Here is a 144,179-nt window from a genome sequence, read left to right on the forward strand (position 1 = left end):
GGCACTCTCAGAACCAGCTGTCTGCATCGATGCACCACATTATGGACCACATGCCTGTGGCCGAGCACCAATGATGGACCCCATGGGTTGGGGCATGGCCCCTCTGCTGGAACCGGCCATGAGGGCCCGAAACCTTGCTGGCGGACCTTGGCCACAGGGCACGGATGCCCCACAGGTGAACCACACGTAGTCGGCCCTGTGGGCCATAAATAAAGAAAATAAAAAGGACACATGGGGCACACTTTATTGCAAATAGGCCGCCAGTAAGAAAATGAAAGAAAGACAACAACTGGAAGCCAATAATAATAACCAGCAGAGGGAGCCGAAGAGCAAGAGACACCTGCAGGGTTTGGGTTTGTTGGTTTTATTTTATTGATGAACAATGGTGACTGCACCGATTGGTGCTTGGGTGTGTATTGGTGCGTTTTTGGGTGCTTTAATGGTGCATTGATGCAGAGCAGACTGTCTCCCCCCCAGAAAGAACAATCACAGGTCCTGGGTTAGTCTTGTAAATAAAATATCAGCGTAGTCTTGTAAATAATGCTCCCTACCGGCTGTATGTTTAGTTTGCGAATTCTTTCCGCGATTCGGTTATCCTGTGGGTGTGTTTCTGTGAGGAGAAGGGTGCAACGTCGCAGGGGGACATATTTACTCATTTGTGAATATCTGTAAAACTGTCGCACTCAGGGTAGAGTTAATAGTAGAGGGAACTACATCTGAGTGCCACACTAAAGTAGGTAAAAATTTATCGGGTCGGGACGCCCCGAGGGTAGAGAAGGGTGCAATGTTGCGGATATGGGATTTGGCCTCCATATCCGCTTGTAAATATTCCCCTATTTCCCCAATACTCCCCAACTATCCCCAATCCCCCATTCCCTAGTCCCATTGTCTGTAAACAACACTCTGTAGAACCGACCTTCCCCTTCTTCCCCCATTAAATGTCGTGCCCAGGTCCACCGCATCTCACGTAGACAACTTTCGGACATCTTGCTAGTTATTCTTAGTCTATGTCAGTTAAGGACTCGTTTCCATTAATTCTGACTCTTCGTTGCACCAGAATGTGATTGTATGGCACCAGTAGTGAGTTTAGGACCTCCCCATACCTCCTCCCATCTTCCTCATGAAACAATAACAACAACAACAACTACAACCACAGCGGGGGCGGCGCGGCCACGGTGCGGGAAGTGTGCGTCCTCACACCGGCTTGGTTAGCCGCCATTGCCATGTGCGCCCACGGGGTTACCACGAAGGGGCTGGCTGTCAGCTCCTCGTCAAGGGCGGAGCCCGGTAACCCCCACACCCAATAAGAAGCAACGGGCCGATTCCATCTGGGGCGGAGCTAACGAGCCGAGGGCGTGTCACTCCCCGCCGGATATACGCAGCCACTTACCGGACGTGACGTCAGATGCGCCCCGAGCTTGAAGAAGAACCAGTCGCGACCTCCGAGCGCTGAGAGACCTCCCTGCATCTTTCGGACCGTGTGGATCCTGTCCCTGAGCCAAGAGTGCACCTTGTGCTGTCCACCGACTACCTGCCCTTCCTTGCCATCAATCCCGGTGTGAGTCAGTCTTGTCCCGTTTATCTGTCGTCTGTCGGGGCTACTATAAGACTGTATTTAAGTGCCTATCTTTCTATGCTGTCTCTCTTGTCCTTGTAATCTAACGTTCCGTAATATTATAACCTCCTCCGGAGGTCTTGAGAACTGTACCCCTGGTGTCGTGTCATTTAATCCAGCCGTTGTGTCCTTTCCTCAATTGATTTAGCGTAGCGCGACTCGGCCAACGTTCGAGTATAATCGGGTAAACTGTGCAGACGCGGTCATACCAAACCGCTCGGTAAACCAACATCCACAACCACGTCTGTAACAATATACATGTTCTTTTCATCATATATTTGTATTATTCTTATTCAACCCGGGCGAAGCCGGGTACCTCAGCTAGTATATATTGTTGTGGATATGAGGACTGTATTTTTTTTTTGTGTGTGTTTTATTAATATTGCTTGATTCTGGACCCTCCTGCCTCCAGTGTTGTGTAAAGGTCAAAGGGCGTCCCATAATTAGTCCATAAAGCATACACGTCAGCCAATCATAGATTTCCCCCTGGTTGATAGTTATATCTTTATTATGTGTATTAGGGTAAGGCCTTGTCTCCCATTAAGATGACACTCCATTGCACCAAGTGAAATAGAGTAGATTCCTTTCACTTTCCCCTTTCATCATTGCCAAGCCTCGATTGCCAATTACATCCCCTCCAAAACCACCATTGAACATGTGCTCGGGTCGGGGAAGAAAGGCGTGCCCGCCCATCGTCATCAAGGGCGGAGCTAGAGGGCCGTGCCGACCAATCAGGGCCGAGGTGAGCACACCGATGGGCGTGTCAAAAAGGCCGGCGGCTTGATCGCCGGAGGCGCTATAAAAAGCGCGTGCAAGAGATCATCCAGAAAGATCATCCAGAGAGATTATCCAGAAAGATCATCCAGAGAGATCATCCAGAAAGATCATCCAGAGAGATCATCCAGAAAGATCATCCAGAGAGAACATTGAGGAGAACATCCAGCAGCGATTCTTGTCCAAAAAGAGATCATCCAGGGAAGCACAAAGCCTGCTATTCGTCGCCTTGCTCGCCAAAGTTGGACCAAGCAAGAGAGTTGGGCAAGAAGCCAGCACGTTGTTCAGTTGTGTGGTTGAGTCAGACGAGTCCTGGCAAAGCGTGCGACGTCCACTGCAGCACCAGCAGACACAGCAGCAGCAGCGGCGGCCACAGCAGCAACAACAGCAGCTTGGGGCCTTGACGGCAGTTTTGAGGAAACGGCACAGCCGATCGTGCTGCAGTACCCTTGGACCTTCCTCTCCCTCCAGCCATCCATCTCCCGCCAGTCCTATCATCATTCCCTGCGTGAGTCTGTCCTTGTTTGTTCTGTCCCTGGGTTAATTAAGACTGAATAGATAAGCTAGCGATTTTCACTATGTCCTTCTGGTCCGTCCCTCTGTCTATTTTATTTTATTATCCTTCCTTCTCCTTGGTTACTTTTGAGCCTGTAAATAGTAAATAAATTATATTCGTATTCCCTATTATTTCGTCTTCTTCTTCGTCTTCACATCCGTGTCGCCTTTGTCTTTTCCCTATTGAATATCTGTGGCGCGATCCAGCCAACGTTCAGGAATCGGGTTAGTCGGGGTAACTGTTAGGGCCGCGGGGCCTCCGCTCGGCAAAACCAACATCTTATCCGCGGTCCGTAACAATTGGTGTCAGGAGTGTCGGATTCGGACCTGGGACTAAATTTATTTAGCCCAAATTTTGGAACACCAATTGTACAATTGGCAGTAACAATTGGTGTCTGGGAGTGAGATACGAGGCCCGGACCAAATTTTTAAAACATCTAAAAAAAAAATTTGGTCAAAATTTGGAGCGGCCAAAATTTGGTTTGTTTTAAAGAAAAACCCGAACTTTGAAATCGCGCCATGGCTAGTCAAGGCGATCGGATGCAGGTGGGTGAACTAGAGGAGGGGTTAGGAGTAACCCAGGATCAGAGGGAGGAGGGCAATGAGGAGGTGGTTGAGGAGGTGTCAGGCGCGCAAAATGGCGTCCTCGCGCACGTGGGTGCAGCGGCACCAAATTTAGCGGCGCCCGTGACCGTAGTATTGGTGGATTCGAACCTTTTGCTACAAATGGAGGTCCTCATGTTAAAAATGGGTGAGCGAATGAGGGCTGATAGAAAAAAAATGGAAAACAGAATAATGAACGGAATGAGGGCCGATAGGGAGGAAATGGCGAGGGACAGAGTCGCATATAAGGTAAGGGAAGCGGAGAGGGACAGAGACCGCAGGTTGGGCGAGCAGGTCCCAGGGGTGCACGAGGAGGTAACGCGGGTCGAGAAGCGCTGGTTGAGCGAGGCGGAGGAAAGCGCGGGTACAATGACGGGGGTAGAAATCGCGACCCGGGGTTTGGAAAAGCCGGCGACCGATGAGGTAGAGGGAATTTTATTAAAGCCAACGGTCGTCGAGGTGAGTAAAGAAAAAGTGGTAGTGGGCATTGAAATTGAAGAGACCGGGGACTTAGAAAACCACTCGCGGCGGGAGGAAGGAATGGAAACTGTACAAAGTCCGTGCTCACATCACGATGCTGTGCTCATTAATCCTCATAAAGATTTACAGGTGTTGGTGCAGGGAGGAAGAAGAACCCCAAAGGTGAGACGGGCTGCATGTGGTGCCGGGAGATTTTGTAAAAGGGGGTTTGGCGCGAAGAGAATAGTCGCGCGGTTGGGGTCAATATGGCACCCGGGCGTTGGTGAAGGGTCCGGTGTGAGTGGAAATAGCACGCGTGTGAAAAAAAAGTGTGCGTCAAGGGGTGAGCATGTAACGAAGCGCGTGTGTGATACCGAGTGCGAGCGAGAATGCACGTCGGGGTGTACGGAGTGTGACACGGAGAGTAAGGTGGTGGTGGAACGTGTGCGAGGAAGCACACCTGAGTTGGTCGTGGCGCGGGTGTGGGAGAGCCCATCTGAGCGCGTTAGTGGGTGGATGCAAGAGAGCACGCCCATGGTGAGTGGTACGGAGTACGTACCGAGTGGGGAGAGTGCGCAAGACGGTGCGCGAGGTGTGTTAAGGGAGTGTGTGAACGGCGAGTGTGCGCGAGAGGTGTGGTGTGTAACAGGGAGTGCATTGGTGGAATGTACGGACGGCGTTGGAACGCTGGGTTTTGTAAGTGTCAAAAGGGTCGCGTGTGCGTGTGGGCATGCGAGTAAAGCATCGACGTTGGACGGGTTAGCGTTTAGGGCGACGGATAGCCGATGCGAGCACTCGGGGCACGGTGTGCTTTGTTGGATGCGAGGCCTGGCGCGGATCGATGCTGCGTCGCTTCTCTTCGAAGCGTCGTTGCCGATTCGGGCTTGGCCCCGCCCTGCACGGTCGAGTCCGGGCCTTGTCGGGCGAGGCGACCGGTCCGGTTCAAGGGCGAGTGGGAGGAAGCGGCACGGCGCCCCCTCGCGGGGGTGGGGTTCCGATCGGGCGAGCCTCGGTCATCGGGCCCGGGACCGCAAGGTACCGCGCCGAGATGGTGCGTGGGATCTTGGCCCGGGTAAGCGTCCTTCCCTTCACCGAGTGTCGGACGTATCCAACTGTCGGCACCAAGCAACCCGCATCCATTGCTCGGCTTTACGAAGCAGAGCCTTGGAGATGAATTGGCGCACCGAGAGGCTCTAGTGAGTAGACTGTGATGATGAGGATAGTGTTTTGGACCCGAAATTAGAAAAAAGCGAAATTTGATGATTGGCAAAGGATTGGCAGAGAAATGATTGGCAGATGATGGGTAGTGATTGGCAAATTTATGATTTGTTGAATTTGGACGAGCAAAATTTATAGTGAGAGATACCCGATGTGATGGGATGGCAACTCTGCCATCCCTCACAGCAGGGGGCAAAGGAGCACTAGACTTATGGGGTTTGACAGTGAAAACTAGCCCGGGAGGGTTAGGATATAATGATAGGGATCTAGAGAAGATGACCTTAGGTAACGTTAAGGTTAGGTAGTGACTGATACCTGTAGAGGGGACGCAGGTAGATTAGAGTGGATGATAATGACGTGGTATGTGCTTAGTTTAAAGGGAAGACGGGGAGCACTAGGTTAGCAGGGCACCAGGTAGCTTAGATGATGCCGTGTGTATGGTGAACAGGTGTGATTGCACAGGTGTGCAACGGGACAGGTGTATGGAGCAGTGTTTGAGTGAGTGATGGTGATGAGTATTGTGCTGACCAAATGGTCCAGGAAGGAAGGAGGGTGCAGGTGGTACCAGGTGTGATTGCACAGGTGTGCAACAACAGGTGTATGGAGAATGGTTGTGTGGAATAAATGGTAGTGTGGAATATCTGGAGTATTGGAATGGATGGTCGTGGAGTGAGTATGGTGGAAACTATGGAGTGGAGTGGATGGTGCGAAGGTGTGAATGGGGGAAGGGTGGACCCCCATCACGAATACCCGGGGAGGGTAGTGTAAGTGTTAGGTAGAGGGTATAGGTAAATTGTGGTTGGATATTGGCATCTGTGGTGCGGGTGAAAGAATGGTATTTGGATGGGTGCATTAGTGTTGTGGAAATGGCTGGGCGTGTAGCCTGTTAGTGTGTGTAGTTGGTTTGGGCACTCCACCACTGTGAGGATGTCGGCCAGGTGAGGCCGCAGGTGGGCTCTGGGAGCCGGTAGAGTTGTTGTGGATGGGGCCCGAGGATCCGGAGGACGGACCCGGGTAGCCCAGTGCCAGAGGACACCGAGGGGTGACAGAGCCAGGAGGGGCCTTCCCCAATTAGATAGGTTAGGGTGAGGAGCTAGGTAAGCTCGGGTGGCAACTGCAGTGGTGGAGGTGTGCAGGTGGGTAGACCTGCTGGGAGAGCTACACGTCCCAGTCCTGAAATTGTGCAAGGGCACAGGGAGATGAATCGGGGGAGTGAGACCCCAAATTGAGAAGCACCACAGTTTGGTCAATGGGAATTGGTTTTTAGAACCCAGAGTGTAAGTTGGCCAATGGTTTGGCAGGGAAAGACCCCGGGTAGTGTAAAGTGTGTTAAAATCATTTAGAGGATAGTTAGGATTGAAGTCTCCTCGCACCATCTACATCCACTCACCTGGGATGACGTACCTCCACACCATGCCAGGTTGTTTTTATTATTTTTATTGATGCAAATGTTTGGAATGTGAGACGCATCATGACGTGGGTGTGACATTGTGCTGATGTTCCATCTCTTCCTCCTTATGAGGATTTATGATGAATTGGTGATGGCAAATTTTGAAGTAGAGGGTTTGTGGAGACTAATTTGGTATAGGGGAAATATGGGGAAGACGTGACGGTAGCGACGGATTTGTAAATGTGTAGATTGTTGTACATATGGGGTAAGGGCAAGGGTAGTGTAGGTGACAAGGGGGGTGACGTATGGTAGGGACGAGCTTTTCTCACTTCGCTCTCCGTACGCACTTCGCCTTGCATTGCCTTATTGATGTGTACCCTTGTGACCTTACCCCTCGCTCATCTGTCTCTCCCCCCCTTTGTCTCCCACATGAGGACCTGTGCGCCACTGGGCGCCAAGGGGAGCGTGCGTGAGTCCGCCATTGTGCGCCCGGAACTCCCAGAACCAGCTGTCTGCATCGATGCACCACATTATGGACCACATGTCTGTGGCTGAGCACCACTGATGGACCCCATGGGTTGGGGCATGGCCCCTCTGCTGGAACCGGCCATGAGGGCCCGAAACCTTGCTGGCGGACCTTGGCCACAGGGCACGGATGCCCCACAGGTGAACCACACGTAGTCGGCCCTGTGGGCCATAAATAAAGAAAATAAAAAGGACACATGGGGCACACTTTATTGCAAATAGGCCGCCAGTAAGAAAATGAAAGAAAGACAACAACTGGAAGCCAATAATAATAACCAGCAGAGGGAGCCGAAGAGCAAGAGACACCTGCAGGGTTTGGGTTTGTTGGTTTTATTTTATTGATGAACAATGGTGACTGCACCGATTGGTGCTTGGGTGTGTATTGGTGCGTTTTTGGGTGCTTTAATGGTGCATTGATGCAGAGCAGACTGTCTCCCCCCCAGAAAGAACAATCACAGGTCCTGGGTTAGTCTTGTAAATAAAATATCAGCGTAGTCTTGTAAATAATGCTCCCTACCGGCTGTATGTTTAGTTTGCGAATTCTTTCCGCGATTCGGTTATCCTGTGGGTGTGTTTCTGTGAGGAGAAGGGTGCAACGTCGCAGGGGGACATATTTACTCATTTGTGAATATCTGTAAAACTGTCGCACTCAGGGTAGAGTTAATAGTAGAGGGAACTACATCTGAGTGCCACACTAAAGTAGGTAAAAATTTATCGGGTCGGGACGCCCCGAGGGTAGAGAAGGGTGCAATGTTGCGGATATGGGATTTGGCCTCCATATCCGCTTGTAAATATTCCCCTATTTCCCCAATACTCCCCAACTATCCCCAATCCCCCATTCCCTAGTCCCATTGTCTGTAAACAACACTCTGTAGAACCGACCTTCCCCTTCTTCCCCCATTAAATGTCGTGCCCAGGTCCACCGCATCTCACGTAGACAACTTTCGGACATCTTGCTAGTTATTCTTAGTCTATGTCAGTTAAGGACTCGTTTCCATTAATTCTGACTCTTCGTTGCACCAGAATGTGATTGTATGGCACCAGTAGTGAGTTTAGGACCTCCCCATACCTCCTCCCATCTTCCTCATGAAACAATAACAACAACAACAACTACAACCACAGCGGGGGCGGCGCGGCCACGGTGCGGGAAGTGTGCGTCCTCACACCGGCTTGGTTAGCCGCCATTGCCATGTGCGCCCACGGGGTTACCACGAAGGGGCTGGCTGTCAGCTCCTCGTCAAGGGCGGAGCCCGGTAACCCCCACACCCAATAAGAAGCAACGGGCCGATTCCATCTGGGGCGGAGCTAACGAGCCGAGGGCGTGTCACTCCCCGCCGGATATACGCAGCCACTTACCGGACGTGACGTCAGATGCGCCCCGAGCTTGAAGAAGAACCAGTCGCGACCTCCGAGCGCTGAGAGACCTCCCTGCATCTTTCGGACCGTGTGGATCCTGTCCCTGAGCCAAGAGTGCACCTTGTGCTGTCCACCGACTACCTGCCCTTCCTTGCCATCAATCCCGGTGTGAGTCAGTCTTGTCCCGTTTATCTGTCGTCTGTCGGGGCTACTATAAGACTGTATTTAAGTGCCTATCTTTCTATGCTGTCTCTCTTGTCCTTGTAATCTAACGTTCCGTAATATTATAACCTCCTCCGGAGGTCTTGAGAACTGTACCCCTGGTGTCGTGTCATTTAATCCAGCCGTTGTGTCCTTTCCTCAATTGATTTAGCGTAGCGCGACTCGGCCAACGTTCGAGTATAATCGGGTAAACTGTGCAGACGCGGTCATACCAAACCGCTCGGTAAACCAACATCCACAACCACGTCTGTAACAATATACATGTTCTTTTCATCATATATTTGTATTATTCTTATTCAACCCGGGCGAAGCCGGGTACCTCAGCTAGTATATATTGTTGTGGATATGAGGACTGTATTTTTTTTTTGTGTGTGTTTTATTAATATTGCTTGATTCTGGACCCTCCTGCCTCCAGTGTTGTGTAAAGGTCAAAGGGCGTCCCATAATTAGTCCATAAAGCATACACGTCAGCCAATCATAGATTTCCCCCTGGTTGATAGTTATATCTTTATTATGTGTATTAGGGTAAGGCCTTGTCTCCCATTAAGATGACACTCCATTGCACCAAGTGAAATAGAGTAGATTCCTTTCACTTTCCCCTTTCATCATTGCCAAGCCTCGATTGCCAATTACATCCCCTCCAAAACCACCATTGAACATGTGCTCGGGTCGGGGAAGAAAGGCGTGCCCGCCCATCGTCATCAAGGGCGGAGCTAGAGGGCCGTGCCGACCAATCAGGGCCGAGGTGAGCACACCGATGGGCGTGTCAAAAAGGCCGGCGGCTTGATCGCCGGAGGCGCTATAAAAAGCGCGTGCAAGAGATCATCCAGAAAGATCATCCAGAGAGATTATCCAGAAAGATCATCCAGAGAGATCATCCAGAAAGATCATCCAGAGAGATCATCCAGAAAGATCATCCAGAGAGAACATTGAGGAGAACATCCAGCAGCGATTCTTGTCCAAAAAGAGATCATCCAGGGAAGCACAAAGCCTGCTATTCGTCGCCTTGCTCGCCAAAGTTGGACCAAGCAAGAGAGTTGGGCAAGAAGCCAGCACGTTGTTCAGTTGTGTGGTTGAGTCAGACGAGTCCTGGCAAAGCGTGCGACGTCCACTGCAGCACCAGCAGACACAGCAGCAGCAGCGGCGGCCACAGCAGCAACAACAGCAGCTTGGGGCCTTGACGGCAGTTTTGAGGAAACGGCACAGCCGATCGTGCTGCAGTACCCTTGGACCTTCCTCTCCCTCCAGCCATCCATCTCCCGCCAGTCCTATCATCATTCCCTGCGTGAGTCTGTCCTTGTTTGTTCTGTCCCTGGGTTAATTAAGACTGAATAGATAAGCTAGCGATTTTCACTATGTCCTTCTGGTCCGTCCCTCTGTCTATTTTATTTTATTATCCTTCCTTCTCCTTGGTTACTTTTGAGCCTGTAAATAGTAAATAAATTATATTCGTATTCCCTATTATTTCGTCTTCTTCTTCGTCTTCACATCCGTGTCGCCTTTGTCTTTTCCCTATTGAATATCTGTGGCGCGATCCAGCCAACGTTCAGGAATCGGGTTAGTCGGGGTAACTGTTAGGGCCGCGGGGCCTCCGCTCGGCAAAACCAACATCTTATCCGCGGTCCGTAACAATTGGTGTCAGGAGTGTCGGATTCGGACCTGGGACTAAATTTATTTAGCCCAAATTTTGGAACACCAATTGTACAATTGGCAGTAACAATTGGTGTCTGGGAGTGAGATACGAGGCCCGGACCAAATTTTTAAAACATCTAAAAAAAAAATTTGGTCAAAATTTGGAGCGGCCAAAATTTGGTTTGTTTTAAAGAAAAACCCGAACTTTGAAATCGCGCCATGGCTAGTCAAGGCGATCGGATGCAGGTGGGTGAACTAGAGGAGGGGTTAGGAGTAACCCAGGATCAGAGGGAGGAGGGCAATGAGGAGGTGGTTGAGGAGGTGTCAGGCGCGCAAAATGGCGTCCTCGCGCACGTGGGTGCAGCGGCACCAAATTTAGCGGCGCCCGTGACCGTAGTATTGGTGGATTCGAACCTTTTGCTACAAATGGAGGTCCTCATGTTAAAAATGGGTGAGCGAATGAGGGCTGATAGAAAAAAAATGGAAAACAGAATAATGAACGGAATGAGGGCCGATAGGGAGGAAATGGCGAGGGACAGAGTCGCATATAAGGTAAGGGAAGCGGAGAGGGACAGAGACCGCAGGTTGGGCGAGCAGGTCCCAGGGGTGCACGAGGAGGTAACGCGGGTCGAGAAGCGCTGGTTGAGCGAGGCGGAGGAAAGCGCGGGTACAATGACGGGGGTAGAAATCGCGACCCGGGGTTTGGAAAAGCCGGCGACCGATGAGGTAGAGGGAATTTTATTAAAGCCAACGGTCGTCGAGGTGAGTAAAGAAAAAGTGGTAGTGGGCATTGAAATTGAAGAGACCGGGGACTTAGAAAACCACTCGCGGCGGGAGGAAGGAATGGAAACTGTACAAAGTCCGTGCTCACATCACGATGCTGTGCTCATTAATCCTCATAAAGATTTACAGGTGTTGGTGCAGGGAGGAAGAAGAACCCCAAAGGTGAGACGGGCTGCATGTGGTGCCGGGAGATTTTGTAAAAGGGGGTTTGGCGCGAAGAGAATAGTCGCGCGGTTGGGGTCAATATGGCACCCGGGCGTTGGTGAAGGGTCCGGTGTGAGTGGAAATAGCACGCGTGTGAAAAAAAAGTGTGCGTCAAGGGGTGAGCATGTAACGAAGCGCGTGTGTGATACCGAGTGCGAGCGAGAATGCACGTCGGGGTGTACGGAGTGTGACACGGAGAGTAAGGTGGTGGTGGAACGTGTGCGAGGAAGCACACCTGAGTTGGTCGTGGCGCGGGTGTGGGAGAGCCCATCTGAGCGCGTTAGTGGGTGGATGCAAGAGAGCACGCCCATGGTGAGTGGTACGGAGTACGTACCGAGTGGGGAGAGTGCGCAAGACGGTGCGCGAGGTGTGTTAAGGGAGTGTGTGAACGGCGAGTGTGCGCGAGAGGTGTGGTGTGTAACAGGGAGTGCATTGGTGGAATGTACGGACGGCGTTGGAACGCTGGGTTTTGTAAGTGTCAAAAGGGTCGCGTGTGCGTGTGGGCATGCGAGTAAAGCATCGACGTTGGACGGGTTAGCGTTTAGGGCGACGGATAGCCGATGCGAGCACTCGGGGCACGGTGTGCTTTGTTGGATGCGAGGCCTGGCGCGGATCGATGCTGCGTCGCTTCTCTTCGAAGCGTCGTTGCCGATTCGGGCTTGGCCCCGCCCTGCACGGTCGAGTCCGGGCCTTGTCGGGCGAGGCGACCGGTCCGGTTCAAGGGCGAGTGGGAGGAAGCGGCACGGCGCCCCCTCGCGGGGGTGGGGTTCCGATCGGGCGAGCCTCGGTCATCGGGCCCGGGACCGCAAGGTACCGCGCCGAGATGGTGCGTGGGATCTTGGCCCGGGTAAGCGTCCTTCCCTTCACCGAGTGTCGGACGTATCCAACTGTCGGCACCAAGCAACCCGCATCCATTGCTCGGCTTTACGAAGCAGAGCCTTGGAGATGAATTGGCGCACCGAGAGGCTCTAGTGAGTAGACTGTGATGATGAGGATAGTGTTTTGGACCCGAAATTAGAAAAAAGCGAAATTTGATGATTGGCAAAGGATTGGCAGAGAAATGATTGGCAGATGATGGGTAGTGATTGGCAAATTTATGATTTGTTGAATTTGGACGAGCAAAATTTATAGTGAGAGATACCCGATGTGATGGGATGGCAACTCTGCCATCCCTCACAGCAGGGGGCAAAGGAGCACTAGACTTATGGGGTTTGACAGTGAAAACTAGCCCGGGAGGGTTAGGATATAATGATAGGGATCTAGAGAAGATGACCTTAGGTAACGTTAAGGTTAGGTAGTGACTGATACCTGTAGAGGGGACGCAGGTAGATTAGAGTGGATGATAATGACGTGGTATGTGCTTAGTTTAAAGGGAAGACGGGGAGCACTAGGTTAGCAGGGCACCAGGTAGCTTAGATGATGCCGTGTGTATGGTGAACAGGTGTGATTGCACAGGTGTGCAACGGGACAGGTGTATGGAGCAGTGTTTGAGTGAGTGATGGTGATGAGTATTGTGCTGACCAAATGGTCCAGGAAGGAAGGAGGGTGCAGGTGGTACCAGGTGTGATTGCACAGGTGTGCAACAACAGGTGTATGGAGAATGGTTGTGTGGAATAAATGGTAGTGTGGAATATCTGGAGTATTGGAATGGATGGTCGTGGAGTGAGTATGGTGGAAACTATGGAGTGGAGTGGATGGTGCGAAGGTGTGAATGGGGGAAGGGTGGACCCCCATCACGAATACCCGGGGAGGGTAGTGTAAGTGTTAGGTAGAGGGTATAGGTAAATTGTGGTTGGATATTGGCATCTGTGGTGCGGGTGAAAGAATGGTATTTGGATGGGTGCATTAGTGTTGTGGAAATGGCTGGGCGTGTAGCCTGTTAGTGTGTGTAGTTGGTTTGGGCACTCCACCACTGTGAGGATGTCGGCCAGGTGAGGCCGCAGGTGGGCTCTGGGAGCCGGTAGAGTTGTTGTGGATGGGGCCCGAGGATCCGGAGGACGGACCCGGGTAGCCCAGTGCCAGAGGACACCGAGGGGTGACAGAGCCAGGAGGGGCCTTCCCCAATTAGATAGGTTAGGGTGAGGAGCTAGGTAAGCTCGGGTGGCAACTGCAGTGGTGGAGGTGTGCAGGTGGGTAGACCTGCTGGGAGAGCTACACGTCCCAGTCCTGAAATTGTGCAAGGGCACAGGGAGATGAATCGGGGGAGTGAGACCCCAAATTGAGAAGCACCACAGTTTGGTCAATGGGAATTGGTTTTTAGAACCCAGAGTGTAAGTTGGCCAATGGTTTGGCAGGGAAAGACCCCGGGTAGTGTAAAGTGTGTTAAAATCATTTAGAGGATAGTTAGGATTGAAGTCTCCTCGCACCATCTACATCCACTCACCTGGGATGACGTACCTCCACACCATGCCAGGTTGTTTTTATTATTTTTATTGATGCAAATGTTTGGAATGTGAGACGCATCATGACGTGGGTGTGACATTGTGCTGATGTTCCATCTCTTCCTCCTTATGAGGATTTATGATGAATTGGTGATGGCAAATTTTGAAGTAGAGGGTTTGTGGAGACTAATTTGGTATAGGGGAAATATGGGGAAGACGTGACGGTAGCGACGGATTTGTAAATGTGTAGATTGTTGTACATATGGGGTAAGGGCAAGGGTAGTGTAGGTGACAAGGGGGGTGACGTATGGTAGGGACGAGCTTTTCTCACTTCGCTCTCCGTACGCACTTCGCCTTGCATTGCCTTATTGATGTGTACCCTTGTGACCTTACCCCTCGCTCATCTGTCTCTCCCCCCCTTTGTCTCCCACATGAGGACCTGTGCGCCACTGGGCGCCAAGGGGAGCGTGCGTGAGTCCGCCATTGTGCGCCCGGAACTCCCAGAACCAGCTGTCTGCATCGATGCACCACATTATGGACCACATGTCTGTGGCTGAGCACCACTGATGGACCCCATGGGTTGGGGCATGGCCCCTCTGCTGGAACCGGCCATGAGGGCCCGAAATCTTGCTGGCGGACCTTGGCCACAGGGCACCGATGCCCCACAGGTGAACCATACATAGTCGGCCCCTGTGGGCCATAAATAAAAAGAAATGGACACGTTGGGTGCATTTTATTTTGATACAAATAGGCCGCCAGCAAAGAAGATGACAACATCAGGAAAATAGAAAATAGCCAGCAGAGGGAGCCGAAGAGCAAGAGACCACCTGCAGGGTTAGGGGTTGTTGTTTTTCTTTTTATTGATGAACAATGATGACTGTGCACTGATTGGTGCTTGAGGGTGTGTTGGTGCGTTGTGGGTGCTTCATGGTGCGTCGATGCAGAGCAGACTGTCCCCCCCCCCAGAAAGAACAATCACAGGTCCTGGGTTGCGTTTTGTAAATAAATTAACGTCAGTGTAAATAATGCTCCCCACCGTCAGTGTATAGTTTGAAGACCATTCCGCAATTCGGTTAGCTGTGGGCGTGAGTCTGTTAGGTAGGGTGCAATGGAGCAGCGGGACATATTTATTTATGTTTTAAAACTGTCGCACTCAGGGTCAGGTTAAAAGTAGAGGGAACTACACCTACGTGTCACACTAAGTTAAAGTTATAGGCCCGGGAAGTGCCTAAGAGGAGGAGGGTGCAGTGTTGTGGATATGAGGACTGTATTTTTTTTTATTGTGTGTTTTATTAATATTGCTTGATTCTGGACCCTCCTGCCTCCAGTGTTGTGTAAAGGTCAAAGGGCGTCCCATAATTAGTCCATAAAGCATACACGTCAGCCAATCATAGATTTCCCCCTGGTTGATAGTTATATCTTTATTATGTGTATTAGGGTAAGGCCTTGTCTCCCATTAAGATGACACTCCATTGCACCAAGTGAAATAGAGTAGATTCCTTTCACTTTCCCCTTTCATCATTGCCAAGCCTCGATTGCCAATTACATCCCCTCCAAAACCACCATTGAACATGTGCTCGGGTCGGGGAAGAAAGGCGTACCCGCCCATCGTCATCAAGGGCGGAGCTAGAGGGCCATGCCGACCAATCAGGGCCGAGGTGAGCACACCGATGGGCGTGTCAAAAAGGCCGGTGGCTTGATCGCCGGAGGCGCTATAAAAAGCGCGCGCAAGAGATCATCCAGAAAGATCATCCAGAGAGATCATCCAGAAAGATCATCCAGAGAGATCATCCAGAAAGATCATCCAGAGAGATCATCCAGAAAGATCATCCAGAGAGAACATTGAGGAGATCATCCAGCAGCGATTCTTGTCCAAAAAGAGATCATCCAGGGAAGCACAAAGCCTGCTATCGTCGCCTTGCTCGCCAAAGTTGGACCAAGCAAGAGAGTTGGGCAAGAAGCCAGCACGTTGTTCAGTTGTGTGGTTGAGTCAGACGAGTCCTGGCAAAGCGCGCGACGTCCACTGCAGCAGCATCAGACACAGCAGCAGCAGCGGCGGCCACAGCAGCAACAACAGCAGTTTGGGGCCTTGACGGCAGTTTTGAGGAAACGGCACCGCCGATCATGCTGCAGTACCCTTGGACCTTCCTCTCCCTCCAGCCATCCATCTCCCGCCAGTCCTATCATCATTCCCCGCGTGAGTCTGTCCTTGTTTGTTCTGTCCCTGGGTTAATTAAGACTGAATAGATAAGCTAGCGATTTTCACTGTGTCCTTCTGGTCCGTCCCTCTGTCTATTTTATTTTATTATCCTTCCTTCTCCTTGGTTACTTTTGAGCCTGTAAATAGTAAATAAATTATATTCGTATTCCCTATTATTTCGTCTTCTTCTTCGTCTTCACATCCGTGTCGCCTTTGTCTTTTCCCTATTGAATATCTGTGGCGCGATCCGGCCAACGTTCAGGAATCGGGTTAGTTGGGGTAACTGTTAGGGCCGCGGGGCCTCCGCTCGGCAAAACCAACATCTTATCCGCGGTCCGTAACTATATATATATATATATATATATATATATATATATACAGACTTGGCATTTAAGATGGATTTTTTTTTTCTTTCTTGACTTGGGTTTACTTTCTTAACTCAGTATATCAATCTGGTGAGTTTCTTTTACACTTTGGTGATTTATTTGTTAAAAGAACCATGTCACTGATTGTCTGTCGCAGCAAGAGGTCAACAACAGGATTATATCACAGGTGGCGTGGCAAAATGTACGGACAGGTGCATTTGATGATTGGCTTCACAATCGGGTATACAAGAGTTGTTGCGTTCTGTATTAGTGAAAAACAACTGCTGCACATCTCCAAAAGTTATTGCCGCTTCCTCTGGAGATGGTCCGTCAACTCGACAATGCTGTTTGTCATGGAGTGGTGGCTTTACGAAATTACGGCATGAAACAGCGTGCTATTGCTCGGCAGTATGGCATCACTGAAGGTCAGGTGTCAAGTCTCCTGAAACGAAATGGTCAGAGGGGTGTCCCTACTCCAATACCGAGGCCAGGACGTACCCGCAGAACCACAAGGAGGGATGATCGCCAGCTGCAACGGTTAGTCCGCAATGGCCGTACTAAGTCAGCTAATCGGCTTAGGGCTGAGTGGCAGCAACTGACAAATGTGCCTGTATCCAGAAGGCTAGTCAACCAACGACTGGTTCAAGCAGGCTATTGTGCCAGGCATCCCCTGAGAAAGCCACGCCTGACCAGACAACACCGCCAGCCCGATTGCAGTGGGCCAGAGAGCACCGTCAATGGCAGCCAGGACACTGGAATCACGTGATCTTCAGTGACGAGTCTAGATTTCTGGTCTATCGTCAATATGGCCGCGCCCGAGTGTGCAGACAAGTGCATGAAGCCTACAACAAAGATTGTATAGTGCCAAGAGTCCAAGCTGGAGGTGATGGGGTGACCGTTTGGGCTGCTTTTCATGCAGGGGGAAAAACTGACCTGGTTGTTCTGAATGGAAACCTGAACCAGTTCAAGTACAGGGCCATTCTGGAAGAAACATTGCTTCCATTTGCTCGTGCAGCCTTTCGAGGAAACTTTGTCTTCCAAGATGACAATGCACGGCCTCATCGTGCTCGCATGATCCAACACTTTCTTGCTGACCGTGGTGTAGAGCATATGGAGTGGCCTGCCATGTCCCCGGATATGAATCCGATAGAGAACTTGTGGGCAGAATTAACGCGTCAAATCGACCACTTGGACAAGCAGCCAACCTCTGTGCGTGAATTGCAGCAGGCTATTGTCACTGCATGGCAAGCGATTCCTGTCCAAACCTTGGCAAATCTCGTGAACAGCATGCCTCAACGTGTACGTGCTCTCCTGAATGCTCGTGGGGGTTACACGAAGTACTGAACTGTAATTTTACTGTCCGTAATCCCAGTCGTAATTTAACTTTTGTTTTTGTTAAAAAAAATTTGGGCTAATGTGCAAAATAAAGAGATACTTCTGGAAAACGTACAGAAGTTTAACACAGTACTGTCCATGAATTGAGTTCGATATCAGTTTACATCACTTTCAAGGATCAATTTATTTGTTTCGAAATGTCAAATGTGGTTTTTGTTTCTTTTAAAGGTCACATTAACAAAACCTAGAATAATTTCAACATAATTCCAATGAACTTTTGGTTCTAAGTCATCTTGAAAAGTAAGTTCACCCCCACAAAAAAATATTCCATATTAAATGCCAAGTCTGTATATATATGTGTGTGTGTGTGTGTGTGTGTGTATGTCTGTATTTGTGTGTATGTGTATGTCTGTATTTGTGTGTATGTGTATGTCTGTATTTGTGTGTGTGTGTGTGTGTGTGTGTGTGTGTGTGTGTGTGTGTGTGTGTGTGTGTGTGTGTGTGTGTGTGTGTGTGTGTGTACGTGTCTGTATTTGTGTATGTGTCTGTATTTGTGTGTGTGTGTGTGGTTATGTGTGTGGTTATGTATGTGTGTGTGGGTATGTATGTGTGGGTATGTATGTGTGTGTGTGTGTGTGTATGTGTGTAGATGTGTGTGTGTGTGTGTGTGGGTATGTGTATGTGTGTGTGTGTGGGGGGGGGGAGTATGTGTGTATGTGTGTGGTGTGTGTATATATCTGTGTATGCGTGTATAATGTATATACACATACCACACGTTGTGTATATGTGTACACAAAAACACACACACACACACACACACACACACACACACACACACACACACACACACACACACACACACACACACACACACACACACACACAGTCCGTGAGGGAACAAGGAATATCTGTCCCGACTCTTTTCCCCTCCCCCTCAACTACCTCCACGTCAACAACCCTTCACTTATGGTCTATCCACTCTCCCTACCTCCTCCCTTCCAAAACAGACGTCCATTACCATTCCCTCACCTGTGACATCTCCAAGCCCCGTTTCCTCCTTCCCACCCCTCACAATCTCCCCTTCCTCGCATCTACCCTCCTTCATTCACTTCCTCCGCTCTCTCCACCACTTCCTCCCACCTCCCTCCGCTCGCTCCACCACTTCCTCCAGCGTACCCTCCCCTCCCCCTTCCCCCCCGCTGTCACGTCGCTCTTTCAGCAGCTCAATCTCCAAACACGACACCATCAGGGAGCCAAACTCGGGCTGCGACTGTTCCGCCTCTGTGGGCCGAAAGGCCGCTTTCAGCTCCGGGCAGTAAGGGAGGACACACGACTGCTCGTGTCCGCCGTAAGATGGCGGACCTGGAGGCCGTGCTCGCCGACGTGAGCTACTTGATGGCTATGGAGAAGAGCAAGACTACACCGGCCGCTCGGGCCAGCAAGAAGATTGTGCTTCCTGAGCCCAGGTGTGACTCGGTATAAATAAGGTAGTACCTACCGCTGGCCCGCAACACCGTTTGACGGGATCTTTAGCAATCTTACTTCCGGACACTGACCGATACACCTTCGCACCCTTGAACGGAAACGCCGGGACATTCGCAACGAACTTGATTTCCCACTGAATCACGTCCCTAATCGCGTCCACCGGCTCACCCCCTTGCTGGCGTGCCCCCCTGCTTAACCCCTTGCTGGCGTGCCCCCCTGCTTAACCCCTTTGCTGGCGTGCCCCCCTCGACTCACCCCCTTGCTGGCGTTCCCCCGGCTCACCCCCGTGCTGGCGTGCCCCCCTCCCCTGGCTCACCCCCTTGCTGGTGTGCTCCCCTGCTTACCCCTTTGCTGGCGTGCCCCCCTGCTTACCCCTTTGCTGGCGTGACCCCCCGACTCACCCCCTTGCTGGCCTTCCCCCGGCCTACCCCCATGCTGGCGTGCCCCCTCCCCCGGCTCACCCCTTGCTGGTGTGCTCCCCTGCTTACCCCTTTGCTGGCGTGCCCCCCCCCGAATCACCCCCTTGATGGCGTTCCCCCGGCTCACCCCCTTGCTGGCGTGCACCCCCCCCGGCTCACCCCCGTGCTGGCGTGCACCCCCCCCCCGGCTCACCCCCGTGCTGGCGTGCACCCCCCCGGCTCACCCCCGTGCTGGCGTGCACCCCCCCGGCTCACCCCCTTGCTGGCGTGCACCCCCCCCCCCCGGCTCACCCCAATGCTGGCGTGCACCCCGACTCACCCCCTTGCTGACGTTCCCCCGGCTCACCCCCGTGCTGGCGTGCACCCCCCCCGGCTCACCCCCGTGCTGGTGTGCACCCCCCCCGGCTCACCCCGGTGCTGGCGTGCACCCCCCCGGCTCACCCCCTTGCTGGCGTGCACCCCCCCCCCCGGCTCACCCCAATGCTGGCGTGCACCCAGACTCACCCCCTTGCTGACGTTCCCCCGGCTCACCCCCGTGCTGGCGTGCACCCCCCCGGCTCACCCCCGTGCTGGTGTGCACCCCCCCGGCTCACCCCCGTGCTGGCGTGCACCCCCCCCCCCCCCGGCTCACCCCCGTGCTGGCGTGCACTCCCCCGGCTCACCCCTGTGCTGGCGTGCACCCCCCCGGCTCACCCCCGTGCTGGCGTGCACTCCCCGGCTTACCCCTTTCCTGGCGTGCCCCCCGACTCACCCCCTTGCTGGCGTTCCCCCCCGGCTCATCCCATTGTTGGCGTGCCCCCCGGCTCATCCCATTCCTGGTGTGCACTCCCCGGCTCACCCCTTTCCTGGCGTGCCCCCCGACTCCACCCCCTTGCTGGCGTTCCCCCCCGGCTCATCCCATTGTTGGCGTGCCCCCCGGCTCATCCCATTGCTGGCGTGCCCCCCGGCTTACCCACTTGCTGGCGTGCCCCCCGGCTTACCCCCTTGCTGGCGTGCCCCCCAAATCACCCCATTGCTGGCGTGCCCACCCGAATCACCCCCTTGCTGGCTTCCCCCCCCCCCCCTGGCTCACCCCCCTTCCCTTCATGCACCCACTGGCTCACCCATGTGCTGGCATGCACCCCTCCCGGCTCACCCCCTTGCTGGCGTGCCCTCTCCGGCTCACCCCTTTCCTGGCGCGCCCCCTGGCATACCCCCTTGCTGGCATGCCCCCCTGGCTTACCCCTTTGCTGGCGTGCCCCCCTGGCATACCCCCTTGCTGGCATGCCCCCCCCCCCCCCGGCTCACCCCCATGTTGGCGTCTCCATCACAGCTCACCCTTGCTGCCGCCCAGGCTCATCCAACCTCCCGGCTCTTCCCGTGTTGGAGTCCCTCCCCCCCCCCCAACCTGTAGCTCAGCCCCATGCTGGCACCCCCTCCTCCCAACCCCCGCAACTCACCCCCTGCTGGCGTCCCCGGCTCTTCCCTTGCTGGCCTCTCCCCCATGCTGGCATCACCCCGGCGCAGCCCGTGTTGGCGTCTCCTCTCCCCAGTTCACCTCAATACTGGCAACTCCCTAGGCTCACCCCCATGCTGGTGACCCCCTGATTCACCCGAGTGTTGGCGTCTCCTGCTCCCCACACGGCTCACCTCGGTCCTAGCTTCTACCCTGGCTCATTGAGTGCTGACCTCTCCCCTGGCCTCCTCGAGTGCTGGTGTCTGCCCAGGCTCACCTGAGTACTGGCGTTTCCCCGGCTCACTCCTGGGTTGGTGTGCACCCGGCTTACCCCGGTGGGGGAGTCTACCTGGCTGATCCCGGGCCGGCATCTCCCCTGGTTCCTCCGAGTGCTGGTGTCTCCCCTGGTTCCTCTGAGTGCTGGTGTCTCCACTGGTTCCTCTGAGTGCTGGTGTCTCCCCTGGTTCCTCCGAGTGCTGATGTCTCCCCTGGTTCCTCCGAGTGCTGGTGTCGCCCCTGCTTCCTCTGAGTGCTGGTGTCTCCCCTGGTTCCTCTGAGTGCTGGCGTCTCCCCAGCTCACTCCTGGGTGGGTGTCCACCCGGCTTACCCCGGTGATGGAGTCTACCTGGCTGATCCCCATGCTGGTGTCCCTTGGCTCAACCGCCTGCTCCCCACGCGGCTCACCCTGTTGCTGGTGTCCCATGGCTCACCTGAGTGCTGGCCTCTTTCCCGGCTCACCCGTGTTCTGGCATCCCCTGCCTCACATCCATGCTGGCACCCCCCTCACATTCATCCATTTGCTGGCGCCCCCAGCTCATCTGCATTATGGCATCCCACACCCCCGGCTCACCCCCATGCTCGCATCTTCCCAGGCTCACCCATATGCTGGCATCCTCCGGCCCAACCGCTTGCTCCCCACATGGCTCACCCTGTTGCTGCCATCACCCTGCTTGCCAATATCCCCCCCCAGCTCACCCGCATCCTCGCATCCCTGTCCCTCAAGGTCCCCTACTCACGTTCTTTCTGTGGTGTCCTAATCGCTTCCGGTCCTGTCTCCAGCCCCTTCTTTAGAGGTCACGTCCTATGTTCACATCCCTTGCTCAGCTCCAAGCTCGCATCCCTGTCTCACCTTCATGCTCACGTCCGTAACTGCATAACCAGCTCCATCTCACATGCCTTTTTCTGTCATGCTGGATACGACTGCACCCACCTTCTGATGCACATGTGCTTGCACTAGTCACTATGGTTCTACTTTTTCTCATTGCTCGGTTCGCTTACGAACATGGTCTTAGATCCATTGCTGACTTGTGTAATGTTGTGCCCTTACTAAACTTTCAACCACATCGCCATACATTTGTAAGACTATCTGACCAGACTTCCTTCACAATGTCCTGTGAACCCCAAGCCGCATTTGTTGGTGAACCCACTTCTAAATTCTGCTTAATGGCCTAACTCCCTTAACCCAGTCCCGCACTTGCTCCTGTGTCACCTTTTGGCCTCTCGATGCAGACTCCCTCTTTTTGTGAAATGTGTTGCACTCGCTGCTCGGATTAATGCGATCTCAGACTCGTCTGCTGCCAAAGCGCCGCCACCGTCTCAGCTCAGATAGGCCGGGTACCTTTGTGTAGCCTTATTAATAATGAAAGTCGTGCAATTTGTATTCCTTCGGTTTTTGGATTCCATTCCAAAGTCATATACAGTCACGTGAAAAAGTAAGTACACCCCATGTAAAGTTTTGACTTTTTGTACATATTTCAACATACAGCTATTTGATCTTCATTTCAACAATATTGATAGATAAAGGTGATATAATACAACAAATATCATGAAACATTTACATTTTGTAGTCCATTGTATAATTTAAATAAACATAAATGCAAATTTCGCATGTGGAAAAAGTAAGTACACCCCGACATTTATCACTACTTCAAATACCTAAAATTAGAATCAGGTGCACCAGCTCAGGTACAAATGATTAGAACATCATTGGAGAGGATCTTGGAGGAACCTGTCTTATAAAAACCTCAGACATTTAGTTTGGTTTGCTCTTTGTTGTTGAAGTGTGCGGCGTCACCATGCCTAGATCAAAAGAGCTCTCTGAGGCCTTCAGGAAGAAGGTTATAGATGCCTACGAGTCTGGGAAGGGATTTAAAAAGATCTCCAAACAATTTGAAATCAATCATTCGACTGTCTGGAAGATCATCTACAAGTGGAGAAGATTCCAAACAACTGCCAACCTGTTCAGGCCAGACCGTCCCAGCAAGTTCAGCCCGAGAGCAGACCGCAAGATGCTGAAAGAAGTCTCTAAGAACCCCAGAATGTCATCACATGACCTACAGGTAGCTCTTGCCACTGTTGATGTCAAAGTGCACGAGTCTACCATTAGAAAGAGGCTGCACAAATTTGATCTACATGGGAGGTGTACAACACAACAACAACATGCATTTTAAGGCCATTTTCCCTGCAAGAGCGGGGGTTAGCCTTGCGGTCCCCATGACAATCTTCTCCATTTTGCCCTATTTTCTCCATCTCTCCTTGTTAACCCCCTTGCCCGCATGTCTTCTTCCACCGTCTTTAGCCAAGTCTTTCTCGGTCTTCCCCGTCCTCTACTTCCTTCTACATTCATTTCCATCACTCTTCTCAACCAGTCACTTTCATCCTTACTCAACACATGACCAAACCATCTCAACCTGTTCCTCTTCACAGCATCAATCACAGGCTCTATTCCCATCATCTTTCGCAATTCATCATTTGTCTTCCCCTCTCTCAGCGACACTCCGCACATCCACCGAACCATTCACATTTCCACCCTTTCCAGCCTTCGTTGCTGCTCTACATTCATGACTCATGTGTCGCTCCCATAAATCATAACACTTCTCACACGTGCAGCATACACCTTTCCCTTCAGCTTCAACGACACTCCCCTCCTCATCAGCACGCCACTCAGTTCCCGAAACTTCTTCCATGCACATCTCACTCTAGCAACCGTTGCCAAGTCTGATCCACCTTCTCCATTCAGCATGTCTCCGAGATAGCAAAATGTTTTCACACCTTCCAGCTTCACGCCGTCTCCAAGATCCAACTCAACATATCCGCCATCTGCAGCTCCCTCTGTGCACACCTTACATTTGAATGTAGCTGCCACACTGGTTAATGACCCTCTCAGACCACTACATTTTTGATGAACCCACTCAGCGCACATTGTACATTGAATGGAGTTCACTCCGACACCCTTCCTGCACACAGCACAGGGCCACTTCCCAGTTCTTTCCACCTCACCACATGCTTTACCACTTGCCATCACCTTCGTCTTTCCTATATTCACCTTCAGACCTTTTGTCTCCATACTTTCCTTCCACTTGTTCATCTTTTCCTTCAGTCCATCCATACTTTCCGCAATCAACACCAGATCATCTGCATACAACAACTCCCACGGTAAACCCTCCTTTACGGTCTGAGCCAGCACCTCCATCACAGCTACAAATAGTAGTGGACTTAGTACCGACCCCTGATGCACTCCGACCTTCACCTCAAACTCACCACTGTTCCCGTCCTTCGTCCTTACAGCTGTGCGTGCTCTTTTGTACATTGCCATCACTACTCTGATCAACCATTCCTCCACTTCTAACTACCTCAATGCCCATGTCAATACCTCGTGTGGAACCCTATCGAATGCTTTCTCCAGATCAACAAACCCAAGAAACAACTTCTTCCTCTTCTCCATGTACTTCTGCAACTGCCTCACAATAAAGAGCGCGTCTGTCGTTCCTCTTCCTGGCATAAATCCAAACTGCATTTCGTCGATCTTCACCTTCTTCCTTATCCTCCTCTCCAACACCCTTTCCAATACCTTCATTCCATGCTCCAATAACTTTATCGCTCAGTACGAGCCACACTCCAGAGGGTCACCTTTCCCCTTGTATAGAGGGACAAGGGTACTCAGTTCCCAATCCACTGGAATGCGGCCTTCTTTCACCACCAGATTCCAGATCTCTGTCATTCTCTTCACACCCCAACTTCCTGCTGCCTTCAACATGTCTTGCACAACTCCCGTCGGCCCTCCCGCTTTTCTACTCTTCATTGCTTTTATCGCTTCCTCAACTTCCTCCTCAGTTATCTTCTCTATATATATAAAAAAAATTACCACCTTTAGAGGCCATTTTTCCCCGCAAGCGGGGGTTGGCCTTTTTCGGGAACTGTGGTTGTTGTTGTTTTTCGGTCCCCTTTTTGAAGCAATGTTTTACGGCCGGATGCCCTTCCTGACGCCAACCCTTTTTGCCGCCTTTAACGACAAGCAGGGAATTACCAGTGAACTGGTACTCAATTTGCCGACCTCGGAAGGATGACAGGCTGAGTCAACCCCCCTGGCGTTAATTCAGCGATTGACCGGGATTCGAACCCAGGATCCTAGGATCCTAAGCCGGCACCCTAGCCGCTAGCCCAACACCAGGGATTTGTGCCAGTCTCTGCCGGTCTCCAGGTCTCTGCCGGTCCACCGGCCGGTCTCTGCCGGTCTGCCGGTCTGCCGGGAGACACCAGGTCTCTGCCGGTCCTAAAACTGGGTTACTCTCTATGTTGCCATCCCATTCATTCTCTGTATTCAACAGCATTTCCATATATCTTTTCCATCTTCCTTTAATTCCATCTGGGTCCACAACGATTTGTCCCACTTCATCCTTCAAGCAACTCACCCCCATCACATCACACCTCTCTTTCGCTATCTGCTTTGCAATCCTGAATACCGTTCTCTGACCCTCTTCCGAATCCAAGCGTTCTCCGAACATTTTCCTACATGTCTCCTGCGCCTTTGCTACCACTTTCTTTGCAGCCTTCTTGGCTGCCTTATAACTTTCATGCTCTGCTTTTTCTGCTCCCGTACCCTTCGCCTTCTGCCACTCCTTGAACTTCTTCCTCTTCTCGTCAATCCTCTTTCCAACTTCATCATCCCACCACCATGTTTCCGAGTGCCTCGCTGGTCCTTTTGTCCATCCACATACGTCACCAACGGCTCCCAACAGACTATCTTTCATTGACATCCAACCACTTTCAAGCTCAATCACATCATCCTCGACCCGACTCAGCCTCTCTTTTAATGCCTCCCTTACTGTCACCTCTTTCAACCTCCACACCTTCATTCTCGGTTGGTACTTCACCCGCCGAGCTCTCCTCGCACCTTTCACCCTTATGTCGCAGACAACCAAGTGGTGCTGTGAAACAGCCTCCTCCCCCGGGATCACCTTTGTGTCCCGGAGGTGCCCCCTATCTCGCCTACACACCATCAGGTAGTCAACAGTTGTCGTCGACCCACCTGACGTGTATGTAACAAGCTTATTATCCCCTTTCTGGAACTGAGTATTACAAATCAACAAATCAGCTCCATCAGCAAACTCCAAAATCCTTTCACCTTCTCCATTTCTCACACCATATCCGTAACCCCCATGAACTCCCTCAAAACCATCCATACTCCTTCCCACATGTCCATTTAGGTCTCCTCCTACCACAACAACTTCCTCATCTTTCACGTTTTCCATCAGCTTCTCTATCGCACACCAGAACTTGTCCTTCTCTTCATCGCTCCGACCAACCTGCAGAGCATATCCCGAGATGACGTTCACCAAGAGCTTTCCAATCATCATTTTCACCATCATCAACCTATCACTCACTCTGGTCACACTCACCACACTGTCTACAAACTCCTCAGAAAACAGGACACCAACACCATTCACGCCCTCCGGGCACCCTTGCCACACAAACTTGTATTTCTGTCCCTGCCTACCCTTCACCATTCTCACACCACTTCCCTTCCATCTCGTCTCTTGCACACAACATATGTCCACTCTTCTTCTGACCAATACTTCCACCACTTCTCCTGATCTCCCTGTCATTGTCCCTACATTCCATGTCCCAAACCTCAGAAACCGATCTCCACTTCGGGCTGTACCCTGCCCATATGTAGTTGTAATTGTCATGGTTCTCTTTTTGAGGCAATGTTTTTATTGGCAATATAGGCAATGCACACCTACATGGTTTTATAGGCAATGCACACCTACATGGGAGGTGTGCCAGGAGGAAACCTTTGCTGTCCAGAAAGAACATCAGGGCAAGACTAAAGTTTGCCAATGAACACCGAGGCAAAGACCAGCACTTCTGGAACAATGTGCTCTGGACAGATGAGTCAAAGGTAGAGCTATTTGGCCACAGTACCAGAAGACATGTTTGGCGAAAACCAAAGACAGCATTTGACCACAAGAACCTGATACCAACTGTAAAGCATGGTGGTGGAAATATTATGGTTTGGGGCAGCTTTGCTGCATCAGGGCCTGGGCAGCTCACCATCATAGAATCCACTATGAATTCTTCATTGTACCAGAGGGTGCTTGAGGATAATGTGAGGCCATCTGTCGGAGAGTTGAAGTTCAATTGAAGCTGGACCTTGAAACATGACAATGACCCTAAACATACCAGTAAATCCACCAAGGAATGGCTGAAAAGAAAGAAATGGAGGGTTCTGGAATGGCCAAGTCAAAGCCCGGATCTAAATCCCATCGAGAATCGAGATGTTGTGGGGGGGATTTTAAACGAGCTGTGCATGCAAGAAACCCCTCAATCATCGCACAGCTGAAAGAATTCTGCATGGAGGAGTGGGCAAAAATTTATTCCAGTCGATGTCAGAGACTGGTAGACAGTTATAAGAAACGCCTACTTGAGGTTATTTCTGCCAACATTATCTGTGCGCTAAATAGGTTTATATAATACCTATTAGAGCCAAGGGTGTACTTACTTTTTCCACATGCGAAATTTGCATTTATGTTTATTTAAAATGCACAATGGATTACAAAATGTAAATGTTTCATGATATTTGTTATATTATATCACCTTTATCTATCAATATTGTTGAAATGAAGATCAAATAGCTGTATGTTGAAATATGTTGAAAAAGTCAAAAGTTTACATGGGGTGTACTTACTTTTTCACGTGACTGTATGTGACATTTTAGATAACAAATTTTAATTTAAAAAAAGGTTTTATTGCCCAAGTGGGCATTTCATTGTTTCAGCGTTGCCATGGACGCAGTGTTGCACCCACACACTTGACACTCAGCACTGCAACTGTTTATATAATACCCCCTTTAATTCTCACGTTGGGCTTCACAATTCCACTCACTGATGCAAAATGACGTTTATCTTTACCATGGACTCATGCAGCAGTGTTTCTGTCCATTTATGTGCATAATCTAACGATGATCAGTTGTTCTCTCGCACCCTGTTACCTTGTTACCCGCTCGTTGTGCCACGATAATAGGTTGTCATATGAAAGTTTTTATAAACTCTATTCGTTATTTTCACGTTTCTTGGAAAATATTTTTCTCTTTTCGTCTGTGCAGCATCCGCAGTGTCATGCAGAAGTATCTCGAGGATCGAGGGGAGGTGACGTTTGACAAAATATTTAACCAGCAACTTGGTATGTCATGTCTTTGCTGCCTTTTTCGATTTATTTATTTATTTATTTATTACAGGGTTCAAAAGATGATTGAAATTTTTGTTTGAAGTGGGCCTTGTCATCCCATCCCACATTCGGAATTTAATGTTTTCATTCTCTCGCCCACAAGCCGTTGTACTCTCCTTTACCTACTGGCCTATTAGAACATAATCCTTAAGTCATAAACTCATGTTCTTTTCTAAATTGGCCTTTCCTATTTTCTCGAGTTTTATTGTATCTTTCCTTGAAGGTTGTTTTCCACCTGATTGAAAAGCAAGCCTGGCAATCCATCCGTTAAACGATGCACAATTGACTCTTTGTCAAGTATTGTATTTGGCCTTTTTTCTATGATATTATCCTTTTTTGATTAATGGCATTTGTTTTCATGCAAGTGCAAATGCGTATAAAAAACAAAGCAAACAATTACCAGACATATTGAAATAAAAATAAACCTCTTCACGGAGCAGTCAACGTTGGTGGTATTTCTTCTTCTTTCTCTCTATTCAATGCACAGCGGTATTTTTATGGATCCCAGGAGGCATTAAGTGCTTCTTCTAGTGTGGTGTCCTGCTTCCCCCAGTGGTGTCCTGCTTTTTAGAAAAAAACAAGGAGAAAAAGACATAAAATGTTATAACCCCCATGGTTTTAGTAATTTTGCTTTACGGAGTTGAAGGCCACCAGTCGGCCATCTTTGGTCTGATTACAAAACAAAATCTTCTGCATATGTATTCTCTCATAAATTGTCTTTGTGCCAAGTTTGAACAAAATCAGTCCATGCATGTCTGCGAAATGGTTGGGAACAAGTTTCAGTAACAAAATGGCCAGCAGTCGGCCATCTTGGATCTGATGTCAAAACAAAATGAAGTGCATATGTAAGCCGTCGTTCATTATCTGTGCGCTAAGTTTGAACAAGATCTGTAAATGCATGTCCGCGAATGTTTGAGGACGTGTGTTCAACATCTGTTTTTTTACAACTAAAATGGCTGCCAGTCAGCCATCTTTGATCGCGGAAGCACGGACGGACGGATAGACGGATGAGACCCATTCCATAAACCCCGTGGTTCAATTCCCAGTGAGAATGTAATTTTCCAATATATGTCAATTGGTTATTTTCAATCCTGTTCATTTATATATTGGTTTTTGATTGGTCTCCTACTGGTCCCCCATTTACGTACTGTGTTTTTTATTGGTATTTTCTGCTGTTCCAGTATTTCACTTTCCTTATTGAAACTAGTAGATCCTACTGGTCCAATTTCCAATGGGATTTTATGGGATTTGTCCTTTTGGTTTTCTATGGAATTTTCGACCTGGGCACCCTCCCCACTGTTATATCAGAATGAGCTGTTTGTCACATGGCCACGGATTGCTTAACCCCAATATGGGGCCGTTCAAAAATTACGTAACGCTATTTTTTTTTGGTAATTTGCATCACATAACGCTTGATTACATAATGTAATGCTTTAATACCGTGTGTTCTCACTTACCATGCATTCTGATGGGCTTAATTAAACATTTGCTAGTTTACAAACCCGGGCAATGTATAAATTAGCAGAGACCTACAGGCCCAATTGGTTCGGGCCACCAGAAAACCAAGATGGCGGCCATATAATTTTGTCTCTGTGCTTTGGTGGGTGGAGTCAAGCGACAGATGTAGGTGTGGTCCGGCAACTGTCTGGCCAATGTGTGTAGATTTCAAAAATCGACCCCCAACAAGAACGACAACAACAACAGCAACAACGCAAAGCTCTTGTAGACCTACGACAAGGCCCTGACATTACGGGGTTTTTACCCTATGTCGGTCGGTGCAAGATATCATAATAACGGATTTATCGTTGCCTGCTGGTAATTATAGTGATGCCAGCAAGCTGACATAGTGTGTACATCATCATCATGGATTACCTTTCGGTGAGAGTCATGGATTATGAGGGAGTTTGGGATCCGTGGTTAAAATGTCAAGCAATTGCCTTGTGACTTTCACTGATATTGGCTCGAATATCATTTAGGTGTTCAAAAACATTCACCAATCAGTCACCCAGTCATATTAATCTAATGTAATCTCTGTGACAGCTTAACACACAAATTACTTATTCTTCATTCTCTTTGCTTCTTACATTTTCTTTCCCTCTTTCTCTTTCATTTCTCACTTGTCCCCAAAAAGGAATTATATATATATATAGTTCAAAACATACCTGGTCACAAGTGTGCCGCACGATATATTATAACTCCTTAATTATTTACTTACTTATTCTGCTTGTCCCAACGCTTCCCAATCCCCCTTCCCTCCCCACGTCCTGATGCAAATCCTTAACACTCACCAACACACAATCGATAAGGTACACACTACGTCAGCATGCTGGCATCATTGTCATTACCAGCATGGGATGATAAACACGTTATGATTACAGCTTGCACCGAGAAAGGGAAGACACTCGAAACAGCACCACTGCCTTTGTGCGTTTATCTTCTTTTTTTCTGGTGGAGTTGATTTCCTCATTTGTCTTTGTTTTGTGCAGAAAGTTCATTGGATTGACTATAATGATTGAATGCTGCATCATTCATTGATGATATAATTGCTCTGATTGGCTGAGATTTTGCCTCTCCCCTCCAGGTTACCTACTGTTTAAGGACTACTGTGAAAATGTGAGTGATGAACCAGTTCCTCAACTACAATTTTATGAAGAGGTGAGGATGGCACTTTGTATTTGTCTTCCACCAACCCTGTCGTGGGTTTATATCATTTGGTCACTCACCTTGCCTTCCAGTATATATATATATATATATGAGAAATAGCAGAAAATCCACACTACGATTAAGATACCTCATTAACCTCCGCTCTTGCAGGGAAAATGGCCTTAAAATGCCTGTTGTTGTTGTTGTATTTGTATAAAATTCATTAATGGGAGAAATTAAATGAGTTACGGATGTAGCTACTGGACGATCTTTATTGGTGACGAGCTTTTGGCCAAATATGCTTTTTCTTGATCTACAAGAACCAAGTACAGCAGGCATGGCCTTTTTTGGGAACCGTGGTTGTTGTTGTTTTTCCGTCCCCTTTTTGAAGCAATGTTTTACGGCCGGATGCCCTTCCTGACGCCAACCCTTTTTGCCGCCTTTAACGACAAACAGGGAATTACCAGTGAACTGGTACTCAATTTGCCGACCTCGGAAGGATGACAGGCTGAGTCAACCCCCCTGGCGTTAATTCAGCGATCGACCGGGATTCGAACCCAGGATCCTTGGATCCTAAGCCGGCACCCTGGCCGCTAGCCCAACACCAGGGTTCAAGCCGCTAGCCCAACCCTAGCCGCTAGCCCAACAGCAGGCATGCATAGAAGATAATGGTACGATATCGATACAAAAATGTTTTCAGTTTTTCCAACATATTGTTTGGTACATTTTTGACAAGTGAATAGGTATATGATCCAGGTAGATTTACAGTCCATATAGGAGGTGATGGGGAATTTTTTTCCCGGTGTTAGAACTGCGCAATTTGTTTCCATCTAATGCATGTTTGTATTTGTTTGCTGTGCATTTATGGAAGCCAGGTACCTTCGGTTCTTTACTGTGGGTTTGTGGGTGCTTTGCTTTTACTAAAAGATCTTTGAGTGTCCGACCACGTCGAACCGATGTCAGGGGAGGTTGAGGAATTGTGGTGCACAGTGTTTCTGACTGATGGAGGAGACGAAGGGCCTTATTCAAATACTTGGCAATTGGGATGAGGTATGGAAGTAGGTGGTTACCAGTGGGACACGGTTAGTTACAGGTTTGGGTTTGTAAGTCAGAAAGTCTGGGGACATATGCGTTTTGTCCGGCTTATTGCTTTTTTCACAGAGTGAGGGGTCATAGTATCATACAATGAAGTGTGTTTCTAATTTATTGATAACTTTCTTCTGCTTTTTTGTTGAGCGCACGCGTCTTACTCTGATTGCGTGACTTGTATGGTATGATTGTAATTGTATGCTTAGGGAGAGATGAAGATGGGACTCATTCATCCTGAAGTGCCTCGACTCATTCATTTTAAAGCTCTTGACTAAGATTTACTTCACTTTTTTAGAATAAAATCCTTTTCACCTTCCCGACTCTTGTATTGATAAATGCAGACCGTGTGTATGGATACGTGTACCGGTATGTATATGAATATAAACAGTATATGAATATGTGCATGTGTATATGTATATATATGTATGCGTATATATGCTCCTACTGTACAGTCACTCACGTTGAGGAAGGTGAGAGCCGTTACGGTACCTCTATCTTTTTGGTCTATATTATATTTATGTGTCAATATCGTACCATTATCTTATATGCATTGCTACTGTTCTTGTTGACCAAGAAGAAGGCCTATTTGGGCCGAAAGCTCGAAAGAAGCTACATCCATAACTCATTTGATTTCTTCCGGATATATATATACAGTCACGTGAAAAAGTAAGTACACCCCATGTAAAGTTTTGACTTTTTCAACATATTTCAACATACAGCTATTTGATCTTCATTTCAACAATATTGATAGATAAAGGTGATAGAAAATAACAAATATCATGAAACATTTACATCTTGTAGTCCATTGTATTATTCAAATAAACATAAATGCAAATTTCTCATGTGGAAAAAGTAAGTACACCCTTGGCTCTAATAGGTGGTATTGCCCCCTTTGGCAGAAACAACCTCAAGTAGGCGTTTCTTATAACTGTCTAACAGTCTCTGACATCGACTGGGAGAAATTTTTGCCCACTCCTCCATGCAGAATTCTTTCAGCTGTGCGATGATTGAGGGGTTTCTTGCATGCACAGCCCGTTTCAAATCCCCCCACAACATCTTGATGGGATTTAGATCCGGGCTTTGACTTGGCCAATCCAGAACCCTCCATTTCTTTCTTTTCAGCCATTCCTTGGTGGATTTACTGGTATGTTTAGGGTCATTGTCATGTTGCAAGGTCCACCTTCGGTTGAGCTTCAACTTTCTGACAGATGGCCTCACATTATCCTCAAGCACCCTCTGGTACAATGAAGAATTCATAGTGGATTCTATGATGGTGAGCTGCCCAGGCCCTGATGCAGCAAAGCTGCCCCAAACCATAATATTTCCACCACCATTCTTTACAGTTGGTATCAGGTTCTTGTGGTCAAATGCTGTCTTTGGTTTTCGCCAAACATGTCTTCTGGTACTGTGGCCAAATAGCTCTACCTTTGACTCATCTGTCCAGAGCACATTGTTCCAGAAGTGCTGGTCTTTGCCAAGGTTTGCCCTTCACGTGACTCGTGGTGGTCCCTCTCGGCTCTCCCCCCGTTGGTATTTTTGTGCACATAAGATTGTTCACGGTTCTGTTTAAATATTATTTAAATATGTATAACCTTTCCCCTTCAGTGTTTTACTCAGTGGTATTTTACAACACGCTGTTTTTCTTCCTATTTAAAAGGCTTTTCTCAATTTCCTCTCCAACTCATTCCACCTCAAAAAAAAGAAATTCAATATCTTATACGTCTCCCTCACTACATGGTCTAAATTCACATTCATTCCATCCCTCCTCCATCATTCTGAACCGGATTGCTAACTTGAAAATCACAACAAACCCAATTTGTTTTCAATGTTCGTCTTTCATTAATCATCCACTTTCTAAACTCCCCTCTTGCCCCTCCCATCCAAATCCCTCCCCTTGCACCTACACTCCTAAACTCCCCCCTTGCCCCGCCACTCTTAAACTCCCCCCCTGCCCCTCCACTCCTGAACTCCCCCCTTGCCCTTCCACTCCTGAACTCGCCCCTTGCCCTTCCCCTCCTAAACTCCCCCCTCACTCCTCCCCTTCAAAACTCCCCCCCAACCCCTCCCATTCAAATCTCCCCCCATACCATTCCTCTCCAATTCTCCCTCCTCCCCCCTCCTCCTCAAAGCTGCCTCCTCCCCACTTCGTCTCCCTTCTATCTCATACCTCCACCCCCCCCAACCTTCTTCTTTCCTCTGCCCCCCCTCAAACAACCCCTCACTGTGCCTCATCCCTTCACCTTCAAACCTTTCATCCTCCTCATCCTTCCCTTTCTTGGAACTCTTCTGCAATCGCTGATACACTAACAACTGCTCTCCCTACCTCCCCCTCTCATCCTTCATCTTACCCTACTCCTCCCCTCCCCTGTCCTGTACCCGATGCTCCCCCTCTCTCTTCATTAACGGTATGGACCTCAAACATCCGGGGCCTTCGCTCAAACCTGACTGATCTCTCCATACAGGTTGCTTCTGACAATCCAGACTTGATCTGCTTAACAGAGACTTTCCTCCTTCAAGATGTCTCTGATTCCTTAATATCTCTTCCTGGTTACTCCCTCCTCCGGTATGATAGACCTGAGCCTCGGCCTGGTGGTGGGGTGGCTATCTTTATCAAAAACTCTCTTCCTCACTGTCCTTGCACTGCCCTCTCTCCTCCTCACCCCCAGGAGTACCTCTGGCTACGGCTTCCTCTCCGCTCCCACCTTATGTTCATATGTGTTCTGTACCGTCCCCCAAACAGTGATGACTCCATCTACATTTCACTGTCCGACAACATGGACCAACTTCTATCCACTCATCCCAACTCTCTCTTCCTCATATGTGGTGACTTCAATTGTCATCATGCCACCTGGTTGGGTGTGGGTTCCTCTCTCACCAGTCATGGCACCTCAGCAAAGGACTTCTGTGACTCACTGGGATTGACACAATCTGTCAATTTCCCGACCCGGATCTCAGCCAATGGAGTATCTTCTCTTCTAGACTTGGTTATGACTAACTTCCCTGCTAATGTCTGCTGCTCTTCTTCTGCTCCAATCGGTTCTTCTGATCATGTGCTTGTCAAAGTGGACATCTCTCTGGCCATTCTCAGAGAGCCTCCTCAGCGTCGCGAGTCTGGCATTTCACTCAGGCCGACTGGGACGGTCTTCAAGCAGCCATCAATCGTCTGGATTGGTCTCCCATCTCCACTGCCTCTGACATCAATTCTTCCTGGGAATTCTTCCAAAGCAAACTGATCTCTCTCATGCACAGATTTATCCCATCTCGCCTTCAGTTGTCTTACCCTTCCTCCCGTCCATGGTACACTGAAGCCTGTGGTGAGGCAGTTGCCCTGAAACAACTTGCCTTTGCCTCTTGGAAGGCTAATCCAACTGAAGGAAATCTCAGTTCCTTCCACCAAGCTCGGAACAAGTGTGTGTCTACCCTCAGGAGTGCCAGGAAGCACTATCTTTCCTCACTGAAGAATGAACTCTCAAACCTGTCTCCTTCCTCCAAATCCTGGTGGCGTCTGGTCAAATCCGTTTCTGGTGTTTGTTCCCCCTCCATCCCCTCCCTTACCTCAAATGGCCACACAGTTGACATCACACGTGACAAAGCCGAATGCCTCAACTCTGTGTTTGCCTCAAAATCCTTAGTCCCAAACCCATCTCTCTCTGTTCCCACCTTTCCCAGTCGAACCAAACTGCTCCTGGACTCTGTGACCTTCTCTCCTGACAAGGTGGAGGAGTTTTTGTCAAACCTCGACTCTGATTCTGCAACTGGACCAGATGGCATCAGCCCACGGGTCCTAAAATCCTGCTCTGCCGCTCTATCTCACCCTCTCTCTGTTCTTTTCACCCTATCTTTTGCTCAAGGTCATCTGCCAGCATCCTGGAAATCAGCAAACATTACCGCTTTACACAAAAAAGGTGCAAAAACAAATCCATGCAACTACAGACCAATCAGCCTGCTCCCAATTATGAGCAAAGTCATGGAATCCATCATTGCTTCGGATATGAAATCTTTCCTCTTCTCCAATGGCTTGATCTCTGATCATCAATTTGGTTTCAGACCAGGTCACTCTACTCTGGACATGCTGCTTCTGCTGTCTCAACAATGGATGGAGGTCCTCAATGCCAAACAGGAAATCAGAGCTGTCTCTCTTGACATATCACGTGCCTTCGATACGGTCTGGCACCCAGCTCTGCTCACCAAACTCTCCTCCTATGGTATCCATGGAAATCTCCATGCATGGCTTGCGGACTTCCTCTCTGGTCGTAGTCAACGTGTGGCCCTGAATGGATTTCTCTCATCTCCCCTTCCCGTTCAGGCTGGAGTTCCCCAAGGCAGTGTGCTGGGCCCTGTGCTTTTTCTGGTCTTTATCAATGATCTCTCCGACTCTCTGGAAAATCCTCTGTATCTCTTTGCTGATGACTCCACTCTCTGCCGCTCCATTCCTCTTCCCTCAGATCGGCAGTCTGCAGCCTCCTCACTCTCTGAAGACCTGGACAAAATCACAGACTGGTCAAACATGTGGAACATGTCTTTCAATCCTAACAAATCTCACACTCTTACTATGTCTCTCCGAAAAGATCGACTGGACAACCCTCCCATCTACTTTCTCAACAATCCTCTCCAAGAAGTTCTGTCGCTCAAGCTTTTGGGTCTCACCATCTGCCATGATCTTTCTTGGGAAAACCACATTTCCAAGCTGGCCTCCAAAGCCAGTCGCCGACTGGGCATCCTCCGTCGTGCGAAGTCCTTCCTAGGCACACCTGAGCTCCTCACCACATACAAGGCTTTCATCCGCAGCTCAATGGAATACTGTTCTCCCCTATGGGCTGGTGCTCCTGCCTCACACCTGGCTCGGCTTCACGCTGTTGAATCCAAAGCTTTCAGAATCATTGGAATCTCCCGCGATGAAGCTATCTCTGAGGGCCTTTCACTCACTCACCGCAGGCAGGTAGGTGGTCTTTCTGTCTTCTACCGACTCCTCTCCGGCCTTGCTCCCCCAGCTCTCTCTGTGCTCTGTCCCCCAAATATTCCTACAGGTCGCACAAGATCTGCCAGCCACCCTCTGATGGTTAAACTGCCGAAATCTCGGCTCTCTGCTCACCTTCACTCTTTCATTCCTCTTTTCTCCCACCTCTGGAACAAACTCCCACACTCACTTCAATCACACTCCTCCCTCCAGGTCTTCAAAACAGCTGTTCACCACCATCTCTTATCTTCCCCCATCCAAAACCTTGATCTTTTCTACCCCCACTAATTCACCCCAGATCCACCTTGTTTGAAATTCCAACTTCTTTCCTGGAAGTCTTGGCAGTGTCCATATGTTTTATACCTCTCCCACCCCCCCCCCCCCCCTTCCCATGCCTCCCCCCCAAAGCCCTCTCCCTCCCACAGTTCTTTCGATGTCTCCATGTCTCTCGGTCCCTGCTCTCAAATGTTGTGTTTGTGTCCTTCCCCCTCTCTCCCCATCTTGTCTACCGCTCCCGATGTTATTTGTTTTGTGTGTCTGTTTGTCTTTCTGTGTGATTAATGTTCGCTCTTTCACGAGCCTCGATCTTGTATACAAAAAAAAAAAAAAAAAAAAAAAAGGTGTTCATTGGCAAACTTTAGTCTTGCCCTGATGTTCTTTCTGGACAGCAAAGGTTTCCTCCTGGCACACCTCCCATGTAGATCAAATTTGTGCAGCCTCTTTCTAATGGTAGACTCGTGCACTTTGACATCAACAGTGGCAAGAGCTCCCTGTCGGTCCCGTGATGACATTCTGGGGTTCTTAGAGACTTCTTTCAGCATCTTGCGGTCTGCTCTCGGACTGAACTTGCTGGGGCGGCCTGGCCTGAACAAGTTGGCAGTTGTTTGGAATCTTCTCCACTTGTAGATGATCTTCCGGACAGTCGAATGATTGATTTCAAATTGTTTGGAGATTTTAAAATCCCTTCCCAGACTCGTAGGCATCTATAACCTTCTTTCTGAAGGCATCAGAGAGCTCTTTTGATATAGGAATGGTGACGCCGCACATTTCAACAACAAAGAGCAAACCAAACCAAATGTCTGAGGTTTAAATAAGACAGGTTCCTCCAAGATCCTCTCTAACGATGTTCTAATCATTTGCACCTGAGCTGGTGCACCTGATTCTAATTTTAGGTATTCGAAGTAGTGACAAATGTCGGGGTGTACTTAGTTTTTCCACATGCGAAATTTGCATTTATGTTTATTTAAATTATACAATGGACTACAAGATGTAAATGTTTCATGATATTTGTTATATTATATCACCTTTATCTATCAATATTGTTGAAATGAAGATCAAATAGTTGTATGCTGAAATATGTTGAAAAAGTCAAAACTTTACATGGGGTGTACTTACTTTTTCACGTGACTGTATATATATAGACTAGCTTGGCTTGGTTCGCTCCGCTCACCTCACCACGCATCGTTACAGAGGAACTGCCTTGTTTTAGCTTTTTCGCTGAGGATAATCACTGTACCTGAGTTGCCGTGTTGTCATGATTTACACCAATCATAATGCAAACAATTATTTTGCACAAATGTATTTGTTGTGTTTGTGATATTACATTTTTATAGGCAATTTAGGATGAAGATTTAGATTGAATGTTTTTTTTTCAAGAAAGAACCCCTCAGCACGTACATAGGGGAGGGGTAGGGGCAGACTGGAAGTTTGGGACGATTACACCCCACCACCACGTAATTCAAAATACCTCACCACCATGAAACTCAAACACCTCACCACCACATAATTTAACACACCTCACCTCCATGAAATTCAAAACCCCTCACCTCCACGAAATTCAAAACCCCTCACCACCATGAAATTCAAAACACCTCACCACCATGAAACTCAAAACACCTCACCACCATGAAACTCAAAACACCTCACCACCATGAAACTCAAAACACCTCACCACCACAAAATTCAAAACCCCTCACCACCATGAAATTCAAAACACCTCACCACCATGAAATTCAAAACACCTCACCACCATGAAACTCAAAACACCTCACCACCATGAAACTCAAAACACCTCACCACCATGAAATTCAAAACACCTCACCTCCACGAAATTCAAAACCCCTCACCACCATGAAATTCAAAACACCTCACCACCATGAAACTCAAAACACCTCACCACCATGAAACTCAAAACACCTCACCACCACAAAATTCAAAACCCCTCACCACCATGAAATTCAAAACACCTCACCACCATGAAACTCAAAACACCTCACCACCATGAAACTCAAAACACCTCACCACCACAAAATTCAAAACACCTCACCTCCACGAAATTCAAAACCCCTCACCACCATGAAACTCAAAACACCTCACCACCATGAAACTCAAAACACCTCACCACCACAAAATTCAAAACCCCTCACCTCCACGAAATTCAAAACACCTCACCACCATGAAATTCAAAACACCTCACCACCATGAAACTCAAAACACCTCACCACCACAAAATTCAAAACCCCTCACCTCCACGAAATTCAAAACCCCTCACCTCCACGAAATTCAAAACCCCTCACCTCCACGAAATTCAAAACCCCTCACCACCATGAAATTCAAAACACCTCACCACCACAAAATTCAAAACACCTCACCACCATGAAACTCAAAACACCTCACCACCATGAAATTCAAAACACCTCACCACCACAAAATTCAAAACACCTCACCACCACAAAATTCAAAACACCTCACCACCATGAAACTCAAAACACCTCACCACCATGAAATTCAAAACACCTCACCACCATGAAACTCAAAACACCTCACCACCACAAAATTCAAAACCCCTCACCTCCACGAAATTCAAAACCCCTCACCACCATGAAATTCAAAACACCTCACCACCACAAAATTCAAAACACCTCACCACCATGAAATTCAAAACACCTCACCACCACAAAATTCAAAACACCTCACCACCATGAAACTCAAAACACCTCACCACCATGAAACTTAAAACACCTCACCACCACGAAATTCAAAACACCTCACCACCATGAAACTCAAAACACCTCACCACCACATAATTCAAAACACCTCACCACCACGTAATTCAAAACACCTCACCACCATGAAATTCAAAACACCTCACCACCCCAAAATTCAAAACGCCTCACTACCACGAAATTCAAAACACCTCACCACCACGTGATTCAAAACACCTCGCCACCACGTTATTAAAAACAGTTCACCACCACGTGATTCAAAACACCTCACCACCACGTGATTCAAAACACCTCACCACCACGTGATTCAAAACACCTCACCACCACGTGATTCAAAACACCTCACCACCACGTGATTCAAAACACCTCACCACCACGTGATTCAAAACACCTCACCACCACGTGATTCAAAACACCTCACCACCACGTTGTTAAAAACAGTTCACTGCCACGGAAAGAAAAGTTTGAGGGAGTCGTTAAGTGACAACACAGACACTGCCCACATTTGTAGATACATAGATAGATGACTCTACCTGAGTTGCTGTTTTGTCATGGTTTACCCCAATCATAATACAAACAATTATTTTACACAAATGTGTTTGTAATATACGTGATATTACATTTTATAAACAATTTAAGTTGAAGATTTAAATAAAAAATAAAAAAAGTAAAAAAATTTTTTTCAAAACAAAGAATGTTTTTTCTACAAAAACCAGAAAAATACGGTTGGAATATACACGCGAGAGGTAGTTGCACACCAGACGTTTGGTACGATTTCAAAAAAGTTTGAGGGAGTAGTTCAGTGACAAGACAAGACAAGACAGACACTGCATAGATGTGTATATATATATATATAGATATATAATAGCTTTTTGTCTCAAAGAATGGGGATTGCATTGTTTTTAAAAAAAACCTTTCTTTCTTTACTACCTTACCTACCTGTGCAGATCCGTGAATATGCAAAGTTGGACTCTGCAGAGGAACGAAATGGAAGGAGTCGACATGTTTATGATAAATACGTGATGAAAGAGCTGTTGTCATCTTCACACGTGCGTGATAAACGTCTATTCCATTGGCATTGAACACAAGTTGCAAAGTGTTACCTTGTGCATGCATTTAAATATGATTGGAATTGATTGATTGATCCATTTTCTCCTTTCTCAGCCATACTCTCAGAGTACTGTTGAGAGAGTCCAAGCAAAACTAATGCGGGGTGAAGCTCCAAGCAATCTTTTCCAGGTAGAATATTATTCTTCATTGTCTGTGAATCTCTGTTTTCACAATTTTCATTTTATTTTTGTACCTGAAACTAACACAAGATTGTCTTATTTGACACCAAAGTATCAATACAGCAAGTTGGCCGATTTCCATTGTGGATGCATTCCTAAAAATGACAACGTTGTACGAAATCTATATCCATTATATATTTTCCCATACACATGTACACATTGTGTTGCACCATATATATATATTGTCGCATTGCGGGTGATTAAGATCACCGGTGAAGGATAGCCGAAACAGTTTTACTCCCGAGGAGGCAGCCGAAAGTGGCGGTGATAGCGCGCGTGAGATGGAAGGATGTGAGGTGTTTGTTTACCTGAACGGAACATACTGCTTTATTCCAAAACCACAAAACATGCAAGCACGACCAATAAAATGCAACAATAATGAATTTAATGAAAATATGCGAGGAATGAAAAATAATGGAAAGCAATACTGAGGTAAAATTCTATGGTGAGGTACCCTCCAGACGGACACAAAGACGTACACAGGGAAAGGTAAGAAAATAAAAAGAAATCCCCTTTCAGCACTTATCTGGTCCCAATCGGTCCTTTTAGGAGCCTGGTGGCTGTTGAAGCCCGATGTAGCCACTTGTGCGGGAAGCGAGGTTGTTTAATGGAAGCGAGGTTATTGTTGTTTAAAGGAGTTGTTTTTACAGCAAAACGTAAGGGAAAATTACAGAGGGGAAAATCACGTACTGGGGAAAACTAACCTTAATCCCTACCAATAATTAGCACAACACCACCCCCCATGTGGTGTGCACATAAACAACCTTATGCTACAGTTTCCCTACCTAAGTACATCGAGATTTCTGCTACGCATTCACGGTCCATGCTACCTCCGATGCAATCGTACCTTCCCTTCAGTATCCTTTCCCCTTCCCCCATAAACATAACAATATGTACGGTATGTGCATTGTATATGTATAATTGTATAATTATGTATATATATATACATACATACACTCTTCAAAAAGAGAAACTTGACATAGGTTTAAAAAGAAAGAAACTTGACATAGGTTTTATGGGTTTATTAACCGAGAGAATATGATTGATACAAACATTACAATATGGCTCGATTACTGCAACAGGATCACTTTACAAATGTCAGTGACATGATCACCGGTGAACTGACCGAAATACATACACAGGCCTGATAAAGACAAAAGGATAGACCAAAATGTCAGTATCTGGTGTGGCCACCACGAGCATTGATGACAGCTTGGCAGCGGCGTTACATGGAGGCAATGAGATCCTGAATAACACGTTGTGGAATGTTCTGCCACTCTTGCTGAAGTGCCACAAGCAGTTCCTGGAGTGTCTGAGGTGGGGGATTCCGCTGGCGAACACGGCGATCCAAATCATCCCACAGATGCTCAATCGGGGACAACTCGGGTGATTGAGCAGGCCAGGGTAACATCTGTACGTTGTTTTGCTGGAGGAAGTCCTGGCAGACACGTGTAACATGAGGTCGGGCATTGTCATGTTGAAAAAGTCCACCGTTGGCGTTGATGAACGGAACGACGTGACGTTGCAAGATCTTGTCTCTATGGCGGACCCCAGTCAGTGCACCTGCTACATGCACAAGAGCCGTCCGGCCACCATGATGGATACCTGCCCACACCATGACACTTCCACCACCAAATCGATCGACTTGCTGCACACGATTTGGGGCATAACGTTTGTTCCAACGTCTGTTGACACGTGCACGTCCATCAGCGCGTCTCAGTAGAAAGCGGGACTCATCTGTGAACAGAACGTCCCTCCATCTTGCACGTGCCCATCTCACTCTCTGTCTGCACCACTGCAGACGTTCAGCCAGGTGACATGGTGTCAAGACATTACGTTGCACTGGTCTTCTGGAAAAAAAGTCCTGCCTCCCTCAGTCGGTTACGCACTGTCTGGTCGGAGATTCTGCATGGACCAGGGATTTGGGTAGTCGTGGATGTTGCTGTTGTGGTTCGTTCACGTAGGTGTTGCAACCGGATATAGCGATCTTGGGCGGCGGTAGTTACTGACCTCGGTCTGTCACGAACACTTCCAGTGTTGTTGTACCGTGTCCATAGGGTGGACCACCGTTGCTGTGGCCTTTTATACCCCACCAACAGAGATATCGGCAAGGGTAGATGCATAGGTATTCAAATTGCGTTATATTCCGTTTATCTTTTCTGACAATTCTTATTTTCACCTATGTCAAGTTTCTTTTTTTGAAGAGTATATTATTTTTCATCGCACCATTTTAGATTTATGGATCTGTTTCTACATCTACTTTTCAGATGGAGATAACTTTTGCTTTTCAAAAAAGATCATTTGGTTTATAATATTTTGACCGTTCAGTCCAGAAATCTCACCAATAGATTCTGTATAGGTTTGTGATACTTCCCTTCCGGTGTGTATTTGGATTTGGACTCTCTTCCTCACCAATCATGTCTGCTGTTTAATCGTCTCGTCTTATCATTTCCCCAACACCTTCCTTTTCCTTTCAGCCGTACATAGAAGAGATATGTAAGAGTCTGGAAAGCAGAGTTTTCAGGAAATTTGTGGAAAGGTAAAAACAATTTTGTTCCTTGTCATTATGGCCCCCTCCCCCTGACCCCGTTTGCAATGGATCTACGGCAATCCTTTTTTATTCTTTGCATGTGAAGCAAATAATCATATTCTAGTTTGCATCTCATAAATATTTCTGTGCTTGTGTGTTTAAATCGATGCAGGTTGTTCGGATTCATCCAGTCAGATTAAATCAGTAAAAGTTTGTATTTGTAAAATTGGGAGAGCTGATGTTTCGGTGAGAATCCACTCGCCTTGTTCATGGCAGATGTTGAAGTTAAGAAGAAGCTTGAAAATCCATAAAAAAAACTGATTTAAAAAAAAATCATGAAACCATTTTCATGGTTTGGTCAGTCTGCGTTCAGCTCGCTCAGCTCGGGGTCTTATTTCCACCATTTTGTCCGCTCGGCTCAAAATTGCCTTGCCTCACAACAGGTCGGTTTCTGTACAATAAAGCTTCATACCTACGAATTGCAGTATTCCTGTTTACATCGCAATGCTTATAAACACCAGTGTTTGTGCCTCTATTTAATATATCTAACTTGCGATCGCCTCGAGAATCTCTTTACCTGAACCAAGTTTCAAAATTTTAACTGCGGAAGTGACCTCAGCAGCCGTTCTGACTCTTAAAAAAGTGTTAATTTGTCCAATTCGTACATTGTTAGAGACTCCGGGCATCTCAACAGTTGCGTTGGAGTGCTTGCTTGAGTGCTTAAGCCACTTTGTGAGTGCTCTACAAGCAGCTTGGTAATGGAACACCCCGCTGTTGACCATTACCTTTCCTTTCATTTGCTTTATCTATCTTCCGACTTTGGTGATTATGCATGACTTTAATGCTCAACCGTGAGTACTATCCTTACATCCGTGAAGTTAGGGCCCATTTCACTTTACCCCTTTCCCAATTCAAACTGTTGATTGTACCATTACAAGAAGGGGGTGTTAAAAAAACCTCAATACTGTACTGTACTGCAGTATTATTCACAAAATAATAATTGTATATGCCCCTGGGGTGGAAGTCTGGAGGTGGGGTGGGAGTCTGAAGGTGGGGTGGGAGGAGGTTGGGAAGGTGTGTGGTGGGAGTCCAGAGGGAGGGGGAGGGGTGAGGTGGGAGTTCTTTTGCACCCCTTGTTGAGTTTGCCAAACCCTCATATTCTATGGTGCTTCCCTCCATTCTCCTCAACTTATGCTGCCTTCCCTTCTCCACTCACACTGCCTTCCCTTCCCCTTCTCTCATGCTGCCTTCCCTTCTCTGCTCATGCTGCCTTCCCTTCTCCGTTCATGCTGCCTTCCCTTCACCTTCTCTCATGCTGCCTTCCCTTCTCCGCTCATGCTGCCTCCCCTTCTCCCCTCACGCTGCCTTCCCTTCTCCCCTCACGCTGCCTTCCCTTCTCCCCTCACGCTGCCTTCCCTTCTCCCCCTCATGCTGCCTTCCCTTCTCTCCTCACACTGCCTTCCCTTCCCCTTCTCTCATGCTGCCTTCCAGTCTCCGCTCATCCTGCCTTCCCTTCTCTGCTCATGCTGCCTTCCTTTTCAATTTTCTCATGCTGCCTTCCCTTCTCTTCCACTCATGTTGTCTTCCCTTCTCCACTCATGCTGCCTTCCTTTCCCCTTCTCTCACGCTGCCTTCCCTTCTCCGCTCATGCTGCCTTGCTTTCTCCACTCACGCTGCCTTCCCTTCTCCTCTGCTTATGCTGCCTTCCATTCTACTCACACTACCTTCTCCTCCCCTCATGTTGCTGTCCCTTTCCCCTCTCCTCACGCTGCATTCGCTTTTCCTCCCCTCACGCTGCCTTTGTTTCCCTTCTCCTCACGCTGCTATCCACTCCACTCTCGCTGCCTCCCCTATCCTCACGCTGCCTTTGCTTCCGCTCTCCTCACGCTGCCTTCATTTCCCCTCCCATCATGATGCCTTTGCTTTCCCTCCCCCCATGCTGCCTTCCCCTCCCATCACGTTGTGCTCCCCTCCACTCATGCTGCCTTCCCCTTTCCTCCCCTATCCTCACGCTGCCTTCTCTCCACCTCTCCTCATGCTGCCTTTGCTTCCCCTCCCCTCATGCTGCCTTCCAGTCTCCGTTCATCCTGCCTTTCCTTCTCTGCTCATGCTGCCTTCATTTCCCCTCCCCTCATGCTGCCTTCCCCTCCCCTCACGTTGTGTGTCCCCTCCACTCGCGCTGCCTTCCCCTTCCCTCCCCTATCCTCATGCTGCCTTCTCTCCACCTCTCCTCACGCTGCCTTTGCTTCCCCTCCCCTCATGCTGCCTTCACTTCTCCTCCTCTCTCCCTTCCTCCCCCGCCCCTCTCCCTTCCTCCCCTCCCCTCTCCCTTCCTCCCCCTCCCCTCTCCCTTCCTCCCCTCCCACCCCCCCTCCTCTCTCTTACCCTAACACCTCTCAGTCTCCCTCACCTCCCTATCCTTCCACCTGCCCTCCTTACTCCCTGTCCTCCTCCCTCCCACTTACCTGCCCTTTACCTACCCCTTCCCTCCTCCTTCCCTTCCCCTTTCCTCCCCCTTCTCTGCCCTACCTCCTCCCCTCCTTTTGCCCCTCACTCCTCCCTCTTAATATTCCCCTCAAGAAAAGACCCTGCGTTCCACAGCAATGTCGGGTACCTTTGGTGGTTACAAATAAATCATCAATTCACTATAACAAAGGAGAGAGAATGAACAGGACAGGATTTATTTAACATTAATACGTAGAAAATAGGAAATAAATGATGTGCAATAAAATAAACCTTCACAAGATTCCGATTCAGTTGGAGTGAAGGATACACTGATTGATTAATAGGAATGCAGAAAGTGGGAACCACTGAAGGGAAAACAGATGGGTGGATGTTTGGGGATGCGTGCAGGTGAAAATGAAGGAAGAGGGAAGAGGGAACCTCTGAGGAGGGAAGCGTCCGCAGGTACAACAGTGGCCGAGATATGGTTATTACCGTACATAAGCACCAAGAGTTTAATGGAGTGGTGATTGGGTAAACTGATTGTGGTTTACACTTAATGTATGATGACTCTTAATGTGCTTATCTTACTCATAATGCAACATAAGGCATGTGTAAATAATGTAACATGCATTAGTCATACGATGTGGGTTGTTTAATGGCAATGGATTGGTTTATGGCACATTTTATGAGGTGGCGGGTTAGGGTTCAGGTTGTGCTTTGACTTTCAACGGAACAGTGGCGTCCATTAGTGAAACAACATTCGCTCTCCCATTCCCCCCGCATTCCATTCTGTTTGAGGGTCACTTTTGGGTAACACATACGCGTAGACAGCATTTTAACATCCATACCCACCTGTAAACTGTCACACTGGTGTTTCACAGACAGGTGAATGATCATTGTGGGTGCCGTCCCTCGGACGGACGTTAACCGGGTGTCCGGACTTCCAGCATTGGGTGGTGGACGTTATAGAGCCCACGTTGTCGTTCAAGAAGAGTAGGCGAGCTATCACTGGCACCATGAACAAATCACAAATTCCTGCCCTAACCTACAGAGGGTACTGCATCAGCGGCTCAGCCACGCCCTCAGCCAATGATGCATTTCCGCAGCCACGCCCTCAGCCAATGATGCAATTCCGCAGCCACGCCCTCAGCCAATGATGCAATCCCGCAGCCACGCCCTCAGCCAATGATGCAATCCCGCAGCCACGCCCTCAGCCAATGATGCAATCTCGCAACCACGCCCTCAGCCAATGATGCAATTCCGGTCCGCAGCCATGCCCTCAGCCAATGATGCAATTCCGCAGCCACGCCCTCAGCCAATGATGCAATTCCGCAGCCACGCCCTGAGCCAATGATGCAGTTCCGCAGCCCCGCCCTCAGCCAATGATGCAATTCCGCAGCCACGCCCGCAGCCAATGATGCAATTCCACAGCCACGCCTTCAGCCAATGATGCAATCCCGCAGCCACGCCCTCAGCCAATGATGCAATACCGCAGTCACGCCCTCAGCCAATGATGCAATTCCGGTCCGCAGCCATGCCCTCAGCCAATCGTGCAATTCCGCAGCCACGCCCTCAGCCAATGATGCAATTCCGCAGCCACGCCCTGAGCCAATGATGCAATTCCGCAGCCCCGCCCTCAGCCAATGATGCAATTCCGCAGCCACGCCCGCAGCCAATGATGCAATTCCGCAGCCACGCCTTCAGCCAATGATGCAATCCGGCAGCCACGCCCTCAGCCAATGATGCAATACCGCAGTCACGCCCTCAGCCAATGATGCAATTCCGGTCCGCAGCCATGCCCTCAGCCAATGGTGCAATTCCGCAGCCACGCCCTCAGCCAATGATGCAATTCCGCAGCCACGCCTTCAGCCAATGATGCAATCCGGCAGCCACGCCCTCAGCCAATGATGCAATACCGCAGTCACGCCCTCAGCCAATGATGCAATTCCGGTCCGCAGCCATGCCCTCAGCCAATGGTGCAATTCCGCAGCCACGCCCTCAGCCAATGATGCAATTCCGCAGCCACGCCCACAGCCAATGATGCAATCCCGCAGCCACGCCCTCAGCCAATGATGCAATACCGCAGTCACGCCCTCAGCCAATGATGCAATTCCGGTCCGCAGCCATGCCCTCAGCCAATCGTGCAATTCCGCAGCCACGCCCTCAGCCAATGATGCAATTCCGCAGCCACGCCCTGAGCCAATGATGCAATTCCGCAGCCCCGCCCTCAGCCAATGATGCAATTCCGCAGCCACGCCCGCAGCCAATGATGCAATACCGCAGTCACGCCCTCAGCCAATGATGCAATTCCGGTCCGCAGCCATGCCCTCAGCCAATGGTGCAATTCCGCAGCCACGCCCTCAGCCAATGATGCAATTCCGCAGCCACGCCCTGAGCCAATGATGCAATTCCGCAGCCCCGCCCTCAGCCAATGATGCAATTCCGCAGCCACGCCCACAGCCAATGATGCAATTCCGCAGCCACGCCCTCAGCCAATGATGCAATCCCGCAGCCACGCCCTCAGCCAATGATGCAATACCGCAGTCACGCCCTCAGCCAATGATGCAATTCCGGTCCGCAGCCATGCCCTCAGCCAATGATGCAATTCCGCAGCCACGCCCTCAGCCAATGATGCAATTCCGCAGCCACGCCCTGAGCCAATGATGCAATTCCGCAGCCCCGCCCTCAGCCAATGATGCAATTCCGCAGCCACGCCCGCAGCCAATGATGCAATTCCGCAGCCACGCCCTCAGCCAATGATGCAATTCCGCAGCCACGCCCTCAGCCAATGATGCAATTCCACAGCCACGCCCGCAGCCAATGATGCAATCCCGCAGCCACGCCCTCAGCCAATGATGCAATCCCACAGCCACGCCCTCAGCCAATGATGCAATCCCGCAGCCTCATGCTTACATACGAATGAAGAGGAAGATTATGTTCACATCATCCTTAATCTTACTATATTTACAAATGTACTTAAATCTGCAATATTCACAACAAACAACATGCTATAATACATGTAAGCAATAATTCAAGGTTCAAGCCTACCTGGTGATAGATTCAAATGAAGCTTGAAAAGGATATTGTAGCGAATCCACACGGTTGGTGCTTTTTACAAGTACATTTGGAAGTGAAAATGTTCAGTAAACCTAATATGTACTTAAACCCTGGTATTTCTCCTTTTCTTACCTACACATGTGTATTTTTCTTCCGTGTGCTCCACAGCGAGAAATTCACACGTTTTTGCCAGTGGAAGAATGTGGAACTCAACATCCATGTTGGTTTGATTTCCTCACGGATCACACGTTGTCACACATCCTATACACTCATCTACTTTCATCCTCATTGGCAGAAAGCAGAGGAATAAACGGGCAGCAAGGTCCTTAGTAGAACCCTTGGGTGGTGAAATGATACAAACACCAAATAGTAATCATTTGGTGAAAGATGATTTGCAACTAATATTTCCGTACTTGGGGGCTCCTTCGTCTGGTTATCGTGTTTTTGCACCTAAGTCATATTTTGTTACTTGCGAAAATCGAAGATTTTTCAAGTATACTGGTCTGTTGCGTTTGTTATTCTGTCTGTTTGTTTGTCACCGGCCGACAGGTCACAATTCTAAACCAATCGTCATGAAACCTCACCAAGTTGTAGAGGTCGTCACAACTGAGAAGCCTATTGATTTTGAGGCCAAAGGTAATCTGGAAGTCAAAATTCTAAAATCGCCATTTTTCATCCAATTGACTTTTTTTTTTTTTTTTGTATACAAGATCGAGACTCGTGTAAGAGCTAACATTAATCACAAAAAAAAAAAACGGACACACAAAACATACAATAAAGGGAGCGGGAGACAAGATGGGGAGAGAGAGGGAAGCACACAAGTACAACAGTAGAGAACAGGGACATCGGGAGATCTGTGGGAGGGAGAGGGCTTGGGGGCAGGGGAAGGGGGTGGGGGGTGGGAGAGGTAAAAACAAATGGACACTGCTAGGACTCAAGGAAATAAGTCGGTATTTCAAAAAAGTGGATCTGGGGTGAATTAGCGGGGGTAGAAAAGATCAAGGTTTTGGATGGGGGAAGATAAGAGATGGTGGTGAACATCTGTTTTAAAGACCTGGAGGGAGGAGTGGGATTGAAGACAGTGAGGGAGTTTGTTCCAGAGGCGGGAGAAAAGAGGAATGAAGGAGTGAAGGTGAATAGAGAGTGTTGATTTTGGCAGTTTCACCAGAAGAGGGTTGCAGGCAGTTCTTGTGTGACCTGTAGGAATATTTGTGGGACAGAGCACAGATAGAGCTGGGGGAGCTAGGCCGGAGAGGAGTCAGTAGAAGACAGAAAGACCACCAACCTGTCTGCGGTGAGTGAGTGAAAGGCCCTCACAATCGGCTTCATCGCGGGAGATTCCATTGATTCTGAAAGCTTTGGTTTCAACAGCGTGAAGATGAGCTAGGTGTGAGGCAGGAGCACCAGCCCAGAGGGGAGAGCAGTATTCCATTGAGCTACGGATGAAAGCCTTGTATGTGGTGAGAAGCTCTGGTGTCCCAAGGAAGGACTTCGCACGACGGAGGATGCCCATTCGGCGACTAGCTTTGGAGGCCAGCTTGGAAATGTGGTTTTCCCAGGAAAGATCATGGCAGATATTGAGACCCAAAAGCTTGAGTGACAGAACTTCTTGGAGAGGATTGTTGAGAACGTAGATGGAAGGGTTGCCCAGTCGGTGTTTTCGGAGAGACATAGTAAGAGTGTGAGATTTGTCAGGATTGAAAGACATGTTCCACTTGTTTGACCAGTCTGTGATTTTGTCTAGGTCTGCAGAGAGTGAAAGAGGCTGCAGACTGCCGATCTGAGGGATGAGGAATGGAGCGGCAGAGAGTGGAGTCATCAGCAAAGAGATAGAGAGGATTTTCAAGAGAGTCAGAGAGATCATTGATGAAGACCAGAAAAAGCACAGGGCCCAGAACACTGCCTTGGGGAACTCCAGCCTGAACAGGAAGAGTAGATGAGAGAAACCCATTCAGGGCCACACGTTGACGACGACCAGAGAGGAAGTCCGCAAGCGATGCGTGGAGATTTCCATGGATACCATAGGAGGAGAGTTTGGTGAACAGAGCGGGGTGTCAGACCGTATCGAAGGCACGTGATATGTCAAGGGAGACAGCTCTGAATTCCTGTTTGGCATTGAGGACCTCCATCCATTGTTGAGACAGCAGAAGCAGCATGTTCAGAGTTGAGTGACCTGGTCTGAAACCAAATTGATGATCAGAGATCAAGCCATTGGAGAAGAGGAAGGATTTTATTTCTGAAGTAATGATGGATTCCCTGACTTTACTGACAATTGGGAGCAGGCTGATTGGTCTGTAGTTGCAAGGATCTGTCTTTGCACCTTTTTGTGTAAAGCGGTAATGTTGGTGGATGTCCAAGCAGATGGCAGATGACCTTGAGCAAAGGAGAGGGTGAAAAGAACAGAGAGAGGGTGAGATAGAGCGGAAGAGCAGGATTTTAGGACCCGTGAGCTGATGCCGTCTGGTCCAGTTGCAGAATCAGAGTCGAGGATTGACAGAAACTTCTCCACCTTGTCAGGAGAGAAGGACACAGAGTCCAGGAGCAGCTGGGTTTGACTGAGTAAGGTGGGTATAGAGAGGTGGTTTTGGGACACAAGATTTTGAGGCAAACACAGAGTTGAGGCATTCGGCTTTGTCACGTGCGGTGTCAACTGTGTAGCCATTTGAGGTAAGGGAGGGGATGGAGGGGGAACAAACACCAGAAACAGATTTGACCAGACATCACCAGGATTTGTAGGAAGGAGGCAGGTTTGAGTCTTTGTGTTTGAGTCTCTCAAGACTGAGTGGAGAGATATTGTTTCCTGGCTCTCCAGAGGGTAGACACACACTTGTTCCGAGCTTGGTGGAAGGAACTGAGATTTCCTTCCGTTGGATTTGCTTTCCAGGAGACGAAGGCGAGTTGTTTCAGGGAAACTGCCTCACCACAAGATTCAGTGTACCGTGGACGGGAGGAAGGGTATAATCTTGAAATCTTGACTTGAAAATTGAACAGCATTTGCATATTGAATCAATAAATTGGGAAACAAACTATTTTCGAGGTCACTAGGTCAAAGGTCAAACTTCCAAAATCAATTTTCATCTGAAAAATCGTCACTTTTTATCCTATTGCCCCGAGTTTTGATCAAAATCGTCAATTTCAATCTTGGTGAAATGGTCAATTTGACGGATCTATGGCAACCTTTTGGGGGGGGGGGGGGGGGGTGGAGTTTGCAAGTATCGTGCTCTGCGTGACATCTTCTTGTTTATTTGTCTATTTGTTTGTTTGTTTGTTTGTCTGAATGTCAATCACCGACAGGTCACAATTTCAAACCGATCTTCATGAAACTTCATCAAATAATAGAGTTGGTCATAAGGAAGAAGCCCATTGATTTTGAGGTCAAAAGGTCAACATAGGCCGAAGGTGTTTTTACAACAACTTTGTAAAATTTCTAAAATCCTCAATTTTCATTTGATTGACTTGAACTTTGAAGAGGATTTGCATATCAGGTTCAACCACCAATTGTTTTTGAAGTCTAAAGGTCAACATAGGCTGAATTTCTAAAATCGTAAATGATCATCCAATTGACTTGGAATTTGAAGAGGGCTTTCATATTTGATCTTTGAATTCAACCACCAATTATTTTTAAGGTCAAATTTGTTTTAGGGATTTTGCAAGTATCGTGCTATGCACATCTTTCTTTTTTTTATTACTTTTTTTTATTGCAGTCACTACATAAGCATATCGTGTTTAAAACGATGAAATACCTCCAATTATGTTCCTCATTTATCAGCCTTTGTCCTTCCCTTTGTCCTTTCCGATTTGTTCCCCCATCCCCTTTGCGACTCGGGAATATTTGCCTTTGTTCCCACCCTGTGTTCCTCCCTTTGAACTGGAAATTTCTCTCTGGATTTATGAATGATTTGGGTTGTGGCTTCTTGTGTTTGATTCATCTTTCCATGCAAGGGGTTAATCCACTCATGCTAATGATATGCAAGGGCTGGTAAATGCATTTACCTTTGCTAACCTTTTCCAGAAGCCTGATATTGGCTTAATGGTTAAGGTGGTTGGCTTAAGATCTTAGGGTCTTGAATTCTTGCCCTGTCGTGTCATTAACTAACACCAGGTGGGTTGACTCAGCCTGTCATCCTTCCAAGATCAACAAAATGAGTAATAGTTTACTGGAAACAGTGGGCACTGCATCAGTGGCACAGCCGCACTCCCAGCAACGATGCAATCAGCAGACACAGGCTCCATACAAAATAATAATACAAAACCTTCTCCAAAACGTTTCTCCCTCTAAACTCCTCTGCTCATGTCCTTCCTCCTCCCTCAATTCGATTTGTCCTCCTCATTTCCCCTTTCCCCATCAGCCCCCCCCCCCCCCCCCCATGTTAGACATCACCTAACCTCTGCCATCTGCTTCCTAATTTTGCACTTTAACTCCCTCCTCTTGTTTCTCTGTCCTCTCTGACAGCGAAGGACACAAACAACAAATTTAACAACAAATTTTACTTGCAGTGCATGTAACCCAGTGCCACCTGCCGCATGGTCGGGTAGTCGGTGGCTTGCCAGTGCGGAAGTGACTGTGACACCCTGTGGGATTAAAAACAATACATGTTAAAGGGCGGATGACTCCCTTCGGGAGCCAATGGCCATCCAGTAAGGAGATGATGTCTCCCAAAAAACACACATGCGGTTGGACCAGTTTTTAGGTTTTAGGTTGTAGACAGCAACCGTTCAGGATGGTACTACCGTTCTGACTTATGAGAGTGATGCCAGGAACCATCTTGGTCTCTCCGTGTCAGGGTTGCTGGTCTTACTTTCTGTCTCACTCAAACTATATCTACCGGGCCTAGCTTCAATATCTCTTTCTTGCAAACAAACATCATGCACTTTTCTTACTCATTTTCACTCCTCACCTTTACATTCTCTCTCTTTTATTTATCTTTACGCAGTTATTTTATTTAAGGCTTGGCCTTGAGGAGGACTATATAGTCAGCGAATGAAGCCTTCATCATAAATAAAATAAAATAAATAATCTCAAATACTGCGTCTTCGTTTGCATCGCTATGTAGATGGTTTTTTTAATCAAACAGTTTATTTTGCTAAAAAGTCACAGCTATTAAGGTATGTAAGACGTAATTTCGAGCTGAGGGCTGACTTAAGAAGAAGAAGAAGAAGAAGTAACACATAAGGGTCACCACATCAAAATTACCAAACGCATTATACCGACATGGCATATGTCTCGTTGAAATTTCATGGCCGGCCAGTTCTGGTGGTACCCATGTTACCTTTCACATGTGTGTGCGTGTACGCATTGCTTCACGTACAGAGTGTTCAATGAGTGCGCGTATGAGTGCGTGCACTCTCTTCAACTTTGACTTGATAGTTCCATAAAACTATGCCACGACTGCTACGCGATCGCATGTAGATACGGTACGGGTTCTTCATGGAGTCCAAGTTGTAAAACATCATGACCCGCTCTCGTTGCTGGATGGGTTTGCGGAGTTTGTGAAATACATTGCAAAATTACCCACAACTGTTCATAAAACCCCGTAAATCTTCTTCTTTACCTCCATCTAAGGTGGATGGAGGTTATGCTTTAAACACTGTCTGTCTGTCTATCTATCTGTTTGTTTGCTTTTTAACAGGATTTTTCAAAAAGTTATGGACGAAATCGGACGAAACTTAGTGGACAGGTTGTGTATGTGACATGGACAAATAAATTTCATTTTGGTGAAGATCCGAATCTGGATCCGGATACTGGAATTATTTATTTTTAAAGTGATTCTTCACCATTGAGAGATAGGGCCAAAAACTATATACAGCGGGATATCTCAAAAAGTTATGGATGATTTATGACTAAACCTGGTGGATGAGTTGGGTAAATGACAAGAACAAGCCGACTAGATTTTGGTTCATGTCGGATCCAGATCTGGCCTATCGGTGGGATACAAAACGTAAACTGTTCAGCCTGGTGGAGGTATGCGCTCTACCGAATGCCGTTCTAGTTTTCTTAGGTGAAGATGTGCGGATTCGTGCACATTGGCCCTTTTAGATAGTTAGTTATGGCATTTGTTGTACATATTGGCCCTTTTAGATAGTTAGTTATCGCATTTGTTGTACATATTGGCCCTTTTAGATGGTTAGTTATGGCATTTGTTGTACTTATTGGCCCTTTTAGATAGTTAGTTATGGCATTTGTTGTACATATTGGCCCTTTTAGATAGCTAGTTATGGCATTTGTTGCACATATTGGCCCTTTTAGAGAGTTAGTTATGGCATTTGTTGTACTTATTGGCCCTTTTAGATAGCTAGTTATGGCATTTGTTGCACATATTGGCCCTTTTAGATGGTTAGTTATGGCATTTGTTGTACTTATTGGCCCTTTTAGATAGTTAGTTATGGCATTTGTTGCACATATTGGCCCTTTTAGATGGCTAGTTATGGCATTTGTTGCACATATTGGCCCTTTTAGATGGTTAGTTATGGCATTTGTTGTACTTATTGGCCCTTTTAGATAGTTAGTTATCGCATTTGTTGTACATATTGGCCCTTTTAGATGGTTAGTTATGGCATTTGTTGTACTTATTGGCCCTTTTAGATAGTTAGTTATGGCATTTGTTGTACATATTGGCCCTTTTAGATAGCTGGTTATGGCATTTGTTGCACATATTGGCCCTTTTAGAGAGTTAGTTATGGCATTTGTTGTACATATTGGCCCTTTTAGATGGTTAGTTATCGCATTTGTTGTACATATTGGCCCTTTTAGATGGTTAGTTATGGCATTTGTTGTACTTATTGGCCCTTTTAGATAGTTAGTTATGGCATTTGTTGCACATATTGGCCCTTTTAGATGGCTAGTTATGGCATTTGTTGTACTTATTGGCCCTTTTAGATAGTTAGTTATGGCATTTGTTGTACATATTGGCCCTTTTAGATGGTTAGTTATGGCATTTGTTGTACTTATTGGCCCTTTTAGATAGTTAGTTATGGCATTTGTTGTACTTATTGGCCCTTTTAGATGGCTAGTTATGGCATTTGTTGCACATATTGGCCCTTTTAGATGGTTAGTTATGGCATTTGTTGTACTTATTGGCCCTTTTAGATAGTTAGTTATCGCATTTGTTGTACATATTGGCCCTTTTAGATGGTTAGTTATGGCATTTGTTGTACTTATTGGCCCTTTTAGATAGTTAGTTATGGCATTTGTTGTACATATTGGCCCTTTTAGATAGCTAGTTATGGCATTTGTTGCACATATTGGCCCTTTTAGAGAGTTAGTTATGGCATTTGTTGTACATATTGGCCCTTTTAGATGGTTAGTTATCGCATTTGTTGTACATATTGGCCCTTTTAGATGGTTAGTTATGGCATTTGTTGTACTTATTGGCCCTTTTAGATAGTTAGTTATGGCATTTGTTGTACATATTGGCCCTTTTAGATGGCTAGTTATTATAGCATTTGTTGTACATATTGGCCCTTTTAGATAGTTAGTTATGGCCTTTGTTGTACATATTGGCCCTTTTAGATGGTTAGTTTTGGCATTTGTTGTACTTATTGGCCCTTTTAGATAGTTATGGCATTTGTTGTACTTATTGGCCCTTTTAGATAGTTAGTTATGGCATTTGTTGTACATATTGGCCCTTTTATATAGTTAGTTATGGCATTTGTTGTACTTATTGGCCCTTTTAGATAGTTAGTTATGGCATTTGTTGTACATATTGGCCCTTTTAGATAGTTAGTTATGGCATTTGTTGTACATATTGGCCCTTTTAGATAGTTAGTTATGGCATTTGTTGTACTTATTGGCCCTTTTAGATAGTTAAGGCATTTGTTGGACTTATTGGCCCTTTTAGATAGTTAGTTATGGCATTTGTTGTACATATTGGCCCTTTTAGATAATTATGGCATTTGTTGTACTTATTGGCTCTTTTAGATAGTTCGTTATGGCATTTGTTGTACATTTTGGCCCTTTTAGAAAGTTAGTTATGGCATTTGTTGTACATATTGGCCCTTTTAGATAGTTAGTTATGGCATTTGTTGTACTTATTGGTCTCTTTTAGATAGTTAGTTATTGCATTGTTACATATTGGCCCTTTTAGATAGTTAGTTATGGCATTTGTTGTACATATTGGCCCTTTTAGATAGTTAAGGCATTTGTTGGACTTATTGGCCCTTTTAGATAGTTAGTTATGGCATTTGTTGTACATATTGGCCCTTTTAGATAATTATGGCATTTGTTGTACTTATTGGCTCTTTTAGATAGTTCGTTATGGCATTTGTTGTACATTTTGGCCCTTTTAGAAAGTTAGTTATGGCATTTGTTGTACATATTGGCCCTTTTAGATAGTTAGTTATGGCATTTGTTGTACTTATTGGTCTCTTTTAGATAGTTAGTTATTGCATTGTTACATATTGGCCCTTTTAGATAGTTAGTTATGACATTTGTTGTACATATTGGCCCTTTTAGATAGTTAGTTATTGCATTGTTACATATTGGCCCTTTTAGATAGTTAGTTATGACATTTGTTGTACATATTGGCCTTTGTAGATTCATAATTTTTGTTGCAAGCAGCTCAAATCCCCCACTCCTCTTCAAACATTCTTCTTCTCTTTTTCCCAAGAGAGGAAAGAAATGTTTTTTTTGTCTTTCTTTCTTTCTTTCTTTTTTTCAAACACTGGCTGCTTATCTTGCGTTCATACAGACAACCACTCACATGTGCATGCAGGCTAGTATTTAATTGAGTTTGCTTTGGAGTGGTTTGGTTGTGTAAATGTCTGAAACAATTCATATTCTTGCATACAGTGAACGTTTTATTAACTGTAGATCTTTTTATATTCCTCTCTGCCTCCTGCCGACCTCCGTTTTTTCCCCTTTTCCTCAGCTCACTATGAACGACTTCAGTGTTCATAGGATCATTGGGCGCGGTGGTTTTGGAGAGGTGTATGGCTGCCGTAAAGCTGACACAGGGAAGATGTAAGTTTGACAATTGTCATTACAACGTAGACTGTTGGGCAAAGCCGTCTAGAACAGTGTTTGTCTGTCTGTATGTATGTATGTACACTACCGGTCAAAAGTTTTAGAACACCTCAATTTTGGCAGTTTTTATTGAAATTTACGCAGTTTAATGTCCAGTGAATAACCTGAAATGGTACAAAGGTAAGCAGTAAACTGCTCGAGGTTAAAAAACGTTTAGGTTAGCAAAAACGGGAAAATAATGTAAATTGCACAGTTATATTGTAAAAAAGGCCTTCTTCAGGGAACAAGTAATGGGTTAACAACTTACAGCTGTTCTGCAGCAAAGTAAGTAAATTAAGCCTTGAAAGTTGATGCAAACAATTCCTACAGGTGTCCCAATCTCTGCTGATTACTTGATTACAAACCCCCTGTCTGTATAAAAGCAGTATTGGAACAGACTGTTATTACTTCCTCTGAAGCATTATTTGGACAATATTGCACTGCAGGAAGTAGTATATTGGAAACTGGAGGAAACTCTGACAGGAAGAGGTCTGGCAGACCCAAAGCCACAACAGAATCAGAAGACAAGTTTCTGAGAGCCAACAGCTTGCGTGATAGGCGGCTCACAGGACAACAGCTTCAAGCACAGCGTAACACTGGTCGAAGTAAGCAAGTCTCAGTTTCAACTGTGAAGAGAAGACTTCGAGCTGCAGGCTTGACAGGTCGAGTGGCAGGAAGAAAGCCATTGCTAAGATGGCAAAATAAGAAAAAGAGGCTTGCCTGGGCCATGAAGCACCGCCAGTGGACTACTGAAGACTGGAAGAAGGTCTTATGGACCACCTTTAGAGGCCATTTTTCCCCGCAAAGCGAGGGTTGGCCTTTTTCGGGCACCGTGGTTGTTGTTGTTTTTTGGTCCCCTTTTTGAAGCAAGGTTTTACGGCCGGATGCCCTTCCTGCCGCCAACCCTTTTTGTCGCGTTTTATGATAGACGGGTCAATATACTGCCTGACCCCAAAAAAATTGCAAATTTTTGTTTTATGCTTATTTCTAGTAGTTTATGAAGTGGAAGACAACATATTAAAAGTTGGACAATTTTGACGCATGGGAAAGTCCCTCAGTGATGTCAGAAAACAAGATGGCTGCCGGCAGATAAAACGTAAAAAAATTGACTGATAATCATCAGACCACTAACAATTTAAAGTTAATTTTGCACCAATATTTGTATTATGATCGTTGCTGGTAGTTTATGCAGTGCTAATCCTGAGACCATTCGCAATTTAAAGTAAATATTTGCACAAATATATGTTCTTTGATTGTTTCTGCCAGTCTATGACATGGAAAGCAACATATAAAAAATTGGACAATTTTGACACATGTGGAAGTACCATATGCCTTCTAGTCTTAGATTCCAGTTTCATCGTCCTCCTCCTCCTCCTCTATGTCTGGTTCAACACTCATATTGTCACAGTTGCTGTCCTGGCAATGTCCACATGCACTGGTGCACTCTAATCCATGCTTCCTACATGAACACCTTAGTGTTTTGCACCCCCCTGAACAGTTGCAGTGAATCATCTGAAGTAGTATGTCTGGAGCAGGGCTTTTGTCTGTCATCACTGGAACAAGTTTTCCTCCTTCTACCTTCCATCCCCACTCCGTTGGCTCCATTCCACAACAAAGGCCCATCCATTCCATTACCTGGTAATAGGTCCGCAGAGAATGAAACTTGCAGGCAGCGGATGTGGGTGGCAGTCTTTCAGGAGTGACAAATGCCTTAGCCCTTGCAACCTTTTTGCAGAGAATGTTGTATCTGATCGATGCCAATGAGTCGTTCTGATTTGCTTTAAACAATGCCACCATTGCTCTGCAGCCTGCAGTTTCAATAACATCCTGACTCTGCTGTGGTTTACAGAACACCTTTGAGCTGTCTATCAGTTCCTTTTCTTTCTTGATGATTCTTTGAAACCCTGACTTCTTTCCAATCCCAAAGACACGAGACGTTGCGTCACAGCCAGTTAATGCATGAAGGAACAATATATCTCTGCAGGCTGCATTTCCAAGTATCTGCTGAAGGACTTTGATATTGTAGACATTTTATTTTGCCTTGTCAGAACGGAAATAGAGTTCAATGCAGTTTGTCTCCACCATATAGAAGAGCAGGAGGAGAAGGAGATCTGTATCTTCTCCAATGAGGGTTGTAGATCTGGAAGCCGCATTTGCGACGGCCGCTTTTGCAATCTCAACATCAGCATCTCCCTCTGCTTGGATCACCTCACAGCCTTCCTTGTGCAACACCTCTATAATCAACAGTATCATTGCCTGCTTGTTTGACTCATTCGACAGAAAGTCCTCCTTTTTCCCAACAAATTTTGTTAACTCCGTAATGTTAACCTTGGTGGCATTCTTGTTTCTATTCCGACGTTGATGAGAACAGTCCTTTGTGCTTGGCCCAGCCTCATAACCATCAAACACAACAGTAGCTTTGCCATAGTGTCGTACTGTAAATGAGGCATATTCATCTGCAATGGAACTGTAGGTGAATCCCTCTGTCCACTTTAAGCGGTGAATAAGTGATCCCCCGTCAAGAACATAGTGATCTGTTCCTGGAACTGTCTGGTTGACAGCATTGTCAGATTTGGTTGTAGCATAATTCCTTATTGCCTCCGCCAACTGTGGTTTATCTGGCTGGCGCAGGATGTTTTTTGCCTCAAAAAGAGACATTGGGTATGGGCAGAGTTCATATTTCATCACTTCACCTATCTGGAGATCTCCCGTCTGTGACACCACTAAGAACCTCTGGAATAGTAACGCTGGATCTATTGTGCGGTCCTCAGCAACTTTGACTGCCCTGCTGAATGCAAGTGTCTTGGCTTTAGAACTCCTTTTGTGTGAATAGGAGTAAGCTGGGTGATCATCCATCTTCTTGACAATGTCACTACCTACTTTGAATAGGTCATGAACATTGACATCCTCATTTGCAGTAACCCCTGTGATGATATTGCGCAATGACTTGTCATCAGAAAATGGTGTGAAGCTGTCCAGTTTTTCGGCAACTTTGCCACGATCAGCTTCATCTCGACTCACCCTGGATGTTGTCAACTCCTTATGTTGTTCACTTGTTGAGTAGCTACTCGAGGTCAGTTCTTGCATAGCAAGGTTGTAGGAGGACGATATGGTTGAAGACAGAGTCCAAACTGCTCTCTGGTGCTCTGACATCCCACTTCCTCGAGTCAGCCCCCCTTGGCTTTTCAGTGAGCGCATTAATGTCTGTTCTATCACAAGATCAGAGCCTAGGCCAGCCCAGTATTGGTCACTGCGCCGGATTACATGATAACCAGATTGGAACTTCTGATGAACCTCAGGGTTGTCATCCTCTAACGCAAGCATCTTCTCGAGATAGAGTCGAGCTGACTTCAGGTAATTGGGATGGCCAGCAGCTGCAAATATCGGCAAGCAAGCTGATATGGCTTGGAGATGCATCTCCCAGGACCCCGTCCGATCAGCTGCCACAAGTGCCCTTGCAATTCCCAACATACGCTGGTAGTTGATCCAAAGTGCACTGGTTTTCGAGTCCTTTGCAAGTTTATTCCTTTCCTGATTCAATCTATTGTCAATGAAATGAATGCACTCTGATTGCAACACAGACTCTATAGTGTCACTTTCGACAGTCTCCAGGGAAATGTACAGTTGCTCCAGTTCTGCCACTTGTTCTTGAAACCCAGGGTCAACTTCCACAATCTTGCCAACAACCTGACGTGTAAGATGGTTTTGGTTTTGTGCATGGTTTCGTGCATGGTTTGGTTTTTGGTTTGGTTTCGTGCATGGTTTTGTGACATTTTTATCATGTCAAAAATTTTTGCTTTCCCATGGTCCATTTCTGTCCAACTTTTGATATGTTCCTAAGTAAGTCTTAAAATATAAGGAAATGCAATAAAACTAAAATTTGCAATTTTTTTGGGGTACGGCTGTTCTGGTTGTATTTTGACCCGTCTAGACAAGCAGGGAATTACCAGTGAACTGGTACTCAATTAGCCGACCTCGGAAGGATGACAGGCTGAGTCAACCCCCCTGGCGTTAATTCAGCGATCGACCGGGATTCGAACCCAGGATCCTAGGATCCTAAGCTGGCACCCTAGCCGCTAGCCCAACACCAGGGCATTACAACCGATGCATTACACCAGGGACCGATGAATCAAAATTTGAAATCTTTGTTTCATTACGCAGGGTTTTTGTACGCCGTCGAGTTGGCGAAAGGATGGTTCCTCAGTGTGCGACACCAACTGTCAAACATGGAGGAGGAAGCGTGATGGTCTGGGGCTCTTTTGCAGGATCCAGAGTCGGCGACTTGCACAGAGTGACTGGCACCCTGAACCAAAAGGGCTGCCACAGCATTTTGCAGCTCCATGCAATACCCTCTGGTATACGCCGAGTTGGTCAGGGGTTCATCCTACAGCAAGATAATGACCCTAAACACACCTCCAGGCTATGTCAAAACTACCTTCGAGGAAAAGAACAAGACGGTCGGCTTCAAATCATGGAGTGGCCAGCACAGTCTCCAGACTTAAACCCCATCGAGCTGGTTTGGGATGAACTGGACAGAAGGGTGAAAGCAAAGCAACCTACAAGTGCAACACATTTGTGGGAACTTCTGCAACAGTGTTGGGAAGAACTTCCTGAACAATATTTGATTTCCATTGTAGAAAGAATGCCACGAGTGTGTTCCGCGGTTATATCTGCAAAAGGTGGCTGCTTTGCTGAGTCTAAAATTTAAATTAAATTTTGTTAAACAAAATGATTCTATGATTTCTTTTTTATCTCCAATTGTTTATTTGTTCTATGCTTAATTTCAGAGTACATAGAGACAGTAAACTGAGTAAATTTCAATAAAAACTGGAAAAATTGAGGTGTTCTAAAAGTTTTGACCGGAAGTGTATGTCCCTCACAAATGTACACCAATCAGAGCTGAGGATTTGGTCACATGACTGGAGTGATGTGATTACGTGTGTGATGTCATTATGGCGTACGACGGCCGACTCCACGCACCGCCATTTTGATTTTTATGCCGCTCAGGGCAAACATATCGTCGAACCTGTCATATATCGCAACGATGGTTGTGGATGGACGATGGTTCTAAACGCCCCAATCAGGGAATGTAACATACCTGCAGACATGTTTCACCCTTATTACAGCTCCTCTGTGTCCTAAAAGTGCTGTAATAAGGAAATAGACATAGCTTTTGTGTGGCATAAGACGCTTGTTGGTCACACATCGTGCAGCACGTATTTGTCAATTATATAATTTATTTATTCCTTTATTTAATTTCAAATTAATTATTTTATTCTTATTTATATTGATGCAAGTATTTAAAAAATATATATATTCACACGTTTATCTTGCCTTCCATATTTCCTATTTCCATGCACAGGTATGCAATGAAGTGCTTGGATAAGAAGAGGATAAAGATGAAACAAGGGGAGACTTTGGCACTGAACGAGAGAATAATGTTATCGCACGTGAGCACTGGGGTGAGGAATACGAATGGCGTTCGAAACCCGAGCCTTTCACCCACGCTATTGAACTTTGACCCTTACCTTCTAGGGAAGTTAGCTAAAGAGCCTTTCTTGCTATGACATGTACAGGGAAATGCTTTGATGAGCACAACATCACAGAGCATGAAAGAAATGCAGAGATGTTTGAGTGCCAGTGGAAAGCACCTTAATTGGTACCAATTACCAAGGGGCATTCTTTTGGCACTTCGATACCAAATGTGGATTTACACGTGATTGGAATGTTTAATCCCCAGATTTATTTGTGTAATGTTCTGTGCACGAACAGTTGAGTGGTTAGGGTATAGGTCGCCATGTTTGTTGAGGACTAATTTGCTCGTCCAAGCCTTCGTTGCAGGTGTTGTGTGGTCACTGTGTTGTGCAGTGTGTGTTACGGTGCAGATATGGTTCAGTCGATTGCGGACAAAAATATTTAAATGCATCATGTGTCAAAATTTCCTTGTATAAAACATACCAGGTGTATTAACATTCGTTTTTTCTGTAGAAGGCAGAAAGGAAGTGTAAAATTCTAATTAATAATTAAGGCTCATTGAATAAATATTCAGGGGATTGAACTGATGCAATAACACTTTTATGGTGACGTGAGAGCACTGAAACTAGGGGTCTATGGAGCCCCTTGTTAAGGGATACTGATGTCTCATGAAATCGTATTTCAAAAGGTTTGAGAAATAACCCCTTGGTCAAGAGACAGGAAAAGTTTGTGCACTTCCTGTTACATAAAATTGGCAACGATGAGGACACTTTGGTTAACATTTTAAATGAAACAAAACTTGAGTTACCTGTTTCGTCGGAGGTTGGTGTGACTGAGGATAAATGCTCGTCATTCGTGATCAGCTTAATTTCATCTGATATGTAATCAATATCTGCATCTGATATGTAATCAATATCTGCATCTGATATGTAATCAATATCTGCATCTGATATGTAATCAATATCTGCATCTGATATGAAATCAATATCTGCATCTGATATGTACTCAATATCTGCATCTGATATGTAATCAATATCTGCATCTGATATGTAATCAATATCTGCATCTGATATGTAATCAATATCTGCAACTGATATGTAATCAATATCTGCATCTGATATGTAATCAATATCTGCATCTGATATGTAATCAATATCTGCATCTGATATGTAATCAATATCTGCATCTGATATGTAATCAATATCTGCATCTGATATGTAATCAATATCTGCATCTGATATGTAATCAATATCTGCATCTGATATGTAATCAATATCTGCATCTGATATGTAATCAATATCTGCATCTGATATTTAATCAATATCTGCATCTGATATGTAATCAATATCTGCATCTGATATTTAATCAATATCTGCATCTGATATGTAATCAATATCTGCATCTGATATGTAATCAATATCTGCATCTGATATGTAATCAATATCTGCATCTGATATGTAATCAATATCTGCATCTGATATGTAATCAATATCTGCATCTGATATGTAATCAATATCTGCATCTTATATGTAATCAATATCTGCATCTGATATGTAATCAATATCTGCATCTGATATGTAATCAATATCTGCATCTGATATGTAATCAATATCTGCATCTGATATGTAATCAATATCTGCATCTGATATGTAATCAATATCTGCATCTGATATGTAATCAATATCTGCAACTGATATGTAATCAATATCTGCATCTGATATGTAATCAATATCTGCATCTGATATGTAATCAATATCTGCATCTGATATGTAATCAATATCTGCATCTGATATTTAATCAATATCTGCATCTGATATGTAATCAATATCTGCAACTGATATGTAATCAATATCTGCATCTGATATGTAATCAATATCTGCATCTGATATGTAATCAATATCTGCATCTGATATGTAATCAATATCTGCATCTGATATGTAATCAATATCTGCATCTGATATGTAATCAATATCTGCATCTGATATGTAATCAATATCTGCATCTGATTATGTAATCAATATCTGCAACTGATATGTAATCAATATCTGCATCTGATATGTAATCAATATCTGCAACTGATATGTAATCAATATCTGCATCTGATATGTAATCAATATCTGCATCTGATATGTAATCAATATCTGTATTGAAGTCCTGCACATTTCATCCAGCATTGATCTTCTCAATCTCCCAGAAACTGCTCTTCTTCTTCATTCAAATGCCCTTGGCCTTTCTTCGATCTTCCCTAACCCTTTGTCTACTTGCCAGCAATGTGAACCCGGAAATGTTGAGTACCCCAAAGTTTTAAGTTAGAAATGTACAGTATGGGTCCCCAGCACTTAGAAACTGCCAGATGCTAACTTGCATATGTTGGGCAATTAGCAAAATTAGCATTAATAGCATTAACCCTGTCAAACATAGGCCTGGGACACTGAAATTTCTGTTTCGCTCTGTTGCTCCACTTTTATTCACAGGTATTAGAGGTAACAAAGGCAAGTACCATACCAAACTAGAATAATATGACTATGGGTAAATAATATCCTCAAAATTAAAACACAAGTATACCCAAAATTATCAGAGCTGAAAAATATGTGCACTAGTTACACAACATAAAACTTCCATCAAGAAAGAGCGTCTTGCACTTCTACTACTCTGCACTGTTATAAAGCATATCCTCATCCTAAAACTCATCTTCATCGTCTTCATCTTCTTCTCCTGACTCTACATTCTTGTCATATTGCTCTTCTTGCTGTGAGTGTGTGAGTGTGTTGCAACATGTACTACCAGTGCCTTTGCAGAAGCAGTAGCTGGTACAGGCCAGGCCTGCAGCTACGCAGCTGCACTTTGCTGTTAAACAGGGCTTTAACCCAGCTTTGCAGCTACAGCTGATCATTTCCAACACGGCAGGAGGAGCAACGGGGCTTGCATCCAGGATGGGCATGATGACTTCCTCTCCCTTCTCGCCTTCCTTCTTATTCCATCCAAACTCTGTTATGTCCACAGCTGGTGGGTCAGGGCAGTCTGCTGCTTTCCAAAGCAGCACCTGTAGATGGGCACGCTGTCCATGGAGGAGAGCGTTGCGCTCTGTAGGAGGCAGTGTCTTCAGTGCTGGGGGGGTTTTGCGCTTTCGGTAGATGTCATATCTGGCGACGTTCAGAGATGCCGACTCCCTCTCGTTGTACAGAGCCAGGAAGAAACCACTCACTGCCTCTGTAATCTGTAAATCAGTAGCTCCCTCCTCTCCGATGAAGTGAAGCAGGTCACCAGGTACTACTCTCATGGCCTTGAGTGCGGACACCTTCCCTTTCCCCGCGGGATAGGAGGTGGTGTCACATCCGGAGAGAGCATGCATAGCCAGGATGGAGCGACACTGCTCACCGAGATTCTCTACTGTCGAATTTATGTTGAGAATAGTGCCATCCCATCTCTCCATCTGCAGGTTACATATGATACCCACCTTTCAGCACCAATATACCATGAGTACGAAAACAGCAATGTGTCGTCGCTGAGAATGCGGACAGTTTCAGCTCCGCGACTGGCTGCATCCAACATGTATGAGATGAGGGAGACGTCAGCCTCGTCATGAGTGACAATACTGTCTGCTTTGCTGACCATCTTGATGTGATCTCCGATGCTGTGTGTGCACAGGAGCTCACCCAGTCTCCGTTTGTTTGTCTTGTTCTTCATCACTTTGTCGCGGCTAGGTAGAGGGGTTGTCAGTGAGAGTCGGTACTCTGTTGAGCTCTCCCCAGCTCTTCTCTGCCTCTCGTGGTCTTTGGCAGAGACTTGCTCATACCGGTCAAAGATGACAAATGTTTCGGTGATGTAGCGATTAAGCCGGCGCCCCATGCTGGCTGCGAGGTCAGCCACAGTGCCTGACGATGGCCACACCACGTGGTAGATGAGCTGCGATGCATCAACGAGTACAACATGTGGTGGGTGGGGATTGGGGGCAAGGATTCCAAGACGCTGGACGATCACAGACTTGTTACCCTTCCTGAGGCATCCATACTCATCGATGATCGATGCAGGGACCGGGCCGAGCTCGTAGTCAAAGAGGGCAGAGAGGTCCATTCTTCTCTTGCCCCCCACCACCAGCAGCCGAGCAAACAACGCCTCAAGGTCACATATGATCTTCGCATTGACCTTCACTCTTTTTTTGGTGAATGTCATTGTCACCACCTTATTTGAGATGGGCGCATGAAATCTCTCAGGAAGTGATGAAGAGAACAGTGTGCTCATGTCCTGTCCGATCTTCAATGCATCTTGCACATTCACCTTTTCATCTGCCACCTGGCCATTTATGATATGGTGGAGGGTCTATGGTGAGTGGATGGGAGTTTTCCTGTAGCACTCTCAGGATTTTAGCCCGGTCCTCCGCGTCCAATTCCCGCCGTCCTTTACCCTCTTCTTTGTGTCTGTTGGGCTTCATTGTCTTATCCGGTGCTTCAGCATCGTCGTAAATCTCATCCAATGACTTGGAGAGATAGGAGCAGATGCCGAAAGATTGGATCCACACGGCGACCTGCTCAGGGTTGGTGGAGATGCCCTTCATGCCTCCTACTCCCTTCCCTTGCTTGATGCATGTCTGCTCCCCAAACATGTGTCCACTCACTGCAGCTGCACCATCAGAGTGGCGGCACACATGGCTTCCAGCGTAAAGGTCATCCTTGGCACTAGCAGGAAGGTACTGCATGTCGCGCAGATGCCATGTGATCCATCTTGCGTAGTGGTGATGACCGGCAGCAAAGAAATAGGGCAGCATCTCTTCAAGGCAGTGTTGTTGCAGCATCCAATCACCCTCTCTTTCTGCTCGCCAGAACCTGTGAGCTATTAGGGTAGGGGTGATGAAACAATCCATCCATAGCCGGCCCGTGGGGTGCTCTCTGGCTTTCTCCAGGAATGCCGTTATCTGCTCGTGAGTCTTCTCTCCCTCCTCTAAGAAGTCATGAAGAAGAGCAAACACAACCATACGGAAGGCTCTCATAGCCTTGGGCCAGGCCTTCCCGTTGAAGATGGATTTCAGGCCTCCAAATGATGCACCGACTAGCTCCTCCACACCTGTTGAATTCATCAGTTGTCCGATTGAGCCGATGAATGACACGAGAGTGTGCATCATCCCAGGTCTGAGAACCACTGATGACCATCGCTGCAGATCACTCCACTTGATCAGGCAAGCGATCACGTACAGCCGCATGTCAAACGTGATATGACTGTGGCTCATGCCAAGCTGCCTCAGTGATGTGTCTAAGTAGGCAATGGTACTGTATCCATACTGTATCCATATCAATGGTACCGAAAATGAGCACTGTATCAGGGTGGGCAGGGGGCGAGTCAAGCAGTGGTCCAAAGACACTTATCGTCTTCAGCTTTGGAGCACTGTCATCACCATTGCGATCTTGCACAACATTGTAGGCTGCCCAGTCCAGGGGAAGAGGGGAAGAGTGGAGCTGCGAGAGCCAAGCAGCATCCTTCTTCTGTGCTGTTGAAACACTCTGTTTGATGGCATCTTGGAAAGCATCAGTTCTTGGGACTTCTTTCAGAGCATTTCAGAACATTGAAACTGTAGCTCAACATGAGAGTAGGGGCACTAACCGCGCAAAAAAATGTTGGGTGAAAAAGAATCCACGGCTTTTACATCCCTTTTTTCACATGAAATTTTGATCGCAGGAAATTTTTATAAGAACACTCACGGAAAGCATATCTGTCTAAGTGTATTATGTCCAAATTTCATACAGATCCTTCAAATAGTTTGCTCACACGAAGCATTCAAACGGAGCAATAGAGCGAAACAGAAATTTCAGTGTCCCAGGCCTATGTTTGATAGGGTTAATGCTATTAATGCTAATTTTGCGAATTGCCCAACATATGCAAGTTAGCATCCGGCAGTTTCTAAGTGCTGGGGACCCATACTGTACATTTCTAACTTAAAACGTTGGGGTACTCAACATTTCCGGGTTCACAAGAGGGCTCTATCGGCTTGGCAAGTCGACTACTTTGTTGTTATCCCCACACTTTTTGCAGAAAACGGAGGGATATTGTAATCGGCTGCGTCCGCCACGTCGTCTCCTCCTAAAGGGTTGGGTAGACATTCACCAAACTTGGTAGTTATGATCACCACGTGGCACGAAGGGACAAGAACGGTGTCATTTTAGGCCCCGCCCCCTGTTGCAGGGTCAACGGGTCAAACACCAAGCGATGCTATTACGGGCACATTTCTAAACATCTTCGAATGAAACTTTGTATTTGTAATCGACATTGGGGACCGCATGAAATGTGTAGCCATTTTTTTTGAAATTGACCTCCGGTTCATGCTCCAGGGGCGGGGCCTCGGGGTCGGGTCAAAACGTCATGAACCTTGGGGTCGGTCACAGGGGTCAAAACGGGAAAAATATTTTAAACTCCAAATTTCATATTGGGTAATTCCTGATGGAACTTTTTGCCATCTTTCAACTTTGCTTCAGGTGGGAAGCTTCAGGTGGGTGGTGGGAAGATTTGCAACTGCGTGCCATCGACTTCGCTCAATTCTTCTCTTTTTCCTCTTTTCCCATCCCTTCTTCATTGCTGTGATTCTACCAACCTGCGCAACGTCTTCACTTTGCTCTCCATTTCTTTCTCATCAAACTCTATTCTTATTCACAAACAGCTTTCGTTAGCCGCTTGATTTCCTGTGTCTCTCTCGTGTTTTACTCTTGTCTCTCTTGTGTTATACTCTTGTCTCTCTTGTGTTTTACTCTTGTCTCTCTCGTGTTTTACTCTTGTCTCTCGTGTTATACTCTTGTCTCTCTTGTGTTTTACTCTTGTCTCTCTCGTGTTTTACTCTTGTCTCTCTCGTGTTTTACTCTTGTCTCTCTTGTGTTTTACTCTTGTCTCTCTTGTGTTTTACTCTTGTCTCTCTCGTGTTTTACTCTTGTCTCTCTCGTGTTTTACTCTTGTCTCTCTTGTGTTTTACTCTTGTCTCTCTTGTGTTTTACTCTTGTCTCTCTCGTGTTTTACTCTTGTCTCTCTCGTGTTTTACTCTTGTCTCTCTTGTGTTTTACTCTTGTCTCTCTTGTGTTTTACTCTTGTCTCTCTCGTGTTTTACTCTTGTCTCTCTCGTGTTTTACTCTTGTCTCTCTTGTGTTTTACTCTTGTCTCTCTCGTGTTTTACTCTTGTCTCTCTTGTGTTTTACTCTTGTCTCTCTTGTGTTTTACTCTTGTCTCTCTCGTGTTTTACTCTTGTCTCTCTCGTGTTTTACTCTTGTCTCTCTTGTGTTTTACTCTTGTCTCTCTCGTGTTTTACTCTTGTCTCTCTTGTGTTTTACTCTTGTCTCTCTCGTGTTTTACTCTTGTCTCTCTCGTGTTTTACTCTTGTCTCTCTTGTGTTTTACTCTTGTCTCTCTCGTGTTTTACTCTTGTCTCTCTCGTGTTTTACTCTTGTCTCTCTCGTGTTTTACTCTTGTCTCTCTCGTGTTTTACTCTTGTCTCTCTTGTGTTTTACTCTTGTCTCTCTCGTGTTTTACTCTTGTCTCTCTCGTGTTTTACTCTTGTCTCTCTCGTGTTTTACTCTTGTCTCTCTTGTGTTATACTCTTGTCTCTCTCGTGTTTTACTCTTGTCTCTCTTGTGTTTTACTCTTGTCTCTCTTGTCTCTCTTGTGTTTTACTCTTGTCTCTCTCGTGTTTTACTCTTGTCTCTCTTGTGTTTTACTCTTGTCTCTCTTGTGTTTTACTCTTGTCTCTCTTGTGTTTTACTCTTGTCTCTCTTGTGTTTTACTCTTGTCTCTCTTGTGTTTTACTCTTGTCTCTCTCGTGTTTTACTCTTGTCTCTCTTGTGTTTTACTCTTGTCTCTCTTGTGTTTTACTCTTGTCTCTCTTGTGTTATACTCTTGTCTCTCTTGTGTTTTACTCTTGTCTCTCTTGTGTTTTACTCTTGTCTCTCTTGTGTTTTACTCTTGTCTCTCTTGTGTTTTACTCTTGTCTCTCTCGTGTTTTACTCTTGTCTCTCTTGTGTTTTACTCTTGTCTCTCTCGTGTTTTACTCTTGTCTCTCTTGTGTTTTACTCTTGTCTCTCTCGTGTTTTACTCTTGTCTCTCTCGTGTTTTACTCTTGTCTCTCTTGTGTTTTACTCTTGTCTCTCTCGTGTTTTACTCTTGTCTCTCTCGTGTTTTACTCTTGTCTCTCTTGTGTTTTACTCTTGTCTCTCTCGTGTTTTACTCTTGTCTCTCTTGTGTTATACTCTTGTCTCTCTCGTGTTTTACTCTTGTCTCTCTTGTGTTTTACTCTTGTCTCTCTTGTGTTTTACTCTTGTCTCTCTTGTGTTTTACTCTTGTCTCTCTCGTGTTTTACTCTTGTCTCTCTTGTGTTTTACTCTTGTCTCTCTTGTGTTTTACTCTTGTCTCTCTTGTGTTTTACTCTTGTCTCTCTCGTGTTTTACTCTTGTCTCTCTTGTGTTTTACTCTTGTCTCTCTCGTGTTTTACTCTTGTCTCTCTTGTGTTTTACTCTTGTCTCTCTCGTGTTTTACTCTTGTCTCTCTCGTGTTTTACTCTTGTCTCTCTTGTGTTTTACTCTTGTCTCTCTCGTGTTTTACTCTTGTCTCTCTCGTGTTTTACTCTTGTCTCTCTTGTGTTTTACTCTTGTCTCTCTCGTGTTTTACTCTTGTCTCTCTTGTGTTATACTCTTGTCTCTCTCGTGTTTTACTCTTGTCTCTCTTGTGTTTTACTCTTGTCTCTCTTGTGTTTTACTCTTGTCTCTCTCGTGTTTTACTCATGTCTCTCTTGTGTTATACTCTTGTCTCTCTTGTGTTTTACTCTTGTCTCTCTTGTGTTATACTCTTGTCTCTCTTGTGTTTTACTCTTGTCTCTCTTGTGTTTTACTCTTGTCTCTCTTGTGTTTTACTCTTGTCTCTCTTGTGTTTTACTCTTGTCTCTCTTGTGTTTTACTCTTGTCTCTCTTGTGTTTTACTCTTGTCTCTCTCGTGTTTTACTCTTGTCTCTCTTGTGTTATACTCTTGTCTCTCTTGTGTTTTACTCTTGTCTCTCTTGTGTTTTACTCTTGTCTCTCTTGTGTTTTACTCTTGTCTCTCTTGTGTTTTACTCTTGTCTCTCTTGTGTTTTACTCTTGTCTCTCTTGTGTTTTACTCTTGTCTCTCTCGTGTTTTACTCTTGTCTCTCTTGTGTTTTACTCTTGTCTCTCTTGTGTTTTACTCTTGTCTCTCTTGTGTTTTACTCTTGTCTCTCTTGTCTCTCTTGTGTTTTACTCTTGTCTCTCTTGTCTCTCTTGTGTTTTACTCTTGTCTCTCTTGTCTCTCTTGTGTTTTACTCTTGTCTCTCTTGTCTCTCTTGTGTTTTACTCTTGTCTCTCTTGTGTTTTACTCTTGTCTCTCTTGTCTCTCTTGTGTTTTACTCTTGTCTCTCTCGTGTTTTACTCTTGTCTCTCTTGTGTTTTACTCTTGTCTCTCTTGTGTTTTACTCTTGTCTCTCTTGTCTCTCTTGTGTTTTACTCTTGTCTCTCTTGTCTCTCTTGTGTTTTACTCTTGTCTCTCTTGTCTCTCTTGTGTTTTACTCTTGTCTCTCTCGTGTTTTACTCTTGTCTCTCTTGTGTTTTACTCTTGTCTCTCTTGTGTTTTACTCTTGTCTCTCTTGTGTTTTACTCTTGTCTCTCTTGTGTTTTACTCTTGTCTCTCTTGTGTTTTACTCTTGTCTCTCTTGTGTTTTACTCTTGTCTCTCTTGTGTTTTACTCTTGTCTCTCTTGTGTTTTACTCTTGTCTCTCTTGTGTTTTACTCTTGTCTCTCTTGTGTTTTACTCTTGTCTCTCTTGTGTTTTACTCTTGTCTCTCTTGTGTTTTACTCTTGTCTCTCTTGTGTTTTACTCTTGTCTCTCTTGTGTTTTACTCTTGTCTCTCTTGTGTTTTACTCTTGTCTCTCTTGTGTTTTACTCTTGTCTCTCTTGTGTTTTACTCTTGTCTCTCTTGTGTTTTACTCTTGTCTCTCTTGTGTTTTACTCTTGTCTCTCTTGTGTTTTACTCTTGTCTCTCTTGTGTTTTACTCTTGTCTCTCTTGTGTTTTACTCTTGTCTCTCTTGTGTTTTACTCTTGTCTCTCTTGTGTTTTACTCTTGTCTCTCTTGTGTTTTACTCTTGTCTCTCTTGTGTTTTACTCTTGTCTCTCTTGTGTTTTACTCTTGTCTCTCTTGTGTTTTACTCTTGTCTCTCTCGTGTTTTACTCTTGTCTCTCTTGTGTTTTACTCTTGTCTCTCTTGTGTTTTACTCTTGTCTCTCTTGTGTTTTACTCTTGTCTCTCTTGTGTTTTACTCTTGTCTCTCTTGTGTTTTACTCTTGTCTCTCTTGTGTTATACTCTTGTCTCTCTCGTGTTTTACTCTTGTCTCTCTCGTGTTTTACTCTTGTCTCTCTTGTGTTATACTCTTGTCTCTCTTGTGTTTTACTCTTGTCTCTCTCGTGTTTTACTCTTGTCTCTCGTGTTTTACTCTTGTCTCTCTCGTGTTTTACTCTTGTCTCTCTTGTGTTTTACTCTTGTCTCTCTTGTGTTTTACTCTTGTCTCTCTTGTGTTTTACTCTTGTCTCTCTTGTGTTTTTTTATGAACAGGATTGCCCCTTCATAGTGTGTATGACGTACGCTTTCCATACGCAGGATAAACTCTGCTTCATACTCGACCTTATGAACGGTGAGTAAGAATTGCATTCACAACGTGATCCTCAACATCCCCTCTTTCCACATTCCCAAACTGTACACATGTAACGAGAATGTTGATGCAACACAAAAAAAGGATTATTTATCACCTGAAGAGAGGGTATTGCATTTGAGTCCGTTTGTTTGTCTGTTTGTTTGTCTGTTTGTTACTTGCCGGAAAAGATTCCGGCAAGTATGTTGATCTGTTCGTTTGTTTGTCTGTCTGTTTGTCTGTCTGTTTGCAACACTACGTCCACACCGTTGCACGTAGAATCGCCACCTTTGCACACATATTTGTCTTGACCTGGAATACACTGTGCCCAATTGATGACGTCATCGGTCACGTGGTTCGGCCGCCATCTTGGAAAAACCGAAAAACTTTGCACCTCCATATCTCCGAAAGTGCTGAACAGAAAAAATTGAGACATGGTTCATTGTAAAGAACACTCCATGTGGAATAAAATATGTTAATGATGACGTCATAGGTCACGTGGTTCGGCCGCCATCTTGGAAAAACCGAAAAACTTAGCGCCTCTGTATCTCCAAAAGTCCTGAATAGAAAAAATTGAGACATGGCTCATTGTAAAGAACTCTCCATGGGGAATAAAAGATGTTAATGATGACGTCATTAGTCACGTGGTTCGGCCGCCATCTTGGAAAAACGGCAAAACTTTGCACCTCCATATCTCTGAAAGTACTGAATAGAAAAAATTGAGACATGGCTCATTGTAAAGAACTATATCTCCAAAAGTGCTGAACAGAAAAATTGAGACATGGCTCATTGTAAAGAACTCTCCATGGGGAATAAAATATGTTAATGATGACGTCATAGGTCACGTGGTTCGGCCGCCATCTTGGAAAAACGGCAAAACTTTGCACCTCCATATCTCTGAAAGTACTGAATAGAAAAAATTGAGACATGGCTCATTGTAAAGAACTCTCCATGGGGAATAAAATATGTTAATGATGACGTCATAGGTCACGTGGTTCGGCCGCCATCTTGGAAAAACGGCAAAACTTTGCACCTCCATATCTCTGAAAGTACTGAATAGAAAAAATTGAGACATGGCTCATTGTAAAGAACTCTCCATGGGGAATAAAATATGCTAATGATGACGCCATCGGTCATGTGGTTCGGTCGCCATATTTGTCCTAAATGGCCGATAAAAAGTAAATTCCGGCAAGTCCTCGGTCTCTGACCGATTTTTCATCTGTCTGTTTGTCTGTCTGTTTGCAGCACTACGTCTACACCATTGCACGTAGAATCGCCAACTTTGCACACGTATTTGGCTTGCACTGGAATAGACTGTGCCCAATTGATGACGTCATTGGTCACGTGGTTCGGCCGCCATCTTGGAAAAACCGAAAAACTTTGCACCTCTATATCTCCGAAAGTGCTGAATAGAAAAAATTGAGACACGGCTCATTGAAAAGAACTCTCCATGGGGAATAAAATATGTTAATGATGATGCCATCGGTCACGTGGTTCGGCCGCCATCTTGGAAAAACCCAAAAACTTTGCACCTCCATATCTCCGAAAGTGCTGAATAGACAAAATTGAGACATGGCTCATTGTAAGGAACTCTCCATCGGGAATAAAAGATGTTAATGATGACGTCATCAGTCACGTGGATCGGTCGCTATCTTGGAAAAACCGAAAAACTTTGCACCTCCATATCTCCGAAAGTTCTGAATAGAAAAAAATTGAGACATGGCTCATTGCAAAGAACTCTCCATGGCGAATAAAATATGTTAATGATGACGTCATAGGTCACTTGGTTCGGCCGCCATCTTGGAAAAACCGAAAAAAATTGCACTTCCATATCTCCGAAAGTGCTGAATAGAAAAAATTGAGACATGGCTCATTGTAAAGAACTCTCCATGTGGAATAAAATATGTTCATGATGACGTCATCGGTCACGTGGTTCGGGCGCCATCTTGGAAAAACTTTGCACCTCCAGATCTCCGAAAGTGCTGAATAGAAAAAATTGAGACATGGCTCATTGTTCGGAACTCTCCATCAGGAATAAAAGATGTTAATGATGACGTCATCGGTCACGTGGTTCGGCCGCCATCTTGGAAAAACCGAAAAACTTTGCACCTCCATATCTCCGAAAGTGCTGAACAGAAAAAATTGAGACATGGCTCATTGTAAAGAACTCTCCATGGGGAATAAAATATGTTAATGATGACGTCATCAGTCACGTGGTTCGGCCGCCATCTTGGAAAAATGGCCAAAATTTGCACCACTATATCTCCAAAAGTGCTGAACAGAAAAAATTGAGACGGCTCATTGTAAAGAACTCTCCATGGGGAATAAAATATGTTAATGATGAAGTCATCAGTCACGTGGTTCGGCCGCCATCTTGGAAAAACCGAAACTTAGCACCTCCACATCTCCAAAAGTGCTGAATAGAAAAAATTGAGACATGGCTCTTTGTAAAGAACTCTCCATGGGGAATAAAATATGTTAATGATGGCGTCATCGGTCACGTTGTTCGGCCGCCATATTTGTCCTAAATGGCCGATAAAAAAGTAAACTCCGGCAAGTCCTCGGTCTCTGACCGATTTTTCATCTGTCTGTTTGTCTGTCTGTTTGAAGCACTACGTCTACACCATTGCACGTAGAATCGCCAACTTTGCACACGTATTTGGCTTGCACTGGAATAGACTGTGCCCAATTGATGACGTCATTGGTCACGTGGTTCGGCCGCCATCTTGGAAAAACCGAAAAACTTTGCACCTCTATATCTCCGAAAGTGCTGAATAGAAAAAATTGAGACACGGCTCATTGAAAAGAACTCTCCATGGGGAATAAAATATGTTAATGATGATGCCATCGGTCACGTGGTTCGGCCGCCATCTTGGAAAAACCCAAAAACTTTGCACCTCCATATCTCCGAAAGTGCTGAATATAAAAAATTGAGACATGGCTCATTGTAAGGAACTCTCCATCGGGAATAAAAGATGTTAATGATGATGTCATCAGTCACGTGGATCGGCCGCCATCTTGGAAAAACCGAAAAACTTTGCACCTCCATATCTCCGAAAGTGCTGAATAGAAAAAAATTGAGACATGGCTCATTGCAAAGAACTCTCCATGGCGAATAAAATATGTTAATGATGACGTCATAGGTCACTTGGTTCGGCCGCCATCTTGGAAAAACCGAAAAAAATTGCACTTCAATATCTCCGAAAGTGCTGAATAGAAAAAATTGAGACATGGCTCATTGTAAAGAACTCCATGTGGAATAAAATATGTTCATGATGACGTCATTGGTCACGTGGTTCGGGCGCCATCTTGGAAAAACCGAAAAACTTTGCACCTCTATATCTCCGAAAGTGCTGAATAGAAAAAATTGAGACACGGCTCATTGAAAAGAACTCTCCATGTGGAATAAAATATGTTCATGATGACGTCATCGGTCACGTGGTTCGGGCGCCATCTTGGAAAAACTTTGCACCTCCAGATCTCCGAAAGTGCTGAATAGAAAAAATTGAGACATGGCTCATTGTTAGGAACTCTCCATCGGGAATAAAAGATGTTAATGATGACGTCATCCGTCACGTGGTTCGGCCGCCATCTTGGAAAAACCGAAAAACTTTGCACCTCCATTTCTCCGAAAGTGCTGAATAGAAAAATTTGAGACATGGCTCAATGCAAAGAACTCTCCATGGCGAATAAAGTATGTTAATGATGATGTCATAGGTCACGTGGTTCGGCCGCCATCTTGGAAAAACCGAAAAACTTAGCACCTCTATATCTCCAAAAGTGCTGAATATAAAAAATTGAGACGTGGCTCATTGTAAAGAACTCTCCATGGGGAATAAAATATGTTAATGATGACGTCATCGGTCACGTGGTTCGGCTGCCATATTTGTCCTAAATGGCCGATAAAAAAGTAAATGCCGGCAAGTCCTCGGTCTCTGACCGATTTTTCATCTGTCTGTTTGTCTGTTTGTTTGTCTGTTTGTTTGTCTGTTTGTTTGTCCGCACAGGTTAAATATGATTTTCTCTGCAACCGTTGGTCCGATTGACAGGAAATTTTCACCATAGGTGCAACTCCACCTGTATAATTTTTTAATGATAAGTATGATGTCATAGGTCACGTGGTTCGGCCGCCATCTTGGGAAAACCAAAAAAGTTTGCACCTCTATATCTCCGAAAGTGCTGAATAGAAAAAATTGAGACATGGCTCATTGTAAAGAACTCTCCATGTGGAATAAAGTATGTTAATGATGATGTCATAGGTGCCTCCATTATGACGTCATAATTCGACAAGTACAAAACTTCATCCGATCAAGATGAAATTTCTTGAGCACAATATGGGGATAAATTGGTGTGGGAAAAAAATAATAATGGTGACGTCATCGGTCACGTGGTTCGGCCGCCATATTTGTTTTAACACAAATGCCTTAAAAACCACTGAAAACACATCCTGGCGAGGGTTTGCAATCTCTGATTGCTCTTTTTCTTGTTTATTTATGTTTTACACACACACATTTAGTCCTATTTATGTTAACTGTTTATCCAATATGAAACTTTACATCACCTAAAAAGAGACTAAGTGACTATACATACTTAAGTAACCTTGAGCTTGTTCAATATCATCCTCCATCCCTACCGCCAATCCTTTTTTCAACCCCATTAACCCACCCTTCCTTATCCTATTTTCTGTCTTGCTTATTGTGTCCAACTGTTACCCCATTTGTCAGTTCATTGCCTTTTATCCCTTCATCGCCTCGCTCTTCCACAAGCCTTGATCTTGTATGACATCAGTCAATGACCTGTGACATCACAGTTGTAAAAGCTTTGGGATGCCAATAACTGCCATTTTTACTTGGTGATGATGTTTCAGTAAAGCCTAGCTTGAATATTGGACTGACCGGATGGCCTCGAGGTACGCACACTCGCCTCTAAGCTGTCTAGCTTGGGTTTGAGTCCCGACCCAGCGGTATTGGAAAAGAGTAATTTATGTTCCTCTGCACAAACCCCACTCACCCCCAGGTGGAGATCTTCATTATCACTTGTCTCAGCACGGTGTGTTTAGCGAGCGGGAGATGAGGGTGTACGCGGCTGAAATTGTGCTCGGCCTGGAGCACATGCACAATAGATGGGTGGTCTACCGAGATCTCAAGGTCCTGAGCGTTGCTGTTTGTGAATGGATGTTGTTTTTCATGGTGATGTGTGATTAAGTTAAAAGTAGTTATTGCCCATGCCAGGTTATTGGATTTGAGTCTGTTTGTCTGTTTGTTTGTTTGTCCACACAGAATAAATATGATTTTCAATGCAACCGTTGGTCCGATTGACAGGAAATTTTCACCATAGGTGCAACTCCTCCTGTAGAAAATTTTAATGATAATTATGACGTCATAGGTCACGTGGTATGGGCGCCATCTTGGAAAAACCGAAAAACTGCACCTCTATATTTCCGAAAGTGCTGAATAGAAAAAATTGAGACATGGCTCATTGTAAAGACCTCTCCATGGGGAATAAAATATGTTAATGATGATGTCATAGGTGCCTCCATTATGATGTCATAATTCGACAAGTACAAAACTTCATCCGATCAAGATGAAATTTATTGAGCACAATATAGGGATAAATTGGTGGAGAAAAAAGGTTGTGTTGACAAAAAGGTGGAGAAAAAAGGTTGTGTGTCTTTGTTGACAGATTTGTCCCAATCAAATTTGAATGTGTTGTATCGTGAACTCATGATTAGCCTCTTCCCACCACACTCTCTCCCCCCTCCCCTCTCTGCATAAAGTGAGATGTGGTTTTGCAATTGTGCACGTGTGTGTGTGTGTGTGTGTGTGTGTGTGTGTGTGTGTGTGTGTGTGCGTGCGTGCGTGCATGTGTGTGTGTGTGTGTGTGTGTGTGTGTGTGTGTGTGTGTGTGTGTGTGCGTGCATTGTGTTGGCCATAACCTTTTTAGCATTTGGGCTTTTGTCCTCAGATTTTCAACAAGTCTTTATTATGATAATTAGCGTGACTCGGCGAGCTCCGCGTGCCTCACCACACGTTGTTTCAGAGGGGTAGGCATCTTTGACCATTTCGGTGTCTTTTGGGTCTTCATGGTATTTTGGGTCTTTGAGATGTTTTGGGTCTTCAGGGTCTTTTGGGTCTTTGGTGTCTTCAGAGGCTTTTGGGTCTTAATGGTCTTTTGTTTCCTCTGGGTCTTTAAGAGTCTTTGGGGGTGTTTTGGTTCCTTGGGGTATTTAAGGGTCTTTTGGGTCTTTTGGTTATTCTTGGTCTTTGGGTCTTTTTGGGTCTTCAGGGTCTTTTGGTTCTTCTTGGTCTTTGAGGGTCTTTGGGTCTTCACGGTCCTTTGGGTCTTCGGGGTATTTTTGGTCTTGGGGGTCTATTGGGTCTTCGGGGTCTTTTTGGTCTCCGTGGTCTTTTCGGTCTTCGGGGTGTTTTGGGTTTTCTGTGTGTTTTGGGTTTTCTGGGTGTTTTGGGTCTTCGGGGAGTTTTGGGTCTTTGGTGTGTTTTGGGTCTTTGGGGTGTTTTGGGTCTTCAGGATGTTTTGGGTCTTCTGGGTGTGTTGGGTCTTCGGGGTGTTTTGGGTTTTCTGGGTGTTTTGGGTCTTCAGGAGTTTTGGGTCTTTGGGGTGTTTTGGGTCTTTGGGGAGTTTTGGGTCTTTGGGGAGTTTTGAGTCTTTGGGGTGTTTTGGGTCTTTGGGGTGTTTTGGGTCTTTGGGGTGTTTTGGGTCTTCGGGATGTTTTGGGTCTTCTGGGTGTTTTGGGTCTTTTTTTTTTTTTTTTTTTTTTTTTTTTGTATACAAGATCGAGGCTCGTGAAAGAGCGAACATTAATCACACAGAAAGACAAACCGACACATAAAACATATAACATAGGGAGCGGTAGACAAGATGGGGAGAGAGGGGGAAGGACACAAACACAACATTTGAGAGCAGGGACCGAGAGACATGGAGACATCGAGAGATCTGAGAGAGGACGAGGGCTTTGGGGGGGGGGGGGCGTGGGAAGGGGGCGGTGGGAGAGGTATAAAACATATGGACACTGCCAGGACTTCCAGGAAAGAAGTTGGAATTTCAAACAAGGTGGATCTGGGGTGAATTAGCGGGGGTAGAAAAGATCAAGGTTTTGGATGGGGGAAGATAAGAGATGGTGGTGAACAGCTGTTTTAAAGACCTGGAGGGAGGAGTGGGATTGAAGGGAGTGAGGGAGTTTGTTCCAGAGGCGGGAGAAAAGAGGAATGAAAGAGTGAAGGTGAGCAGAGAGCCGAGATTTCGGCAGTTTAACCATCAGAGGGTTGCTGGCAGATCTTGTGCGACCTGTAGGAATATTTGGGGGACAGAGCACAGAGAGAGCTGGGGGTGCAAGGCCGGAGAGGAGTCGGTAGAAGACAGAAAGACCACCTACCTGCCTGCGGTGAGTGAGTGAAAGGCCCTCAGAGATAGCTTCATCGCGGGAGATTCCAATAATTCTGAAAGCTTTGGTTTGAACAGCGTGAAGCCGAGCTAGGTGTGAGGCAGGAGCACCGGCCCATAGGGGAGAACAGTATTCCATTGAGCTGCGGATGAAAGCCTTGTATGTGGTGAGGAGCTCAGGTGTGCCGAGGAAGGACTTCACACGACGGAGGATGCCCAGTCGGCGACTGGCTTTGGAGGCCAGCTTGGAAATGTGGTTTTCCCAAGAAAGATCATGGCAGATAGTGAGACCCAAAATCTTGAGCGACAGAACTTCTTGGAGAGGATTGTTGAGAAAGTAGATGGGAGGGTTGTCCAGTCGATCTTTTCGGAGAGACATAGTAAGAGTGTGAGATTTGTCAGGATTGAAAGACATGTTCCACTTGTTTGACCAGTCTGTGATTTTGTCCTCTTCCCACCTCTTCAGGGTATTTTGGGTCTTCAGGGTATTTTGGGTCTTCAGGGGTCTTGGTAGCCTGAAGGGTCTTGGGGGAATTAAAGGGTCGTCAAAGGTCTGATGGGTCTCAGCAGTCTTAACGCAATTAAGAGGGTTAATTAAGAGGGTGGTAATTTATTTGAAGTCGAAGAAGACGTGTTCGTCCCATGTAAACATAACGACATACATAACCATATTCGTTTGCTCTATTATAATAAGATATAATAAGATATGGAGAAGACTCATTAAAATTGTGTAAAATGTGAAAGTTGCAGTGACTATAAATAGCCCTGAATATCCCCGCCCAAGCTCGTCAAGCATGAGACGTCCCATTTTTAAAATCCCTTCCGTGGTTTTATTTATTTACCATTTAGCTTCAGTGTGTTTGTCCAGGCCATAACAAATTTACCAATTGAGCTTTTGTCATAAAATGCAAAAATAAAACACAAACACACATAAACACAATAAAACACATAAAACACAAAAATAAGGGGAGCGGTAGACAAGATGGGGAGAGAGGGGGAAGGACACAAACACAACATTTGAGAGCAGGGACATCGGGAGAAATGTGGGAGGGGGAGGGCTTGGGGGGAGGTGGCAGAGGTATAAAACCTATGGACACTGCAAGGACTTCCAGGAAAGAAGTTGGAATTTCAAAAAAAGTGTATCTGGGGTGAATTAGCAGGGGTAGAAAAGATCAAGGTTTTGGATGGGGGAGGATAAGAGATGGTGGTGAACAGCTGTTTTAAAGACCTGGAGGGAGGGGTGGGATTGAAGGGAGTGGGGGAGTTTGTTCCAGAGGCGGGAGAAAAAGGGAATGAAAGAGTGAAGGTGAGCAGCGAGTCTTGATTTTGGCAGTTTAACCATAAGAGGGTTGTAGACAGATCTTGTGCGACCTGAAGGCATATTAGGGGGACAGAGCACAGAGAGAGCTGGGGGAGCAAGGCCGGAGAGGAGTCGGTAGAAGACAGAAAGACCACCAACCTGCCTGCGGTGAGTGAGTGAAAGGCCCTCGGAATTAGCTTCATCGCAGGAGATTCCAATGATTCTGAAAGCTTTGGTTTCAACAGCGTGAAGCCGAGCTAGGTGTGAGGCAGGAGCACCGGCCCAGAGGGGGGAACAGTATTCCATTGAGCTGCGGATGAAAGCCTTGTATGTGGTGAGGAGCTCAGGTGTGCCAAGGAAGGACTTCGCACGACGGAGGATGCCCAGTCGGCGACTGGCTTTGGAGGCCAGCTTGGAAATGTGGTTTTACCAAGAAAGATCATGGCAGATAGTGAGACCCAAAAGCTTGAGCGACAGAACTTCTTGGAGAGGATTGTTGAGAAAGTATATGGGAGGGTTTTCCAGTCGGTCTTTTCGGAGAGACATAGAAAGAGTGTGAGATTTGTCAGGATTGAAAGACATGTTCCACTTGTTTGACCAGTCTGTGATTTTGTCCAGGTCTGCAGAGAGTGACGAGGCTGCAGACTGCCAATCTGAGGGACGAGGAATGGAGCAGCAGATAGTGGAGTCATCGGCAAAGAGATAGAGAGGATTTTCCAGAGAGTCGGAAAGATCATTGATGAAGACCAGAAATAGCACAGGGCCCAGAACACTACCTTATGGAACTCCAGCCAGAACAGGAAGGGTAGATGGGAGAAATCCATTCAGGGCCACACGTTGCCTACGACCAGAGAGGAAGTCCGCAAGCGATGAGTGGAGATTTCCGTGGTTACCATGGGAGGAGAGTTTGGTGAGCAGAGCTGGGTGCCAGACCGTATCGAAGGCAAGTGATATGTCAAGTGAGACAGCTCTGATTTCCTGTTTGGCACTGAGGACCTCCATCCATTGTTGAGACAGCAGAAGCAACATGTCCAGAGTAGAATGACCTGGTCTGAATCCAAATTGATGATCAGAGATCAAGCCATTGGAGAAGAGGAAAGATTTGATATCCGAAGCAATGATGGATTCCATGACTTTGTTGATAATTGGAAGCAGGCTGATTAGTCTGTCGCTGCAAGGATCTGTTTTTGCACCTTTTTTGTGTAAAGCGGTAATGTTTGCTGATTTCAAAGATGCTGGCAGATGGCCTTGAGCAAAAGAGAGTGTGAAAAGAACAGAGAGAGGGTGAGATAGAGCGGCAAAGCAGGATTTTAGGACCCGTGGGGGCTGATGCCGTCTGGTCCAGTTGCAGAATCAGAGTCGAGGTTTGACAAAAACTTCTCCACCTTGTCAGGAGAGAAGGACACAGAGTCCAGCAGCAGTTGGGTTCGACTGGGAAAGGTGGGAACAGAGAGAGATGGGTTTAGGACACAAGATTTTGAGGCAAACACAGAGTTGAGGCATTCGGCTTTGTCAAGTGCGGTGTCAACTGTGTAGCCATTTGAGGTAAGGGAGGGGATGGAGGAGGAACAAACACCAGAAACGGATTTGACCAGACGCCACCAGGATTTGGAGGAAGGAGGCAGGTTTGAGAGTTCAATCTTGAGTGTGGAGAGATAGTGCTTCCTGGCACTCCTGAGGGTAGACACACAATTGTTCCGAGCTTGGTGGAAGGAACTGAGATTGCCTTCAGTTGGATTTGCCTTCCAAGAGTCAAAGGCAAGTTGTTTCAGGGCAACTGCCTCACCACAAGATTCAGTGTACCATGGACGGGAGGAAGGGTAAGACAACTGAAGACGAGATGGGATAAATCTGTGCATGAGAGAGAGCAGTTTGCTTTGGAAGATTTCCCAGGAAGAATTGATGTCAGAGGCAGTAGAGATCGAGACCAGTCCAGATGGCTGCTTGCAGACCGTGCCAGTCAGCCTGAGTGAAATGCCAGACTCGTCGGCACTGAGGAGGCTCTCTCCGAATGGCCAGAGAGATGTCCACTTTAACAAGCACATGATCAGAAGAACCGATTGGAGCAGAAGAAGAGCAGCAGACATTTGCAGGGAAGTTTGTCATAACCAAGTCTAGAAGAGAAGATACTCCATTGACTGCGATCCGGGTCGGGAAATTGACAGATTGTGTCAGTCCCAATGAGTCGCAGAAGTCCTTTGCTGAGGTGCCATGGCTGGTGAGAGAGGAACCCACACCCAGCCAGCTGGCATGATGACAGTTGAAGTCGCCACATATGAGGAAGAGAGAGTTTGGATGAGTTGATAGAAGTTGGTCCATTTTGTCCGACAGCGAAATGTAAATGGAGTCATCACTGTTTGGAGGACGGTACAGAACACATATGAACAAAAGGTGGGTGTGGAGAGGAAGCCGTAGCCAGAGGTACCCTGGGGGTGGGGTGGAGGGAGGGCAGTGCAAGGAGAGTGAGGAAGAGAGTTTTTGATAAAGATAGCAACCCCACCACCAGGACGAGGCTCAGGTCTATCATACCGGAGGAGGGAGTAACCAGGAAGAGATATTAAGGAATCAGAGACATCTTGAAGGAGGATAGTTTCTGTTAAGCAGATCAAGTCTGGATTTTCAGAAGCATCCTGAATGGAGAGATCAATCAGGTTTGAGCGAAGGCCCCGGATGTTTGCGGTCCATACCGTTAATGAGGAGAGAGGGGGAGCATCGGGTGCAAGACAGGGGAGTGGAGGGGTAGGTCAGATGAAGGATGGGAGGGGGAGGTCGGGAGAGCAGTTGATAGTGTGTCAGAGATTACAGAAGAGTTCCAAGAAAGGGAAGGATGAGGAGGACGAAAGGTTTGATGGTGATGGGATGAGGCACAGTGAGGGGTTGTTTGAGGGGGGAAGAGGAAAGTAGAAGGTTGGGGGAGGTGGAGGTATAAGATAGAAGGGAGACTAAATGGGGAGGAGGCAGCTTTGAGAAGGAGGTGGGAGGGGGTAGAATTTGGGAGGGATGGTTGGGGGGGAGATTTGAAGGGGAGGGGTTGAGGGGGAGTTTTGAATGGGAGGGGAAAGGGGGGAGTTTAGGAGGGTAAGGGCAAGGGGGGAGTTTAGGAGGGGAGGGGAAAGGGGGGAGTTTAGGAGGGGAGGGGCAAGGGGGGAGATTTGGAGGGGAGGGGCAAGGGGGGAGATTTGGAGGGGAGGGGCAAGGGGGGATTTTAGGAGGGGAGGGGCAAGGGGGGAGTTTAGGAGGGGAGGGGCAAGGGGGGAGATTTGGAGGGGAAGCGCAAGGGGGGAGATTTGGAGGGGAGGGGCAAGGGGGGAGTTTAGAAAGTGGATGATTAATGAAAGATGAACATTTATAACAAATTGGGTTTATTGTGATTTTCAAGTTAGCAATCCGTTTAAGAACGATGGAGGAGGGGTGGAATGAATGTGAATTTAGAGCATGTAGTGAGAAATAATTATTAGAGATTGAATATATTTTTAAAATGCAATGAGTTGAAGAGGAAATTGAAAGGAGCCTTTTAAATAGGAAGAAAAACAGCGTGTTGTAATAAACCACTGAATAAAACACTGCAGGGGAAAGTTTAAACATATTTAAACAGAACCATGAAGAGCAGTCTTATATTCACAAAGATACCAACGGGGAGAGGGCCTTGAGGGACAACCACGAGTCACTTGAACAGGGCAAAAGGTGGAAGGCAAGGCGATAATGGGGGCGGGGCGGGACAACGCACCTGGACAGATGTGCACGATGGGACAAAAGCACACGAGGAGAAAGGGAAATAAAAGTTGTTTTTTTTTTTTTGTTTTTTTGGGGAGGGGGAAGGGGGGTCGGGGTGGTGGTTACAACGTTAGACAAATAGTAGATGTTCGGGGAAGTTTGGGGGAGAAGGGAAAATCTAAAAGCCTAGCAAAAACAGCGAAGGCAGGAACAAACTTCGACGGGGGAAGCCTGAGGCAAGGCCGCACACGCGCGGCAAACAGAGATGATTAATTTATGAAAGATAAACACCGAGAAACTTCCAAGGGGCATACTATAGGTTCACACACCGAAAGATAAGTACAGTTTCAACAAAATACAGTTGTGAACAGTGACTTAACTTTGAAAACGTGAAGACCGTGTACAGCTTCGAAAATCCGTGACGTCGTCTCCAAGATCTCGCGAGATCTCCCAACTTCAGCATTGTGATCCGCTTCACCTGCTCAAGCATCCCTACCTTGTGCATCATTATTTATCCCAGCTTTGCAGGGAGCATGATCGATTGATCAGGGAAGTCTGTTTACATGTCTTAGCATTCATTATTGGCTCGATAAATAATCTTGTCGTTCGGAGGAGTGCTATGACTGGTGTCGGATACAGAGATGCCATCATGTATTATCGACATTTTTCAGAATGACAATGCCTGTTCTCTCCGCACGCATGTCAACATTACACTTCAGGATCACAAAATCGATCGTACAGACTGGGCCTGCATGATCTCTGGATTCAAATCCGATTGAACAGACTTGGGACATCCTGAGTGAGGTGTGTTTGTGGTCGCCGGGTCCATGCCACATTGCCACAGTGTCTTGATAATATGGATGTGGCCCTGGTCGGGTCGAATAACAATGCAACATCTCACAGTGAGAGCGATTCATCTGATTTTGGCGATGACAAGACGTTTACAAGCTTCATCGGGGTCATGTTTACAAGAAGCTTTGTCGGAGTCATTGGCGGCCACGCATTATTAACCCTATTTCTGCGAGTGTTCAACTTGTATCTTATCATTAGCAGACTGGTGTCTCCGCCACTTGGCACGAAATCTCACACATCCTTGTTTTTGTGAAAACAACAATTTAAATTTCACTTCCACTTAAATCGTGTTTGTTTATCGTGTGTACAGATCAATGTGCTGGTTGTCTGCGCCCTGAATATGAGCACGTATGATCGTACCATGACAACAATTGATTACTGGGTCACAATGGGTGGTTTGCCATTGCCTTCCCATTGTTTATCTGTGCTCTATCGTTTTAAATGCCGAGCATCAAGCAAGGAAGTAACGCGTAACATTTTTAAAGTATTTGGTATAACTTGACCGGCAATTGAAGCAGCGGCCTTCCAGACTCTGAGCGGCCGCTCTAACCACTACACCACCAAGCCTTGTTATTAAATCAATGTAGGCCTCAAAACTGTTTTTGCTTCATTTTTTTGTCTATATATATATATATATACATATATATGGAGTTCGAGTCCCGTGTTGAGTCAGAGTTTTTCACACTTAGCCCCACACAGGAATTTTATTCCAGTTTATATATAAAAAAAATTGTAGATGAGTTAATCTCCAATGCACTTCTGCATATACTTGCATACACATACATATGCATGCATATACTTATGCTCACATCCGGGTTCTGCTAAGCAGGCACGTAAGACACCGGCCATTATAAAGCTCGCAGTGTTAAGTGTGAAAATTCTGAGGAGATTTCCGCTGGCTCATTAACGCAGTGGGCTGTCACCGCGAAAGTGATGGAGGTCATTGGTTCGAGTCCCGTGTTGAGTCAGAGTTTCACACTTAGCCCCACGCAGGAATTTAATTCGTTTATATTAAATATATATATATATATATATATATATATATATATATATATATATATATATATATATATATACATATATATATATATATATAATATATATACATATTATGTAGTTTGTTTGGCTTTCTCAGCTTTGGGTGATTAAAAAATAAAAATATAATCGTTTTGTGACATTCTCCTTAAGGCCTTGTCTTTAGTTCATAGTTTTCAGTTTGATGAGTAATCTTTTCAATGAAGTGTACCTGTAGTTAAAATTGTACTTTTCAAACTACATTTTCAATTCCTATACTTCTTTGGATGTTGTTGAATTTCTTCACCCATTCTCCTTTGCAACTTGCCCACCATCCCTTCTCACCCTTAGCCTGCAAATATCCTACTGGATGAACACGGTCACGTGAGGATTTCCGACCTCGGCCTTGCCTGCGACTTCAGCAAGAAACGACCCCATGCCAGCGTGTAAGACGTGCAATGAGAATGCAGTCATGATACTTTGCAAAATGGACGCAAATAACCGTATTTGACATTAAGTTGTTTATTCTATCATGATGTACTCTCCTTGTCCATCGAGTAATTTCATTGTGACAGATGGAAGGAGAAAACATCGACATATTCATAAACCGAAGCCTCAAAAAATCCATGAGGGCCACAAGATCCTTTCATGAATGTTGCATTTTTAAAAGTTAGAATTATTTGATTTTTAACGGGTAGCACAGTGCAGTGTATGTAAATGGTTAGGGCGGTGGGCTTGGGATCATAAGGTCCTAAGTTCGAATCTTGTTCAGCTGTTGAATTAATACCAGGTGGAGTTGACTCAGCCTGTCATCCTTCCGAGGTCGGCAAAATGAGTACCAGGGTACTGGGTTCTCTCTCAAGGTGGTTCGTGGCAGGATTTGCACTCCGGGGTACTGGGTCCTCTCTCAAGGTGGTTGGTGGCAGGATTTGCACTCCGGGGTACTGGGTCCTCTCTCAAAGAGGTTGGTGGCAGAATTTGCACTCCAGGGTACTGGGTCCTCTCTCAAGGTGGTTGGTGGCAGGATTTGCACTCTAGGGTACTGGGTCATCTCTCAAGGTGGTTGGTGGCAGGATTTGCACTCTAGGGTACTGGGTCATCTCTCAAGGTGGTTGGTGGCAGGATTTGCACTCCAGGGTACTGGGTCCTCTCTCAAGGTGGTTGGTGGCAGGATTTGCACTCCGGGGTACTGGGTCCTCTCTCAAGGAGGTTGGTGGCAGGATTTGCACTCTAGGGTACTGGGTCCTCTCTCAAGGTGGTTGGTGGCAGGATTTGCACTCCAGTGTACTGGGTCCTCTCTCAAGGTGGTTGGTGGCAGGATTTGCACTCCGGGGTACTGGGTCCTCTCTCAAAGAGGTTGGTGGCAGAATTTGCACTCCAGGGTACTGGGTCCTCTCTCAAGGAGGTAAAAAATATATATAACTACCTTTAGAGGCCATTTTTCCCCGCAAGCGGGGGCTGGCCTTTTTCGGGAACCGTGGTTGTTGTTGTTTTTTGGTCCCCTTTTTGAAGCAATGTTTTACGGCCGGATGCCCTTCCTGACGCCAACCCTTTTTGCCGCCTTTAACGACAAACAGGGAATTACCAGTGAACTGGTACTCAATTAGCCGACCTCGGAAGGATGACAGGCTGAGTCAACCCCCCTGGCGTTAATTCAGCGATCGACCGGGATTCGAACCCAGGATCCTAGGATCCTAAGCCGGCACCCTAGCCGCTAGCCCAACACCAGGGATTGGTGGCAGGATTTGCACTCCAGGGTACTGGTACTGGGTACGGTAGAACTCCAGGGTACTGGGTCCTCTCTCAAGGAGGTTGGTGGCAGGATTTGCACTCCGGGGTACTGGGTCCTCTCTCAAGGAGGTTGGTGGCAGGATTTGCACTCCAGGGTACTGGGTCATCTCTCAAGGAGGTTGGTGGCAGGATTTGCACTCTGGGGTACTGGGTCCTCTCTCAAGGAGGTTGGTGGCAGGATTTGCACTCCAGGGTACTGGGTCCTCTCTCACGGAGGTTGGTGGCAGGATTTGCACTCCAGGGTACTGGGTCATCTCTCAAGGTGGTTGGTGGCAGGATTTGCACTCCAGGGTACTGGGTCCTCTCTCAAGGTGGTTGATGGCAGAATTTGCTCTCCGGGGTACTGGGTCATCTCTCAAGGAGGTTGGTGGCAGGATTTGCACTCCAGGGTACTGGGTCATCTCTCAAGGTGGTTGCTGGCAGGATTTGCACTCCGGCTACCGTAAAAACACCTCATTCCATAGCACACACATTGGTGTGTGTCGGGATGATGCTGAAGAGTCGTCCAAGGACGCAGCGACGTGCTGATCCAGCGTACGCTCATATATATATATCCATATATATATACAGTCACGTGAAAAAGTAAGTGCACCCCAAGTAAAGTTTTGACTTTTTCAACATATTTCAACATACAGCTATTTGATCTTCATTTCAACAATATTGACAGATAAAGGTGATATAATATAACAAATATCATGAAACATTTACATTTTGTAGTCCATTGTATCTATCTATAATTCCAGTAATCTCTGTGTGTATGTGTGTGTGTATGTGTGTGTGTCTGTGTGTTTGTCTGTGACCGCTGTTTCTCGACAACCACGGGTCCGATATACTTGAAACTTGCCAGGTATATTGCTGGGGACCTGAGGATGTGCCTTTTCAAGGTTTCATATTAATCGGAGAAGTAGTTACCGAGCTATGGCGATTTATTTACCAAACTCCGCAAGCCGTTCGCTTTGGCTTTGCGAATGGACCAAACCATTTCATGTAAATAGAGGGGGGGATTGTCACCGTACTCGCAAGCCGTTCGCTTTGGCTTTGCGAATGGACCAAACCATTTCATGTAAATAGAGGGGGGGGGTTCTACCGTACTCGCAAGCCGTTCGCTTTGGCTTTGCGAATGGACCAAACCATTTCATGTAAATAGAGGGGGGGGATATAATTTTAGATATATATATATATATAGTACGGGCACGCCCTAGTAATTTAAATAAAGATAAATGCAAATTTCGCATGTGGAAAAAGTAAGTACACCCTTGGCTCTTTTCGGTGGTATTGCCGCCTTTGGCAGAAACAACCCCAAGTAGGCGTTTCTTACAACTGTCTACCAGACTCTGACATTGACTGGGAGAAATATTTGCCCACTCCTCCATGCAGAATTCTTTCAGCTGTGCGATGTTTGAGGGGTTTCTTGCATGCACAGCTCGTTTCAAATCCCCCCACAACATCTCGATGGGATTTAGATCCGGGCTTTGACTTGGCCATTCCAGAACCCTCCATTTCTTTCTTTTCAGCCATTCCTTGGTGGATTTACGGGTATGTTTAGGGTCGTTGTCATGTTGCACGGTCCACCTTCGGTTGAGCTTCAACTTTCAGACAGATGGCCTCACATTATCCTCAAGCACCCTCTGGTACAATGAAGAATTCATAGTGGATTCTATGATGGTGAGCTGCCCAGGCCCTGATGCAGCAAAGCTGCCCCAAACCATAATATTTCCACCACCATGCTTTACAGTTGGTATCAGGTTCTTGTGGTCAAATGCTGTCTTTGGTTTTCACCAAACATATCTTCTGGTACTGTGGCCAAATAGCTCTACCTTTGACTCATTGTTCCAGAAGTGCTGGTCTTTGCCTAGGTGTTCATTGGCAAACTTTAGTCTTGCCCTGATGTTCTTTCTGGACAGCAAAGGTTTCCTCCTGGCACACCTCCCATGTAGATCAAATTTGTGCAGCCTCTTTCTCATGGTAGACACATGCACTTTGACATCAACAGTGGCAAGAGCGACCTGTAGGTCCCATGATGACATTCTGGGGTTCTTAGAAACTTCTTTCAGCATCCTGCGGTCTGCTCTCGGGCTGAACTTGCTGGGGTGGCCTGGCCTGAACAAGTTGGCAGTTGTTTGGAATCTTCTCCACTTGTAGATGATCTTCTGGACAGTCGAATGATTGATTTCAAATTGTTTGGAGATCTTTTTAAAGCCCTTCCCAGACTCGTAGGCATCCATAACCTTCTTTCTGAAGGCCTCAGAGAACTCGTTTGATCTCGGTATGGTGACGCCGCACACTTCAACAAGAAAGAGCAAACCAAACTAAATGTCTGAGGTTTAAATAAGACAGGTTCCTCCACTATCCTCTCTAACGATGTTCTAATCATTTGCACCTGAGCTGGTGCACCTGATTCTAATTTTAGGTATTTGAAGTAGTGATAAATGTAGGGGTGTACTTACTTTTTCCACATGTGAAATTTGCATTTATCTTTATTTAAATTATACAATGGACTACAAAATGTAAATGTTTCATGATATTTGTTATATTATATCACCTTTATCTGTCAATATTGTTGAAATGAAGATCAAATAGCTGTATGTTGAAATATGTTGAAAAAGTCAAAACTTTACATGGGGTGTACTTACTTTTTCACGTGACTGTCTATATATATATATATATATATATATATATATATATATATATATATATATATATATATATATATATATATATATATATATATATATATATATATCTCGTACCTGTGAATACATAACTGCTAATTGTGTCGTCAGTTATTAACTTTCTAGAAAATTGACATAATTATCTCCACGCCTTTTGAAAAACAATGAGGGGATATTGTAATTGGCTCTGTCTGGTGTCCGTCTTATTATCTCCTCCTAAACAGTTGGGCAAAAATTCACCAACTTGGTAGTTATGATCACCACGTAGCATGAAGGTGCTAGATCAGTATCATATTTGGCCCCGCCCCTGTTGCAGGGTCAAAAGGTCAAATACCATACAATGCAATTACTGGTGAATGTAGTCACATGGGTTTGGTGATTAGCGAGTGAAACCAGGTTTTTACAATGTTCAGTAAATGCATCGTTTGCCAAGGTTGAACTTTTCTTCCTTAGTTTGCTTCTCATTTATGTAGTGTTTGCCTCCTCTACAGTTCTCAATGTTTCTCCTCTCACGCTTAGGATTGTACGTTTGTAAATGACAATTGGAGTGTATGTTTGTGTATGACAATTGGAGTGTGTGTTTTTAAACTACAATCAGAGTGTGTGTTTGTAAATTACAATCAGAGTGTGTGTTTGTAAATTACAATCAGAGTGTGTGTTTGTAAATTACAATCAGTGTGTTTGTAAATTACAATCAGAGTGTGTGTTTGTAAATTACAATCAGAGTGTGTGTTTGTATTTGACAATTGAAGTGTGTGTGTTTGTAAATTACAATCAGAGTGTGTGTTTGTAAATTACAATCAGAGTGTGTGTTTGTAAATTACAATCAGAGTGTGTGTTTGTAAATTACAATCAGAGTGTGTGTTTGTAAATTGCAAGTTTGTAAATTACAATCAGAGTGTGTGTTTGTAAATTACAATCAGAGTGTGTGTTTGTGAATTACAAACAGAGTGTGTGTTTGTAAATTACAATCAGAGTGTGTGTTTGTATTTGACAATTGAAGTGTGTGTGTTTGTAAATTACAATCAGAGTGTGTGTTTGTAAATTACAATCAGAGTGTGTGTTTGTAAATTACAATCAGTGTGTTTGTAAATTACAATCAGAGTGTGTGTTTGTAAATTGCAATCAGAGTGTGTGTTTGTAAATTGCAATCAGAGTGTGTGTTTGTAAATTACAATCAGAGTGTGTGTTTGTAAATTACAATCAGAGTGTGTGTTTGTAAATTACAATCAGAGTGTGTGTTTGTAAATTATAATCAGTGTGTGTTTGGAAATTACAATCAGAGTGTGTGTTTGTAAATTACAATCGGAGTGCGTGTTTGTAAATTACAATCAGAGTGTGTGTTTGTAAATTACAATCAGAGTGTGTGTTTGCAAATTACAATCAGAGTGTGTGTTTGTATTTGACAATTGAAGTGTGTGTTTGTAAATTACAATCAGAGTGTGTGTTTGTTAATGACAATTGGAGTGTTTGTTTACAAATGACAATCAAAGTGTATGTTTGTAAATGACAATCGTAGTGTGTGTTTGTAAATGACAATTGTAGTGTATGTTTGTAAATGACAATTGTAGTGTATGTTTGTAAATGACAATTGTAGTGTATGTTTGTAAATGACAATTGTAGTGTATGCTTGTAAATGACAATTGTAGTGTATGTTTGTAAATGACAATCAGAGTGTGTGTTTGTCAATGACAATCAGAGTGTGTGTTTGTCAATGACAATCAGAGTGTGTGTTTGTAAATGACAATCTGAGTGGATGTTTGTAAATGACAATTGGAGTGGATGTTTGTAAATGACAATTGGAGTGTATGTTTGTAAATGACAATGGGAGTGGATGTTTGTAAATGACAATTGGAGTGGATGTTTGTAAATGACAATGGGAGTGGATGTTTGTAAATGACAATGGGAGTGGATGTTTGTAAATGACAATGGGAGTGGATGTTTGTAAATGGCAATGGGAGTGGATATTTGTAAATGACAATGGGAGTGGATATTTGTAAATGACAATGGGAGTGCATGTTTGTAAATGACAATGGGAGTGGATGTTTGTAAATGACAATGGGAGTGGATGTTTGTAAATGACAATGGGAGTGGATGTTTGTAAATGACAATGGGAGTGGATGTTTGTAAATGACAATGGGAGTGCATGTTTGTAAATGACAATGGGAGTGGATGTTTGTAAATGACAATGGGAGTGGATGTTTGTAAATGACAATGGGAGTGGATGTTTGTAAATGACAATGGGAGTGGATGTTTGTAAATGACAATGGGAGTGGATGTTTGTAAATGACAATGGGAGTGGATGTTTGTAAATGACAATGGGAGTGGATGTTTGTAAATGGCAATGGGAGTGGATATTTGTAAATGACAATGGGAGTGGATATTTGTAAATGACAATGGGAGTGCATGTTTGTAAATGACAATGGGAGTGGATGTTTGTAAATGACAATGGGAGTGGATGTTTGTAAATGACAATGGGAGTGGATGTTTGTAAATGACAATGGGAGTGGATATTTGTAAATGACAATGGGAGTGGATGTTTGTAAATGACAATGGGAGTGGATGTTTGTAAATGACAATGGGAGTGGATGTTTGTAAATGACAATGGGAGTGGATATTTGTAAATGACAATTGGAGTGGATGTTTGTAAATGACAATGGGAGTGGATGTTTGTAAATGACAATGGGAGTGGATATTTGTAAATGACAATGGGAGTGGATATTTGTAAATGACAATGGGAGTGGATGTTTGTAAATGACAATGGGAGAGGATGTTTGTAAATGACAATGGGAGTGGATATTTGTAAATGACAATGGGAGTGGATGTTTGTAAATGACAATGGGAGTGGATGTTTGTAAATGACAATGGGAGTGGATGTTTGTAAATGACAATGGGAGTGGATGTTTGTAAATGACAATGGGAGTGGATATTTGTAAATGACAATGGGAGTGGATATTTGTAAATGACAATTGGAGTGGATGTTTGTAAATGACAATGGGAGTGGATGTTTGTTAATGACAATGGGAGTGGATGTTTGTAAATGACAATGGGAGTGGATGTTTGTAAATGACAATGGGAGTGGATATTTGTAAATGACAATGGGAGTGGATGATTTGTAAATGACAATGGGAGTGGATGTTTGTTAATGACAATGGGAGTGGATGTTTGTAAATGACAATGGGAGTGGATGTTTGTAAATGACAATGGGAGTGGATGTTTGTAAATGACAATGGGAGTGGATATTTGTAAATGACAATGGGAGTGGATGTTTGTAAATGACAATTGGAGTGGATGTTTGTAAATGACAATGGGAGTGGATGTTTGTAAATGACAATGGGAGTGGATATTTGTAAATGACAATGGGAGTGGATGTTTGTAAATGACAATTGGAGTGGATGTTTGTAAATGACAATGGGAGTGGATGTTTGTAAATGACAATGGGAGTGGATATTTGTAAATGACAATGGGAGTGGATATTTGTAAATGACAATTGGAGTGGATGTTTGTAAATGACAATTGGAGTGGATGTTTGTAAATGACAATGGGAGTGAATGTTTGTAAATGACAATGGGAGTGGATGTTTGTAAATGACAATGGGAGTGGATATTTGTAAATGACAATGGGAGTGGATGTTTGTAAATGACAATGGGAGAGGATGTTTGTAAATGACAATTGGAGTGGATGTTTGTAAATGACAATGGGAGTGGATGTTTGTAAATGACAATGGGAGTGGATGTTTGTAAATGACAATGGGAGTGGATGTTTGTAAATGACAATTGGAGTGGATGTTTGTAAATGACAATTGGAGTGGATGTTTGCAAATGACAATTGGAGTGGATGTTTGTAAATGACAATGGGAGTGAATGTTTGTAAATGACAATGGGAGTGGATATTTGTAAATGACAATGGGAGTGGATATTTGTAAATGACAATGGGAGTGGATATTTGTAAATGACAATTGGAGTGGATGCTTGTAAATGACAATTTGAGTGTATATTTGTAAATGACAATCGCAGTGGATGTTTTTAAATGACAATCGGAGTGTATGTTTTGTAAATGACAAATAACAACTCGGCCGTTTTAGGATCTCTCAGGAGCTGCCACCTGTCTCTCGACAAGGGTGGTGCATCCTATCTGCAACTGTGCCGTCTCTGTCCTAGTTAGGATCTGTATGTACTCGGCTCTAGGTTGTAGTTGGTTGCTTCATGGTTAACGCATGCATTTCTCCCCCCGTAAAGTTCTCTCCCCCACCATTTGTGTCGGCAGTGGAACGCATGGTTACATGGCTCCGGAAGTTTTGCACAAAGGGACATCATACGACAGCAGTGCCGATTGGTTCTCTTTGGGATGTATGCTGTTTAAGCTGCTGAGAGGGTAAGGTTGCTTTTTGTTTGTTGAACCAATGATGTTGTACACTGTACAGACTGAAGCTGTGGGGCAGCTTGGCCGGGCCTATGTAATTAGCCTCTAAACTTTGTAATTCACCTGGATCGTAACGTGATTTTTGTGGTTGTTTGGACAAAAGGAAGATTACATGTGTTAGAGTTAATGAAGGGAAAGAATGAGCGGCATCCATGATTAATGTCTGTCTTTGATATTATTGTAACTATATGAATTGATTATTGTAATTGTACTTCCCAGGCACAGCCCATTCCGACAGCACAAAACAAAAGACAAACACGAGATAGACAGAATGACCCTTACCATGGTACGTACGTACATATGTGTGCCATTCTCCATTCGAGTTTCATTCACTGTTTCAGATATTGTTTGCTGAGTTCCTAACAAAAAGGAAAAATATTTTATTTTCATGAACGTGACGTGTCAGACAGTGTTTGTGTTGGCTATGTTGTGATTTTGTCGATCACAACATAGCCAACATAGAAGGACCAAGAACCCAAAGACCATTCTGACAGAACTACAAAGTTCCTTGGCAGAGATGGAAGAACCTGCCGGAAGGACAACAGTCTCTGCAGCACTTCACAAGTCTAGGCTTTATGGGAGAGTGGCCAGACGGAAGCTACTCCTGAGAAAAAGGCATGTGACGGCACACCTGGAGTTTGCAAAAGTGCATATGAAAAACTCTGAGGAGCATGAGGCAAAGATTCTGTGGTCTGATGAGACGAAAATTGAACTCTTTGGCCTGAATGCAAAGTGCTACGTCTGGTGGAAACCGAGCACAGCTTATCGCCCATCCAACACCATCCCTACCCTGAAGCATGGGGATGGCAGCATCATGCTATGGGGAAGCTTTTCAGCGGCAGGGACTGGAAGACTTGTAAGGATAGAGGGAACAATAAATACAGCCAAATACAGGTAAATCCTTGAGAAGAACCTGCTTCAGAGTGCAAAATACCTTAGACTGCAGTGAAGATTTATATTCCAACATGACAATGACCCAAACGCATACAGCCAAAGCAACACTGGAATGGCTTCAGAACAAGAACGTGAAAGTCCTTGAGTGGCCCAGCGAAAGCCCAGACTTGAATCCCATTGAGAATCTGTGGAAAGACTTGAAGATTACTGTTCACCGACGCTCCCCATCCAACTTGACAGAGTTTGAGCAAATCTGTGAGGAATAATGGGAGAAACTCCCCAAATCCAGATGTGCAAAGCTGATACAGACATACCCATGAAGACTCAAAGCTGTAATCACTACCAAAGGTGCTTCTATGAAGCATTGACTCAGGTGGTTGAATACTTTTGTAAATTACATATTTCTATATTTCATTTTTAATTATTTTGTAAAAATTTCTACAAAAAAAATAATTCCACTTTCACATTATGGGGTATTATGTGTAGATCAGTGACAGAAAATGTCTTTTTAATCCATTTTAAATTCAGCCTGTAACACAGCAAAATGTGAAAAAGTCAAGGGGTGTGAATACTTTCTGAAGGCAGTGTATATCTGAAACATGGCTGATACAGAAAGCTGTGATTGTGGAGAGCCTCAAACTGCAGAACACTTGGTGGAAGAATGTCCCATCCACCAGTTGGTCGGAGGTTGGAATGCTCTTGCACAGTTTGATGAGCAGGTCCGAGAATGGTTGAGATCTGCTGGTTTTACATCTTGAATGGCTGAAGATGGGACCACACAGAAAAAGAAGAAGAAGAAGAAGAAGAAGAAGTGCTACAATCCTGGACTGGTCGCCCGTTGACACAGGGATAGGTAGAACGATCAATGGATGATATGAACAGAACATTGATTGAGCTACGTTAACCATCGTGGGAAGCAAGGGAAAGTTTTGGGTGTTAACTCTTCGTTGCTCTGACAGAGGGGTTAATGTCTGAAATGTCAGCTTCTTCTCCTTGTTGTTTATTGAAATTAAAGTCCTGTCGATTTCATCCATTATTTTCAGTCTCAATCTGGAAAAAAATCACTAACTGCTGGGATAGAAAATATAGAAAAAGCAATCACAGTATAGTAACATTATCAGTTAAAAATTTTCTCAGTAAACTAACTTTTGAGCCACCCTCAATCTTGTCCATTGCACAGCCTTGAAATACTAGTTTGGCGAACTTACCAATAGGCGCCATGTTGTTACTCAACTATTCAGGTGCGGCTAGCATTAATTACGTGCTATTGGAATGTAACTTTGAGACCTTTAAGATCCGTTAAACCATTTTGCAGACCTTTGACTTTACACCCTCAGACCGTAAACATTTTAGACCCTTTGGCCCCCAGAGCTTTAAGTTTACACCCTTATTGAAAGACCCCTTTAGACTCACTGACCCCTCAATACCCTCAATAGTGTTAGCCACTTTGCGCCATTTAACTCTCATGACTTTTAAGACACCTTAGACCCTCAAGACCCCATTACACCCTCAAGACCATTAAGACACCTTAGACCCTCAAGACACCATTACACCTCAAGACCCGTTGCTATGAGCCTAGCTTTTTTTAAACTTCGGATGAACTCTTTGAATGTGCCAGAAAAGGAATCTGTGAAAGGGAATCCCTTTCTCTCATGGTGGATCAATCACGATTTAAGTTATTTACTTCTTATTTGTCCTGATTCTATACTTAGCTTGTTTTTACAGAAACGGAATTATTCTCAACTCACCACACACATAAACGAGTTGTTGTTGGCTCTCCATTCCGTGCAATTAACTTTTACTTTACCATATTTTCCTCCTTTCTGGTTCATGAGGATAACGATGCATCCTCCTTCCTCCATCGATCGATTTGAACTGCCCATGCTGAACAGCACGGCATCTTTTACACCCCCAAAACTCACTTCAGAATGAACAATTATAATGATGACGAGATGTAAATATGAGAGAATCCAGAAAGATGCACTTGATGTAGCGCTTCGCTTAGTGGAGATGAGTAACAACATGGCGCCTTGCAGTCATGTGATCACGTATCCTCCAATCACGATCATTTTTTCTTATATCGAGTTCGCCAAACTCTGGTATTCTATGGCTCTAGTCCATTGCACCTACCCACCCCCTTCCCTCCTTCTTCCTTCTCCCATTCCTGATTACCAATCCAAATAAGGTTGATACCAATGTGCAGAGAAGTTGATGTGAAATGTTCAAAAGGAAGTTGAGATCCTGTTGTAATAGTCCTGTACCACTTTTGAATTAAAAATAAAGCTCGTAGTGCAGCGAAATTGTGCAAGTGATGAGCTCGTGTCACAGAGGAGTAAAAGACAAAGGGGAATTTGAAAAAGGCAATTATCCCAACAAGCTTGGCTAGACATGGATGGTGAAGGGACACGACTCGAGTTGTCAGGATGGGCCGAGTGTAACGTTAAGTTGGGTTCCAGTGAACACTTTGCTGGAATAGCAATCGGACAGATTGAATGGATCGAACAAAGAAACAGGTAGCCAATTAAAAACAAAAAGTATATTGTGAAAGGGGAAATATAGGTCAGAGGAAAAGAAATAAAGGTGAGAATGTTTGCAAGATCAGAGCATGAATATGTTCACGGTCGGTGTGCATTGTAAGACGATCAATCAAGCTGTGTACTTTTAGCTCTTATATGAGCCTCAACGTAGTATACAAAAAAAAACAATAAACTCCTGAATGATGTTGATTCAAATGGACCCGACCTGGTATACCTGTCCATCATTGTACCATGTTTTATTCTGCCCTTACAGGACGTAGAGTTACCTGACTCCTTCTCTCCTGAACTCAGAGATCTGTTGGAGGGCTTGCTGCAGAGAGACACAAGCAAAAGGCTCGGCTGTCAGGGACGGGGGTGAGTGTTTCATAGAAAAGGATCTTGGGGCAAGGGCCGTTCGGGGTCATGAGGTGATTAGTGATGGCAAACGCAAAATAGGAGCAATGGAATTAAATGAGAGTTACGATAATTCCAATTACGGGTGATTTTTCTCCCGATTTTACGTGATTGGGTGTTTTTGATAGTTCACTTTAAAGTAGATTTCTCTTGTTTTTGTTCAAAATGGGTTGATTTGGCTGAGACTGAACGAGGCGCCTCCTTGTTTTTGTTCTAAATGGGTTGATTTGGCTGAGACTGAATGAGGCGCCTCCTTGTTTTTGTTCAAAATGGGTTGATTTGGCTGAGACTGAACGAGGCGCCTCCTTGTTTTTGTTCTAAATGGGTTGATTTGGCTGAGACTGAGCGAGGCGCCTCCTTGTTTTTGTTCAAAATGGGTTGATTTGGCTGAGACTGAATGAGGCGCCTCCTTGTTTTTGTTCAAAATTGGTTGATTTGGCTGAGACTGAGCGAGGCGCCTCCTTGTTTTTGTTCAAAATGGGTTGATTTGGCTGAGACTGAATGAGGCGCCTCCTTGTTTTTGTTCAGAATCGGTTGATTTGGCTGAGACTGAGCGAGGCGCCTCCTTGTTTTTGTTCAAAATGGGTTGATTTGGCTGAGACTGAGCGAACGGCCTCCTTGTTTTTGTTCAAAATTGGTTGATTTGGCTGAGACTGAGCGAGGGGCCTCCTTGTTTTTGTTCAAAATTGGTTGATTTGGCTGAGACTGAACGAGGCGCCTCCTTGTTTTTGTACAAAATTGGTTGATTTGGCTGAGACTGAGCGAGGGGCCTCCTTGTTTTTGTTCAAAATGGGTTGATTTGGCTGAGACTGAGCGAGGCGCCTCCTTGTTTTTGTACAAAATTGGTTGATTTGGCTGAGGTTGAGCGAGGCGCTGTCAAGGCCGTTTATTCCTGATACATGAAACACCCTGCAACCCATGCTTACAGAAAACTGACCTTTTTAATGCCAGCTGCATTTTCCATCCAATAATCATGAAAAATGATCCACGTGTAGGCGTTCCTATCAAAACGAATTTCTGAGATTTCTCCTAACGCTAGTAGGTTTAATCTTTGCTAGTGCTCGTGCAACACCTGATTAACACTACACCTTTCTGCTCCCATCTTCCTTTCAATACCAGAGCAACTGAGGTGAAAGATCACCCATTTTTCTCAGGAGTGGACTGGACACAAGTATACCTGTTAAAGGTAGGATCAACATCGCACAATCTCGATTCACAGCTTTCTCTCATCTCGTGATACACTCTGACTTGTCATTGTTTCCTCATTAATGCTCCTTTTTTATGATTGTTCATTTTTCAACACTTACCTTCCTTGTACTAAAACCTTTACCTCAGTTGAACCCTATGACTTAGCGTAAAATTGACTCCATGAATATTCAACACTTTGCAAGGAATCGTCTAATTACCCCACACACGCGAAGAGAATATACGCGAGGTTAAACAATAATTGGTTCACTTCTGTCTGTCTGACCACATGTCCACAAACAGCAGTTTATGATCGACGAACAACTTCATTTCAGGAGCCTCCTTGTTTTTGTTCAAAATTGGTTGATTTGGCTGAGACTGAACGAGGCTGAGACTGAACAACTTCATTTCAATTGAGTGTTATATTTAGAACACACATAGGAAAACAAACCTGTAGTTTAGCTGTACTTTGGCTCTGAATTTGTCGGGCACGCGCAGATTTGAATTTGAAATTTTATTTGAATTTCAAATTTGAAATTTCAATTTTAAAATCGGGCACGCGCAGAGAGGAGTGAGGTATTTTTTAGTCTGTCTACCTGTCTGTCAGACAAACAAAATTTAAAAATCATTCCAAACAGGTAACTTAGTTTTTAAGGACGTTCTAAAGAACACAAACAACTAATGTATTGTGTTGGATAAGGTGGCGTAAAAGACGCTGCATCGACGGTGGTAAACCTCTGGAATTTTTTTCGATAACCTTTAAAATCTTTTTTTATTACACGCTCGCATGTTTGTGTGTGTGTGTGTGTGTGTGTGTGTGTGTGTGTGTGTGTGTGTGTGTGTGTGTGTGTGTGTGTGTGTGTGTGTGTGTGTGTGTGTGTGTGTGTGTGTGTTGTGTGTGTGTTTTGGGTTCCTGGAGGATGATGAATGGATGGACATAAGCTCATGCGTGAATGGTCTTGGTTCCCGTCTTTTATTAGGCTCTTATTTAGCACTTATGCCTTGTCGATGAATATTCAAATCAGCACTTATTGCTGTGTATTTATTTTGTGAGCAGTATCCACCTCCATTGGTGCCTCCACGTGGAGAGGTAAATGCTGCAGATGCGTTTGACATTGGTTCTTTTGATGAGGAGGACACCAAAGGCATCAAGGTATGCGCACACTTTTACAACTCTTTCCTTCCGTGTTTGTGCCTCTATGAAATAACTGAATACAAAGTGAAACAACCTCAGACTTGGTGGTGTAATTGTTAGAGCGTCCGCTCTGAGAGTGGGAGGTTGGCGGTTCGAACCCCGGCCGAGTCATACTAAAGACCTAAAATGGTACGTGTTGATTCCTTTAAAAAGGTACGTTCAGCATTGTAAAGGTGAAGGGTACGGGCAATCCTCATAGGGTGGCATCCATGGGGAGGAGGAAATTCCTCCTTCGGAAGTGTCCAGCTGATTGTGGTGAGGAAGGTGGCATCATTGTCGTGGCGTCGCTGCTACCCAGAGTGCCCCGGAAAGTTCCTTCCCCCAAGTCTATGTTTGTCTTATCTAACAAGCTTGTGTTGTCTCGTGTATTCGTCTGTATATCTAAGAGTTTGAGACGTGTATGTGGCAGATCCATCAGGAGCCTTAGATCCTGCAAATAAACAATTCCCTAATGTGTTCCCTGTTTTACCCTCACTATCCTGCAGTTGCTCGAGTCTGACCAGGAGCTTTACCGCAACTTTCCGCTCGTGATATCGGAGCGCTGGCAGGGAGAGGTGGCAGAAACCGTGTACGAGGCTGTCAATACCGACATGGACAAGGCCGAGGCACGAAAGCGAGCCAAAAAACAGCAGGGATTCGAAGAAGGTTTGCCTCGTATTGTTACTTTGTTCTCTTAATCGACAGGTTTTAAAGGTTTAGCAGTTTTGGGGGATTATTTCATGAGAGTTATCATTTTGTTTTTTTCACAAATTTTTTTTGTTTTTTGTTTTTTTGGGATACAGGATCGAGGCTCGTGTAAGAGCTAACATAGAACCAACTTTAGAGGCCATTTTTCCCCGCAGAGCAGGGGTTGGTCTTTTTTGGGCACCTTTTCCCCTTTTTGAAGCAATGTTTTACGGCTGGATGCCCTTCCTGCCGCCAACCCTGATGGTCACCTCTTGCGACACACAGGGAATTACCAGTGAACTGGTACTCAATTTGCCGACCTCGGAAGGATGACAGGCTGAATCAACCAACCCCCTGGCATTAATTCAGCGATCGACGGGGATTTGAACCCAGGATCCCAAGCCGGCACCCTAACCGCTAAGCCAACACCAGGCTTGTAAGAGCTAACATTAATGACAAAAAACACAAACGGACACATAAGACGAAATAAAGGGAGCGGGAGACAAGATGGGGAGAGAGGGGGGAGCACACAAGTACAACATTTGAGAGCAGGGACATCAGGAGATCTGTGGGAAGGAGAGGGCTTGGGGGGAGGAGGCATGGGAAGGGGGTAGAATTTATTTGTTTTACAATGCTGAACCAAACCTACATGTGTACAATGTTGACATTTGCAGATTATGCTCATGGCAAAGACTGCATAATGCATGGGTACCTGCTGAAGATGGGAAACCCATTCATAGCACCATGGCAGCGACGATACTTCTACCTTTTCCCAAATCGGCTGGAATGGAGGGGCGAGGCCGAGTCACGAGTAAGGATTACGTGGATGGCAGCGGTTGTATTCCTACACTAGAGGGATGTGGAAAGAAGACTATTGGGCAGTGTGGTTGAGTTACCTTTTTATATATAATATGTATTTTCCCCTCCCTGACCAGCCAAACTTGTTAACTATGGAGGAGGTACAAAGTGTGGAAGAAACACAAATCAAAGACAAGCGCTGCATCCTACTTCGTTTACGTGGAGGGAAGCAGAGCGTCTTGCAGTGTGAGGTAATAGCGAAGGCCATGGTGGCTTTGCTCTTCGGTACCTTTGTGCGGGCTCTGTGTATGGTGCATTTGGGGTTTGGCGGTCTCGTAGAATCGATGAAAACACCAGAACGGCACTCAGTAGAGCGCATACCTCTACCAGGCTGAGCAGTTTACATTAAGTATCCCACTGATAGGCTGCATCTGGATTCACGTCTTGACTTGTTTGTTTTGTTGTTGTCACCACCTGTTATTGGCACCACCACCATAGTGTTTGTTCAGGCTGTTATTGTCACCTAAAAACGCAACCACCAAGTTTTGCAATAATCCGTCCACAATTTTTTTGAAATATCGTACTATGTACCGTTTTTGTCCAATCTCTCAATTGTGAAGAATCTAAAACTTTAAAAACTTTTATCCGGATCCAGATCTTCACCAAAATCGAATCGTTTCGTCCTTGTCGCACAACCAACCTGTCTAACAAGTTTCATCCAAATAAGTCCACAACTTTTTGAGACATCCAGCTCACAGACAGACAAATGAAAAATCGGTCAGAGACCGAGGACTTGCCGGAATGTACTTTTTTATTGGCCATTTAGGACAAATATGTCGGCCGAACCACGTGATCAATGATGTCATCATTAACATATTTTATTCCCCATGGAGAGTTCTTTACAATGAGCCATGTCTCAATTTTTTCTATTCAGGACTTTCGGAGATATAGAGGTGCAAAGTTTTTCGGTTTTTCCAAGATGGCGGCCGAACCACGTGACCGATGACGTCGTCATTAACATATTTTATTCCCCATGGAGAGTTCTTTACAATGAGCCATGTCTTAAGTTTTTCTATTCAGCACTTTCGGAGATATGGAGGTGCTAGGTCTTTCGGTTTTTCCAAGATGGCGGCCGAACCACGTGACCGATGACGTCAGCATTAACATATTTTATTCCCCATGGAGAGGTCTTTACAATGAGCCATATCTCAATTTTTTCTGTTCAGCACTTTCGGAGATATAGAGGTGCAAATTTTTTCGGTTTTTCCAAGATGGCGGCCGAACCACGTGACCGATGACGTCATCATTTGGGCACAGTATATTAGAGGGCAAGACAAATACGTGTGCAAAGTTTGGCGATTCTACGTGCAACGGTGTAGACATAGTGCTGCAAACAGACAAACAGACAGACAGACAAACGAACAGACCAACATACTTGCCGGAATCTTTTCCGGCAAGTACCAAACAGGGATGAGTACATAAACACCGTAAAGCTTTGATGGCGGAGGTAACACAAGCTACAGGAGGTCTCGAGTAGTTTCTACGTGTTGAATCTATCACTGGCCAAAGATTGTCCTATTTTCAAAGCAAAGCCGTTCCTTGTGGTGAATTACACAAGTGGAAAAGGTGGGTGTTGGCATTTGGTTGTCTCCTCCAATTAATTTGTCATTGCTATTCTTAAGATGGGTGAAAAAATTGTAATCTAGAAAAGCTTTTGGTCAATGTTCCCATGATCAGCTCTTTACCGAACCATCGCTCTCTTACATGCATGTTTCCTTCCGTCCTTTCTCTCTCTCTCTCTCTCTCTCTCTCTCTCTCTCTCTCTCTCTCATTCCATTGTGTGTCCAACTGTGGTGCCACTGCCCCCACTATCAGTTCATTGCATGTTCACTCTGTCTCCTAACTCTTCCTTAGAAGGTTCTAACAGATAGTGAGACCAAGGAATTCCAGAGACTGTCCAGAGAATGTTCCAAAATTCCAACAGAGAATGTTCCACTTGCTTGACCAGTCTGTGATTTTGTCCAGGTCTGCAGAGAGTGAGGAGGCTGCAGACTGTCGATCTGAGGGATGAGGAATGGAGCGGCAGATAGTGGAGTCATCGTCAAAGAGATAGAGAGGATTTTCCAGAGAGTCGGAGAGGTCATTGATGAAGACCAGAAATAGCACAGGGCCCAGAACACTACCTTGGGGAACTCCAGCCAGAACAGGAAGAGGAGATGAGAGAAATCCATTCAGGGCCACATGTTGACTACGACTAGAGAGGAAGTCCGCCAGCCATGAGTGGAGATTTCCATGGATACCATAGGAGGAGAGTTTGGTGAGCAGAGCTGGGTGCCAGACCGTATCGAAGGCACATGATATGTCAAGTGAGACAGCTCTGATTTCCTGTTTGGCATTGAGGACCTCCATCCATTGTTGAGACAGCAGAAGCAGCATGTCCAGAGTAGAATGACCTGGTCTGAATCCAAATTGATGATCAGAGATCAAGCCATTGGAGAAGAGGAAGGATTTGATATCCGAAGCAATGATAGATTCCATGACTTTGCTGATAATTGGAAGCAGGCTGATTGGTCTGTAGTTGCAATGATCTGTTTTTGCACCTTTTTTGTATAAAGAGGTAATGTTTGCTGATTTCCAAGCAGATGGCAGATGACCTTGAGCAAAAGAGAGGGTGAAAAGAACAGAGAGAGGGTGAGATAGAGCGGCAGAGCAGGATTTTAGGACCCGTGGGCTGATGCCGTCTGGTCCAGTTGCAGAATCGGAGTCGAGGTTTGACAGAAACTTCTCCACCTTGTCAGGTGAGAAGGACACAGAGTCCAGGAGCAGCTGGGTTCGACTGGGTATGGTAGGTACAGAGAGAGATTGGTTTGGGACACAATATTTAGAGGCAAACACAGAGTTGAGGCATTCGGCTTTTTCAAGTGCGCAGTCAGCTGTGTAGCCATTTGAGGTAAGGGAGGGGATGGAGGGGGAACAAACACCAGAAACGGATTTGACCAGATGCCACCACGATTTGGAGGAGGGAGACAGATTTGAGAGTTCATGCTTGAGTGTGGGGAGATAGTGCTTCCTGGCACTCCTGAGCATAAACACACACTTGTTCCGAGCTTTGTGAAAAGAACTGAGATTGCCTTCAGTTGGATTTGCCTTCCAAGAGGTGAAGGCAAGTTGTTTCAGGGCAACTGCCTCACCACAAGATTCAGTGTACCATGGACGGGAGGAAGGGTATAATCATGAAATCGTGACTTGAAAATTTAACAGCATTTGCATATTGAATCAATAAATTGGGAAACCAACTATTTTTGAGGTCAAAAGGTCAACTCAAGGTCAAACTTCCAAAATCATCAATTTTCAACTGAAGGCGAGATGGGATAAATCTGTGCATGAGAGAGAGCAATTTACTTTGGAAGAATTCCCAAGAAGAGTTGATGTCTGAAGCAGTAGAGATGGGAGACCAGTCCAGATGATTGATGGCTGCTTGAAGACTGTGCCTGTCGGCCTGAGTGAAATGCCAGGCTCGTCGGCGCTGAGGAGGCTCTTTGAGAATGGTCAGACAGATGTCCACTTTAACAAGCACATGATCAGAAGAGCCGATTGGAGCAGAAGAAGAGCAGCAGACATTTGCAGGGAAGTTAGTCATAACCAAGTCCAAAAGAGAAGATGCTCCATTGACTGAGATCCGGGTCGGGAAATTGACAGATTGTGTCAATCCCAGTGAGTCACAGAAGTCCTTTGCTGAGGTGCCATGGCTGGTGAGAGAGGAACCCACACCCAGCCAGCTGGCAAGATGACAGTTGAAATCACCACATGTGAGGAAGAGAGAGTTGGTCCATGTTGTCAGAGAGCGAGATGTAAATGGAGTCATCACTGTTTGGAGGACGGTACAGAACACATGTGAACAAAAGTAGGAGTGAAGGGGAAGCCGTAGCCAGAGGTACTCCTGGGGGTGAGGTGGAGAGAGAGCAGTGCAGGGAGAGTGAGGAAGAGAGTTTTTGATAAAGATAGCCACCCCACCTCCAGGACGAGGCTCAGGTCTGTCTTACTGGAGGAAGGAGTAACCTGGGAGAGATATTAAGGAATCAGAGACATCTTGAAGGAGGAAAGTTTCTGTTAAGCAGATTATGTCTGGTTTGTCAGAAGCAACCTGTATGGAGAGATCATTCAGGTTTGATTCTTGGTCGTTACATTTGTTATTGGTCGACCGGTACTTTTCTGTTTCTGACAACTTCCTGTCTCCTTAACTTAAACCTCTTGCACCGCTCTGTGATACTAGTACGTGATGGCGGATTCCTTCCATACCTTGGACTGAAATTACGCTGAACTTGCATGTTGGATCTCATCTTGATGGACCATTTGACACACTGAGCTTTCTCCTGTTGAGTCGCCATTTTCTTTTCCATTAAATGATAATACCTGAAAATAAAGAAAACTTTGAGTTTCTGTATTATATAAACGAAAGGGTATCATTATATCATTTGTGGTACTAAATATATGAACCAAAGTTGTCCAGGTATTTTTGGAACACCCTGTTGTACATTAGTTCGTTTTAGATAAACTTGTAGAAGGAATAAGTTAGGAGATGATGTGATGATGGACCAGACTTGACTGGAGATTGTGGATTTTAGGCCAGACTAATCAGCATTATGAGCTCCCAACCTAATCCCACAAATAAACAATACCTTATTAGGGAGAGGCACACAGAGCCAAATGTACTCCATCGGATTGGGAGCTCATTTCCTGGTTGTGGTTGGTTAGTGATAAAGGAGCCTTTAGTATTGTCGTCATGCTTGTGGGTTATTTAATGGACTTGTACACCCGCAGACTCCGGGAGTGGCAGGGAGGGTCATTCCTCTTTAGGGTATATAGATTACAGTCGATCGATCTATGGTCGGGTCTCAAGAACATTGGGTGTGTGTTCATTTACCAAGTTTGTTGTGGAGAGATCGCCAAGTGGTTTAAGCATTCGAGCAAGCACTCCATTCAAATCCATCAAGGAACGGCTGGCTTGGCAAGCACTAGCTAGCTGCTTGGTAAATGAGCCCAACCCGAGCTTCTCCCTTTCATTTTCGTATCAAACAGCAGGAGCGAGTTTCAAAAGTTCGCAACGAAAAATGCCACGGTAGCGGCAGAAAGGGCCATGTTATTAACCCAACATTTGTGGGGTATATAGAGTACAGTAGATCTTCGCTCAGTTCTGTAAGTAAACCTTACTTCACGGATGTCGGGATTCCTCCAAATTTCTTCATTTAGTGTTATAAACAGCATTAGCGACTGTTTAAAAAGCTAATCATACGTGTTTGTGGTTTGTAATATTTTTACTTCCTGTAGAAGCCGTTGCTCCTACGGAAACGCCATTATAACTATAAGCTATTTATACACGTTATCACTGCAGGAAAAACGCCTTGGGGAAGTGGGACATTATTAGTATAATATTGTTTTGTAATAACATTAATAATATGCGATTATCATTAATTTTGTAATTAAAAGCGTCTTTAGAGAAACGCCACGATAAATCTTCTTCTTTGGAAAAACGCCATGATAAAGCTAATTTAACTTTGATATACACCTCAACACGCAACGCCATTGACGGCAATGGCGGGGAAAACCCGCTCGGGGGAGAAAACCCCTTGGGGTGGGGGGCAAATGAATGCGCTACAACCTTCATTTTGTAACCCTTGACTACAAGCTGTGTAGCTGTGTAGCTTTGGTCCTGTCAAGTTTGGTTGAGATTGGAAAAGTAACGACGGAATATATTGGGGTCAAAAATTCATCAGACAGACAGACAGAAATGGCGTATTTTAGTATGATGATGAAGGTTACATAATGGATGAAAATGCACAATGTGTAGATAATATGTTTATTGCATACCCACATGGGGTTCAGGGGTCGACTTGATACATAATGTTTTCAATAATTGGGTAGAGTTGGATCCAATTAGTAACTACCATATGAATGAAAGCACTGAACTGATGCCCCTTATGAAGCGGTCGGCCTTGCGGTTTTGTTACAGAGCGAGCCGGAGCTCGTCCAGTGGAAGAAGGAACTCACGGACACATTCCTGGAAGCGCAGAGGTTGCTCCGCCGGGCGCCCAAGATGCTCCACAACCCTCGTTCATCGTCGTCGGACGAGCTAGGCCGTACCGCTCTCGCTAGCCGACCCAGTAACGGCTTGTAGTCTGGTGCGGGCCTGTACCCTAGCGCAATGTTTTTACGAGGTTTCAATCCAAGCAGCACAAGCGGATCTTTTTGGGTGTAAAGGTGCATGTGGCGGAGACGTATAAATCACCAAAGTAGTTTGGCTGTGACCTGCTAACATGGGAATGCTGTGTCTGCACTTGCACTTTGGCTTCACGTTTCGGTTTCATGATGACGTTTTATGATCCAGGTCGATATCAATAGGCTCATTTCCTTGGGATTTGCCTTCAATCATTGGGTTGACGTTACATTTGGGGGCAAAAGGTAATTCCGTTTTATTTTTTGTTTGGAGGTCATGTGCAAGGACAACAGAATGGGATTCTGGGAATGTCGTCAAACCCCACTACTACTGGTGTAATTAATGTAGATCAGCTCCCTTACACGCATGTTCCTCACGAGTACACACGGCTCACATGACCTTGGTCTTGACTTCTCCTCTCCCCACTGCCTGTACCATGGCGAAGACACTGGACCATCGAACTTAAAATATTCCCAACAAGTAGATAGATGCAAGTCGCACGGACGGTACACGAGATTGTTGTTCCTTGATCCTGGTGACCGCCTGATGGAGGATGCTGAGAGAGTAAGTTGAGGAAGACTTTAGAAGACGAACCACCTTTAGAGGCCATTTTTTCCCGCAGAGCGGGGGTTGGCCTTTTCCGGGCACCTTTTCCCCTTTTTAAAGCAATGTTTTATGGCCGGATGCCCTTCCTGCCACCAAGCCTGTTCGTCGCCTCTTGCGACACACAAGGAATTACCAGTGAACTGGTACTCAATTTGCGGACCTCGGAAGAATGACAGGCTGATTCAACCCCCCTGGCGTTAATTCAGCGATCGACCGGGATTCAAACCCAGGATCGTAGGATCCCAAGCCGGCACCTTAACCGCGAAGCCAACAAACCCAGGATCCTAGGATCCCAAGCCGGCACCTTAACCGCTAAGGAACCCAGGATCCTAGGATCCCAAGCCGGCACCTTAACTGCTAAGCCAACAAACCCAGGATCCTCGGTTCCCAAGCCGGCACCTTAACCGCTAAGCCAACAAACCCAGGATCCTAGGATCCCAAGCCGGCACCTTAACCGCTAAGCCAACAAACCCAGGATCCTCGAATCCCAAGCCGGCACCTTAACCGCTAAGCCAACAAACCCAGGATCCTCGGATCCCAAGCCGGCACCTTAACCGCTAAGCCAACAAACCCAGGATCCTAGGATCCCAAGCCGCACCCTAACCGCTATGCCAACACCAGGCTCTACTTTAGGAGACGGAAGTGTTTGGAAAAAAAAAAAAGTTATTTCGCGCACACAACTCCTCGACCCCCATCAAACCTTAATACACCATCATACCTTTCTCACTCTCTCTCGTCACCTGTGTATTTTAAGGTAATTTTTTTATTACCTTGTCTGAAGGCAAAACAACGTGTCCAAGATTAGCACTTAAAATGTCGCCTCAAACGGCTTTTTGTCGGTTGCTGTCGTCAGTGATTTGGATTCCTCTCGATCCCCATGTTTCCGTATTCATCTCGTCTCTCTCTTCCCTTACACTTCCTGATCCACCGTGTTACTCATCAGGCCAAAAACGGCCATCGTTGACCGGTTGCTTGTGGCCCTCTGCCAAAACGTGGCCCTCTGTGACTTGTCCCTATGAATTCGACCCCACCCTCGTGCCATCCTCTTCCTGTGCCATGTTTTTCCTTTCTTCTACATTCACCGATGGATTAATGTCCTCCTAAAGCATACACAGTAATACACCTGGCATTCTCGCAGCGGCTCGGTGAACCGTACCTGTGGAACCGTTGGGCCCCTTCTCCGCACCTCGGCTAGCACCTCTTTTAGTGGATGACGTCATTAAAATGCAGACATTTTACCTTGTCCTGCACGGTCTCCTCTTCCATTTCCTGTTTCCACCCGGGGTTTCCTGTTTCTGCACAGAAACTCCTTAGTTCTGTAGTTTTGCTTCCGCTCAATTTTTATTGAAATCCTTTGGCGTTTCGCACCTTATTCCATTTTGTTCCATTTAGTGAATTGTCACCTCAGCTCCCGATCTGTTCAAACGTCGTTAACATTTTATAGGACACTTTGCTTTTTACATTCGATTCTTTTTCTATTGTCAATCAAATCCATGCACTTTTACGAGCTCGTTCATGGTCAACAACCATTTTGGAATCCACTGAGTAATTTAACCGAAAACATTGCCTCATTTCATACCTCCATATCTAACTATCTCACCTGATGATCTAGTTTTAAAATTGCCATGACCACAGAACCTTGTGGAATTTTTTTAAATGTGTCATGACCTGAATTCCACCTTCCTTCTCCTTATGGGTCATGACCTGAATTCCACCTTCCTTCTCCTTATGGGTCGTGACCTAAATTCCACCTTCCTTCTCCTTATGGGTCGTGACCTAAATTCCACCCTTCCTTCTTACAGGTCGTGACCTAAATTCCACCCTCCCTTCTTACAGGTCGTGACGTAAATTCCACCCTCCCTTCTTACAGGTCATGACCTAAATTCCACCCTCCCTTCTTACAGGTCGTGACCTAAATTCCACCCTCCCTTCTTACAGGTCATGACGTAAATTCCACCCTCCCTTCTTACAGGTCGTGACGTAAATTCCACCCTCCCTTCTTACAGGTCGTGACGTAAGTTCCACCCTCCCTTCTTACAGGTCATGACCTAAATTCCACCCTTCCTTCTTACAGGTCATGACCAAGTTCCACCCTCCCTTCTTACAGGTCATGACCTAAATTCCACCCTTCTTACAGGTCGTGACCAAATTCCACCCTCCCTTCTTACAGATCGTGACCTAAATTCCACCCTCCCTTCTTACTGGTCATGACCTAAATTCCACCCTTCCTTCTTACAGGTCATGACCTAAATTCCACCCTTCCTTCTTACAGCTCATGACCTAAATTCCACCCTTCCTTCTTACAGGTCATGACCTAAATTCCACCCTCCCTCCTTACAGGTCGTGACCTAAATTCCACCCTCCCTTCTTACTGGTCATGACCTAAATTCCACCCTTCCTTCTTACAGGTCATGACCTAAATTCCACCCTTCCTTCTTACAGCTCATGACCTAAATTCCACCCTTCTTACAGGTCGTGACCTAAATTCCACCCTCCCTTCTTTCAGGTCATGACGTAAATTCCACCCTCCCTTCTTACAGGTCGTGACCTAAATTCCACCCTCCCTTCTTACAGGTCATGACCTGAGTTTCACTTCCCTTCCCCTTACGGGTGGTGACCCGAGTTCCACCCGGAGGGTGTCGAATAACCCGGGGGTTCTTTGTTCGGTTGGTTCAATGACACCAAGTTATCGGAGATGGATGTTTACATTAAGTAATCGAGTGTAAGTGTACATACAGTGTTGGGTTCAAGATGCACATATACGATATAACTCGCTAACCCTCGTGAATGTAATCTCAAAAATCCATTTGCACCCAAACGAAGCAGTCGGTCACAGCCTGGCTGAGGGATTTTACAATCCATCACCGATCCACAATTTCCCAAATTCATCTTCTTTTGTGAATTTTGCATCATTTCCACAAATCCTTTTGTGCTTTTAACAGCCAGTTATTGATGTAGATTTTTTTCCCCTATCCTGGCTTGTAATTATTTTTTTAACCAGCATATCAGGGCTTGGTATTTTTTTATTTTCTCTTGACAAGTAATTTTTGCACATTTACTTTGCCTCGAGGTGGGAGTAATGTCATATCTTGTGCTTTTTGTACTTTTTTGCTTTGCCATTGATTGTTCTGTATTGGCAATCGTTTGTTGCTGCCCATTCTGTGTGCCCGGTGGGGTGACGGTGGTGCCACGGCAGGGCTACCTGGATGAGAAAATCCTAATATCCTATTTTGAAGTTGTGCCACTGCTTGAGCGGACCAAACTCCAGCACTTCACGCTGGAGCTTCTCGGCAATCCGGGTCATTTCCTCCATGGATGGCACTGCGGCCAAACGGCTCCGTTTGGGGTTCAGACACGTCCTGGTGGCATCATTATCCGTCGGTAACCACATATGGTTTTGGCCAGACTGATGAAAAGTGCAAGCACCTCCATAATACCATGTCAGCATTTATATCGGAACCTTGGCTAGAGTTTGTGCCAAAATCTTTCTAACATTCTCCCATTTAAGATCTGCTGTTTCTACCAAAAAGTATAGAAATGGTTTCTCTTATTGTCATTTCCTCTTTAACACTCCTTTGTCCTGTCTTCTTGTACAGAGAATTCTGCTTAAACCTCAGTATTGTAAATTCATGAAGACTCTTTGGAGTTACTTTTGGCACTTCCAAATTTTTTCCTACCCCGTTCACCTGTAACTAATCCACTGATCCTCATGTTGTGGCTTGTCTGATGCAAATAAAATTATATCCTGCATACAGCACGACACTCCTCTTGCTTAAAGATAGTCCATTTGCAATGGATTTTAAAAGTTGTCTTTATTGTGAACTAGCAGAAGTACCCGGCATTGCCGGGCGGGGGAGGGGCGAGGAGGGGGAAGGGGAGGGGAGGGGAATGGAGGGGAGGAGAGGGGGGAGGGGAGAAGAGGGGGGAGGGGGAGGGGGAGAGGAGGAGAGGGGGGAGGGATGGGAGGGGAAGAGGGGTGGGAGGGGGAGGGAAGGGGAGGGCCAGTCAACAATGACGTTGCAGTTCTCATGGTCAGAGAGCAGCACAACAATCGCGACATCGTGCTGCATCTTCGCAACAGCACGAAGCGGATTTTGGAGACTCACCGATCCTGTGATGCCCTCCAGTACCGGCGTTGCCAGGCGGGGGAAGGGAGACCCGTACATTCGCCCTCTCGACTCAAGCTCACTCGGACAAAAGCCTCGCACAAATTACACCGTGAAGGCCCAATGGCCATGTCTATGCCACAAATCAAGTACGTGAGCGAGTCGGGCGCACTGAATTGAAAATACTAGGGCATTGCCCGTACGTGGGTGCCCGTTCCAGAACGCTCATACTCCGTGAAAAGTGAAGCCGCCGTGTCGCCATCTTGGTTAGCACGACTCGACCAACTCGCTTCGCGGATCTCGTTTGTTTTGAACGTGTGAATTACGTGCGAACACGTAACTGTGAGTTTATGGCGGCAAGGAACATCACGTGATCGCTCTGAGCGAATCAGCGCGCTGCTCTGCCACCTGCTCAGATTCCGTTTATAATATTCCTCGCTGAAATGCGCTGAGGTAAATATGAATAAAAAATATGGATCTCGTAAAGATGAAAGAAAAAAAACCTATGTGGTGTAAATGGCAATGTTCCTCGCTGAAATGTGAAAAAACGCAATCGCTTTTCGCTCTGAAATACGTGCAAACGCGAAACTGAGTTTATGGCAGCAAGGAACATCACATGATCGCTCTGAGCGAATCAGCGCGCTGCTCTGCCACCGCCTCAGATTCCGTGCATAATATTCCTCGCTGAAATGCGCTGAGGTAAAAATATGGTAAAAAAATATTATGAAGTAATTTTTTTTAGGTCGGCCATGTTCTTCCCAGGCTCAATGGCCATGTCTATGCCAAATATCAAGCACGTAAGCCTCTCCGTTTAGGAGTCTATCGGTAACATTACACACACACACACACACACACAAACTGTGTTTTATATATATAGATGAAATGATTGCCAGGTTCTTAGCTTCTGGTTGTGAGGTGTCGTCTCAGGGTGCTTCACAAGGCAAGTGACCACATCTCCGATCTCAGTCCAGACTTGTCACGACTTTCATCCATAACCACTTAAGGAACTAGATGGTATTCATAGAATACTTACCCTGCGCAGGCAACTTGTTCCGAGCCAACTCTTCTGTTTTTGAACTTTTTTTTTTGATCCAATATGGCTGCCAGACCACGTGAGCGATGACATCATAAATTTATATTCCCTAATATAATTGTGGCAAAGATCACGCTCAATACATTTCAAACTGATCAGACCAAGCATTGTCCCTGTCGAATTATGACGTCATAATTATGGCACCAATGATGTCATCATTAACACCTATTCCCCATATGGAGTTCTTTACAATGAGCCATGTTTCAATTTTTTCCATGCAGTGGTTTTGGAGATATAGAGGTGCAACATTTTTCGGTTTTTCCAAGATGGCACCTGTACCACATGACCGATGACGTCATGATTATAACTGAAATATTCTGCAGGAGGCACTCCTATGGTGAAAATTTCGTGCCCATCAGACCAACAGTTGCTGAGAAAACAGTTGGAAACAATAAAATAGTTGCTGAGAAAAAAAAAATTCACAATGATCGGATGGGTGTTGCACTTGTTGAATTATGACGTCATAACAAAGGCACTGATGACATCATCATTAACAGATGTTATTCGCTAAGTGGAGTACTTGGCAATGAGCCATGTTTCAATTTTTTCCATGGTGCGGTTTCAGAGATATAGAGGTGCAACTGTTTTCGATTTTTTTCTGAGAAAGACTTGGTGAAAGATGGTCGAAGAAGAAATTCGGGCAAGAGGGTTATTCCCCTTAGGGGAGGGGAACGGGGGGGAGGGGAGAAGAGGGGGGGGGGGAGGGGAGAAGGGGAGATGCAGAAAATAGGGCGAAATGGAGAAGATGGTCATGGGGACCGCAAGGCGAACCCCCGCTCTTGCAGGGAAAATGGCCTTAAAATGCCTGTTGTTGTTGTTGTTGTTGTATGGCGCCTGTATCACGTGACCTATGGCGTTATAATTATCATTAAAGAATTCTACAGGAGCCGCACATATTCTGAAAATTTCGTGTTCATCGGACTAACAGTTGCAGAGGAATTTTTTTTTTCATACTGATCATATCGTGTTGTACTTGTTGAATTATGACGTCATAATGGATGCACCTATGCCATCATCATTAACATATCTTATTCCCCATGGGGTGCACTTGACTATGAGCCATGTTTCAATTTTTTCCAGTAAGCGGTTTGGGAGATAGAGGTGTAACGTTTTTCCAAGATGGCGTCCGTACCACGTGACCTATGACGTCATAATTATGAAAATATTCTCCAGGCAGAAGTGCTGCTATTATAAAATGTCGTGTCAATCGGACCAACAGTTGCCGAGAAAATGAATTTAAACAAGCGTTACGCCTAGGTCCCCCTTCGGTGAAGTGATGTGAGTTGACAAAGTGGAAGACGCAGAAACATGCTATGATATGATATTTCGCTCACAAGGTTCAGACATACATGGAGGCGGCCATCTTGGATTTTGATGTGGCGACCCAATTTTCAATAGCGTTCTTCGTTTTGCCGAGATACACCCACACACCAGATTAGAAGTTGGTACTTCGCTTATTTTTCAAGATGTTCATCTCACAAGGTTCAGACATACATGGTGGCGGCCATCTTGGATTTTGACGTGGCGACCCAATTTTCAATAGCGTTCTTCCTTATGCCTAGATACACCCACACACCAAATTAGAAGTTGGTACTTCGCTTATTTTTCAAGATATTCATCTCACAAGGTTCAGACATACATGGCATCAGACATATATGGCGGCGGCCATCTTGGATTATGACGTGGGTTGCACCCACACACCAAATTCGAATGTGGTCCTTCGCTTACGCACACACGCATGGACGGACGGACGGACAGAGGTGAAAACCATAGTCCCCCTTTCGCTCCACTGTGCGATGGGGGACAAAAATGCAGACACGGCACACATACGCACCCGAATGCCAAACCCTGCTTTTCGCTTCGTGAGCACAGGGTAAGAAGTGGTTGGTAGTTTTGAACGACTCATATGCCTGTGTACTTATCCCATCGATTTACAGGAGGAAGGTGTGTTCATGTTGTTGAGGAATACCTTTTCTTTAGTCTCGACCCGAGGGGGTTGCAAAACTATTGGAACGTCTGTTACTGTCTGCGTCCACTTCTATATATTTCACTAATTTTTTTTCTCTGTAACCACTTGTCCGATCTGTGCGAAACTTCAAACATAGAAGGTGCTCCACATGGAGAATATTTTCTGATGTCATAGGTCACATGATATGGCAGCCATATTGGATTAGAGGGAAAAATTTGGACATCATGGAAACTGCTCAATGAAAAAGATTTGAAACTTGACATATGCCATAAACTTCTCATTGGTATATTGGGTGATAAAGATGACGTCATCCATGAAGTGATATTCCAACCATAATACGTTGAATCGCAATCCTTATCCAAAAAAATTAATAAATCACAAAACCTCACATCACATCAACAACCTGATGTGAGTGAACTTAAATATATGATGTCACTGGCCACATGGTTTAGAAGCCATATTGGATTGAAAATAAAAACGTAAACAATATTCAGAACCGATTAATGGATCTACATATCGATCTGAAACGTAATGTATATGATCGACGAGCCATGGGGAATATAATTAGAAATTTCAATGTCATTGGTTACATGGTCTGGCACCATGTTGGATTTAAGCTAAAACCCCAACCAATGGATCCTAAACTATATATTATAATATACATACAAATACTAGTGGGGTATGCTTCGTAAGTAATAATGAACTGTGCTTCATACCATACGGAGGTACATAATAAATAGAAGCTTTAAATGATTGTAGGCAAGTATCACTGATTTCCTGCTGGATATCAATTTAGGTTTTTATAAGTTTACAGTTAGAAATTACAATTTTCAAATGCTAGATATCATATCGTTGAGGCTGTTTTTTTTTACGGACTCTTTTTTTTTTTTTTAAGTCTGAGTGGATATAATATGAGCTTATATATATGTGTATATATATACACACATACACAGGTATATGTAATTGACTACCCCTGAGGAATAAAGTTTGATAATGTCATTGGCCATAATATTGGATTGAAGCAAAATGGCTTTCAAGATCCTCTCAAACCACTAAACCGATGGATGCAAAACGTTAAATCGCTGCGTCCAATCAAAGCGGGGTAACTTGGCTCCCAGCAGTAACTCCCAGTTATAAATCATGCTTTCGGTTGTTTTGGGGATCAATGTCAAAGGTGATGGTCAGTCATTGCAAATGTGTAAACAATTTGTTACTATAACTTCGGAACGGATAGCGTGGAGATTCCAAACTGGTACCAAAATGTTTCTGGTCAAATTATTTTTGCAAAATGTGCTCTCAGATTTGATGTATGACCTTTAGTTTCATATTCAGTGATGAAATTTAGCTTTAATGCGCACAAAACGTGGTCGTTAAATATCCTAACAAGAACGGCACTCGGTAGAGCACAAACCTCCAATCAATAAAACTATGGATAATGGCAATGTGTGCCATAATAAGGGTATATAGGCCCTGATAGCAGTGGGCCATAACAGGTGCGTGTTCAGTTAACGATAGTACTTTGTTCAGAGTGAGCACGCGATGTGAGACGATGCACTCCACTGGTTGCTGTTCTAGGTTCTTATTTTTGTGCACAAATCCGAGGCTCGTGGAGGAGCGAGAACGAAACGGATCAGGACGTAACAGAACAAAAGGAACAGTTGGTTGGAGTTGAGTAAACTAGCTGGTGGAATTGGCAGTTCTCAATCACTCCTGTGCTGTTGCAGCGAATTCCATCATCCATGAAGGTGGTGTATGGGTCACCCCACCAAATCGTCTGTTGTGTTTCACCGGTCAGGCTGGCTTGGAAGAGCGCGTATGCCTTAACGCACCCAACACCCATCCAGAGACGGTACAAACAGCACCACTCCTTGCATGGAAGGTGGTACCCAGTTGGTGGGATAGAGATTGGCAGCATTTGTTTCAATCCAGCAGGCTGTTTCCTTCTCCAATGAATAGCTACTGCTCTCTGCCTGTTCGACCAGATGAAGCGTCCAGTCGCTCTGATGAAAGGCTTGACTCTCGAGTCGTTATAAAGGCAGTTCTAGGATTTTGTGACGCACAAGTCTCGAGTCGTTATAAAGGCAGTTCTAGGATTTTGCGACGCACAAGTCTCGAGTCGTTATATAGGCAGTTCTAGGATTTTGCGACGCACAAGTCTCGAGTCGTTATAAAGGCAGTTCTAGGATTTTGTGACGCACAAGTCTCGAGTCGTTATAAAGGCAGTTCTAGGATTTTGTGACGCACAAGTCTCGAGTCGTTATAAAGGCAGTTCTAGGATTTTGTGACGCACAAGTCTCGAGTCGTTATATAGGCAGTTCTAGGATTTTGTGACGCACAAGTCTCGAGTCGTTATAAAGGCAGTTCTAGGATTTTGCGACGCACAAGTCTCGAGTCGTTATAAAGGCAGTTCTAGGATTTTGCGACGCACAAGTCTCGAGTCATTATAAAGGCAGTTCTAGGATTTTGTGACGCACAAGTCTCGAGTCGTTATAAAGGCAGTTCTAGGATTTTGTGACACACAAGTCTCGAGTCGTTATAAAGGCAGTTCTAGGATTTTGCGACGCACAAGTCTCGAGTCGTTATAAAGGCAGTTCTAGGATTTTGCGACGCACAAGTCTCGAGTCGTTATATAGGCAGTTCTAGGATTTTGTGACGCACAAGTCTCGAGTCGTTATAAAGGCAGTTCTAGGATTTTGTGACACACAAGTCTCGAGTCATTATAAAGGCAGTTCTAGGATTTTGTGACGCACAAGTCTCGAGTCGTTATAAAGGCAGTTCTAGGATTTTGCGACGCACAAGTCTCGAGTCGTTATATAGGCAGTTCTAGGATTTTGTGACGCACAAGTCTCGAGTCGTTATAAAGGCAGTTCTTGGATTTTGTGACGCACAAGTCTCGAGTCGTTATAAAGGCAGATCTTGGATTTTGTGACGCACAAGGTGTGCAGGTTGCTCAGATGCTTTGAAGAAAACCTGCCTGGTTGCAACCCTGAACACAAATGTGAAGTTTAACCTTCACACTTTTATTTCAAACCTCATGTGGACCATCACCTTCCACTACCCTAAATGGCCTGAAGGTCACCTTGAAAATGGCAATAATTCTGACAATGGTACTATGTGTACAAGACAAATATTGAACAGGTAGACAGTGCCCAGCAAAACCAGTGCAGCACAGAGTATTGGGAGGGAGAGGTGTGCAATAATTGATTAATTGCGAATTAAATTCAATAAATAACAATCATAAAATAATTTCTTAATCAATTGGCTAATAGGATACCTCAACCACCAGTGTCTCATCCAAATAAATATTTAATTAATCAAAAAAAAAATCAATTAATCAAAAATATCCTTTCTAGCCACATCACCTGGTGACTGTCATGCCCAAATATTAGTTTCTCAGCTCAAACGGTGCCTGAGATATTGCCCAGATGAAAGGAAAGAAATAGGTACTTAATTAATCGATAATTAACTGATCAATTAATTGATTAATCAAACAAATATGTTTGCCAAAGCACTTGCTCACTATTGTGCTGGAATTTCAGCTCCTGAGCTCAAAGAACGGCTGAGATATCGCCCAGACAAATAAAAGAACAATCAGATTTCAGACCCTTGCCAGACGTGTGTAAGGCTAAACAAATATGGCAGCCGAATCACGTGACCAATGACTGTTTTTCTCCACCAATCTATCCCCAGATGACGCTCAATAAATTTCATCTTGATCGGATGAAGATTTTAACTTGTTGAATTACGACGTCATAATGGAGGTGCCAATGACATTAACATGTTATTCCCCATGGAGTTCTATACAATGAGCCATGTCTTAATTTTTTCTATGAAGTGCAAAGTTTTTCCAAGATGCCACCAAAGTTATGACGTCATAATTATCATTAAAATATCCTACATGAGGGATGGTGAAAATTTCCTGTCAATCAGACCAACGGTTGCAGAGAAAATCAAATCCACTTTTTTGAAATACCAACTTCTGTCCTGGAAGCCCTTGTGTTTTATACTTCTCCCACCCCCCCCCCCCCCCCTCTTCCCACGCCTCCTCCCCCCAAGCCCTCTCCCTCCCACATATCTCCCGATGTCCCTGCTCTCATATGTTTGTGTGCTTCCCCTTCTCTCCCTATCTTGTCTTGTCTACTCCTCTCCCCATCTCTTTTTATATATTTTGTTTATCTGGTTGATTTGTTTGTGAAATAAATGTTAGCTCTTTCACAAGCCTCGATTCAGTATACAAAAAAAAAAATTCTTCTGTGCAGACAAACAAACAATCTCAAATGCAATAATCTCTTCTGGCAACGGGAAGAAAGAAAACAAGAAACCGGAATGAAAACAGAGTACTCCCTATCAACGCGCATCGGACTTCCGTTTTCCGGTCCGGTCGTGAGAGGACGCTGGCGTCGTTTGCTCGCCGCTTCTCTGACTGGACCATTGTCCGTGTCTTGCTTTCCTGGTGGTCGTGGCGGATTTATGGCCATTGAGTCTTCCTCTGCGCGGTCCCGGCTCTGCTCTGCTGCTCCGGGCTTCACCTGCTCGGCTCCATCGCTGTTTCCTCGGGCCCACTCCCGTTGGTTGTGTCGATTGTTTCGCCTCCTCACCCTTGGCCGCGTGCTCGCTTTGCCTTCGCTCCTGCTGGCATGGCTCTGCGGTACTCTGCCGCAAGGCTTCTCCTGCTTAAAACCCGCTCCACCCCATCATGCATCTCTGCAATCAGATCGAATGGACTCCTGCGTCGACCCAGGTACATTCACCGTGGCTCCGGTCGTAAGTTTGTTTATTTACAATCAGGTCACTCCATCCCCATCCTCTGGTCGGCTCAGCGCACTCCCACTCATCGTCCCAACACACCTGGTCACAACAACGCACAAAATCGCACCTCCTGTCTGCGAACCCTGGCCAAATCACCTGGATTCATACCCGCCGTACAAAACAACATCAAGCTCACCCTGTTCAATACCCGGTCCCTCAACAACAAATGCCTCATCCTGAACGACTACATCCTGGAAAATAAACTGGACTTTCTCTGTCTCACTGAGACCTGGCAACAACCACTGGACTACTACACGCTCAACCTCACCACACCCAATGGATATTCTTACATCAATAAACCACGCTCGGAGGGCCGAGGTGGTGGAATTGCCGTTATTCACCGACAAGACATCAAGACCAACCTCATCTCCATCTCATCTGCTCCATCATTTGAACACCTGGCTTTTAAACTCTCTGGTCACACACAGTCAGTCATGGCTGTTGTCTACCGCCCTCCCAAACCACACCCATCATTCCTGTCTGACTTCTCCTACTTTCTGACCCAGCTATGTTCCCTCTCCCCCTCAATCCTCCTCCTTGGTGATTTCAATATCCACATGGACTCCACTGACTCCACGCTAACCACTGACTTCACTGATTTACTCACCTGCTTTAACCTCACTCAACATGTCAACTTTCCTACCCATAACCGTGGTCACATTTTGGACCTTGTCTGCTCTACTGGACTAATTTTGCACCATCTCTCTGGCTCCGACCTCACTCTCTCTGACCACCTAGCCATCACTCTGACCATCAACATCCCCACCCCAGCACCAAGGCATTATCGCACTATCAACTTCCGTAAGCTAAACGCTTTTTCACCTGCCTCATTCTCATCGACCCTCTCTGAAAAAATGTCCACTTCTCCCTTCGTTGACCTCCACACCCCTTCTGACCTCACTGACTACTACAACCACACTCTCTCTTCCTGCCTTGACCAAATTGCGCCTATAAAAACCAAAACAGTTTCTTTCACCCATTCTGCTCCCTGGTTTACCCCTGAGCTCCGCCTAATGAAAACTCGTGCTCGCCAACTTGAAAGACTCCGCAATAAAACAGGTCTCACAGTTCACTCCCAAGCCTACAAGGACCACCTACAACACTACAAAGATGCCCTCTCCCGCGCCCGCTCCGCCTACTACTCAAATTATCCACTCTGGCTCCGGAAACCCAAAAGCACTCTTCTCTACAATAAACAAACTCCTCCGCCCCCTGAACACCACCACCCAGTCATTCACAATAGACAACTGCATCTCCTTCCTTTCATTCTTCCAACGCAAAATTGAAAACATCTACAACAGCTTGACCACCGCCGCACCCGCTCCCCCTCAAACCACCTGCCCCCCCTTATCCTGCCATCCCCTGTCTCAATTCTCCCCAGTCTCCCCTACTGACCTCTCTGAACTCCTCATCGGAATGAAAACTGCCACCTGCACTCTTGACCCCATCCCCTCCAGCTTTGTCAAGGCCTCACTTCCTGCTCTTTCTCCACTTATCATTGCAACAATAAACTCCTCCCTGTCTACAGGCATCGTCCCACCATCCCTCAAAATTGCTGCTGTTACCCCCATTCTGAAAAAACCTGGACTAAACCCTGACACCCTAAATAACTTCAGACCCATCTCCAACCTACCCTTTCTGTCAAAGGTTTTGGAACGCGCTGTAGCCACTCAACTCAAGCATCACCTCTCTGCCAATAACCTGTATGAAACATTCCAATCCGGATTCCGGTCCAACCACAGTACTGAAACTGCTCTCCTCAAAATCACCAACGACCTTCTCCTCTCCTCTGATGCTGGCAACCTCAACATTCTCATCCTCCTCGACCTCAGCGCTGCCTTTGACACCATCGATCACACCATCCTCCTCACCCAACTTGAAACCACCTTTAACATTACCGGCACTGCCCTCTCTTGGATTAAATCATACCTCTCTGACAGACGTCAGTTCATCTCCATCAATAACTGCAAATCCCCCACTGCTCCCCTCCCCCAAGGTGTCCCCCAAGGTTCAGTTCTTGGCCCCCTCCTCTTTATCCTTTACCTGTCCCCCCTCGGTCACTTAATCCGCCGTCATGGTCTCCAATTCCACTGCTTCGCCGATGACATCCAGCTTTTCATCTCCACCAAGTCCATCTCCACCGCCACCCACTCTATCCTGACAAACTGCATCACTGAAATAAAATCCTGGCTTCAAATCAACTTCCTCAAACTTAACTGTGATAAATCTGAAATAATCATCATTGGCCCAAAAACGCTCACCAAGTCCACCCATAACTTTGCCCTCAACATCGACGGTTTCCCAGTGTCCACCTCCCCTCACATCCGGAATCTTGGCATCATCTTTGACCAAACCCTCTCCTTCGACAAATACACTAAACAGATCACAAAGACAGCCTTCTTCCACCTGAAAAACATCGCCCGTCTCCGTCCATCCCTCTCCTCTGTGGCTGCAGAAACCCTCATCCACGCCTTCATCACTTCCCGTCTGGACTACTGCAATAGCCTCCTTTATGGTTCACCCTCAACAATCACCAATAAACTCCAATACATTCAGAACTCCGCTGCCCGTCTACTCACCCATTCCCGGACCCGTGACCACATCACCCCCGTCCTTTACAAGCTTCACTGGCTCCCCATCCCCCAGAGAATCCAGTAAAAAATCCTCCTCTTGACCTACAAAGCCCTCCATAACCTGGCCCCATCCTACCTGGCTGACCTCCTCTCCAGACACACTCCCACCCGCAACCTCCGCTCTGCTGGTACCAACCTCCTGCCCCCCCCCATCCGGACCAAATTTAGATCCTGGGGGGACAGGGCCTTCTCCATCGCTGCTCCCACCCTCTGGAACTCGCTACCTCACACCATCAGAGACTCCTCCTCACTCACCACATTCAAAACATCACTCAAGACCCACCTGTTCAACACTGCATTCAACATTTAACCCACAGCATCTAACCCCTGACTATCTCCTCTCCTTCTCCCTCCTTTGTGCTTTGAATATTTCCCTATTGATTCTTCTTTTTTTGCAATTGTCTTTATGTTTTGCTATGCGTTATGTTTTGCACTCTGTCAAAGCGTCTTTGGGCTTCCTGAAAAGCGCTATATAAAATAAATGCATTATTATTATTATTATTATCATTGCTGGGCCCCCTTTGGTGCCCGGCGATGACGTCATGTAGCGCCTGGAGATGGAATGGGAAAAGAGCTGTGTACATCAATCGGCACAAGCTCATGTTACTGAACCCTCATTGCAAATTAAAGTTTATATTTAAAAAAAAAAAAAAAAAAAAAAACCATTCCCAGTATTCGGAGAGCGTCCTTACTTGCCGACATTAAATAAAGGAACTTTCCTTCTTAGCATGTAGAAATGTAAGCAGAGTATACAGGTTCAGAAAAGGGAATGTAGGGAGCTGGGTATAAGGTAAGAGCCAGGTAGAATGGCAGGAATGGGAAATTTGGATCCGTGTTGGCCAAAACTGAAGCAAAACAAAGTGAAACAGACAAAGCTTCACCGAGACATTCCAGCTCAAAACAAGTTTGTGGGGAAAGACTCTTCCTCCATTCAAAGTTCTTGGGAACTCAGTCCTGCAGGTAGCTTTCATCACCTGCTGATCCACGACCTTCTGATCCTCACATTTCTCCGTTACTTCATATTTCTGGAAAATGACAGTTCCTCAGAAGCGGATAGCAAATCGCAAATCGCAAATCGCAAATCAAAGAAACCGAGAGCTTCACCTCAGAATTACAAAACTCATCACAAGTCAGACGGTAATTCCAGCTGTTGTAAAAGGCTCATCATTGGCAAAGTACGGACAGGTAAGGGGTGGCACGTTGGTAAATACATCATTTAACAAACCTGTCGAAGACCGGCCCTTCCTGACGGCTCAGCCAACAAATCGCCCTCTTCATGAAGTCATCGTCATGAAGGTGTGGGAATGGAGACTCGTTTGGGAGAAACGCAGGTTGGCATCGCAGACAAGCTTCTGGTGTGGACGGCGCAATATGGCAAAGTGCCTGGGGACGACAATTACCAGGTGATGCAGCCAAGTCACAACGATGTGATGATAAACTTCAGGATAAGGATAAATAAATAAATAAATAATACTTACCAGTAACAAGGAGCCACCTTCCGAGCTCGTTGGTGTGACGATGACCAGGTGCCATCTCAGGACGTATCACAAAGCGAATGGGGGCCACAACTCCACTCCCAAGGACTTGTCACAACTTTCATCCTTACAAACTTAAGGAACAAGCGGTTGGTAGTTTTGAATGACCGATGCATGTGGACTCGTCCCATTGATTTACAGGATAGCAAGGTGCGTATGGAATACCTTAAATACAAATGTGACGTTTAACCTTCATACGTTTATTTCAAACCTCATGTGGGTCTTAAACCACCCTCAAGGACAGAGACGCCCAGAATGCTGACAATGGCACTTTGTATGCAAGAGGGACAAACATTTGGGACAAACATCACACAAGCTTATTTTACCGAAACCTCAATGTCGATTAAACTTACAATAACTTCACGGTATTAGCAGAGCGTTGTCACTCACCTAGATTGAATACAGGAACTTAAATAGGTATTGCTGGATTTGAGAGAGCATCATGTGACGTGAAGAATGAACCTGGACGATCCAAAATAATCTGGAAGATAGACATTAAATCCAAGCAGACATTGTAGATGTGATGCCACATGGACAGACAAAAGCTGAGGGAGTCGAGAGTTGCTTTCCGTCACGGCAGAAACATCAGCAAGGTGTGTAAATTAATAAAAGGGAATGTAGAGAGCGAGGTACAAGATACTCAGCATTTCCCCATGCCAGGGGGGGGGGGGGGGGGGGGGGTGAATGAAATATCAATAATTCATTCATCATGCCGATTACAGTACTTGGGAGACGAGATTTCCGGCTTCTTCCGCAAGCTCCATCTTTACCAACGGATGGATGTGTCCATGTTCTTTGGATTGACAACACTACTGGAGGTGACCGAGGATGTGTCCATTCGCTCACGTAAACCTTTACTTACCATCACAGAATACCAGTGTATACTTCTCCCTTATCTAAGACGAAAGATTTTCAGGATTCTGACCTGGCAACCAGGTGGCAAAGAGCTGGCGGTGAATACCTGATTCTCCAGAAGAGCTCTCATTGTCCTCGCCCTATTTGCCGCAACGCATCGCTGGAAGGTTGGCTTCTCTACATTAAAACCAAGGAGTCGCACATTCAATACCTGTGACCAGTTCCTTCAATTCAATAAAGTGGCAGGTAACTGCAGGTAACTTCACAAAACCTTACAAAGCAAAACAAAGACCATGTAGGATGAAAGAGAAAAATCTTTACTGAGACATCTGGGAAATTCGAGCTCAGAAAACAAGTTTGTGGGGAAAGACTCCATTCCCGAGAAAGAATTTTGAACGGAGGTAACCACGGAGGAACCTCGTCCCGCAGATGGCTTTAATCACCTGCTTGTCCACGTCCTTCTGGTCCTCCTTGCGTTTCTCCGTGACCTCGTATTTCTGCACAAATTACAAATCATCAGAAGCGGAAAAGCAAAGAGCAAATCGATCAACAAAACAGGGAACTTTGCCTCAGAATTACAAAACTCACCAGAACAAGTCTGACGGTAATTCCAGCTGTTGTAAAAGGCTCATCATTGGCAAAGCTAGGTGTGGGCAGGGCAGTGGGTGGCATGTTGGCAAAGCAAGGTGTGTGTAGGGCAGTGGGTGGCACATTGGCAAAGCAAGGTGCGGGTAGGGCAGGGGGTGGCATGTTGGCAAAGCCAGGTGTGGGCAGGGCAGGGGGTGGCATGTTGGCAAAGCTAGGTGTGGGTAGGGCAGGGGGTGGCATGTTGGTAAAGCAAGGTGTGGGCAGGACAGTGTGTGGCATGTTGGTAAAGCCAGGGCAGAGGGGTGGCATGTTGGTAAAGCCAGGGCAGGGGGTGACACGTTGGCAAAGCAAGGTGTGGGCAGGGCAGGGGGTGGCACGTTGGCAAAGCAAGGTGTGGGCAGGGCAGGGTGTGGCATGTTGGTAAAGCAAGGTGTGGGCAGGGCAGGGTGTGGCATGTTGGTAAAGCAAGGTGTGGGCAGGGCAGGGTGTGGCATGTTGGTAAAGCCAGGGCAGAGGGGTGGCATGTTGGTAAAGCCAGGGCAGAGGGTGACACGTTGGCAAAGCAAGGTGTGGGCAGGGCAGGGGGTGGCACGTTGGCAAAGCAAGGTGTGGGCAGGGCAGGGTGTGGCATGTTGGTAAAGCCAGGGCAGAGGGGTGGCATGTTGGTAAAGCCAGGGCAGAGGGTGACACGTTGGCAAAGCAAGGTGTGGGCAGGGCAGGGGGTGGCACGTTGGCAAAGCAAGGTGTGGGCAGGGCAGGGTGTGGCATGTTGGTAAAGCAAGGTGTGGGCAGGGCAGGGTGTGGCATGTTGGTAAAGCAAGGTGTGGGCAGGGCAGGGTGTGGCATGTTGGTAAAGCCAGGGCAGAGGGTGGCATGTTGGTAAAGCCATGGCAAGGGGTGGCATGTTGGCCAAGCAAGGTGTGGGCAGGGCAGTGGGTGGCATGTTGGTAAAGCAAGGTGTGGGCAGGGCAGGGGGTGGCATGTTGGCAAAGCCAGGTGTGGGCAGGGCAGGGGGTGGCACGTTGGTAAAGCCAGGTATGGGCAGGGCAGGGGGTGGCATGTTGGCAAAGCCAGGTGTGGGCAGGGCAGGGGGTGACACGTTGGCAAAGGGCATCATTATTTAACAAACCTCTTTCTTTGTGTCGAAGATTTCCCCCTCCTGATGCCTCGGCCGACGGAACTTCTTCTTCTTGAAGTAGTCGTCATCAAGGTGTGTGGGAATGGAGACTCGTTTTATATTAACGCAGGTGGAGGTGGCGATGACAAACTTCTGATGTGCGCGGCGCAACGGCACACGGTTCAAAACAAAGGGACCTGGGTGGAAACACAATTACCAGGTGATGATCGAGCCGACAAAGCACAACGATGTGATTATCAACCTCAGGATATACAACAAAAATAACTTACCTGTAACGAGGAGCAAGCCACTGGGAAGTTGCTTCAGGAATACCACTCTCTGTATGAAAAAAGATTCCGGTTCGAGAATGAGGAATGTGATGGAGAAACAACAGAGAGAGATCAATGAACAAACGGAGAAAATGTTAAACATAAGAGATGCAGAGGCTGAAGTTATCATTGGTTTGGCCTTTGTAGGTAAAGATGGTAACTTCCATGTGACACGTTAACACCCAGGAGCGTGAACATGTGCCACGTTAACACGCAGGAGCGTGAACATGTGCCACGTTAACACGCAGGAGCGTGAACATGTGCCACGTTAACACGCAGGAGCGTGAACATGTGCCACGTTAACACCCAGGAGCGTGAACATGTGCCACGTTAACACCCAGGAGCGTGAACATGTGACACGTTAACACGCAGGAGCGTGAACATGTGACACGTTAACACGCAGGAGCGTGAACATGTGCCACGTTAACACCCAGGAGCGTGAACATGTGCCACGTTAACACGCAGGAGCGTGAACATGTGCCACGTTAACACGCAGGAGCGTGAACATGTGCCACGTTAACACCCAGGAGCGTGAACATGTGACACGTTAACATCCAGGAGCGTGAACATGTGACACGTTAACACCCAGGAGCGTGAACATGCGACACGTTAACACCCAGGAGCGTGAACATGACACGTTAACACCCAGGAGCGTGAACATGTGACACGTTAACACCCAGGAGCGCGAACATGACACGTTAACACCCAGGAGCATGAACATGACACGTTAACACCCAGGACTGCGAACATGACACGTTAACACCAAGGAGCGCGAACATGTGACACGTTAACATCCAGGAGCGTGAACATGTGACACGTTAACACCCAGGAGCATGAACATGTGACACGTTAACACCCAGGAGCATGAACATGTGACACATTAACACCCAGGAGCGTGAACATGACACGTTAACACCCAGGAGCGTAAACATGCGACACGTTAACACCCAGGAGCGCGAACATGACACGTTAACACCCAGGAGCAGGAACATGTGACACGTTAACACCCAGGAGTGCGAACATGACACGTTAACACCCAGGAGCACGAACATGTGACACGTTAACACCCAGGAGCACGAACATGTGACACGTTAACACCCAGGAGTGCGAACATGACACGTTAACACCCAGGAGTGCGAACATGACACGTTAGCACCCAGGAGCGCGAACATGACATGTTAACACCCAGGAGCGTGAACATGACACGTTAACACCCAGGAGCGTGAACATGCGATACGTTAACACCCAGGAGCATGAACATGACACGTTAACACCCAGGACCATGAACATGTGACACGTTAACACCCAGGAGCGTGAACATGACACGTCAACACCCAGGAGAACGAACATGACACGGTAACACCCATGAGCGTGAACATGACACGTTAACACCAAGGAGCGTGAACATGTGACACGGTAACACCCAGGAGCGTGAACATGCGACACGTTAACACCCAGGAGCGTGAACATGCGACACGTTAACACCCAGGAGCATGAACATGCGACACGTTAACACCCAGGAGCGTGAACATGTGACACGTTAACACCCAGGAGCGTGAACATGCGACACATTAACACCCAGGAGAATGAACATGCGACACGTTAACACCCAGGAGCGTGAACATGTGACACGTTAACACCCAGGACCGTGAACATGTGACACGTTAACACCCAGGAGCATGAACATGTGACACGTTAACACCCAGGAGCATGAACATGACACGTTAACACCCAGGAGCGTGAACATGTGACACGTTAACACCCAGGAGCGTGAACATGTGACACGTTAACACCCAGGAGCATGAATCTGTTTATAGTACAAGGAGCTGTGGTACGCCTAGCAACCACACCGGGATAACTAGTAATCGTGACGTGGAGGAAGTCAAGGAAGAAATTTGCAATTTGTTTCACGATGCCGACGATACCTGATGCCCTCCATGAAAGACGGACACTTATGGACCCTCACCTAACGCGAGCAGTTAGGACATCCAGCTTAAGGTCCAGCCAAGGATGAGATCAAATTTCAACAGAGATCAGATCTGATTATAGAGTTTATCATTTTCAGATTCATTAAACAAGACAAATAAAATTACAGTTAAACGACGATGCCCAGGTAACAACCACAGCACACCTTTCCACGGTGCCGCCCCGTCAGCACAATCAGGACGGTGCCAGGCACGATGCTCGGCCTGAGGCGCCGCTCATGCAGCTTGAAGGGTTTCTTCCCGTGGCCCAAAAGTTTGCGAGGCACGTCTTCCGTGGGGTAGAAACGCGGCTGAAACAAATACACAAAGATAAATCAAACGGGAATGGCACCTGCAAATACACAAAGATAAATCAAACGGGAATGGCACCTGCAAATACACAAAGATAAATCAAACGGGAATGGCACCTGCAAATACACAAAGATAAATCAAACGGGAATGGCACCTGCAAATACACAAAGATAAATCAAACGGGAATGGCACCTGCAAATACACAAAGATAAATCAAACAGGAATGGCACCTGCAAATACACAAAGATAAATCAAACGGGAATGGCACCTGCAAATACACAAAGATAAATCAAACGGGAATGGCACCTGCAAATACACAAAGATAAATCAAACGGGAATGGCACCTGCAAATACACAAAGATAAATCAAACGGGAATGGCACCTGCAAATACACAAAGATAAATCAAACGGGAATGGCACCTGCAAATACACAAAGATAAAGCAAACGGGAATGGCACCTGCAAATACACAAAGATAAATCAAACGGGAATGGCACCTGCAAATACACAAAGATAAAGCAAACGGGAATGGCACCTGCAAATACACAAAGATAAAGCAAACGGGAATGGCACCTGCAAATACACAAAGATAAATCAAACGGGAATGGCACCTGCAAATACACAAAGATAAAGCAAACGGGAATGGCACCTGCAAATACACAAAGATAAATCAAACGGGAATGGCACCTGCAAATACACAAAGATAAATCAAACGGGAATGGCACCTGCAAATACACAAAGATAAATCAAACGGGAATGGCACCTGCAAATACACAAAGATAAATCAAACGGGAATGGCACCTGCAAATACACAAAGATAAATCAAACGGGAATGGCACCTGCAAATACACAAAGATAAATCAAACGGGAATGGCACCTGCAAATACACAAAGATAAAGCAAACGGGAATGGCACCTGCAAATACACAAAGATAAAGCAAACGGGAATGGCACCTGCAAATACACAAAGATAAATCAAACGGGAATGGCACCTGCAAATACACAGATAAATCAAAGACAAAGCAAAAATCAGATACAAAAATGTCATTTTGACATCAGAACAATGCAAAGGGATCACAATTTTGTACATATATATATATGGGGCAGGGGGTGCGAATGGCACCTGGATCCAGCCAAGGATGAGATATATATATATATATATACATACACATACAGGGAAATTTGCCTCAGAACTACAAAACTCACCAGAACAAGTCTGACGGTAATTCCAGCTGTTGTAAAAGGCTCATCATTGGCAAAGCAAGGTGTCGGCAGGGCAGGGGGTGGTACGTTGGCAAAGCAAGGTGTGGGCAGGGCAGGGGGTGGTACGTTGGCAAAGCAAGGTGTGGGCAGGGCAGGGGGTGGTACGTTGGCAAAGCAAGGTGTGGGCAGGGCAGGGGGTAGCACGTTGGCAAAGCAAGGTGAGGGCAAGACAGGGGGTGGCACGTTGGCAAAGCAAGGTGTGGGCAAGGCAGGGGGTGGCACGTTGGCAAAGCAAGGTGTGGGCAAGGCAGGGGGTGGCACGTTGGCAAAGCAAGGTGTGGGCAGGGCAGGGGGTGGCACGTTGGCAAAGCAAGGTGTGGGCAAGGCAGGGGGTGGCACGTTGGCAAAGCAAGGTGTGGGCAGGGCAGGGGGTGGCACGTTGGCAAAGCAAGGTGTGGGCAAGGCAGGGGGTGGCACGTTGGCAAAGCAAGGTGTGGGCAGGGCAGGGGGTGGTACGTTGGCAAAGCAAGGTGTGGGCAGGGCAGGGGGTGGCACGTTGGCAAAGCAAGGGGTGGGCAAGGCAGGGGGTGGCACGTTGGCAAAGCAAGGTGTGGGCAGGGCAGGGGGTGGCACATTGGCAAAGCAAGGTGTGGGTAGGACAGAGGGTGGCACGTTGGCAAAGCAAGGTGTGGGGCATGGCAGGGGGTGGCACGTTGGCATATATCTTATAGGGGTGGCATATATCTTGTGTGTATATATATATATATGGAAAGGAACGTTGGGAGTGGGGGGGTGCGTGGGAGAACTTAAATGTGAAAGTCCACTATTAATTAAAAAATAAAAACAAACACAAATGGTAGTGATTGTGTAGTGTGTTGTTACCATTTTTCTTAGTCTCACGAGTCTGAAGCCGCCATTTTTATCTCCTGCAATCTGCTTCCGCACCACACGATTTTTCAACTTTTTCTCTGCCTGTGAAATGGGATCGTCAGTGCCATCGGACACAACACTTCGACCATTTTATATCAAGGTATTTCCAAACTTTCACCTTCATAGGACTCTTTTTTTTTTTTAAACAAGCACAGCGATTGGGGGAGGTGAGGGATCAGAGTTGGGCAGATCGTCAGTGTCGCATCAGACGGCACTTCCTATCGCCAAGGTCATCACGTGTCCCGGGCACCACAGGCGTCCTTTGGGCCCTCATGCTTCAAATTAAGGGAGACCCCTCTCAGGGCCCTCACGCCTCACACATGGCACACCGTACTCACCACAGTGACAGGGGCTCGGGAGCGTTTGATGTATCGCTCCCTCCGTCGTCGCATCACGGCCCGAGGGTGCTTTCTGATGCCGGGCATCAGCTCTGGATTCCTGCAGCATCGCTTGCGCCTCTTGGTTGTCGTCCCTTTCTTTTTTGCTGCCTCGGACTTGGCGGTCGCACCTTTTGCACTCCCCTTGGCTGGTGGAGGCACAGCCTTCGTGGGGGCCATCTGGAACACAAAGAACAGCATTTAAAACTGTGAACCTATTATTTATTTAATAACGATAAAAAATTCAAACAAGTCGATGCCAAAAACGGTTGCTGGAACCAGCCAAGGAATAAATATTCACAAACGGCGTTTTATGTTCTTGGGGGGCACCTCAGAGTCCATCCTAAAATGCCCTGAGGGCAGCAAGTTAATGCACAATGTTCCGAGTAGCACCACGTGTCTGCCCGCCGGGCAGGCAGGCAATCCTCCTCTTTCGAATGTGATTAATAATAATAAATCTTTAATAATAAGAAATCTTTCATATTAATAATGATAATAAATCTTTAGTAACAATAATAACTCTTTAATAATATAATTTTCACGCTGTTGAAACCAAAGCTTTCAGAATCATTGGATTCTCCCGCGATGAAGCCAACTCCGAGGGCCTTTCACTCACTCACCGCAGGCAGGTAGGTGGTCTTTCTGTCTTCTACCGACTCCTCTCCGGCCTTGCTCCCACAGCTCTCTCTGTGCTCTGTCCCCCAAATATTCATACAGGTCGCACAAGATCTGCCTGCAACCCTCTTATGGTTACACTGCCAAAATCTAGGCTCTCTGCTCACCTTCACTCCTTCATTCCTCTTTTCTCCCGCCTGTGGAACAAACTCCCTCAATCTCTTCAATCCCACTCCACCCTCCAGGTGTTGAAAACAGCTGTTCACCACCATCTCTTATCTTCCCCCATCCAAAACCTTGATCTTTTCTACCCCCGCTAATTCACCCCAGATCCACTTTTTTGAAATTCCAACTTCTTTCCTGGAAGTCCTTGCAGTGTTCATGTGTTTTATACCTCTCCCACCTCCCCCCAAGCTCTCTTCCTCCCACAGATCTCCTGATGTCCCTGCTCTCAATTGTTGTGTTTGTGTCCTTCCCCCTCTCTCCCCATCTTGTCTACCGCTCCCCTTATTTTGTGTGTCGGTTTGACGTTTTGTGTGATTAATGTTAGCTCTTTCACGAGCCTCGATCTTGTATACAAAAAAAATAAAACAATAATATTATAATAATAATAATAATAATAATAAATCTTTATTGTCCCATATTCAGGGAAATTATTCAAACTTAAATTAACAAACTAATCGGGACGTGAACTTGGAACCCAAATCCCCCACACAGTCGTGCCTTGCAAGGCCGCAAACTAGCAAAACAGCAAGGCCGCACACCTTGTCATCACATACACATTACCTCTTCCAAAGAACTTCAACGGAGGCGGCCATTCGGCCAATTGAAGCATGTCCAATGGCTGCCATGGCTATGGCTGCTTTTATTTGCTGTATCCTTTCAAATGCTGAGCATCAAGTACTAATACTATTTATAAGCCTATGGACGGGATTATAACCGCCGCCCTCCCAGACCAGCAACAGATCGATGCTCAAATGATACTACCGCCACCAAGATTAATGAGAATTAAGGTTTAAAAAGCGTAAAACTGAACATATATTACATCAAATCAAAATCAACGGCTTCCCATAAACATTGGGAACTCGTGTGGAGCAAAATCCGCCACAAAGACATCAACTTACGGTCGGATGGAGCCGGATGGCCTCGCACAACGGCAACAACCAACTTCACCCAAGCGGAGGGAAAGACGAAGAGAATGTGCTACTCAAAATGGCAGCGAAAAGGACGTGTTCTGACGTAATTTCCGGTGTAACCGATTCTTCTTTGTTTAATGTTTTCACGATCTTACTTCACCCTTGTCCATACTTACAATTGTATAAACATTGCGAGAATTAATTTTAAATTAAAGGAGAGTCAAAGGAGTATTAAATAATAAATATTTATATGCCATCATAAGTCGTCATTATGCTTTTAAACTCATACACCGCCTGATACACATGCACACTAAATCATTAAGATATCTCATGAAAAGTAGTTTTTAAAGGCAGAACATGAATTAATATTTAGAAAACGCATCATTTATTTTATTTTGCTCATGAATTTCAATGATGAGCGATGTACAGTGTACGAGCGGTGTAAGACAGGGCCAGGGTGTGATGCGTTAACAATCAGCTTGTCAAGCTCTCCTCTCGCCAAGTGGCTTAAGCACTCGAGCAAGCACTCCATTCGAAACTGTGGATAAGGAACGCTTGGCTTGGCAAGCGATAACAAGCTGATTAGCAATGGAATAAACCCCAGGTCCCAAATGCTTACAAAAGGTAAAATGGTGAACTCACCGCAAGTTACGTCATTAATTTATCTCTTCGAGTTAACCATATAAAATTGCACAAACATTAGAGTCCATAGTGAGTTTAGGTCCTTAGGACCAAACGAGCCAAAATGTTATTCTGACATACAATGCTATTCTGAAGCTATGAGGTATGTCACACGTGTAACGCAAGTCCCGATGTGTTTCCAGTGCACAAATCGAAAGGGCGCCCGTCAGCGTGGGGTGGGTGTACCAAGATGGACGCAACGCGATGCTTCGCCGCCATGTGGCGCCACCATGAAGCCGTCGTTCACTGTGAATCCTGCGGATGCCGTCTTCATACTTGACGACTCTGTGTTCGTCTCATCTCTATCACTAACCTCCCGCCGCTAGTGACCTTCATGTCCTTACTATCTGAGACATAAGCAGGACTCCAACTTTAGGTCATCCGGTCCGCGCCGGAAGTCCCTTATTTTTGGGGCCCTCGGGACAACCAAAACAACAACAACAACAACAATATAGTTGCTTCTGCTTTGCAGGCACTTCAAACATACATTAGGTACATCTTTTCCCTCAAGATGGAAAAGTGCAGTGACCACGTTACTGTTACACGAGCTAATAATACGGAACCAATGCAGCAAGAAAAGTAGAAGCAGAGATCGCTTGAAAATCCAACTTAGTCCAAAACCATAAACCACAGATCAAACTCGAAAATTCACATTACATTGCAACACATCAAATCCAACTCAGTGTTAGGAAACATCTAATATTGGTCCGGACAATATTTACAGTTCACTACAAGTCGAGTCTGTCTGGTTGACGAATGATAGGACCACTTCGTGTCCGAGTTACGCACGGGGTAACTGAGCGAGTTCTGACTGAGTTGCTTTTTGAATATCCGCAAACCTCTCGTCAGAGATAGATAGAAAGTCCAACATTGAAATATGCTCCAAGTATTCAGTCCCGAACGAGTATCTGGCAGGTAGGCTCTAGAAAAGGTGTCTGGAAGCTGCATATCCTCCCCTCTTCTGTACCAATGTTGAGATCATAACATTGCAATCGTGCGGATAGCAATGGCTTCCTGGCGATCATTTCCAGAGGCTTATGGTCATTGCAGACGGTGACCGTTTTCCCAAATATATAACAGTGAAACTTGTTGCAAGCATGGACTATAGATAGCATCTCCTTCTCTATTTGTGCATACCGTCTCCATCTCTGTGAGAGTCCTGGAACTGTATGCAATGGGTCGGTTGTCCTTGTCCTAGATGAGAACTGCACCAAGTCCACTTCGGCATCACAGTGGATCTCGACTGGTTTGTTGACATTGTAGTATGATGCAAGAACAGACGGATGACAGCAAAGTTCCTTCAGTCTCTCAAATGCTCTCGCTTGAGCCGGTTGCCATTGATATTCAACGTCCAATTTCAGCAGCTCTCGGAGTGGAACTAACTCGTCACTCAACCTAGGGATGAACTTTGACAGATACGCGATAAATCCGACAAACCGTCCGTCTCACAGCTTCTTTATTGGTCGGAATAGGCATACTGTGAACTGCCTCTACTTTGGCCGGATCGAGAGATAATCCATCAGCAGACAGTACATGTCCTGTGACCGGCGGATTTTACACTTCTGCAGATTCAACTTGAGATTGTAATTTGTTACTCTCTCGATGACCTTTTTCAGGATTCGATCATGCAAGTCCACGTCTGGACCAGCCACAAGAATGCCATCCATGATTGTGAATGCTCCATCAATGCCTTCAATCATCTGGTCCATAGTCCTCTGAAAAATTTTGAGGTGCACATTTCAATCCAAAGGGAAGACGAAGCCACCTATATCTACAAAACGGTGTGATGATTCCTCGTCCAGTTTGATTTGTAGGAATCCTGACTTTGCATCAAGCACTGAGAACACCTTGGCATGAGGTATACTTGCAACGACCTCCTCAACAGTGTGCAGGGGATGGTGCTCCCTCTTGATGACCTCGTTCAGATCAGACGGATCAAGACAGATTCTCAGTTTGTCATTTCTAAGAGAAACCACCATTGAGCTGACCCATTCAGTTGGTTCATTAACTTTGGCAATGTATTCATCGGATTCCATCTCCTCCAGTCCAACTTGTTGTGCACCTCCTCTTCCATATCCTTCCTCACCTTATCCACAGCTCTCCTTGCTGCTCTCTTCTTCTGCCCTTACAGGTGCAGCAACCCCGCATCTGGCTGCCTCCCTCTATTTTTTATCTTCTCTAACTCTATCCTCTTCCAAATCTCATTCACCATCTTTCACCAACTCAGGTATACAGACTCGCATTCTAATTGTAGAAAATACACAACACAAAAACAGGCATTTTAAGGCCATTTTACCTGCTAGAGAGAGGATCCTTGCCGAGATCCTTGCGGTCCCCATGACAATCTTCTCCCTATTGCCCTATTTTCTGCATCTCCCCTTCTTAACCCCCTTGCCCGCATTTCTTCATCAACCATCTTTAGCCAAGTCTTTCTCGGTCTTCCCCATCCTCCACTACCTTCTGCATTCATTTCCATCACTCTTCTTAACCAGTCACTTTCATCCTTCCTCAACACATGACCAAACCATCTCAACCTGTTTTTCTTCGCAGAATCCATCACAGGCTCTATTCCCATCATCTTTCGCAATTCATCATTTGTCTTCCTCTCTCTCAACGATACTCCACACATCCACTGAACCATTCACATTTCCACCCTACCCAGCCTTCGTTGCTGCTCTACGTTCATTACCCATGTCTCGCTCCCATAAATCATAACACTTCTCACACATGCAGCATACACCTTTCCCTTCAGCTTCAACGACACTCCCCTCTTCATCAGCACGCCACTCAGTTCCCGAAACTTCTTCCATGCACATCTCACTCCAGCAACCGTTGCCGAGTCTGATCCACCTTCTCCATTCAGCATGTCTCCTCGGGAGCAAAATGTTTTCACACCTTTCAGCTTCACGTCGTCTCCAAGATCCAACTCAACATTTCCTCCATCTGCAGCTCCCTCTGTGCACACCTTACATTTGAATGTAGCTGCCACACTGGTTAATGACCCTGTCAGACCACTACATTTTTGATGAACCCACTCAGTGTACATTGAATGGAGTTTACTCCGACACCCTTCCTGCACACAGCACATGGCCACTTCCTAGTTCTTTCCACCTCACCACATGCTTTACAACCTGCCATCTCTTCCACCTCACCACATGCTTCACCACCGCCTCCATCCTTTCCTTCCACTTGTTCATCTTCTCCTTCAGTCCATCCATACTCTCCGCAATAAACACCAGATCATCTGCATACAACTCCGACGGTAAACCCTCCTTTACGTTCCGAGCCAGCACCTCCATCACAGCTTCAAATAGTAGTGGACTTAGTACTGACCCCTGATGCACTCCCACCTTCACCTCAAACTCACCACTATACCCATCCTTTGTCATTACAGCTGTGCGTGCTTTCTCATACATTGCCATCACTACTCTGATCAACCATTCCTCCACTCCTAACTTCCTCAATGCCCATGTCACTACTTCGCATGGAACCCTATCGAATGCTTTCTCCAGATCAACAAATGCATGAAACAACTTCTTCCTCTTCTCCGTTTACTTCTCCTCCAACTGCCTTACAATAAAAAGCACATCTGTCGTTCCTCTTCCTGGCATAGAACAAGCTGGCACAAACACACAAACAAGCATAATACATACTATTTGATGAAACACACCCGTTTCTGCATGAGAATAGCGACTTGCAACCAAAAACACTTGCACTTTTGTGCCAAAACTGCTTCTATTTGGAAAACAAGATTGGTTTAGCACGAAAAAGTTTTCTTGCCAAATATGTGCTATTTTGCTGGAAACAAGCATAATACACACTATTTGATGAAAAACATACGTTCCTGCATGAGAATAGCGACTTGTAACCAAAAAAACGTGCACTTTTGTGTCAAAAAAGAAGAGATCTCGCGAGATCTTTGTCGCCGACGGCACTGTTTTTCGAAGCTGTCCACGCTCTCACGCTTTCGAAGTTAAGTAATTGTTCACAATTGTATTTTTGTCGAAACTGTATTTATCTTTTGGTGTGTGTACCTATAGTGTGTCCCGAGGAAGATTATATGATTGGTGTTAATCTTTCATATCTTTCATGCCTTAAGGCTTTTTTTCTCTCAGTGGTCGTTTGTGGTCCATTTCCTTTCTTTCTCAGTTTTTCCCAGTCTTTTCATCCCATACTTCCTTGTTTAAAATCTTAACAAAAAAAAAAAACATTTCCTTCTTTGTTCTTATTCGTTTATTCGTTGTTCTTATTCGTTAGTTCGTTCTTCGACCACATGTTTCACCCCCATTTCCCCAGATAGTTTTCACTGTTCAATTTTAAAATGTTTAAACTTTCCCCTGAAGTACTGTATTCTGTCGTATATTATAACACCTTTTTCTTCTTCTTCTTTAAAAGGGTGCTTTCGACTTGCTCACCAAATCTATTCATTCCAAAAAAAAATTCCATCTCTTACAGTTCCTCTTTCATACATTCCCTAAACTCACCTGCACTCCATCCCCCCTTCAGCGTCCTAAAACGTATCTCTGACTCGAAGGTCACAAGAAACTCATTTTGTAATAAATGTTCATTTCCCATTAATCGTACACTTTCTAAAATTCAATCTCACCCCTCCCCTCCAAATCTTCCCCATCATCCATCCCTTTCAAATCTCCCACCTTGCCCCTCCCCTCCAAATCTTCCCCAACACCCATCCCTTTCAAATCTCCCCCCTTGCCCCTTCCCTCCTAAACTCCCCCCTAACCCCTACCCTCATAAACTTCCCCCTCGCCCCTCCCCTTTAAATCTCCCCACCCTAATTTCTTCTCCATTTCCCCCCTCTCACCCCTCCTCCTCCTCAAAGCATCCTCCGTTCTTCTTCCCCCTTCCAACTCTCACCTCCATCTCCCCCAACATTCTGCCTCACTCTGCCCCCCCTCCCCCCTCAAATAGCACCTCACTGTGCCTTACCCAATCACCATCAAACCTTTTGTCTGCCCCATCCTTCCCTTTCTCCTAGCTATGCTGAAATCTCTGACACACTGTCAACAGCTCTCCCTACCTCTTCTTCCTCTTCCACATCCTACCCTACACCTCCCTCCCCCCCTGTTCTGAATCCGATTCTCCCCCTTCCTCTTCATTAACGGTATGGACCTCAAACATCCGGGGCCTTCGCTCAAACTTGACTGATCTCTCCATACAGGTTGCTTCTGACAAACCAGACTTCATCTGCTTAACAGAAACTTTCCTCCTTCATGATGTCTCTGATTTCTTAATATCTCTCCCGGGTTACTCCCTCCTCCGGTATGATAGACCTGAGCCTCGTCCTGGAGCTGGGGTTGCTATCTTTATCAAAAACTCTCTTCCTCACTCGCCCTGCACTGCCCTCTCTCCACCTCAGCCCCAGGAATACCTCTGGCTACGGCTTCCCCTTCGCTCCCACCTTTTGTTCATATGTGTGTTGTATCATCCACCAAACAGTGATGACTCCATCTACATCTCGCTGTCTGATAATATGGACCAACTTATATCGACCCATCCCAACTCACTCTTCCTCATATGTGGTGATTTCAATTGTCACCACGCCAGTTGGCTGGGTGTGGGTACCTCTCTCACCAGCCATGGCTCCTCAGAAAAGGACTTCTGCGACTCACTGGGACTGACACAAGCTGTGAATTTCCCAACTCG

General features: G+C 45.7%; 2 protein-coding genes and 3 non-coding genes across 5 annotated transcripts; 1 reads left to right on the forward strand and 4 right to left on the reverse strand.

Moving 5' to 3' along the window:
* Positions 1-18,745: 18,745 nt before the first annotated feature.
* On the forward strand, positions 18,746-111,758 carry LOC137425669 (G protein-coupled receptor kinase 3). Its single transcript, XM_068114315.2, has 21 exons — positions 18,746-19,083; positions 28,341-28,417; positions 31,044-31,117; positions 41,104-41,205; positions 41,321-41,395; positions 43,923-43,984; positions 49,646-49,697; positions 58,345-58,436; positions 63,841-63,940; positions 74,536-74,614; positions 79,628-79,758; positions 89,244-89,338; positions 97,622-97,729; positions 97,997-98,063; positions 101,462-101,562; positions 102,721-102,787; positions 103,844-103,939; positions 104,467-104,626; positions 105,322-105,458; positions 105,583-105,696; positions 111,456-111,758. Exons 1-21 carry the CDS (start codon positions 18,971-18,973, stop codon positions 111,618-111,620), a joined length of 2,067 nt encoding a protein of 688 aa, XP_067970416.1. The 5' UTR covers positions 18,746-18,970; the 3' UTR covers positions 111,621-111,758.
* A 17,803-nt stretch (positions 111,759-129,561) lies between these two features.
* Positions 129,562-137,946, reverse strand: RPL6 (ribosomal protein L6). Its single transcript, XM_068114316.1, has 7 exons — positions 137,823-137,946; positions 136,045-136,263; positions 135,659-135,748; positions 133,431-133,574; positions 131,261-131,309; positions 130,983-131,167; positions 129,562-129,762 (listed from the first exon to the last, which is right to left on the reverse strand). Exons 2-7 carry the CDS (start codon positions 136,261-136,263, stop codon positions 129,610-129,612), a joined length of 840 nt encoding a protein of 279 aa, XP_067970417.1. The 5' UTR covers positions 137,823-137,946; the 3' UTR covers positions 129,562-129,609.
* On the reverse strand, positions 129,833-129,902 carry LOC137426342 (small nucleolar RNA SNORD65). The gene has a single exon (XR_010984298.1). It is a non-coding gene; the product is annotated as a small nucleolar RNA SNORD65 (small nucleolar RNA).
* Positions 134,759-134,828, reverse strand: LOC137426341 (small nucleolar RNA SNORD65). The gene has a single exon (XR_010984297.1). It is a non-coding gene; the product is annotated as a small nucleolar RNA SNORD65 (small nucleolar RNA).
* On the reverse strand, positions 135,880-135,947 carry LOC137426337 (small nucleolar RNA SNORD49). The gene has a single exon (XR_010984294.1). It is a non-coding gene; the product is annotated as a small nucleolar RNA SNORD49 (small nucleolar RNA).
* Positions 137,947-144,179: the final 6,233 nt, after the last annotated feature.

Source organism: Myxine glutinosa, chromosome 4, assembly GCF_964187855.1.
Source record: "Myxine glutinosa chromosome 4, kmMyxGlut1.1, whole genome shotgun sequence".
Lineage (NCBI taxonomy): Eukaryota > Metazoa > Chordata > Myxini > Myxiniformes > Myxinidae > Myxine > Myxine glutinosa.

What these genes read in the sequence shown, in the direction of transcription:
- LOC137425669 (XM_068114315.2), top strand. Translation starts at nt 18,971, where the DNA reads ATGGCGGACCTGGAGGCCGTGCTCGCCGACGTGAGCTACTTGATGGCT. An exon ending in TTCAGGAAATTTGTGGAAAG is followed by an intron (nt 43,985 to 49,645) that starts GTAAAAACAATT and finishes TGTGCTCCACAG; the next exon opens with CGAGAAATTCACACGTTTTT. An exon ending in CTGTTTAAGCTGCTGAGAGG is followed by an intron (nt 97,730 to 97,996) that starts GTAAGGTTGCTT and finishes TGTACTTCCCAG; the next exon opens with GCACAGCCCATTCCGACAGC.
- RPL6 (XM_068114316.1), bottom strand. Translation starts at nt 136,263, where the DNA reads ATGGCCCCCACGAAGGCTGTGCCTCCACCAGCCAAGGGGAGTGCAAAA. An exon ending in TCGTGAGACTAAGAAAAATG is followed by an intron (nt 133,575 to 135,658) that starts GTAACAACACAC and finishes TATTTGTTTCAG; the next exon opens with CCGCGTTTCTACCCCACGGA. An exon ending in TGGCTTGCTCCTCGTTACAG is followed by an intron (nt 131,168 to 131,260) that starts GTAAGTTATTTT and finishes GTTTCCACCCAG; the next exon opens with GTCCCTTTGTTTTGAACCGT.